The sequence below is a fragment of the Alnus glutinosa genome, chromosome 8 (assembly GCF_958979055.1).
Source record: "Alnus glutinosa chromosome 8, dhAlnGlut1.1, whole genome shotgun sequence".
Lineage (NCBI taxonomy): Eukaryota > Viridiplantae > Streptophyta > Magnoliopsida > Fagales > Betulaceae > Alnus > Alnus glutinosa.
This window is the reverse complement of record NC_084893.1, coordinates 3,443,793-3,559,125: the sequence shown is the minus strand read 5'-3', so window position 1 is coordinate 3,559,125 and position 115,333 is coordinate 3,443,793. Positions and strand designations below refer to the sequence as shown.

Here is a 115,333-nt window from a genome sequence, read left to right as displayed (position 1 = left end):
CACAAAAATTGTATATAAATTGTACACATAATGCTTTTTTTTTTTGTTTTTTTTTTATTTTCTAAAAAAAAAAAACCAAAATTCATTTTGTGTATAATATGTTATATGTGTGCAAATAACATAAGAGTTAGTGAGATCATGTTGCATACAACTAGAAAAAAAAATAAATCTCAGTTTATTATATAGATTTGGTCAATCTCATTCTCATATTTTCATTTTTCAAGATCTTTTATAATTATAAGATTCCAATACTTACATTTAGATTTGGTCAATACTTACATTTTTAATATAGATAGATATAATGATCGTATCATATGATCTCAATATATATATTATCATTTGATTTTTGGTACTAAAATTTAAAAAAATAATAGTCACTATAAATACTAACTAACATATATTAAGTTAAAACATTAACAATGATAATTATTATATTATCATATTATTTATATGGTCAGTGATACTATATATATTAATATAATGATAATACTTTTTTAAAAAAGTCTATTGATAATACTAATTAGATCATATCCAACAGTTATATACTTATAAAGCACAATGTTAGATCATATGATCTAAATTCTAATGATAATACGGTTAATATCTAACTTGTGATTATAATTAACATATTGGTAATTTCAATCCCAGTAACTTAATTTTGCATTATATGAATTATATTGTCATTATATATGAATAATAAGATTGAATTTCAGAAGTGTCATTATATCATGTGATTAATGTAAATTCATACTTACTAACTTACGTATGTAATGTATATACCTAGTTATTGTATCTAAATATTACTAATAATTCTTAAATTCTTAAAATCTTAAATCATACTTAATAAGTATATTAGTGTATGAGTGTATCTAAGTATCTAAATACGTAACCATTGTATTAGTATGAATTTTTATACTTATATGACATTATGTAGCTATAATTTATATTTATAAATTATATATATATATATATATATCACTATTAATTATGAATCGTATCATATCACTTGATTTATGAGATTACCTATGAATCTATGATAAATATTATCATTATGAGTCATAAATCATTATTATCATAATTCATAAATTATCTACTAATAATATTAATATCATATGATTATACGATTTAAGTATTATCATATGATAACATATTAATATGATCTAACAATCTGTGTGATCTTAGATCCTGGATCACATGATGTAATGATTACTAAATATCAAATGATAATACTTATAACATATAATAAAGTGATTATATGTCATATGCCACAATATTTTATTATTATATGATCTAAAATCATGTAATCATATTATATTACATAAATAATATGATTAAATATCTAAATTGTTATTATATCATATTATTCACTTTTACGAATATTATCATATGATAACATATTAACATGATCTAACAATCCTTTATATATGTATATATATTTATGACTATTAATTGTGAATCATATCATATCACTTGAATTATGAGATTATCTATGAACCTATTATAAGTATATCATTATGAGTCATGAATCATAATTATCATAATTCATAAACTATTTAAGTATTGTCATATGATAACATATTAACACAATCTAATAATTCGTATGATCTTTGATCCTGGATCACGTGATGTAATGATCGATTACTAAATATTTAATGATAATACTTATAACATATAATAAAGTGATTACATGTCATGTGTCACAATGTTTTATTATTATATGATCTAATAATCATATAGTCATATTATATTATATAAATAATATGATTAAATATTTGGATTGTCATTATATCATATTATTAACAATTAAGTATTGATATTATTCACTTTTACAATTTTATATACATATAACCAATAAATTATAATCAATTAATATATACTAATCAATAGTTATTTGTTACTTAATTTGTGCTTACATATAGTATATTGTTTATATATATATACGAGTCGATCATTATACGAGCGGATTCACGAGTTTATACGAGTTTGTGTCGTTTAATAATCGAGCCTTAATTTTGTGTTCACGAATAGCTCATTTAATAATCGATTTGAGCACGAGTCGAGTTTATTCGAACCGATCTCGAGTAAGCTCACGAGTAGCCCAACTCGTTTACACCCCTAAGTATAGATGATACATAGAACAACAGTACAACAGTAACAGAACGCAATAAAGCAGCAGTAAACACAGTTAAACAGCAGTGAACCCAGTTCATGCATATCATGCATTGTTTCATGAGTGATGTTTTTATGTTATGAGTAGCTTTTACTAGACGTATTGGTATCATATGTGTCTTAAATGAAAAGCACTTATGTATATTTTTATCGGATAGTCGCATGTGTTAAGATGTCATACATTGAACTTGAATGTACATGGATTCATGACTACCCAGGTGCGAGTAATGGCGTGTCTATGAGTAAAAATGATGACTGTTATTGTTCTTCAGGAAAGACATGTTAGCATAATTGAGTTTAACTCTTGTGCTCTCATGATCTACTGACGTTCAAGGCATGAAATTGAAATACGATTAGAAATGGTGTTGCGAGTATTTTGTTGAAGAATGATATCCTAGTATGGAAGAGTAAGATGCTATGTTTTATTGCTTAAGACCTATGTGTAGGCGTGATATCTGTGATGGAGTGATTGTGTGCACATATATCTGAGCCACCGTTGAAAAATATTATTATAGAGGGGTTTATATGTAGAATCTTCCAAGCGGTAGACTGGAACTTCTGCATATTTTCACAGCTATATAGTATGCCTTAATGTTTTCTGAATAGTTTGTGTTTACTGTATTAGCTATTGGTAAATCATGGCTAGTATAGTGCTCGTACGACTAAAAATAAAATAAATGTTAGTTCTTTGTGAAAACTCAGTTAGTTCTATATCACTGAGGTCTTAGTATGTTTTATACTGAGACGGTGGACTCATTCTTTCACCTATGGGAATGTGGATACGACCACAACCGTGTAGATGATATTCCTATGATTGCAGGTACTCCTTAGGCGGATGATGATCCGATAGCTTATTATTTGGGTTACTACGATTGAAGCCCGTAGCAATAGTCGTAGTGGAATAGGACTATGGTGTCCTTATTTTGAGTACTTTTGTATATGACTTGAGACGTATGTGTCACTTATTATTTTGTATAAGTTATTATTTTGTAATAGTTATATGTAGTTAAGCTTTAAACAGATAGACTTGTGTATGGCTCACTTTTGTGTAGATAACAGGTTTATTTATAGTTATGCTTTTCCACTATGTTTGATGGTATCATTAGGGCTGAGCATGGGGCGGGGGGGGGGGCGGGGATGGGGATTTTTTGAACCCGCCCCGCAGAGGTGCGGGTTCTCCAAAGTGAACCCGCACCCCGCAGAAAACCCCCTCCACCCGCACGGGGCGGGTGTAGATGGGGCGGGGTTGCGGGGCGGGGATCCCCGCGGGTTTTGACCGGCAAGCCAGCCGGCTTTAGCGATGGTCTCCTCCTAAATATGAAGACAACAAATTAAAAACTACGGACAACGATTGCTCGCCTTAACATCCATTAACCAGCCTTCTAGAAGTTCTAGGAAACAGATTCACCATTCGATGACTAACAATCAAAACGGCAAAATTCATCTCCAAAGCACATACAAGAGTCCCGAAATTCACCCTCGGGCCAAATAGGCAAATAGTTCAACACAAATAGCATCATTGGGGCAGACGAGAGTTCCAGTAACGAAGAAACTACTTATTCTTCAAAAATACCAGGACACGTACAAAAGTATCCCTAGAATTGTAGGGCTGAAACTCCCCAGAACTAACAGGGGGCATTTAGCAGCCACCCCAACAAATCACGTTTATAGGATCAAAAATCCATCCAAAATTAAAAATTGGTTTGGGATTCAACTCCCTCTAAATCTGAATTATTTGGAACAAAAATTTGCCGAAAAATATCAAATCAAGAGAAAATCTTTAGCACTGGAGGACCCATGAGACACAGAATCTGGAACAACCACAAAATGCTCAAAAGTAAACAGCAATCTTACAGTTTCAGCAACTAGAAACCGAGGGAAAACTAAGATGTGCAGATTGAGGGCGTTCGGGGAAGCTGGAGCTGGATGACTCCCTCTCGCCGACTCTTTGTTCTTCTCGCCGACTCCCTCTCCCGATCTCTGACTCTCCCTCTCTCCCGATCTCCTCAGTCTCTCGATCTCTCTCTCTTCAATCTCTCTTCGCATCTCTGATCTCTCTTGATCTCATCTTTCACTCTCGGTCTCTCTACTCTCTCTGTGTATCTCGACTCGGCGAGAAGAACAAAAGAAGAGGAAAGTAGAATAAGAAAAGGAAGAGGCAGAACTGGAAATAAAGAGGAAAAGGAGAAGGAAGAGATGCGTTTGTTTAGGGTTAGGTTAGAAGTAAGAAACGTTTGTGCCGCTTTCTTCCTTCTTTTTTTTTTTTTTTAAATATGCGGGGCGGGGCGGGGACCCGAGAAAATTCAAGGGTCCCCCCCGCAACCCGCCCCGCACCGCGCGGGGGGGCCAAAAACAGCCCCAAAACCCGCACCATGGGTGCGGGTTTTGGGCTCTGCGGGGAGGATTGGGGCGGTTTCTGCGGGGCGGGGCGGGTTTTGCGGGGATTTGCTTACTCCTAGGTATCATGATTTATTCCGCTGTAGATGCAACTCTGTATATCAGGTACATGTTATGAGGCATGTGCCATATGTTGGCTGAGCGACACGTAGTCGTGTCACTGCGATGACTCGTTTTACGTTTTGTAAAAAAAAAAAAAACAGGTCGTCATATAAGAGGTCGTCGGCTTATTTGTCAACTCTGAAGTAGGAGTCTGAATCCTTCAGGGACTATGTATTGTGGTTCAAAAAGGATAAGTTACCCGTGAATGACCCAAAAGATGACTTGGTCCTAGCCGCATTCCTAGATGGGGTGCTATGGCGGAATTGGCTTGGAAGACCACAACCATGCTCCAAGAGTTCATGAACAAAGCTGAGGAGTTCATTAACACGGAAGAGACAATCGTAGGCTTACTAGAATTTAGGCAAAAGCAAGGCAAAGCTTTTGAGAAGAAACATAAGGAGCCTCAAACAGAAGACAGATATAAAAATTCAAAGAAAAGCTCAAAAAAGTCCGAAGGCCATAAGGCCATACCTCAGAGGGAGTTTAACTTTACTCCTTTGAATACTAATGTGACAGAGATACTCATGCAGATTCAGGACTACCCAGAGATTAGCTGGCCTAGAAAAATGAGAACTTTCCCACAAGCGGGACCAACAGAGGTACTGCGAGTTCTATCGAGATCATGGCCACGACATCGAGGAATGTATAATCATGCACCTTGAAATCGAGAAGCTTATAAAGAATGGGAGGCTTGCAAGATTCATTGTTGATCGGAGACAATAACAGAGGCCCCTTTGGAATTGTAACAATTGGAGAAACTATCTCTGGAGCTTCTTGAAAAACTCACAAGCTCTCTCCGATACAACATGGATGTCTTTGCCTAGACTCATGAGGACATGCCAGGGATTGATCCCTTGGTAATGGTTCATTGGTTGAACGTAGACTCTACAATCAAGCCAGCGAAGCATGAAAGAGGAAGCTTTGCCCCTAAGTGGAATCAAGTCGTGACCGATGAAGTAGACAAACAGACTTCATCAAAGAGCGCATTATACAATTTGGCTTGCTAATGTGGTTTTGGTTAAGAAATTCAATGGCAAATGGAGGATGTGTGCGGATTTCATAGATCTAAACAAGGCATGCCTGAATGATAGCTTCCCACTTCCTCAGATTGACCTTCTAGTGGAGTATAGTAGGTCATGATTTACTTAGCTTCATGGATGCCTTTTTGGGATATAATCAGATTTGCATGTAAGAACTAGATCATGATAAAACTATTAAATCACTATTTATCCTACGGGTTTAAGCGTATAGGAAATAGTAAATTTAATTAATACTTTAATACTCTCCCTCACGTGTGGGCTCAAATTCTTGCTTAATAAATGAGGCTCAACACGTAGAATATTTAATTAACATGAGAGATAAACTGTGGAGTCAATGTTTGAACTCAGGACCTTTAGCTTTAATTATATGTTAAATCACCACTTATCCTGCGAGCTTAAGCTTACAGGAAATAGTAAATTTAATAATTTAGCCAATACTATAACAAAAACAACTTTTATCACCGATTAGGGCTTGTATTGTTACAATGTAATGCTGTCCATACTGAAAAAATGCAGGGGTAACCTATTAAAGGTTGGTCAACATGATGTTCAAGCAAAAGATCGGGAAAAACATATAGGTGTATGTGGATGCCATGCTTGTCAAAAGTTATTAAATCAAAGAATCACATTGTCGATTTGGAGAGACATTCTAAACCTTAAGCGTTTGGTAAAATTACGGGTTGACATTTAAAATGATAGTTTGGCCTTTTAAAATGTTGTGTTTTAAAACACTAGCCTGTTGTCTATGATTTGAAAACTTAGGTTTTTTTTTTACGTTTTCATATCGTAAATTTTTAAAAAACACAATTTCAAACAAAACACCTTTCACAATTTTGTTTAAAAAAGAACTTTCGCAATTTTGTTTAAAACATTCATATTGTATATATTTAGCTAATATGAGGCAAAAATCATGTACAACAACTTGTATTATCACTATTTAAAACACATATTTTGCCTTTTGATTAGTTATTTTTAGGCGAGCACTTTAGCTTATGTATTCCTTTTTTTTTTTTAATAATCATTTTTCTCTTTTATTTATTTTTGTTGTTGTAATCAATTATCTATTTTATCTATTAGGGGTTTAAGAAAATAATAAAAAAATATCTGAAGAAAATAGAAAATGAAATAAAAAGTATGTTAGAATTTGTATTTAATAAATAATAGATAAAACAAAAAATAATAATTTTTTCATTAACTAAAATGAAACATTGTTAAAATGCTCTTAAGAAACCAAAGCTGAAATGCTCTTAAAGAAACCAAAGGATGACCCTATCGACTCCTAGGATTCAACTATTACGACCTCATTTGGTTTGTGAAATGAGTATTTCATTGAGAAATATAATAGTTATTATCGAGAATAAAAGAGAGTGGAATAGAATGGTTATTCCTATTATTTAGTTTGGTAACTCATATATTTTAATTGGAATCCAATTAAAATTACTAAAAAAACCCCACATTATTAGTATTTTAAAAAAAAAGTTTAAAAAAACTCAAATTATATAAGAAAAAAAAATTGAAAACTAGTGTGTGGTCGATAGGGGTATATAAGCGGTTATGGTTAGCGGGTATTGGCTAAAACCGCTAACCGCAACCGCCTAAGGCAGTTATTGAATTTTAACAACCACAAGCGATTATTTTTATAATTGCCGTTTAACGGTTATTATGTTTATAACCGGCGGTTTGAAAACTGATTTTTAATTTGGGCAAGTTTTAATTTGTTTTTTTTTCTAAAAAAAAAAAAAAATTGGACATTTTGGTACAAAATTAACAAATCTAAATATCTATTAAAATAAAAAAATACAAATCCAAATAACCAAATACAAATAAATCCTAAACCAAAACATTACAAATCCAAATCCAAATCTAAATCCAAAACATTACAAATCAAAATAATCAAATACAAATCCAAATAACCAAATACAAACAAATTTTTAATATATATATATAAAAATTATAAGGGTGGACGGTTACTAACCGGCTGCTCCTATCCTTAAAACCGCTTTTAAAATCTGTTATGCGGTTAACGGTTATAAGTGGTTAGCGGTTACGGAGTGGTTATAACTGCTCCGTTTGTACAGGCCTAGTTGCCAACCCCCCATTGAGGGGTCGACCACCCACCAAAGAGTCGGGGATGGTTGCAACCATCCTCAGAGTGGTCTCTAGGGGTGGTCACAACCACCCTCGAAGCGGTCTTTGGGGGTGGCCTCTTTGGTGGGTGACCAGGCCACCCCCGATGAGAATTGGGTGTGGCATGTGCCACCCCCAAATGGTCCTGGGGTGGTCGCACCACCCCTTGGCTCCATATACCAGCCACAACAAATGTGTTTTTTTTTTTTTTAAAAAAAAAAAATTAAAAGAAAATAAAAAATAATGAGTGGTTTGTTTTTTTTTTTTTGTTTTTTTTTTCTTCTTCTTTGAAAATGGGAGTGATTCTTGCACTATTTGTGCACAACAATGACACAACACTAATGCATATTGGGGTGAGACTCAATGTGTGAGCCCCACCCTAATGTACCTTAGTGTTATGTTATTATTGTGCATTGTGAGTGTTTTGATAATTTCCCAAATTCTATATCCCAAAGCAAATCAAGTCTACCTTTATTTCTAGTTTTCTACTCCGTGACGGTTAGGCACAAGCTCACTACATCCTTAAAGGACCTTAACCTCTGTTTGCCCACGGCAACAGTCAGCGTGGCTCCCATGCAGCTACCCAACTACCATTCGCACTACACCCACATTCTCTTCCACCTCACGCGCCTCCCGTCTAAAACTCCGTGACCCATTCGCACCAAGCCGTACGGATCAGTTTCTCCACGCTCGTACTCGCGCGTCAGAGTAAAAGTTCTTAGTTTCTGGTACGAGGGTATGTAGGTAATTTCGCTTATGCTTTAGGATAAAGGCACTTGGTTCCGAAGTAACTGCACTTGGGACTCCTTTAATCCGACAACTCATCATTTGCGCACTCACTCACACCACAAATTCTCTCTCTCAACCGTCCGATCATTTTGTTCTTTCCGATCCGCGTTTGTAATGCTAAGATTTCATAACCTAACTCTAAATCAACGGTCTAGGATTCGCTTCACGTTTATAACATGAGCGCGTCCGCACCATGTTCTTGCTGCATATAATATCTTTGGGTTTTTCAATTTTATGTACATTTCGGCTCTGAGAGAGTACAGTCAACGAGAGAAAAGAAAGCAAAGCAAAAGCAGAAGGAAAAAATGAATGGAGTTTTGGAGCACATTTCCTTGATTTGCAAGCTCTCTCAGTACCACTCACTGGTACTTTCCATCTCTCTCTCTCTCTCTCTCTCTCTCTCTCTCTCTCCCTTACTCATACTTTGTATATATTCTCCGACTTTGTTGTTTCAGAAGCCTGAACCATGTGTTTTGCTTTGTGCTGTGGTTTGATTCATTTTGGTTCCTAGGAATGGTAGATTTGGGGTCTTCAAGCAACGCATTTTTCGGGTAAGTTTCAGATCTGGTCTTGTTCAAGCTCGCGTGTTTTAGTTTTGTATTCTGATTCATGGTTTAGTTTTTGTTTCCGAGGTAACTTTTAGCTACTTGCTCGGAGCAGATCTTTTGGGTTCTAGGGTTTCTTGCAATGTCTTATTAGTGTTTCAGGTTCTAGATTTGCAAGACACTATGACTTAACGTTTGTTACTATGTTCATATAATGTTTTTCTAGTATATTTAGTTACTTAGCAAAAACAAAACAAAGATTTATGTTAGTGTTCTGTGATTTTAAGGTAACTGCTCCAAATTTACTGCTATTTGACTCTGATTGTGATCTTACATGGATCTTAGTTTACCATTCTGACTTAACTGGGTTTCCCTATGATACTTAATTCGTTAGTTGGTTAGCTGAGGAGATGTATGTACTTTGAATTGTTTAATTTGGATCTGTTGGAAGTGTTTGCTTGATACTTTGTTTAGTTGTTTGTTGAGAAAATGTAGGAATCACCTTTCAGCTTTAACCAATAACTAGTGGCATTTATTCGAAAATTGCACGCAAGTAAATGAATGCTGTGGTCAAATTTGGTTCAGTCGTTTCACATGGCATTATATTTTTATGGATTACGTGGTATTGTTTTGTGTGTATAAGCTGTTCTCACATGAAAAAAAATGCAGAGAGTCAGATTCAGGTTCTCGTGATTACTGGTCCTGGCCCTCCTGCAATGGGAAAATCACCGGCAAAATGGATCAAAGCCGTACTGTTTGGGAAGAAGACTTCCAAATCTAATATTTCAAAGGGAAGAGAGGTAATACTAAGCTGATTACTGCACGGATCATATGTCCTGTTACGCAATTTACTATTTTATATCATCTATACAACTGCAGATCCCTATTCAAAAGATATGACTTGTGGCGCAAGAGCTTCCTGTGCAGTCTTCTTTTTACCCTCTCTTTGAACTTTAACTCCTAAACTAGATGGCATCATCCAAATATATATCATATTGGTATGGTATTTTTCTAGACAAAGAGTAAATACTAAGATTCGCTTTATGGAACTTCAGCTTCACACTAAGTTACTTTTAAATTTTGGTACTGAAACTAAAGTATTATACTTTGAATGATAAGAATTTGACGTTCCTGCTGAGAGTTCCATTTTTTTTTTTTAAATGTTCTTCCACCTTCTTATGCAGTGTTCACCAGCTATTCAAGTTCTTGGATAAGTTATGATGTTAAAACGGGCATTGTATATATTATAAAAGTACAAAATTGTTGTCCAGAAGTTCAAAGTATAAACTTTGAACTTTAGATCACACTGTTATGTACATTACCAAATGCAGTATCAACTGTCTCCCATCTATATTATACAGAAGCCCTAATTTTCTCATTGATCATTCTGATGTAGAAAATTACCGGTGAGAAAGAGGTCTTAGTTCCTGCCAAGATATCGGAAGGAAATGTGGCTTTGGATCCTCCTGTGGCTTCACATCCGACCCCTCATACAATTGGTAGAGATGAAGGGAAGTTAGAATCGGAGAACAAGGAAGCTGCAAATACATCACACTATGAAGGGAAAAGTTTGCCAGGGAATCAAGAGAACGAGGCACCGGGATCCACACCCCAAGATGCACCATATGATCCCGAGAAAATTAGGAAGGAGCATGCTGCGACGAAGGCACAGGCTGCTTTTAGGGGTTATTTGGTAATTATTTATTATTGAAGACTGTCATGGTTGGCAATTGAATCTACCTAAAGCCTTTGAACTTTATTTTGCATTCCTGTTGTCGGAACATCCTACATTGAGGGCTTCGGTGGGATAGAGGTCAAGGTTTCAAACACCTGGACCTGCAGGAAAATCCAGCTAGTCATCATTATGTTTGTTTGTGCGTGTGTTATTAGGGTTCCAGTTTTTTTCAAGGGTTACCTTTAATTCATTGTCCATTAGTTGCTTTTTTCTTCTGGAAGCATATTTGTGCCGGCAATATTTTTTCCTTTTCGCTCTTTTTGGACTTGCAGTAGACTTGCCTGGTTTACCCCACTACTACTTTCCCTTTAGATTTTTAGCCTTGATGTAATAAGTATGGCCCTTGTTAGAGAGGTTTGACTGCCTGCATGCATCTCATATTTAATTCTGTGCTGGAGTTAACATCATCGAATTGCTGAAATTCCCTAATGGATCTTCTGGCCAAGAGAAGCTCCTTTGTGCTCCTTACCGCCAAAAGTGCTCTCTCTCTATCTCTATTATAAAGTCATGTTTTCTAAAAATTATGGATTTTAGTACTGGTGTTTGGTCACTTTTTCCATCTATCTGGTTCAGATACATCTCAGTGAACTGGTTGATAATATAAGTAGTTTTGAGCTTATGAAAGTTGTCAATTTATTTCAGATCCAATCCACATTGTATATGTTTTTGTTATAGTTGTCATCATGCCTGCACTAATTAAGCATATTATGAATAAAGGCTCGCCGTGCGTTTCGGGCCCTCAAAGGCATAATAAGGTTGCAGGCACTTATTCGTGGGCACTTGGTTAGGAGGCAAGCTGTTGCTTCTTTGTGCTGTATGCTGGGAATCATAAAGTTTCAGGCACTTGTTCGTGGGAGAAGGGTCAGACATTCTGATCTTGGACTTGAAGTGCATAAAAAATGCAGTCCGGTGCCTCTGGTAATTGTTTTGAAGATCTCTACCAGTAGTCAATCACTCATTATAGACACCTTTCCTTAGTTATATCATGGGGGACATTGTTTCAACTAGGATATTTATTGTCCACAAATATCTGTCCATCTATGACTGAAATTTAGTTCAAGTTTTTCAGGCTGTTTAATGGTTCTACTTTCTTCAAGCACTTTGGCTGGACTATTGGACATTCAAAATGGTGTTGACCCACATATGGATGGTCCAACTAAATGAAACTGACATGGAAAATATTAAATCTTAGTCTGCAAAGACAAGTATTCTGCTATAGGGTTTTAGAAGAATTTGAATTGTCTATAATCTTTACTGCAAACAAAAGGGCTGTCAGGTAGTTTTCCTTCATGAATAATGTTGCAAAAAGTTCCAAAGTACCTTCTTTCACAACTAACTCCATAAATAAAGCCACTAATTGTTTAAGGTTATCATAATAATATATTTCTTTGAATAAAAAGAAATTAAATGTTTGCACCCTCTCTCTCTCTCTCTCTCTCTCTCTCTCTCTCTCTCTCTCTCCCCTACACATTCGTTCACCACTGCTGGTGCAGTAAAAAGTTAGGTGGTTTAACATAATTTAGAAGTCTAAACTCTCAACCACGTAAATCTCCTGGGTTGGATCCATATTCACTCTTCTTTTACAGTACATAACAGATGCAATTGAGGATGATATATGAGTATGAGCATATCCTCTTTCACAAGAGGGCCATTATTGTATTTTCTTTCCCCTGGATGGTCACTCAATTGGTTAAGTGTGGGCGGGTAGGGTTTAATCTTAGGTTCAAATCTTACCCAAAGTAAAAAAAGAAAAGAAAAAGAATAATCATTGTTGCATCTTGTGAGAGGATGCACTTGTTTGTTTTTCAATACCTGGTTTGGCATGACTTTAAACTTTAGAAGTAAGTTATATACATTGATATATGTTCTCTTCCTTCTTATCAAAAAAAATTTGTTCTCTTCCTTGAGTACAAAACTGGGAGATTCAACATAATATATTTCAATGAAATGCACCATTGTGCTTGTTTCACACTTTTATCATTTGTCAATGGTGTATATGGGAAATATAATAATAGTCTCAAAGGCCACCCGGGAAGGCTTTAGGTTTTTATAAACATGCTTAAGCTAGCTGCATTTAATTATGCCTTTGATTATACTTCTACCATTAATTATTTTTCCTTCCTCATCTTTAATCTATCAGGAGAACAAGTCCGGGGTTCCTGTTGGAGTTTATTTGTATATACAAATTGCAAAGTTGTCCGCAAATGCCTTTGTTCGTAAGGTACAGTTGTCCTTTCAATCAGCAATGTATATAGCTACAATGAGAATAATTTAACATGATGTTAAGAGAACGAAATGTGTTGGCTATTATGCTTTTATCTATTTACTGTATTGGCAGTGGCTTTTAAGCTTAAAAGATAAAGCAGGCCTCAGAATTTGGTGAAACTTAATGTTAAATGATAGGGATGCTTACTTCAATACATTACATACAGCTTCGTGAGGGATTCACAAGATCTGAAGATAACTTACTATACCCGTGCCTAATTACTTTTTAATTATTATTATTGTTATTATTATTATTATTATTATTATTATTATTATCGGTTCAAATCTCAAATTTGTTATTATTTTTTTTGATAAAAAATAATTAAAATCAACCTGCGGGGTTGTTGGGTCTCTTCCTTTTTGGGGGTGCTTTGGTCATTCCCTTGTATACTTTCTGTGAGCTTAGGGGCGCCTTTACGCTTTTTCAATAAAATTTATTAGTTATAAAAAAAAAAAATTAAAATCAACCTGAAGCGTATAAAGTTTTCAAGTATATATTGAAATTCTTCAGTTTAGAAGAATCTTGGAATTGTGGTATGTCATTGTGACATGATAGAGGGCAGTCCTGGCAGTTTGACTTTATAATTTTGTTCAGCAAACGTGTAAATTTCAGAATTGCAAGATTACTGTTTGATTGTCCCCTCTAGTTTATTCATGGATTGGAAATCTGACTGCTGGGTTCATTACTTCAGCTCCTTGCGCCATCACCAACTGTAATGCCTCTGCGCCTTCGTTATGATTCTTGGGAACCAAATTCAGTGTCAAACTGGTTGGAACTCTGGTCATCATCCTGCTTTTGGAGACCTATTCCACAACCAAAGAAAATGCCAGACTCAAAATCTCAAAGAAAGCAGGTTAATGGACAAACTGTAGAAGCTCAAATAGGCAGGCCAAAACGTAGCACCTGGAGGCTCCCTGCTGCAAATGTTGGTGGTGCCTCAGTGCCAGCAACCTTTGAACCTGAGAAACCCAAACGTAACCTGAAGAAAGTTTCAAACCATTCTGTAGATCAGGCACAGGAAAATCCAAAACATGAGCTTGAAAAGGTCAAACGTAATTTGAGAAAGGTACATAATCCTGTAGTAGAGAACTCTGTCCAGCTAGAGGTCGAAACTGAGAAACCAAAGCAGAGTATGGAAAAGGCATTGACCAATTCAAGTCCTGATGTTTTAGAACGAGGAATGAGTAGTTCTGGTGAGAAAATGAAAAAAGAGGCAACCTTGACTACATATAAATTGCCTGATGTAGAAACACCTCCTGAACCATTGGCAATGAAAGAGGTGTCCGATTTACCACATGGTGATCAAGCTACAGTGGATTCAAAGCCTTTAACAGAGTGCAGTGGTAAAGATAGAAAAATTCCTGATGACGAAGCAGCGGCAGAGTTAAATGTTTTAATAGAGAGTGGTGTTAAAGATGAGAGCATTTTCATAACAAATGGAGAGTTGAGCCAAAAGGAAGATTCGATAAGCAATGAGAACCCGAAATCCGGCCGGAAAGCTTCTATTGCAGCAAAACAAGAACGCACAGAGAATGCGTCACAGAGCAGTCCAACATTGCCAAGCTATATGGCAGCAACTCAATCTGCAAAGGCAAAGCTGAGAGTTCAGGGCTCCCCAAGGTTTGGACAAGATGGGGTTGAGAAAAATAACAACACACGACGACATTCTCTGCCATCTTCAACTAATGGTAAAATCAGTTCACAGTCACCAAGGACACAGAGACTGGTGCAAACTGGTGGCAAAGGGGGGAATAAAAGTGATAGATCTCTCTTGTCTTCTAGAGATGGGAATGGTATGTTATGCTTGTTTCTCAATAGAGTTTCTGATTCTTATGAACTCAAGAGTGGTTTGAAAATGTTTTGCGTATTTGTTTTTTTTTTTTTTTTTTTTTTTTTTTCTCAAAAGGAACTTCTCTAAGGAATTCCAGTTGAAGTGCTTTTCAGTCCTAAAAGTGAAAATAGCGTAATTTCTGAACCATCAGTTCAGGGTTAATTGGTTTGTTTATTCCGCAATACTGTGAATTATCTTGCTGTGCATTTCAAACCAATATGGCTATCATTTCAGAGGAAGTTCAGCTGAAGCTTTATAGTATTTTCTTATCAAACCATTGATTTCCCAAAAAAAAAAGGCGCACTTTCATTATGCCAAGAAAGTTGATAAAAGAAAACTCTGTCAAATTCCTTTTTCCCTATCTAGTTATGATACACTTGGTGTTGTTTGATTTTGCAGCGAAGGTAACCCAAGCAGAGTGGAAAAGGTAATTTGCAAGCGAAATGGGATCTTCAGGAGTTTAACATAAGGATGCGAAAATTGATGTGGAGTTTTTGATTGATGTGTTTGTGTTGCAAGTGCTCTGAAACTGTAACTTGGACTGTAGTTGGAGGGATGTGTTGGCCAAAGAGCCTTTACTGATTTTTCCTGTATTTGGGGTGGTTGTGAGTTTATGTACATCATAGAGGTTTGAAAGTTTATCATGTCATACTTAAAAATCTGAACTGTGGTTGGTTTTGACAATGCTTTCTGGCTGTTCATAGGGTACTACATTGTGGATATGATGTGATCGTAATTCACCTTTGACCATGTTTTATACTGTTCAATTAACATGTACCTGGATGTGTGGTTATGTCCTGTTAATAAGTTCTAATCACTGCCATTCTCTATAACAAATGTGTCATTGGTTGGCTCTGATCTCTCAATATTCAGACCAGGACAAAGTTTCCACCCAAGACTTTATGCAAAATACACAAAGTATTCCCCTAGCATTTTTGGTTCTTATGAGTTTTCGCAAATATTATGCGAGACAAATACGGTTTAAATGCTGATATCTCTAACTGTTGACCTAAACTCGGAAGAGTCCTAGTTCTCTCGAAAATGATTATTTACCTGGGCTTTTTTTGGAGGAAAAGTTAAACTTTCATTGAAACATGAATAAGGGTACATAAACCACCACAAGGATGTACAAATTACACCACCACAAATGTGTGCACCCATCCCAAACAGAACATATAGACAGTTGCTACTAAAAAAATTCAGCCAACAGAATGGTGCATTTGCGTTAACATACACTTTTGCTTGAATAAGGAGTCGGTTACACATTCTGGGCGAAAGTTAATGACTAGATGAGTACACGCTCAAAGCAAACTGTCAGAGAAACCACAAACAAAACAATACAGGAAAAGCTCAACAGAGAAGCTGTCTTTCGGAAAAAGCCATTGCCAGAAGATGCCCTTCAGCACTCAGACACCAACAGCCTCCAATCACCATCGGCACCACCAGACACGGCAAAACTACTGGTTTGTAGCCATCACGCGTAGCCCAACACAGAAAACTATCTAGGCGCGTGATGACCACGCGCCGACCACCGAGAGACCGCACGACCGTGAAAAGCAGCTGAAGCACTAGAAATTGACGGCGAGTAAGACAGCAGGGCGCGTGTCCAACAGAAGACGACGTAAACTCATAGATCTGGCCTCCAAAAATCTGACAGTGAAAAAAACTCGACCACAATCTCCGCCGTCAACACGCCATGGACGACCACTCCCCTTCGGCACTTTCACCAGTGAACTCACCTGCCACCATAACCTAAAAAAAAAGAAGAAAAATAAAACAACCTCTACTGGATCTACATCGGGGGGACAAAACTCCACAACCCTAGTGGTTGGGAGACTATCCTTCAGTGGGAAACCCAATAAGGTCCAAAAACCACCTTCGCCTAAAAAGGCTAAGGGGAACGACCAAGCCGGAGTGGGGGAGGCATGAAGCCTCTCCCTCCCTCCCTCCCCCCCCCACCACGCGCAAGACAGAAAGCCCTAAAAGAAAGTCTTGGGCTTAAGGCCTTGTCTATGCGTTGTTGATTTTTTGTGGGTGAGGTATATGGATAGGGATTCTTGCAGGAAAGCAATTTGGACCATATGTAAGAGAGCTCTTATAAGACTCACATGTCCAAACAAGTAGCAAGTGCCGAGTAGTTCGCTTGTTGTGTGGATAGGTGGGTCTTATAGGCTACTTTTACATTTACTGTTTAGATCGTTAGCGATCTAAATAGCAAATTGCTTGCCGGAAACCTTAAGGTTTCTGCAATTGTTAGTTTGCTGATTCGCTAATTTGATTGCGCAAGCAAATTCTGCATAATTTGCACATTTCTACATCTATACTGACTCACTGAGGCTAAGGAGACCATGGATTAGCTAATTCTAGGGATCCCCTACAAATACAAGCGTGGAGCACACGGGAATGGCAAGGATCTGATATATGAATATGATGATTCCAAAAAGGAAAATATCCAACAAGCGTTTAAGACCGACAGCAAACATGCATTGGAACTGGACCCACCAATTTTACAGAGAATATAACCTTTATTAACACAAGGATTTGGTTTAACTAATGCTCCGTTTATTTCGGCGTAAAATGATTTTTGAAAAATGATTTCGGCATTTTTCGGTGTTTGGTAGGGGCGAAAATAATAGACAACCGAAAAATGATTTCTGTTTGACAAAAAATGCTTAGTAAATTTAAAAAGCGTAAATCGTTTTCTGAAGACGCCAGACGCGATCGATCTATTTTAAACGACACAGTCGACCCTCACGTTCAAGCAGCCGACCACCATCGAAATATTGCCGGTATCGGAATCCAACAACATCCGGTTAATGTCGCTGAAATCTGGCGACGGAATCCGGCCACCTTTGCTGGAATCCGATCAGCCCAGATTCCGGCGACCAATCTGGTCGGAATCCGGCCACCTGATCAGATTCTGGCCATCTGGCCGGATCTGTCCAGAGAGGCCGGATCCCGGCCGCCCTTGGCCAGAGAGGCCGGATCCCGGCCGCCCTTGGCCAGAGAGGCCAGTTCCCGATCGGCTCTGGCCAGAATGGCCGGACGGATCTGGCCAGATCCGGCCTCTTTGGCAAGATTTTATGCCGGAATCCGGCCACTTTTGCCGGAATCAGGCTATTCCAGATTTCGACGAAACTGTCCGGATTCCGGCCTTTATCTCGAATTCTGGCTATATTAGCCGGAATCAGGTAAAAATGGTCAGAATCTTGTTGGTCAGTGACCGAATCTCGTCATCGATGATTTTTATATTAATATTTATATGTTTTGAATAAAAATTAATTTTTGTAGGTTAATATGATTGAATGAAAATATGAAAAATATTTGTGATTTTCTGTACGCGTCAAACACCGAAAAATGCTTTCGGCGAAAAATATTTTCCAGAAAAATAACTTCCCTGAAACCATTTTACGACGGAAACCATTTTACGTCGAAACAAACGGAGCATAAAAAAAAAAAAATTACACAACAATGTAATAATATATAAATAAATCATTGCGGTATATAGCAAAATCATGTATACAACTCGAAAGTAAATGTGTCAATGATATTCAGTACTGCTAATTTGATTTGGATCAAATACAACTCCATGAACAAGTCCCGACCGGCCTAAGAAATTTCTTTGAGAAGTCACTGTTGAAGGCATTGGTTGAACATTAGGGGGGACTGGAATCTCAGGTGAGTGGCCAGAAATACAGAGGGTTCCAGAATCATCTTGCTCCCAGTACACTTCTACCATAATCCCTCTAGGATTCTCTTCAGATTCTGTTCCTGGAATTCCCACAAGCCTGGCTCCCAAAGGTATCTGCGCAATTATTGTAAGAGGAAATAAGATGAGGGAGTGCACGCAAATACCTTTAAAGCTTTTCCCCTCATGTATTTGCAATTCCAAAAATACAATAAATGAAAAAACAAATTCCACTTACCGAAACTGAGGCACCAGAAGATGTTAAAGTCAGAGTTGCCAACCTCCCTTCGGCTGCCGCACTCTCTAGCTCTGCCTGCTTTGCAATATTCAAGAAAACTTCTTCCAGTGTTGTAAGACCCAGTTGGATGTCTGATATACCAAATTCATTTTCTCTATCTTGGAGCTCCTCGAAAAATTTCTGTTTGAAAGATAAAACAGGCAACGTTAAAAAACAAACAAAAAAAAGAAAAAAGACATTATTATAAGTAAAACCATTTCATTAGACACTACAATGAAAACTGTTGAAGTTACCAAATCATGTAGAAATGGTATTTAAAGACATTATAAAGATGACAAAGGACAGATGTAATAGAAACGAAAACAAAATACAACATAAAAGATCCTTACCGTCAAAAGCTTCTCTCTATCATGAGGAATCACAAAAGTCAAAAAGGCTTTATTCTCCTCTTTCGGTACTATATCCAATCGCTGTAAAAACATTCCCCAAGTTAGAAACCAACCTATTTTTATGTTTATGAAAAACTATAATCAATTACTTGTTTCACATACATCTTTGAAAAACTGCTTCACAGCCTCATGATGAATTGTAGAAGCTGCAGCTCCATGGGGAGGAGAATGAGTCTGTGGAGTCTGTCCATTATTGCTTCCAAGGAAGCTAACATTAGCAATGAAACCAGTGCCAAACCGTGACTTCAACCTGATTGAGGTTCCAATGCAGCGAAGTCTACCCTTGGCCATGATTCCTATGCGGTCACTTAAAATATCAGCTTCTTCCATTGAATGTGTTGTTAGGACAATGGCACGACCTTTCTTTGCATCATTTATTATGTCCCAAACATGTCTTCTCGTTATTGGATCCATGCCAGTTGTCTGCCGATCAAGGGGAAAATGAAACTTATCATAAATAGATAGATCAAGTAAATAAATATCTGAGTGACAATATTCCTATCTGGGTACCGGCTCATCCAAAATGACTAACTTCGGATCGCCAATAAGGGCTATTGCAAAACTGAGGCGACGTTTCATTCCTCCACTGTAACTCCCAGCTCTCATTTTGGCCGCCTCAGTGAGTCTCACCTCTGCCAATGAATTCTGAGCAACCTGCATTTGAGAAGAACTGTTTATCTTAAAGAAGAATGAAAACGAACATCAACAATAAATTCCGTCTGGGGATCATAGAGTATGTTTTGAATCTTCAAAAATTGGTAAGGAAGAAAGCAGGTGATACACCATTTTGCTTGCATATTACATACCGATTTAATAGAAGCAGGGGGTAGGCCTTTGATACTAGCAAAGAGGTGAAGGTGCTCTTGACCAGACAATGCATCCCAAAGGATATCAAACTATTGAGAGATGCAAAATTCAAGATTAGCACACAACTTCTTTTCTGAGTCATTGCTATTGAAAACTATGTTATATATAACTGAAAACATGTGGCAATCCACATTCATCAATAGACACACGTAGAGGTCACCTGGGGACAAACTCCTATAATTCTGCGGATGTTTGACATGCCAACTGCTCTTCGGATTGAATTTCCATAAATTAATGCTGTTAACAACACAGATTTGGATGTTACACCCTTCTTGACTTCATTTCAACAGGAGAGAGAGAGAGAGAGAGAGAGAATCACCATCTCCATCAGTCACTGGTGTAATGCCAGTCAAACAATTAATTGTCGTAGTTTTTCCAGCTCCGTTGGGTCCAAGAAGACAAAATAACTGATCTTTTGCAAAGTTCACCCATAAGCCCTGAAGGTAAGTAGCAAATAAGCAGAGTTAAATCCATAAAAACATAAATACCACCCATGACAGCATCATTATGGTCATCTTATGCCTAATGATGCTTGATAACAATCAATAAACTGGGAAGAAAAAAAAAACTTGATGATAGTGATACAAGAAAGAACATAAATCTGGGTGAGAATAAATGCTCCGCAAGGCACCTAACGTATAGTGATGGATAGCAGGATCCACCACTATAGATTCTCCACGACAACCCCATAAGCCAACAATTAATCGTATTGATTGATACACATAATCTAGGTATGTAGTCTACCCAGCTCTGCCTGTGCCCCCTGATATATAAACCAAGAATGAAAGAGTTAATGGTGGAAAAACAGAAGCCTGTGCATTGAACAGATCAGATATCTGATTAGGTCAATTTCATAAAACCATCATCCTTACAAACTATCCATCACTAGGACCTTCCACCAACTTATACCAACTACATGATCAGGTAGATATGGAAAAAAAAAAAAACACAAAAAGCTTGCTTTGATTCCCTCAACTTGGCCAAAACTAATGTTGGAAAGAGGTGCTTACCCTAAGGGCATGGTAAGGTGGAGTCTTCTTGCATTTACAGCAACCACACTGCCTAGTCCCAGGATATGTCTTTGCAAGACCACGTATTTGAACAGCAACATTTGGATCAACAACGCCTTCCTGTGTTTGGTGTTTTACTAGGTTTTCCTCTTCAAGGACATCTCCATCATCTGGAGTAATATGCTCCTGCTGTGGGACAGAACCTATGCAACTACAAATGCCACCATCTATGATGAGAGAGTGGGGAAAAGAATCAGTCATAATTCCAGGCAATGGGGAGAACTCGTGAGCAGAGACTGAAGATCAAGCTGAATTACCTTTCACTTTGCTTCCACCTTTCCCCATCCAATACCAAGGGTTTAGGAAGTAAAACACTGATTTTCTCACACCAGATGCATTTGGGATTATATTGTCGAAGTAGATAGCCAATACTAACCACAGACAAAACGTTGCAAAGAGCCATTTGTAAATATCATCCTGTCAAGAATACAATAAACACAAAATAACTAAAATGGAAGTGATTCAGCTTAGATTAAAGTAAAGACAGAAAAAAGAATAAGGAATACAAAAGGGAGAAATTGAGGAAGGAAGGTGTCATATGCAATTTTTCACTAGAATGTATATAGTGATCAATGTATTATCAATATTATTGGGTTTTGAGCTCGAAGTCTTCACATACAATTGTTATCACACACTCCATATCATTTAGGGCGCACTCGGCCCGCCTACTCCAGCTCACCCCAACATCTTGAGGGGTTGAAGTTGCATCAGAAAGCAGACTTAGAGCTTGAGCAAGAAGATTAGGTGGGAACAACGACCAGATAGCTCTTAAGTTACTAGAGACGCTTTGAGTGTAGGGAAATCCGAATAATGTAACAAGCTGCAAGGACAAATTAGAAACATATTAGTACAAGTGAACCGATCGATAACTCCTATCATAGAGATTTAGCAAGGGAATCTTGCCTGGGTCAAAAAGCCAACAATATATACGGAGAAACCCACTGTTGTGGATGAAGATGACTTGCTAATAAAGGATGACAACATGAAGGCAAAGCCAATCTAGCATCAAAAGTTAGAAAGACAGATCAAGGGTGACTATTTAAAATGGGCTGGGTTAATTAAGAACCAAAATCACCACGAATAAACATAAAGTCAAACAATGACCTATACGTCTTGCAGGAAATACTCTTACCATATTGAGTTGGAAAAGAAAGAACACAAAGAACACAACCGCAAAACTGTTGTGCAAAAAAAAATCAAACTGAAACATCATGCCAACGAGAACTAAGAAAAGCGAGGAGAAAAGCGTGAGAAATCCTTCCCATGTGAGCCATGAGAGCCAGTAGGCAGAATCATAAAGACCCATCATATTCATTGCCTGTGAGGATAAAAACCAAAAATGAAAAATAGAACAATTCTGCAAAGGGACGGCAATATTAATCCTATTTTTAACTTTAGATTGCGGAAGGTCGATCAATACCTGGCGAAGTTTAAGCTCTTTCTCTGCGATCAAAGAACTGATTTGAACCACAAAAGTAAACATGGCAATTGCAAGGAAAAAGGTTGGTCCTATTGTACCCAATGCAGAGAAAGTTTCCGCAGCCGGGTGTGCGAATTCCTTGAACCCGACAACCCAGCTAAAGCCTGGGTCTGAACATGCACAGAATCATCAAATTATTGGTATATTTAGTCAAATGCAGAAATGGAGATCACATATAAAATCATGTGACTAGAAAATTCCAAACAAGAATTTAATACCTCCAATCAGATATCTCGCAATCTCACGCTCAGCAGCAATTTGAAGAGGTATTTGAAATTTAAATGTGGGATCTTCATAGTTCCCTCGCACTGAAACTGGAGTTGAATTAGTCTGTATACCGTAGCTAATTACAGTAGCGTTTCTTTCGACAAAATGCAAAGCTCCTGGGCACCTCATTGGATTACTAAGAAGCCATGCATCTACTTCACTTGGTGTTCCAAATGATTGTACCTGCATAAACCGCGATTAAATCTCAATAAACTCCACTTTTTATCTTAACACCAAAGCTCGAAACACGCAATTCTTTTTCTCAGCAACCAAACAGAAGCACCTACCTTGCTCTCCGGAATCGGCCTGCCAGGGTTATTGGCCATGATGTTGGTCACAATCCTCCGAGCCGCGGCACTCGCATTCCCGCTCCACAGAAGGTCGAAGCAGGGGAGCTTGGTGTAGAACTTGTCCTCGCAGGGCGGGATCGGCGGCAGGAGCAGGGGCTTGGGGTCCGTCACGCTACTGTCGGCCATGGAAGTCGAGTAGCTAGCCTCGGTGGCCTTCTGGATGGAGAAGAGGAGGAAGATGAAGAATAAGGACGAGAAGAGCTGCACGAACGTCGCCGTCTTGTTCCGCCACGAGAGCAGGAGGTTCTTCTGTAGAAGCGCTGCATATTGCTGCCAGAGCAGCGGAAAACCGCGCCGTAAGTTCATGCTTTTACCGTTTTACGGGTTTTGGCTTTCCAGGAATTGTTTTTCTGGAGGGGAAGTTGGAATGTTGAGGGTGGTATTTATATTTATACCGGGGAATCCAAGAAAAGGAACGTTGAAAAGGCGCGGTTTTGGGGCTGGTTTTTAAGGGAATTACGAGGTTTGCCACTGGCTTCGTTGTGATTACCAAAGGGTGGATTTTATTGAAGCCTTTTTTGTGGCCGAATGAGCTCTCAATAGTCAAGATTATATGGTATGTTAATTAACATAATATACGCAATTAAGAACAAATTTCACTGTCACCCATCTACACAAATTCCGATTATCATGCAATTACACCGTAAAATTAATAATAATTTTTTTTACGATAACTAGTGATTTAAAATTGCAGAGCTAAATACAGTCTTTAAGGAATAAGTTGGATTATTCTTTCAGGCTTCTTCTGAGGATAAGAGAGTTAAGAGATGGGTGAACAGCAATCAAGGCAGCCATGATTGGCAATTAGGCATCTTAAATACGATTCTCTGTTACATTTAGTCATCTTATTAGACCAATAGATGGACAAGTATACACTCTATTATGACAGGAAAGAATTTGGACCAGATGTATTTGCAATTCTCCTTTAATGGTAGGGTTTTCAAAAAAAAATTCCAAAAATGTGATTTTGTGTTAGCATCCCATCACCTTATGCTTTTATGGACTAAAACAATAAATCATATGGGCAGGGTTGGCTTATTAAGCGGAATGGGATTATTTCCATTTCAAATGAAATAGGTATTATCCATTTTATGGTACGTATGGATTTAAAGTTGATATATTTAATAGTGTACATCATTTTACATTATTTAAATTTTTAAAAGACGTGTTAATGTTGGCTTCATATACACCGTTAGATGCACCAACTTTAAATTATGACATTTCATTTGAAATGGATAATACTCATTTCATTAAATGAAATGGAGAGGATCCTATTCCGCTTAATAGATTTTGAGGCCTAAAGCGACAAATGTAGGTGAGGTCTTTTTTATATTTAAATATTTAACTAAATAATTTTAATTTTAAATCATTCTTCTTGCTTTTTGCCTTCAATTTTTTTTTTTTTTTTTTTTTTTTTTTTTTTCCAAACGACTTGCTAAATTCATCTCTGTTAGGAGACATTTAATTTCAACGGATGTGATATTTTACGTTGAGTTACATATAATTCTTTTTCGCAAAACGGAAATTTACTTTATTCTAAAAATTATTTTAATGAACAAACTTAGTCAATATGTTGGTTTTAAGTTCATATGAAATTACGAGTTTAGTAACTGATGCAATTAATGTAACTTTCCATTTTTATTTCTTTTCCTCCTTTATATCCTAGAATTCAATTTTTTGTCTTTATTTTTTTTACCCTATTTGAGGCCTTAATTAAAAGCACTTACTAACTTTTTTTGTCATAATATTATTTTTACCTTAATTGGAACCTTAATTAAAGAGCATTGACTTTTTTTCTTTTTCTTTTTGTCATAAATGGAGTTTTATTTATTTTTTTTAATAAAACAAAATTTAATTATACTATATTTATTTGGGACATTATTTCATCCGGAGCCCTAAACGATTGCCTAATCCGCTTAGGCATTTAGCCGGCCATGCATATGGGATAGTGACAAATCTTTTGAAAACCAAATTTTTGAAAAATAATTTTTAAAAATCTAGCCTTTCTCTTATCAAAATTGTCGCCCTCATTACAAATCTCGCTTGTGCTCGGCGTCGGAAGGAGCCAAATGAGACTTGATCTTTCATTTTCATGTTCAGATTGATGAAAAGAAGAGGTTCATTTTGGGGCAATGCTACTTTCACATGTAAAAGGGCAATTTCGTCAATTAAGTTGCAGAGGATGAAGGGCAAATTGGTCATCTGGATTGCGATGACACTGAATAATGTATGGTTGTACCTCAAACCCGGAAATGTATGACCCTGGGGAGATTTTACGTCGATTTGGATGGGTCGAACCAGTTTACAAATTTGTCTTAATAGGTTCGAATAGTCTTTTTCTTTTGGTCAACTTTTCTACCTTTTTTTTTTTTCCGAAATTGGCAACCACGTACTTCTTCAAAACCCGTTGAATAGGTGGTTAGCTTGTTGATTACTTCCTCTTTTGGATGGCCTGCAAGATTGTATGTATGGATGAATATTAACGACAATTTATTGTTATTTATAATTATTTGCTATATGCATATAATGTTTACGTAATACTTATTATTTTAGTTATTAAAATTTTGATCTGTCACGTGACAGTTTACGTGACATTTATTTTTCTTAAAATGTAAACGGCTTCTAATTAAGTTTGTGAGAGATGTAGTAAAGTAAAAGCTTTGTTACTCCATTTATTTTTTTTTCGTTTAAAAAAATTTGTTGATAAAATAACCTATTTTCCAAGGACATCATCTTGATTATCTCTAGCTAATTCTCATTTAATTTTGAAACCAGTTTGTAAAAACCTTATGTAAATCAAGTCTAAAAATGACTTGTTCTTTTAAGCTATTAAAAAGTATATATATATATATATATATAATATAAGTCACATGTTAAAAGATACATTAGAAATTTTCTGAAAAAAATAACGAATTGTTTGAGAATTGTGTTTTAAAAAAATTGCGATTTGAAAACGCAGAATTTTTTTTTCAAATCGCAAAAAGGGGATGCTTTTTTGAAAACGCATAATTTTAAAGGCTAACTTGCGATTTTAAAGGCCAAACTTTGATTTTGCCAAACGCTTAACTGTATTTTTAAAAATTATTTTTTTAAATCACACATTTTAAAATTACTATTTTAAAATCGTACTTTTAAAATTGCAAACCCAAACAAACATTTTAAAGTGTATTTGAATATGCGGATAGTGAATAATTGCGATTGATATCCATTCGTATGCGTATGCGTGTACAACCCTAGGCCATTAGAGCATTCCTAGTAACTAAAAAGCTATTTTGGTGAGCTAATTTGATAAAAATACTAAAAAATCACTATCAACAGTCTCATCACTTTAAACAAAAAAGTTTTAGTGAGTGAAAATACTCACCAATTTTTATGAGTAATATTCACTCACCAACTCATTCACCAATTTTGTTTCACCTTTCTCACTTACATGATCAGTACACTTTTTTCCTTTTTTTCTCTCATTTTCTACTCCCATCTCCCATATCTCTTATACGATAATGTACGTCCTTATTTCATGGACATGAAGGATTCCTTGTCCCTGACATAAACTTTATGATTCTTTCATTTTTTTTTTCTTTCTTTATTGAATTTGGTTGAGAAGCAAATGAAAACTTCCGTGAATTTCTTAACAATAATCTAATCTCAAGATAAAGGTATATGATAGCTTGTTGTATAAAAAGATTAAATAAAGACAGAATAAAGAAATCTGAAAAAATATTATTTGAATGGAATAATATTATTTAATGAATTTCTTTCTTTTTTGAATTTGGTTGAGAAGCAAATGAAAACTTCTGTGAATTTCTTAGCAATGATCTAATCTCAAGATGAAGGTGTATGGTAGCTTGTTATATAAAAAGATTAAATAGAGAAAGAATAAATAAATATGAAAAAAAAAATTATTTAAATGGAATAGTTATAATGAATAGTTAAAATATTGATCCTGGAGAATTTTAAAAAAGTGGCTCACTAGAATAAAGAAAAATGATTTGTAGCTACTTTGGTGAGTAAAATTTGATGAGGTTACTAGGAATGCTCTTATACGCTTCACAAATAGTCAAACCGTGTGAAGGGCAGCATTGTCATTTAGCGAAGGGTAGTTTCGGTAGAGAAACATGTCCAGCCAAATGCAAAACCATTTCCGAAAATAAATCAAAAGACTGGGGAGTAAACCGGGCGGCTTACTCCGTGCGACGAAACGCATAAATACGCTTCAAATTCCGAAGAGTTTAAACGCTCAAAGTTCACGAGCAGAGCAAAAGAGAAAAAGCCGACAATATCTCAAAGAGCTTCCAATCAATTCTTTGGCGGGGATTTTGAATTTCCGTTACACGAGAGGGAGGTTTGTAACGGTCGAATATCTCTGTGGTGTGAAAGTCCTTTGCTTCGGCTTCAATGGCGGACCCATCACCTGGTCCTGCCAGCTTCTGGACCCAGGCTAATGCTCTGCTAAGAAAGAACGTCTCCCACCAGGTACCCTCTTCTTTCTCCGAGTTCTGAGAGTAGTTCTAACAATCTGTGGCCTAATTCTTGGAAATTTCTCAAGGTTGTTTATATGGATGAGCCCAGTACTGGCTTAGATCCAGCTTCAAGAAACAATTTATGGAATGTTGTGAAGCGCGCAAAGCAAGATCGGGCAATCATTCTCACCAGTAAACTCTCTCTCTCTCTCTCTCTCTCTCTCTCTCTGTGTAGAATTTGAATCACCAGAAACTCTTAACTGCAGTGTTATAGATAGAATAGAAGTAACCTATTATATACTGGCTGTATATCATCCCATCCTACTTGTTAAATTCTGCACATTTTCTTATGAGAGAACAACATAATGGCACTTTTTACCTCATTAATTCACTGATAGAAATTGTTTTCGTATTTTCAGCACATTACATGGAAGATGCAGAGGTTTTGTGTGATCGATTAGGAATTTTTGTAGATGGCAGCTTGCAGTGCATAGGAAATCCTAAAGAGGTATCTTAACTTCAATATTATATCCTCCATATTATGTTGGCTCCATTTCAAGTACTCTTCTTTATCGTATTTATATCCTCCCCCCGAAAAAAAGAAAAAGAAAAAAAGGGCTCTCTTTGCATAATTTATATACGAGATATCGTGTGGCCTCTCTTTTCTTGTTAAAAGAACAGTGCATAATTTTTTTAGCATGCCTGATATGTACAATATATGAGTGTACATTGAAGAACATGCAAGCTACTTGGATGTTGCCTGAAGGTTAAACACGAAATGTATTGCCTAGTTCAGATATTCTCGTCTGAATCGTATAAACAATAGATTTTCTTCTGAAATCCTCACTATTAAGGGAAAAAGAAATCTGTCTTAAACAGATACGAAATAGTTCTGCCATGCTTATTTCATGAATATAATAGACATGAGGAATAACTCCACCATGGCTGTATCTTGTGCACCTCCTTCCCTGCAGGCGTACTCTATGCATTGCATCTTTCTTTTTTCCCATCAAACAATTCTTAGTGGAGTATTTTCCAATTATTTGTGTAAATGGATAAAATTCTATGTTTTAACGAGAGACAAGGATTTGGATGCAGCAACCCCTCTAAAAAAAGGAACACAACTACATATGTTTGTTTTTCTGAATGAACTCCTTTGTATGCATAACACAATGGGAAGTAAAATAGTGTGAAAAAAATTAATATCTTCGTTTTTTCTTGACAAAATGCATGTGGTCTTTCATTATTCAGCATTTTCTAATTGAATGAAAGGTGATTTGTTAAATCATTTAAACTAGTATTGCACGTGGGTGGGTGAAAGTGTTGTGTCCTATTTTCAAACCAAAGCTATTTGCGCTGGACTAAAGCAATTTCATGTAAAATTTTGTTGATTTCTAGTTGAAATTTTCTTCAGAGCTAGTTTTTAGCAATTTGAATCAAATTTGAAGTAGATGATTTTTCAGTAACACTTAGTATTCCAATGGTATTTGATAGCTTAAAGGTAGATATGGAGGATCTTACGTGTTTTCGATGACAACATCTTCAGATCATGAGGAAGATGTGGAGAAGATGGTGCGGCATCTCTCCCCAAATGCTAACAAGATATACCACTTATCTAGAACCCAAAAGTTTGAGCTGCCTAAACATGAGATCAGAATTGCTGATGTAATTCAGAATTGCTGATCTCTGAATTGGCATTCATAGTAGGCTTCTTCAATGGATTGGCATGCAGTTGAATATATATGATCATGTTGTTGTTACCATATCATCGTGTATTTGTTTTTCTATTTTCCTTTTCTCTTGGGAAACTTGGCTCAGGTATTTGTATGCAGAACCTAATGGGTATGGAAGTTCTTTGTTTTTTTTTTTTTTATCAGAAGTATAAATTACCTGCCAATGACGGACTGAGCATAACAATGTAATAATATATAAATAAATCATTGCGGTATATAGCAAAATCATGTAAAGTTTTTCAATGTTCTAGTATACAACTCGAAAGTAAATGTGTCAATGATATTCAGTACTTGTAATTTGATTCGGATCAAACACAACTCCATGAACAAGTCCTGACCGGCCTAAGAAATTTCTTTGAGAAGTCACTGTTGAAGGCATTGGTTGAATATTATGGGGGAGTGGAATCTCAGTCGAGTGGCCAGAAATGCAGAGGGTTCCAGAATCATCTTGCTCCCAGTACACTTCTACCATAATCCCTCTAGGATTCTCTTCAGATTCTGTTCCTGGAATTCCCACAAACCTGGCTCCCAAAGGTATCTGCGTAATTATTGTAAGAGGAGATAAGATGGGGGACTGCACACAAATGACTCTTAAAGCTTTTCCTCTCATGTACTTGCTATTCACAAAATAAAGTAAATGAAAAAAAAAATACACTTACTGAAACTGCGACTCCAGATGTTAAAGTCAGAGTTGCCAACCTCCCTTCGGCTGCCGCACTCTCTAGCTCTGCCTGCCTCGCAATATTCAAGAAAACTTCTTCAAGTGTTGTAAGACCCAGTTGAATGTCTGATATACCAAATTCCTTTTCTCTATTTTGTAGCTCCTCGAAAAATTTCTGTCCAAGATTAAGAGTACCAAAGAAAAAATACATTATTCTAATTGATAAAGGTCAACATATACGGTAAGAGCTAAAAACATTTCATTAGACACTACAATGGAAACTGCTGAAGTTACCAAATCATGTAGAAATGGTATTTACCATATACAGTAAGAAGGAAAACTATAAATGACATCACTTCGTTATTTTAATAATGATGAAAATTCTGTAGATCTCTGAAAGTTTGGGCAACAAAATTGGTAATGAGAGCTTTCCAGAAGTATTTTCATTAATCTACGTCATCCCAGTGCAAATACAGTTGAATGTTTCTCCAATGATCCATATGTGTATCGTTTCAAAGAATGCAATATATAGGATGATTTAGTCATGCACTGACTTAATATCGTTAACATTTACTAAGTGTATTGTGAAGGTAAAGCTATTATGTGATTGAAGGTTCAGAATTTTGATGCTGCATCAGTGGAAATGCAATACTGCTCCAGGTACTAAATCCATATCCATACTGCAAAGATTCTGACCCAAAGCTAGGATTTATAAAGATGACAAAGGACAGATGTAATAGAAACGAAAACAAAATACAACATAAAAGATCCCTACCGTCAAAAGCTTCTCTCTATCATGAGGAATCACGAAAGTCAAAAAGGCTTTATTCTCCTCTTTCGGTACTATATCCAATCGCTGTAAAAACATTCCCCAAGTCAGAAACCAACCTATTTTTATGTTTATGAAAAACTTTAATCAATTACTTGTTTCACATACATCTTTGAAAAACTGCTTCACAGCCTCATGATGAATTGTAGAAACTGCAGCTCCTTGGGGAGGAGAATGAGTCTGTGGAGTCTGTCCATTATTGCTTCCAAGGAAGCTAACATTAGCAATGAAACCAGTGCCAAACCGTGACTTCAACCTGATTGAGGTTCCAATGCAGCGAAGTCTACCCTTGGCCATGATTCCTATGCGGTCACTTAAAATATCAGCTTCTTCCATTGAATGTGTTGTTAGGACAATGGCACGACCTTTCTTTGCATCATTTATTATGTCCCATACATGTCTTCTCGTTATTGGATCCATGCCAGTTGTCTGCCGATTAAGGGGAAAATGAAACTTATCATAAATAGATCAAGTAAATAAATATCCGAGTGACAATATTCCTATCTGCGTACCGGCTCATCCAAAATGACTAACTTCGGATCGCCAATAAGGGCTATTGCAACACTGAGGCGACGTTTCATTCCTCCACTGTAACTCCCAGCTCTCATTTTGGCTGCCTCAGTGAGTCTCACCTCTGCCAATGAATTCTGAGCAACCTGCATTTGAGAAGAATCGTTTATCTTAAAGAAGAATGAAAACGAGCATCAACAATAAATTTCATCATCACAAGTAAACGCAATAAATAGGATACTCCGTCTGGGGATCATAGAGTATGTTTTGAATCTTCAAAAACTGGTAAGGAAGAAAGCAGGTGATACACCATTTGCTTGCGTATTACATACCGATTTAATAGAAGCAGGGGGTAGGCCTTTGATACTAGCAAAGAGGTGAAGGTGCTCTTGACCAGACAATGCATCCCAAAGGATATCAAACTATTGAGAGATGCAGAATTCAAGATTAGCGCACAACTTCTTTTCTGAGTCATTGCTATTGAAAACTATGTTATATATAACTGAAAACATGTGGCAATCCACATTCATCAACAGACACACGTAGAGGTCACCTGGGGACAAACTCCTATAATTCTGCGAATGTTTGACATGCCAACTGCGCTTCGGATTGAATTTCCATAAATTAATGCTGTTAACAACACAGATTTGGATGTTACACCCTTCTTGACTTCATTTCAACAGGAGAGAGAGAGAGAGAGAGAGAATCACCATCTCCACCAGTCACTGGTGTAATCCCAGTCAAACAATTAATTGCCGTAGTTTTTCCAGCTCCGTTAGGTCCAAGAAGACAAAATAACTGATCTTTTGCAAAGTTCACCCACAAGCCCTGAAGGAAAGTTGCAAATAAGCATCATTATGGTAATCTTATGCCTGATGATGCTTGATGACAATCAATAAACTGGGAAGAAAAAAAATACATTGATGATAGAGATACAAAAAAGAACATAAATCTGGGTGAGAATAAATGCTCCTCAAGACACCTAATGTATAACTACCAGAGTGATGGATAGCAGGATCCACCACTATAGATTCTCCTCGACAACCGCATAGGCCAACAATCAATCGTATCGATTGATACACATAATCTAGGTATGTAGTCTACCCAGCTCTGCCTGTGCCCACTGATATATAAACTAAGAATGAAAGAGTTAATGGTGGAAAAACAGAAGCATGTGCATTGAACAAATAAGATATCTGATTAGGTCAATTTCATAAAACCATCCTCCTTACAAACTATCCATCACTAGGACCCTCCACCAACTTATACCAACTACATGATCAGGTAGATATGGAAAAATAAAATAAAAAATAAAAAAAACACAAAAAGCTTGCTTTGATTCCCTCAACTTGGCCAAAACTAATGTTGGAAAGAGGTGCTTACCCTAAGGGCATGGTAAGGTGGAGTCTTCTTGCATTTACAGCAACCACACTGCCTAGTCCCAGGATATGTCTTTGCAAGACCACGTATTTGAACAGCAACATTTGGATCAACAACGCCTTCCTGTGTTTGATGTTTTACTAGGTTTTCCTCTTCAAGGACATCTCCATCATCTGGAGTAATATGCTCCTGCTGTGGGACAGAACCTATGCAACTACAAATGCCACCCTCTACGATGAGAGGGGGGAAAAGCATCAGTCATAATTCCAGGCAATGGGGAGAACTCATGAGCAGATACTGAAGATCAAGCTGAATTACCTCTCACTTTGCTTCCACCTTTCCCCATCCAATACCAAGGGTTTAGGAAGTAAAACACTGATTTTCTCACACCAGATGCATTTGGGATTATATTGTCGAAGTAGATAGCCAATACAAACCACAGAAAAAACGTAGCAACAAGCCATTTGTAAATATCATCCTGTCAAGAATAGAAGAAACACAAAATAATTAAAACGGAAGTGATTCAGCTTAGATTAAAGTAAACAGAGAAAAAAGAATGAGGAATACAAAAGGGAGAAATAGAGGAAGGAAGGTGTCATATGCAATTTTTCACTACAATGTATATTGTGATCTTTGTATTGTCAATATTGGGTTTTGAGCTCGAAGTCTTCACATACAATTGTTATCACACACTCCGTATCATTTGGTGCGCACTTGGCCCGCCTACTCCAGCTCACCCCAACATCTTGAGGGGTTGAAGTTGCATCAGAAAGAAGATTTAGAGCTTGAGCAAGAAGATTAGGTGGGAACAACGACCAGATAGCTCTTAAGTTACTAGAGAAGTTGTGTCGGTAGGGAAATCCAAATATTGTAACAAGCTGCAAGGACAAAATAGAAACATATTAGTACAAATGAACCGATAACTCCAATCATAGAGATTTAACAAGGGAATCTTGCCTGCGTCATAAAGCCAACAATAAATATGGAGAAACCCACTGTTGTGGATGAAGATGACTTGCTAATGAAGGATGACAACATGAAGGCAAAGCCAATCTAGCATCAAAAGTTAGAAAGACAGGTAAGGGTGACTATTTAAAATGGGCTGGCTTAATTAAGAACCAAAATCACCATGAATAAACATAAAGTAAAACAATGACCTACACGGCTTGCAGGAAATACTCTTACCATATTGAGTTGGAAAAGAAAGAACACAAAGAACACAACCGCAAAACTGTTGTGCAAGAAAAAATCAAACTGAAACATCATGCCAAAGAGAACTAAGAAAAGTGAGGAGAGAAGTGTAAGAAATCCCTCCCATGCGAGCCATGAGAGCCAGTAGGCAGAATCATAAAGACCCATCATATTCATTGCCTGTGAGGATAAAAACCAAAAATGAAAAATAGAACAATTCTGCAAAGGGACGGCAATATTAATCCTATTTTTAACTTCAGATTGCGGAAGGTCGATCAATACCTGGCGAAGTTTAAGCTCTTTCTCTGTGATCAAAGAACTGATTTGAACCACAAAAGTAAACATGGCAGTTGCAAGGAAAAAGGTTGGTCCTACTGCAGACACTGCAGAGAAAGTTGACACTGCAGGGTGTGCAAATTCCTTGATCCCCACAACCCAGCTAAAGCTTGGGTCTGAACATGCACAAAATCATCAAATTACTGGTACATTTAGTCAAATGCAGAAACGGAGATCACATATAAAATCATGTGACTAGAAAATTCCAAACAAGATGACAGAAAACAAGAACTAGAATTTAATACCTCCAATCAGATGTCTCGCAATCTCACGCTCTGTGGCAATTTGAAGTGGTATTTGAAATTTAAATGTGGGATCTTCATAATTCCCACGCACCGAAACTGGAGTTGAATTAGTCTGTATGCCGTAGCTAATTACAGTAGCATTTCTTTCTACAAAATGCAAAGCTCCTGGGCACCTCATCGGATTACTAAGAAGCCATGCATCTACTTCACTCGGTGTTCCAAATGATTGAACCTGCATAAATAATGGTACATTGAAAATGGGTACACCATAATTCCCCATTCAGAATCGTCCTAAACTATTTCCTTTTTCGTCCACCCCCTCAACTAACCAAACCCAAGATTCTGTATCAATAAAATTTAGGACCAATTTCAATAGAGAATTCAAATTTCCACTCGAACCACAGCAAAAGTATAGGACTGAGCAATTTTCAATTGTCATTCGCTCTTTCCTTTCCTTTGGGTTCTCAGCAACTAAACAAAGAATTTTTATTTTATTTTTTTTAAAGAAAAAAGACTCAATCAATTTAAAAATTTCTATTCGCATCTGGCTGGTCAACTCTCTTGATGTTCAATTCGATAATTGTACCTTTTTTTTTCGAACAACAACACTCAAAATTCTTCGTTTCCTTTTTTTTTTTTTTTTTTTTTTTTTTTTTTTTTTTTTTTCCTACCGATCAACTGGCTGAGCAATATTAAAATTTCTTTTTCCAATGGATTCAAAGCCAGAAATAAAAAATCCAAAACTGGCACGACCAAAGCACTCGAAATTCCCTTTTCGCTCATTTTCTCCGCATCTAAACCGCGACTAAATCTCAAAAAACTCCACTTTTTATCCTAACACCAAAGCTCTGAAACACGCAATTCTCAACAATTTCACTTCCATTTCCTTATCTCAGCAAGACAGCAACCAAACAGAAGCACCTACCTTGCTCTCCGGAATCGGCCTGCCAGGGTTATTGGCCATGATGTTTGTCACAATCTTCCGAACCGTGGCGCTCGCATTCCCGCTCCACAGAAGGTCGAAGCAGGGGAGCTTGGTGTAGAACTTGTCCTCGCAGGGCGGGATCGGCGGCAAGAGCAGGGCCTTAGGGTCCGTCACGCTCTTATATGCCGTGGAGGTCGCGTAGCGAGCCTCGATGGCCTTCTGGATGGAGAAGATAAGGAAGATGAAGAATAAGGACGAGAAGAGCTGCATGAACGTCGCCGTCTTGTTCCGCCACGAGAGCAGTAGATTCTTCTTTAGAAGCGCTGCGTATTGCTGCCACAGCAGCGGAAAACCGCGCCGTAAGTTCATGCTTTTACGGGTTTTGGCTTTCCAGAATTGTTTTTTTTTGGTGGGGAAGTTGGAATGTTGAGGGTGGTATTTATATTTTATACCAGGGATCTAAGAAGAGGAACGTTGAAAAGGCGCGGTTCTAACTTCAGCGTGCAAGGTTGGGAGTGGGGGGGAATTGGGTCTGCTTTTTAAAGGAATTACGAGGTATGCCACTGGGTTCGTTGTTTTAACACGCTACCGGAATTCCGGTGTCTGAAGACCCCAGGTTCTAGGAAGGAGCAGATCGGTTAATAATTGTCGTCGTCATCGTTGTTTTAACTTGTTTATTAGGAGTCAAATTTTATTTATTTATTTATTTTTTATTTATTTTTATATATATAGGTAGGAGTCAATTTTTTATCTTATTAAGAATTCGAGCCTTTGACCAACAATGTGGACACTTTGGAGAGCATACTTTTCTTACCCTCTAAGCTAAGATCAAGCGTTCTAATTTTTGCTCTGCGATGATGAATATTGAAATCCTTTAAACTTAGTGGTAAGAAAGTCCAATTAGAAATTCAGGGACGGAGCTAGGGGCCAGCAGAGGTTATGGCCCCCTTTCAATTCAAAAAAAAAAAAGAAAAAATTATATAAAAATAATTAAAAAATTAGCTTATCAGTCTCTACCAACAATTTTTTTTTTTGGCCCATAACCCCTGTCTATAAGAATTTTTGGCTTCGTCCCAACTTATAACGTGATTACCAAAGAACGAATTTCAAACATAGTTAAAATTGTACTTCGACATTTAAAATTGTACGTTTTTAAAAAGTATTCTCTTGCGTGTTGTACTTTTTTTTTAACAAACTCAAAAATCAAATGCAACACTTTTCACAATTTTATTTTTTAAAAAAGAAAATGCTATGGACGTGTGAAATTGCATAGGCAAACACACTCTTAGGAAAATAAAGTGGATCAGGATCATCTCAAATTATTTGTCTGAATTTGAGAGAATTCGAAACAGGTAATTGTGAGAGACCACTTATAGAACCTCTCTCACCGAATAAAAATTGGGCTGCTTAATTAATTATCCGGTCAGGTAGGTTCTGTAAGTGGTCTCTTACAAAACCACCTACTCGAATTCTCTCAAATTCAGATAAATAATCCGAATAAAGTGAGATTTCATTCTGTCTTTTTATGAGATAAGAGAGTTAAAGAGATGACGGAACAACCATGAAGGCGACCATGATTGGGAACCAGGCGTCTCAAATGCGAATCGGCAGACGTGTATTGGTCGATCTACTCTATCACGACAGGTAAAGAATTTGGACCACCCCACATGTATTTATCAAAATTCAAAAACCTCGCGGGCGCTTATTATTAGCATCGGAAGGAGCCCATGAGACGTGATTTTTCACGTTCACATTGACGGAGAAAGCGACGTTCGTTTTGGGGGTCACGTTACTTTCAAGAGGAAAAGGGGTACTTTCGTCAGTTAAGATGTAGAGGATGAAGGGCAAATCAGTCATCTGGATATTGCAGTGGACACTGAATAATGTAATGGCGGTAGCCGGTAGGTCAAACCTTGCGATCTAAGCAACGAATAACGTGGCATGATCGTACTCTCATTTTATTGGGAAAACCTTGGGAGATTTTGCTGTTGATTTAGTTGGCTTGCCCGTTGAATTATGATTGTCACTGTCCACTGATCACCCGGTTACAAATGTGTAAGCCAAATCCGGATCGACCAAATTTCTTGGTTGACTTTCCTACAATTTCGCGAAAATTTGGGAACCACAGGGTTCGTCAAAACTCTTGAAAGCGTGCGTGGTGGTTGGGGTCTTTCATTCTTAATTAGGATTGAATTTCTTGAACTATAATTTAATGAGAGGCCCCTCGATAAGGATGAGCTATAAAAGTGATATTTTACGACCTCCACTTAAAATTGTATTGAATTTCCTTTTTTTAAAATTATTTTTTCAAATCGCAGGCAATGCGATACTTTTTTAAAAACGCAGAATTTTAAAAGATAAACTGCGATTTTAAAGGTCAAATTGAAATTTTGCCAAAAGCATAATTGTATTTTTAAAAATCAATTTTTCAAATCGCACATTTTAAAATACTTATAGAGTGATGTTTCCTCAAAAACTGTTAGATTTAGGCTAACATCTCACTGCACCTACTTATGGATTGGATGGTCCGAATTATCACACCCAAAAAAAAAAAAAAAAAGGCTCTTTCCAAGAAACTACTTATTTTTTATTGTTTGATCACGGAGACTACGAACTATTCAACTTTTTATAGATTTTTTTTATTTTTATTTGTGAGGAGACTTTTACGATCTTAGTTCGAAGGTGATAGTAAGTCATGTGGCATTAATAGATTTATTGAACCTAGATAAGAATAACGAGTTTTTATTCAAAATGGTTAAGAGTCGTCATTGGAGAAATCTTAAATACTAAGAATTACACGGTATTGGACGCTCTCAAGCCGTGTTTACGTACGCTCATAATCATCTTAGGCACTGTTATTTAATATGGAAACTGTATTTGCCTTGGACCTTAAGGGTTTAAGAAAATTAATTGACCAGCATTTGGTGTCATTATGATTTCTTATATTATCTTTTTGTGAATTTTTTGTATTCAATGTTTGTGAAATGACTCCTGCTATTTGTTTATTTCCATATGTTACTTGCGTGTATTAATAATCTTCTCTTAGATAGTTTCATGACCCAAACTGGAGGTAACTGAGCTGCTTTGAGGTTTTTACGTGTGATGCTGAAGACTGGTCACAACTGGCGCCATGGGCGTCCACAGTGTTGCGTCCAAAGGTATCACTTTCAACCCATCGCAGAATTTCTTGCTGCTTACTTATCTGTGGGTTATGATATAATTAAATCTGATTATATTTCTGGCTCGTACAATATGCCTCTTGTAACTGCGAGTAGGTAATATTTCAATTTTCCTTCAAGCCATTTCAGGGCTCCAAACAAGTATTTGAAGTGTTTTAAAATGAGTACCTTGTCATTGTCTTCATTGAGTAGGATATTTAATCTTTGATTTGGTAACATTTTCAAATGTTGTTTGTCTCCTCAGTTCAACAAATAATACCTCCCTTCTTGCTCTCTATCGTCCTTTACTTTTTAGATGCTGTTACTGGGCTATTATAACTAAGTCTTCTGAGAATTCACAAACATATAATATGTATATTACGATAATTTTCTCAGAAGTTTCCTTTCAATTAATTGTGTTGGAGAAAATTCCTCCAATTTAGTCTATTAAACTAACATGTGTTCAAAATGAATACATGTCAGTTTAATATACCAAATATGATGGAAAATTTGTCCTCAATAAAATTTCATTTAATGATCCATTTGTTTCGACATAAAATGTTTTTATAGTAAAATATTTCTAAGGAAATAATTTTTCAGGAAAATATTTTTCACAGATAACATTTTTCGGCGTTTGGCCCGTACAGAAAATCACAGATATTTTTTATATTTTCATTCAATCATATTAACCTATAAAAATCAATTTTTATTCACAACATAAATATTAGGGTTATATGCCTTTTTGGTCCCTGAATTTTGACAACTTTATTTTTTAGTCCATGAGTTTTAATTCGCATCACTGATGGTACCTCAATTTTGAAAAAAGACCAAATTAGTATCTCGGTTAGGTTTTCCGTTCAAAAACTAACGGTACACCACGTGTCAACATTTGAGGTTGACACGTGTCACTATATAAAAAAAATGAAAAATTAATTAAAAAATAGTAATATTAAAAAAATATTAAAAAAATGAAAAAAAAAATAAGAAAACAAGGGGGTGGCTCTTTGGCCACCCCTTGACAAGAAAAAAAAAAAAAAAAAAAAAAAAATTAAAGATCGGTTTTGGCCCTTAGGGTTGGTTGGGGGTGCGGCCTGGAGGTGGCCGAACAACCCCCGTGGCCCTTGGGGGTGGTTCAGCAAGGGCCAAAATCGATCTTTATTTTGTTTATTTTTATTTTTTTTTTGTCAAGGGGGTGCCAAAATGGGGGTGGCCAGACCCCCTTATTTTTTTATTTTTTCAATTTTTTTATAAATTTTTTAATATATATATTTTTTTAATTTTTAATTAATTTTTAAAGATTTTAAATTTTTAAATTTTTTTTATATAGTGCTACGTGTCAATTCGGTCTTTTTCCAAAATTGAGGTACCATCTGTGATGCGAATTGAAACTCAAGAACTAAAAAATAAAGTTGTCAAAATTCAGGGACCAAATGTGTATTTAACCCTAAATATTAATATAAATAATTGCTTGGTGGTGGTCCGAGGGTGGTCCAGGGGTATCTCAGTGGTGGTTTGGGGTAATTTGGTGGTAGTGCAGGGGTGGCTCGATGGTGATCCGGGGAGCTCAGCGGTGGTCCAGGGGACACAACGATGGTCCGAGGGTGGTTCGGTGGTAGTTTGAGGGTGCCTCGGTGATGGTCTAAGGTGGCTCGGGTGTGGTCCAGGGTAGCTCAGTGATGGTCTAGGGGTAGCTCCATGATGGTTTAGGGTGACTCAACAGTGGTCCGGAGGTGGCTCGGTGGTGGTTCAGGGGTGGCTCGGTGGCAATCTGGCGGTAGTCCAGCGGTAGCCCGGGGGTGGATCAGCGATGGTCCGAGGTGATTTGGTGGTGACCTAGCGGTTTCCCGGGTTTGTTTTGGTGGTGGTGTAACGATGATCAAGCGGTTTGAGAAGGAAAAACTCAAACTCGAAAAATAATTTACGGAATTTAAAAATGTAAATCATTTTTCAAAACTAAAGATATTTTTTTTTTGTCAAATTGAAAATATTTTCGGTTTGACTATTATTTTCAACCGCACCAAACACTAAAAAAAAATATAAAAAAAAAACATTTTTCAAAAAATATTTTATACCAAGTCAAAAGGAACATAAGATTTGGTCAAATGAGCACATTGTTGACCACAATGATATATGATCATGTAGAACCGTGCAAGGCTGAATTATTAGAAGATACTCAGAGATGCTACTGGGTGTGCTAAGTAGTTTCCACTTTCCACCCTATTTGGAGCCACCACTCACCGGGTCATATTTTATTTTGAATACTCCTTGGTTAGGTGAAATTTGGCTGTTTGTTCATATTGAAAGGTACTAATTGCCTTTTTTATTTGTTCTTCAAATGCATAGCACGAAGGTAATCAATTATGTTTCTTATTATGACTACTCTCTAAATGAAAACAGAAATTTTTTCTAAAACAATAAAGATAAAATTCAAAGTTGTTTTTAAGAACATTTATGTGGAATAGGTTTTGGGGTGCGTTCGAGTTAATAGTACTATAACTTTTACTACAATTTTCTTACAAATTGACAGGATTGTCCACGTGACCCTTACCATGTTAGTTATTACAATGTAAACAGCCACGTGACAGTCATTTTCATCACACTTGGGCTATCACACAAGTTTGTTTGTATGAGAATTTTAGTAAAAATTATAATAATTCCGGTTCTCTAATTCTCATTTAGTAAACCCAAACAAATTTGGAAAAAAAAAAAACCCCTTAACATATGATAATCGGATTATGTTCTAGAACTATGTTCTGTCAACTCCTTCAACTCCTTTCTTTCTCTTTTCCATTTATCTCAAAAAAGAGAGAGAAAAAAAAAAAAAAAAAAAAAAAAAAAAAAAAAAAAGGTCTTGAAAAAGCCTAATGATTTGAACTGGGTAATATTTAAAAATTATGTTCACATTGACAAACAAAAAAGGCAGAGGACATGGTGATGCGTGACACACATTTCTTATAAAAATATGATTTGATAACGATTGTAACTTATCCTACCCACATCGGAGGCAACACTACAGTGAAAAGAAAATAATTTTTTTAAAAAAAAAACTAAGAGAGAGATAAAGGTTTTGAAAAAAAATTAAGAGCCCTTTTGACCATGTGATTTCGTGGGTTAAAAGTATAATTTTAAACAAAATCACAAAAAATGTATAGTTTGTGAATGCATTTTTGAAAAATTACGGTTTGAAACTGTAAAAAAATATGCATTTTTAAATCGTAAGTAAGGGATGCGTTTTTAAAAAGAACGATTTTAAAGGTTAAATTGCGATTTTACCAGACGCTTAATTGTGTTTTAAAAAATCGCATTTTCAAATCGCTATTTTTTAAATCACACATTTTGAAAACCTCAAACCCAAACTGACCATAAATGTGAAATCTAATAAATTCAAGGATGTAAAGGTAGTTTCTTCCGTTTTAAAATTAATATTAAACATAAAAACCAAAGGTTAGTTTTTTTTTTTTTTTTTTTTTCATATGTAAGAGAAGTTTTATTAAAAAATATAAGACGGCCCTAAATACATTGCGAGTATACAAAGGAACAACCAAACCCAACCAGCTTATTAGAAGATACTTGGAGATGCTACTGGGTGTGCTAAGTAGTTTCCACTTTCCACCCATATTTGGAGCCACCACTCACCGGGTCATATTTTATTTTGAATACTCCTTGGTTAGGTGAAATTTGGCTGTTTGTTCATATTGAAAGGTACTAATTGCCTTTTTTATTTGTTGTTCAAATGCATATAGCACGAAGGTAATCAACTATGTTTCTTATTATGACTACTCTCTAAATGAAAACATGAAAATTTTCTAAAACAATAAAGATAAAATTCAAGAACATTTCTGCATAATAGAGTACTACAACTTTTACTATAAGTTCCTTATAAACTAACGGGATTATCCACATGACACTTACTATGTTAGTCATTAAAGACAGCCATTTCCATCATATATGGGTTATCACGTATGTTTGTTTGTAAAACAACTATACTACTTTTAGCGTTCTTTAATTCTCATTTATAGTAAAAATTAAAGGTTTTTAACAAAAATTAATAGTCCGTTTAGTTACGTGATTTCGTAGGTTAAAAGTGCGATTTTAACAAAATCACGAAAAGTGTAATAGTTTGTGAATGGATCTTCAAAAATTACGGTTTGAAAATGTAGAAAAATATGCACTTTCAAATCGTAGGTAATGGAGTGTGTTTTAAAAAACACACGATTTTAAAGGCTGACTGTGATTTTAAATGTCAAATTATAATTTTACCAAACGCTTAATTACGTTTTAAAAAATCGCGTTTTCAAATCGTATGTTTTGAAATCACACATATTGAAAACCTCAAATTCAAACCGGTCCTAAATGTGAAATCTAATAAATTCAAGGATCTAAGGTAGTTTTTTTTTTTTTCGTTTTAAAATTAATATTAAACATAATAACCATAGGTTTGTCATATCCATTAATTTTCTTCTTGAGTCATTAGGCTGTAACTTGTAAGTAAGTACATAGAAAGAGCCTGTAGAAACAGTCTCCCTCTTTTTTATTCATTACGTTCGTAAGAAAAGTTAATACGCTTCGATAATGATTTTAAAAGATTTTTTTTTCTTCTATTTTTTATTGTTTGCTAATGGTTTCGACAAAAATATACTTTTAATTTTAATTTTTTTTTTAAAAAAAATGTTTTTACGTGAATTTTCTTAGTAATTTCCTGGAAGATATTCTTTACTTAAAAAAACAATCGCAGCGGCATGAGGCATCTATGGTATGGGCCACCGGCCACAGCGTGCACCTTGAGGGGCGAGAGCTTCCCAAAGAGTCAAACCGCGTGAAGGGCAATATGGTCATTTAGCGAAGGGTAGTTTCGGTAGAGAAGCATGTCCCGGTGCAGCCGAATCCAAAACCATTTCCGAAAATAAATCAAAGACAGGGGATGACTTGGTAATTTAGGACAAAACCCGGTGGTTTCCGCTGTGCGACGAAACGCATATATACGCTTCAAATTCCGAAGAGTTTAAACGCTCAAAGTTCAGGAGCAGAGCAAAAGAGAGAAAGCCGACAATCTCAAAGAGCTTCAAATCAATCTTTAGCGGGGATTTTGAATTCCTTTACACGAGAGGGAGGTTTTTGTAACGGTCGAATTTCTCTGTGGGGTGAAAGTCCTTTGCTTCGGCTTCAATGGCGGACCCATCACCTGGTCCTGCCAGCTTCTGGACCCAGGCTAATGCTCTGCTCAGAAAGAACGTCACCTACCAGGTATCTCTCTTCTTTCTCCGAGTTCTGGAGTAGTTCTAAGAATCTGGAGAGAAATGAAAAATGGATGACTATTCTGGGTGGTGATTCTATGCTTGTTTCTCTCTTTTGTTAGTTATCTTTGGTTGTTTTGCTTTTTGGGTTCTATTTGATTATGTGAATATTGGTATATTTTGGTGGATATATTGGTCCCTTTGATGGTTGTCTTTCAAATGGATGTATTTTATTGACTAAATCGGCTTGCTTATTTCTTAAACGATTTTTTATTGGGTTTCTAAAATGTACGGGCTTCGATTTGTTTAACGTATTTATTTTGGTTATATTTATTATTACAAAGCAACAACAGTTCAACTGTCCATATGTTTGTGTTCTTCTCGGTGGGCTTTTATAGTTTACACTAAACAGCTTCATATTGACAACATTTTCTTAGTGAGTTTTAAAAGCATACTGTGACCCTGTCTGATGATATTGTTATTATCCTTTTTTTCTTTCAGAGACGAAATATGAAGACAAATATTCGGCTGATCGCTTTCCCTTTTATCCTTTGTTTATTGCTTGTTCTCCTTCAAGCACTTGTTAATAGTCTTCTGGATAAGCCTTCAAATAATTGTGGCTGTGCTTGTATCAATACAACGGGAGATGGAAAGTGTGTGGAAGTTTGTGGGTTAGAATACTCAGATTTGGACCAAGCAGGAACTTGTCAAATTCCTAACCCTCCAGAATGGCCTCCTCTGTTACAAATACCAGCTCCTGAATATCGTGCGGTGACAACTGATTTTGTTCCATTTACAGACTTGCCAAATGAGTCATGCAGGAGTTCAGGGTCCTGTCCGGCAACTTTCCTTTTCACTGGGAATAATCAGTCTCTTGGAGAAAGTATCTCTCTCTCTCTCTCTCTCTCTCTCTCTCTCTCTCTTCTGTGTGTTAACATTTTAATTTTGGTTGTCTCATTACTGGGATTATCAATATTTTGTTTGTATTGACCTTAATCTTCATATATTTAGTTTTGGCTGGAAATATGATCACGAGTTCTTTCACTCTGAATGCCTCTGACGTAGTTGATACTTTAGCCACTAATGTTGCGGTAAGCTTTCTAGTCTTCTTTGCTTTCACTGGCTTCGTTATGAGCAATATTGTCATCTAGTATTATTGTGTTGCCTTCTTTTTCTTGATAATTGTTTCCAGGTATGCTGCTAATTGTCTTTTTCAAAATGTTTCAGGGCTCGGCTTCATATCCTCAGACAACCAATTTTCTTGATCCTACTTTTGTTTCGGGTGAACCCGTCTATAATGTGCAAAGCCAGTGCCCATCAAATTCTACATTTTCTGTTTCCTTTAAGCAGTCATCCATTGAGCTGCAACAAGGTAGACATCCCTTGCATTTTTAATTCCTCAATAAATTCTTGTTTCTCTTCGGAAAATATAAGGTGCACATTCTTTATTGAATGGACCTACAAGCATAAAGTCTGACATGAAAGTTCACGCTGACACATTAATTCTTGAGCATATAGGGCATGAACAGAATGGAGAAGCAAGATAGTGTGGGTGTGGCACTTGTCTGTATGTGTGCGTGTTTAGAACTTTAATATCTTTATTTCATTCAAGTTAGCAAACTACATTCCTTCATGCATCAAAAAAAAAATAAAAAGGCAATCTTTGTTGAAAATAGATAATTACACACACGCTGATTGCACTTAAAACTGTTTGCATTGAAGATTCTAAATCTTTGTTTTAGGACTTACATCCTTGTTTTTATTTGTTAATTTTACCTTTTATTTCTTTTCCTTTATTCCTATTTGGGCTTACCTTCTGTATACTTCCCGTGTACAAATTCTTCATCTCCTTTTATTCTTTAGCACTTTAATTGATATTGTAATCTAAGATAAGTTTTATTTATTTTGTTTTTCATTGAATCTAGTGGTCAGTTGCGTCCAAGGTTTACATTTGTGGCGCAATAGCTCTTCCGAGATTAATGATGAGCTATATAAAGGTTACCGAAAAGGGAATTTGGAGAGCAAGATTAATGAAATCATTGCAGGTTGGTCTACTTGACATCTTTGACTGAATATTTTGATGTGGTTGGAGTAGTATCATGTAGGGAACAATACTCATGGCTTTATTTTCTGATCACAGCTTATGATTTCTTAAACTCGAATGGCAATAGTTTTAATGTGAACATATGGTACAATTCAACCTATAAGAATGACACAGGCCAAACAGCAATTGCATTGGCGCGCGTTCCACGTTCGGTGAATCTGGTAAATACACTGAACTTATAAACTTGTTTGGGTTTTCCTCCTTTCATGCGAATAACTAATATACATATTGATTTTTCACATGTTTGGCTTTACTCATAGAAACTTTGTATGACATTTCACATTTGTATCTTGTGTGAATGGTTGTTGAACAATAAAATCTGCAGATACTAAAGAATGGCCTCCATCTTAGTTACAAATCAAGGTGATAAAAGAAAGATTGACTGCTTAATGGGAATCCATCCTAGAGTTGGAATCTGCTTGCCGAACCCACAGTCCTCTATATCATTTCTAGATGTTTATGGTCTGAATTTCAAGCATTCTGATGCAGTTTGTTCCACTACCATATACATGCCTTCATGTATTCTCTTCCCATTTTATTTAGATTTTTATCCAAAGAGAGATTACAAATTTTGTTCCATCTAGGTTGGCTATTAAATGAAAAATTTGCTTGGGTGTCTTTTTAAAGTGACATTAAATTGGTCCTCAGATGCAATGAGAAGTAACGGTTCTCATGCTGTTAGTTATTGTGAGTAAACAGTTAGTTTAAGGTAGTAGGTTTTGCTTAGCAATTAGAAGTGTAGGAACATTGACAAGGCAAAAAATGAGAGTTCCTTTTTGAGTTCAATTATGGCTTTCCCCATATTTGACTAATTGTATGGTTTTTTAGTAACAGAATGGAACATGTCTTATTTTTTTACAATTAGGGGGAGGTAGTTGTCTTCCCATTAGAGATAACTCCTATAAGGGAACATGTATCCAAATGTATCTCCAACTGGGAACTATCTTGTTTGCAATAGTCGTTTTGGGCTGTTTTCAGCCAGTTGTTATTGAGCCTGCACACTTGACTGGGTTCATGCTAAGACATGCCATATATTGTCCACCGAATGGGCTGCCAAGCCTTCTTGGATGTTTGACTTTCTTGAACCATATGAGTGGCTTAATTTGGCTCTTTTGAGGAGTTTGTTTGGTCATATCATCTGAAGATTGGCCCTAAGGGTATCACCGCCATTACAATTGGGCTTCAAAATGAAGTATAATGGTAGTTTCACGATTGTTTGATGTCTTTGTTAGGTAGTTTCTGTTCTGTTCTGCTATTCTTAAATATGTCTATTACCTTATGTATCTTGGAACTTGGTTTATGCAATCCCATTAAAGATCAGGGCTTAATTAAAAGTTAAGATATGTTTATTTTCAGAGTCAATATGCTTTTTTTGTGGGGGTGGGAGGTGTTCAAATACTTTTCCTTGCTTTCCAGGATTTTGAATGGTGTACATTTATCTACTTATCTGCATCAAGCGACTTTGTTGATATGTTGTAAGTTCGCTGCATCAAATGACAAACTATGACAACCACTGAACATTTTCAATCCATACATTTACAGGCATCGAATGCCTACCTTCAGTTTTTGCAAGGGCCTGGTACAAAAATGATATTTGAGTTTGTCAAAGAAATGCCCAAACCTGAAACAAAAGTCCGGCTGGATTTGTCCTCTCTTCTTGGTACACTCTTCTTTACATGGGTCATTCTACAGCTATTCCCTGTAAGTATGTCAATTGTTCTTCATTTGTTCTAGGATTGTTTGAATTTTTTTTTTTTTAAGTATTGAAGGCTTTATGTTGTTGCAAATTTTTTAAAAATCATGACACCTATTACCCAGTTGATCATCTTATTGGCTACACGAGTAAACATTTACAAATAGCTGTATAATTTTTTTCAACTAATCATAATTCCTCATGATCCGACAAATGCTTAAGAAATTTTAGATAAATTTTGTGATGTCTTTTTTGTTGAGTATTAAACTATTATTTGGACTTTCTAGTCATGGCATGACAGAGACGCCTAATTAACTTTCACATTAAATAGCTTTGCAGAAGTGAAATGAAAGTACAATTCCTTTGTTTGCTGAAAGAAAAACTTGATGTATGCAATAAAAAATGTTTACAAATGGGTGATGTCTTCAACCCCTATCTTCAAATGACATGGCTCTAGTTTGGTCAGGCAATCCCTTAGTCTGTTGGGAACATAAGATTCATTTAAGTTTAATTTCTTAAATGTGTCATGAAATTAAATGTGTCATAATTTCCTGAAGTTTGACTTCTATATCAACTTCTTTGTATTGTAGACATACCTCTATTATGGTTTAATTGTATGACTTCCTCTGTACCCTAGGATCAGAGGTGAGTGATGGCTGCAACTGTGTTATAACCCATTTGGGGGAAAATGATCGCTAGTTGAATTTTTAAGTGTTCTGAGAGCCAAGTTCAATGATTATGCCTAATATCAGATTGTTGTATAATATGAATATTATACATTTGTAGTATTCTTATGAGTTATCTTTTTTCTAATCACTCTGCTTTTTGATGCAGGTCATTTTGACATCATTGGTTTATGAGAAACAACAGAAATTGAGAATAATGATGAAAATGCATGGGCTTGGTGATGGGCCATACTGGATGATTTCCTATGCTTATTTTCTTCTCTTATCTTTTATCTACATGCTATGTTTTGTGATATTTGGGTCAGTCATAGGTAATCCACCTAATACATCCAGTTAACTGCATCTTGTTTTGATCCTGGTTCAAGTTCTTTAATGCAGTTCACTTTGCTGCAGGTTTAAAATTCTTCACAATGAATGACTACAGCATCCAATTTGTGTTTTATTTCATCTATATAAACTTGCAAATTTCGCTGGCCTTTCTTGTGGCTGCAATGTTTTCAAATATCAAAACTGCGGCAGGTTTGGTCGTAGCTATTTTATTTTATTTCTGAAATTGGGTGAAATTTTGCTTTTCTGTAAAGGATTGTGAGCTAACATGCATGTCATGATTGAATATTTATGATAACAGTTATTGGCTACATATGCGTCTTTGGAACTGGGCTTTTAGGAGGCTTTCTTTTCCAATTCTTTGTTCAAGATACATCGTTCCCGAGTAAGTGGTTGAATTTTGAAATAGATTATGTCATGTTGGTTATGACGGTTTTCAGACATACTTTATTTTTATAAGATTCAACAAGAACTATGTTTGGATGGGATTATTTTCCAATTGGGTGGCTTTTCAACAAAGCAAAACTCAATTCTATGCAAAAAAGAAAAGAAAGGGAAAGCCTGTTTAGCCCTCCCCAAGCAGTGTCGATTTTATTTAGACTTGAGGGAAATGGATGGTGGCAAAGAAGCTTTTCGACAGGTGCCATGATGACCCTGACATCTCTAAGCATAATCAATCCAAGGCAGGATGATACTGGCCAACACAAGTATGTGTTGCCAGAGCCTAGTCCCTGTCAAATACAATGATAAGTTTTACTGTATTTTGCATATGGATGCATGCCTTTTTAAGGGTTATATGTGTGCATCTATCTTCTAAACAATTAAATGGAAAACTTTATTATTTTCTTCCTTTTTTTTTGTTGGGTGGGGGGGGGGGGGGGGGGGGGGGGGGGGGTTCTTTGATGTAAAAGAAATGCTATTTTTCCATCTCCCATCCATATTTTTTCAAATCCACCATTGAATATGTAGGACCCACATGTGAGTCCTCCAGATCCAAATGTGGATTTGAAAAAGAGATGGATAGGAGATGGATGAGTATCAAAAATCTTGATGTAATGAACTCAAATCCAAGATTCATGTCCCACATTTTTTTGAAAGGCTTCACTGCCATTGTCCTGCTGATTTGCAATAGGTCTTTCCTCCTAAACCTTTTTACTTAAACCCCAAAAGGTTATATATTCTTAATTATTACCCTGACAAGTTATGTAATAAATGACAACTATTGGAATTAGGTGGAGTTGGTATAACTGGTTAAAACCTATGCCACTCCAAGATGAGGAAAATTTAGGATGGTTTTTTTTGTATGATGTAGACTGTAGTCCATTTGTAGATGACCACAGCTGAGAAGATAGTTCTGTTCACCTCTGTTTTTCAAGATGAAGAGAAGCACATTTTTCTCCATTCACCCAATAAAAAGGAAAAAGAAAAGAAAAATAAGGAGCCACTTTTTTTCTTTCCCAAAAATGAGGAAGTAATGAAGATAAGCTTATCATGCAGGGTAACAAGATCTATTGCAGAGATTTTTGCCATGTCACATTTATTATTGCTGTAATTATTCTCTCAGATTTTTCTAAAGGAGTGGAGGATATGATCATCCAATCAATTGTAATAGTTTCCTCTAAGATACTGACCAAATGTTGGTTGTAATATCTCTTTGTCAACCTGTTGGCACCTTAAAAGCCATTATTTGATGCTTTCTTGTGACTTTTTTTTTTCCCTATCTTGTCTACTCATTGTGGAACTTTTTTTTTTTCATTGTAGGAGGGTGGATCATTGTGATGGAGTTATATCCTGGCTTCTCTCTATATCGTGGGTTATATGAGTTTGCACAAGCTTCCTTCACAGGAAACTCTTTGGGAACTCATGGAATGCGGTGGGGAGACTTGAGTAATAGCATGAATGGGATGAAAGAGGTCTTGATTATCATGTTTGTTGAGTGGTTGGTGGTGCTTTTTGTTGCATATTATATAGATCGAGTTGTGACATCAGGAAGTAAAGGTCCTCTATTTTTCTTGCAAAACTTTCGAAAGAAACCTCCATCTTTTCGGAAGCCTAGTTTGCAACGGCAGGAATCTAAGGTTTTTGTTCAGATGGATAAACCCGATGTCAGTCAAGAGGTGAATTTTTTTTTCTTCTTCTAAATTATATACTTAGTTTTCATTTATTGATATATTTCTGATAATAATTTTTAAGTCCTCAGTGCATAAACTGAAATGCTGGTCTATTTACCATAAACTGTTGATTAAATGAGGACTTTCTAGGCTGGACTTGTGAGTTGGATTAGATCTTTGTATTATATCAGTAAATTTATGAGATGTTTACCTCTCGTCTTCCAAGTTGTTATGATTTTAATGTTTCTCAAATTGATGTGGGCTTAACTACACAATATTAAATAATTTTCACCATTTTTTTTTCTGCTAGAGGGAGAAGGTCGACCAGCTACTAGTTGAACCAAACTCAAGTCATGCCATCATCGTTGACAACCTCAAAAAAGTGTATCCAGGAAGGGATGGAAATCCGGCGAAATTTGCAGTTAGAGGTTTATCTCTTGCCTTGCCTCGAGGGGAGTGCTTTGGTATGCTTGGCCCCAACGGTGCTGGCAAGACTACTTTTATTAGTATGGTCAGTACAAAATGCTCTTTTGCTCTTCAAATTATATACACAATTCTCAAAAAGTTTCTTCGTGTTTTCTTATAAGTGGGATCATCAAAGCTCCATATTGGTCCCTGAAATAATATGGGGGGCAATAGGAAAATGCTTTGAAATTTTTTGTTTTTAAGCATGTAGTTCATTTCATCCTATCCATCAAATGTTTAATGCTTAGCGGTGATTTGGTCACTTATTTTAATAAATGAGTAGTGATCTTTAATTGGTTGTACTTGCCTTATTTTTGCTTCTCTATAACATCTTTCCAGTCTTCACTGTGAAGGTTTGTTAAATGGGGTTAATCTTCATGTTTTGGCATATTTTCTTGCCATATTAGAAGCACATTTTCTCATCTTCTTTCTGAGTTATTCAAGAGTCTACATATGTCCATTAACAGATGATCGGTCTTACAAAGCCAACCTCTGGCACAGCATATGTTGACGGACTGGATATACAGACTCATATGGAGGGAATATATACCAGTATGGGTGTATGTCCACAACATGAGTAAGCTAGTTCCTCCACATCAAGAAAGAAATTCTCTTTCTTTTTTGTCTCTCTTTCTTTTCTTTTTTTAATGTAAAATTCCTAATATATTTTTTCTTCGACAATTTTAGCCTGCTCTGGGAAACTTTGACAGGAAGGGAGCACTTACTATTTTATGGTAGACTGAAGAACCTCAAAGGTTCTGCCTTAACACAAGTAAGTAGATGTTTTGTTTGATTCGATATTGTCATGCGAGGGTTCATTAGTATTTGAGAGCAATTGAAACTCGAAAAGAAAATTTAGCAAGCCCTTGTAGTTTTTGTTTTTAGAAAATCAAGAAATAAATATTTGATTTGATAAATCCTCATTGAAACTAGTTTATAAGTTGTAGTTTTGATTATTATCCTTAAAAAGGTCATTAAGGAGTAGAATGAGCAACTCTTAACTTTTGTAGCCCTTATTGCATGACTCTTGACTTCCTATTTTCTACTGCCATTTTGTTGCTGCAGGCAGTGGAAGAATCTCTAAGGAATGTCAACCTTTTTAACGGAGGGGTTGCTGACAAACAAGCTGGAAAATATAGTGGAGGTATGAAGAGGAGGCTTAGTGTTGCGATTTCATTGATTGGTGATCCCAAAGTATGTTTTCATCTCTGTTCAATCTACTTCGCCATATGAGAAATTTTTTGGATAGGGAAGCTTTGTTCTTGTGGTCTAATTCTTGGAAATTTTTCAAGGTTGTTTATATGGATGAGCCAAGCACTGGATTAGATCCAGCTTCAAGAAACAATTTATGGAATGTTGTGAAGCGTGCAAAGCAAGATCGGGCAATCATTCTCACCAGTAAACTCTCTCTCTCTCTCTCTCTCTGTGTTGTAGAATTTGAATCACCAGAAACTTGTTAATGCAGTGTTATAGATAGAAGTAACGTATTATATACTGGTTTTATATCGTCCCATCCCAATTCTGCACATTTTCTTATGAGAGAACAGCATAACGGCACTTTTTACCTCATTAATTTACTGGTATTGTTTTTGTATTTTCAGCACATTCCATGGAAGAGGCAGAGGTCTTGTGTGATCGATTAGGAATATTTGTAGATGGCAGCTTGCAGTGCATTGGAAATCCTAAAGAGGTATCTTAACTCAATATTATATCCTCCATATTACGTTGGCTCCATTTTAAGTACTCTTCATCTTATTTATATCCTCTGACATGCACACACGAAGATTTCCCCCCGCTCCCCCCCCCCCCCCCCCCCAAAAGAAAAGAACAAAAAAGGAATCTCATTCAAAAAATTTAGCATGCCTGATATCTTCAATATATGAAGACATTGAAAAACATGGCAAGCTACTTGGATGCCGGAAGGTTAAATACGAAATGTATTGCCTAGTTCATATATTCTTGTCTGAATCCTATAAACATTAGATTTTCTTTTGAAATCCTCAATATTAAGGGAAAAATAAATCTTTCTGAACGTGATACGAAACATTTCTGCCATGCTTAGTAGATGAATATAATGAACATGAGGAATAACTCCACAATGGTTATATGATATCTTGTGCACCTCCTTCCCTGCAGGTGTGCTCTATGCATTGCTTCTTCTTCTTCTTCTTTTCCCCCATCAAACAATTCTTAGTGGAGTATTTTCCAATGATTTGTGTAAATGGACAAAATTCTATGTTTTAGCGAGGGACAAAGATTTTGATGCAGCAACCCCCCTAAAAAAGGAACATGGAACACAACTACATATGTTTGTTTTTCTGAATGTTCCTTTGTATGCATAACAACAATGGGAAGTAAAATAGTGTGAAAAAATTAATATCTATTTTTCTTGACAAAATGCATAAGGTCTTCATTATTCAGCATTTTCTAATTGAACGAAGTTGATTTGTTAAATCATTTAAATTAGTATTGCACGTGGGCCGGTGAAAGTATTGTGTCCTATTTTCAAACCAAAGCTATTTGCACTGTACTAAAGCAATTTCATGTAAAATTTTGTTGATTTCTAGTTGAAATTTTCTTTACAGCTAATTTTTAGTAATTTCAATCAAATTTGAAGTAGATGATTTTTCAGTAACACTTGGTATTCCAATGGTGTTTGATAGCTTAAAGGTAGATATGGAGGATCTTACGTGTTTACGATGACTACATCTTCGGATCATGAGGAAGATGTGGAGAAGATGGTGCGGCATCTCTCTCCAAATGCTAACAAGATATACCACTTATCTGGAACCCAAAAGTTTGAGCTGCCTAAACATGAGATCAGAATTGCTGATGTATTCCATGCAGTCGAGAATGCAAAAAGCAGGTTCACGGTTTTTGCATGGGGTCTGGCTGACACCACATTGGAGGATGTTTTCATCAAGGTTGCCCGTGGGGCACAGGCATTCAACGTGTTTTCATGACCGTCTGATTTGTTCATCGATAATTGCATGTTACTTGGATCTCTGAATTGGTATTGATAGTAGACTTCCTCTCTAGATTGGCATGCAGTTGATCGAATCTGATCATGTTGTTGTTACCATACAATGGTGTATTTGTTCTTCTATTTTCCTTTTCTCTTGGGGAACTTGGCTTAGATATTTGTATACATACCTTTTAATTTATAGAAAGTAATAGAAATCTTATCATTTTTAAAGTCAAATACGTTTTCCTTTTTCCTTTTTCCTTTTTCTTTTAATTGCATGGATCCTTCAAAGATCATTATGCTCATTTATCAGCCAATGGGAGCCTAGCTGATAACCTAGCCAAATGGTCCATTTGACTCTATTAATTTCATTATTAGCTCATTGCTTTCTTTGGCTTCGGCTTTTGCTTTTTCTTTTTTCCCTTTTTGGTTGTCTTTGATGTTCTTGAATCGACTTTCTTTTTGCTAGTTGAATCAGAGCTATAACGCATGATTGCATGTGTTTTTTGCTCATCTAAAAACATTATGAATTTATGTTGACAAATAGCCAAAGAAGAAAAAGAAATGATCACATTGCTGGATGAGTGACGAAGGAGAGTTAACAGATGTTGAGTGTCAGATTCTGAAATAATGGTATTGAAATATATTGACAGAGAAGATCAACACAAGAATAACAAGAATCAGTAAAATCAGGTATAATTAGGGCAATATTGTGCATAGGACCGGCTTGATAGGGTTTGAGGCCTAAGCTAAGTGACAAATTTAATCAAGGCATTTTCTTATATTTATATATTAATCGACTAAAAATTAACATATTATACTATTTTATTTAAAATCATACTTCTCGCTTTTTGGTATGTAAAATTGCTAAATTAAGTTTTTATATTTAAATTTTTTTAACATATCTTTTTCTATTGATAATATGGCTAATCCACTTAATCTTTCTTGTAACATTGCGTAGGATTTTATCATTCTTAATTTTTAAAAACTTCTTTATGCAAAAGCAATTGTAAAAGATATGGAATGACTGAATTCAATGACCTGGACTGTATTAAAGGCCAAAAAAGAAAATCATGAAATTTGAGAAGTATTCAATTTTTTAATGAGACTTTAGTGGGAGAAATAGAGAGAAAAATGGAAAGTTATAAAGAGATTTGAGATAACTTCACAAAAGGGTACCCAACTATATCGCTTTTTCACTTAAGGGTACCAATGTAGCAAAACGTTCAATCGAGTGTATGAAGTTATCAAAACCGTTCAATGTAGGGTATTCCGTCACCCTCCGTTCTAAATCGATGACGGAGGCCAAAACACGTGCGTTTCACGTGATATTTTAGCCTCGAACTACCACTTTTGCCCCTCATCTAAACGATCAAAAAGACCCGTTATACTCGAACTCAAAACACACTCTTCTTCCCTCCCAACGCAACACAGCAGCCGAACTGGAGAGATCGGGCTCTCAAACATTTTCGTCCAACAACATCGTGAAAAGGTGGGTTTTTATTATTGGCTATTATCCTCCTAAACTTCACTCCTATTTTCGTTCATGAAGGAGACGGGTTTTTATTCTTGGCCATTTGTGCAGTTACGGCGCCGGGGTGAAATGGAGCCTATGTCCGACAGTGAGTCGACAGAGTCCAGATCAAACGGTCCAGTATGCAAATGTGGAAAGACATCATCATCTTGGACGTCGTTCACCCTAAGTAATTTTGGTAGGAGGTTTTTTTCATGTGTAGATTACAAGGTAAGAGATTTTCCCCAAAGTTTTTCCTTTTGGTTTTCCCCAAAGTTTTTCCTTTTGATTTTCTCCAAATTTTTTCCTTTAGGGTTCTATCTCTGAGTTACCGTGAAATTGGTTGATTTTATTTTATTTCCGATTATTCAGAAACCAGAGGTGAGATGTGATTATTTTAAATGGCGTGATCCTGAAATCTGTGTCTACGGTCAGAGAGTTGTGTCGAGATTGAGAGATTGGCACGAGAATCTGAAGGCACTGAAGGCCAACATGAACTGAGTCGAATAAATAGGTTGGATGAAGTTGGAAAATACAAGAATGAAGTTGAGAAATGCAGAGCTGAAGTTGAGAAATGCAGAGCTGAAGTTGAGAAATGCAGGGCTGAAGTTGAGAAATACAAGTTCAAACTACAGAGACAAAAGGATAAGTCTCGGTCAGTAGAGAGGAAGTACCAAATTGCATTGGTCTGTTCATGGGTGATGTTGATGTGGTTGCTGGTATATCATTCGTACAGCAGAGAGTTTCTTCCATTAAGAATGATGTTGCAGTGAAACAATTGATTAATTGTACGATGATCAATTGATCAATTTTGTTGTTGATCAGATGCTAATGTTGTAGTTGTAGTATTTTGTAATGCTCTGAACATTTTGTAGTGCAAGATTCTGTAATGTTATTGTTAATATTGATGTTGTTGACATTGTATGGTGCTTGGTATGGTAATTCATTATGCACAATTCAATTATGAGCAATGGTTGCAAGTGGGCAGCAAATGGGCATAAGCAAATATGGTACCAAATTTTGTAGCATCTTTGGCCACAACTTTGGTACCAAATTTGACCACAATCCTCATATGCTTGAGCATTAACATTATGCACTTCTCTTTTCCTTTTGTACCAAATTTTGGTACCAAATCTGCAAAGGGACAGTAAATAGGTACCAAACTTTGTTGCAAATTTGGTACCAAATTTACAAAATAGACAGTAAATCCACCACAATGATACCCTGCACAAATCCACTTGATACCATAACCTGCCTAATCAATTTACAACAATGGTTGCAAGTGGCCAACATAACCAAATTTGGTACCAAGTTATGCAGTAAATACTTGGTACCAAACTTTGTTGCAAATTTGGTACCAAATTTACAAAATGGACAGTAAATCCACCACAATGATACCATAACCTGCACAAATCCACTTGATACCATAACCTGCCTAATCAATTTACAACAATGGTTGCAAGTGGGCAACATAACCAAATTTGGTACCAAGTTATGCAGTAAATACTTGGTACCAAATTTTGTTCCAAATTTTACCACAATCCTGCACAACCAAATACTTCCATACCATAATCTGCATAACCAATTACTTTAACATAAATCATCACACTTTAACTTTCCATAAATCATCACACTTTAACTTTCCATAAATCATCACACTTTAACTTTCCATGTTCATCACACTTTAACATAACATAACTGGCAAACTTGTTCATCAAACTTTAACATAACATAACATAACATAACTATCATCACACTTTAACATATGTCAACATAATAATAAACCATGTTCAGACTCTCCACATCTTTTTTCTTCCCTTTGTCATTCTTCTTTGCAACTCCTTGTACTTCTGGTTGAGGAATGACAGTGGATGCAGCAACCAAATTGTGCATGTCGAAATCAGGGGGAGCAACTCTAAAAGTGATACCAGTTGCACTTTTGGGAGGACCCCATGAGCATGCTGGTCCACCCCCTGGAACTTTCGGTGGTCCAGTAGGGTTTCCAGTGAGATCGACAAGGAGTTTTCCTTTGCTCTTGTGCATTCCTGTTTGTAAAACAGAAGTTCTCAACCTGCCAGATATTCTTGTCCTGGTGGCCAACCCGAGATTGCTCTTTTGCCCCCTACCTTGTGCAGTAGCAATGCCTTCACCCTGACTGCTTGCACCCCTTCCTCTTGTGCTCCTTTGACCTCGACCTTGTGCAGTAGTTGTACTGCTTTCACCCCTTCCTCTTGTCGTATTTTGCCCTCTACCTTGTGCAGTTGCAATGCCTTCACCCTGACCTTGTCCTTCCCCTTCACTGCTTGCACCCCTTCCTCTTGTGCTCCTTTGACCTCGACTTTGTGTAGATGCACTGCTTGCACCCCTTCCCTGACCTTGTCCAGACACACTGCTTGAACCATCTTCTCTTCTCCTCTTTTGCCCCCTACTTCCTGTTGGGTGAGTAGGATTACCAACACATGGAGCGCTGGATGTGGCACTGGATGGGGCACTTGGCATTGATGCAGTAGATTGGGCCACAGATGGGGCACTGGATGAACCATCCAACTACAAACAAAATCAAATAAACTAGTTAGTAAACAACATTGAATAACATACAAGTTTGCAATCATAAATATAACACAGGAAACACTTACCCTGTCAAGATTGCAGTCAAGATCTGCTGCATGTTTTCTATAGAAATTCCGCCTACGTTCTTGTCTTTCATCATGTCGCATCCTCGCAGTGCATGTTCTAGTATTGTGACCATATTTTTTGCACATCCTACATTGGTTCTTCGTACCACCCTTTCTAACTGTGTAGGGATTTAAGGTCTCATCAGCCCCTCTGTTCCTCAGTTTTTTAGGTCTTCCCGAAGATGCCATTGCCTTAGGTGGTTCAATGATGGGTTGATTTGTCCTAGCCCACTGCTCCTCACTGGGTACAGGGTAGATGATGGGTGTGTATGCCTTTAGGTACATCTCCTTGCCAAAGTATGGGCTCAGATAATCCTCAGGGTTGCCTCCACCATGCCATATTGATGAGATGGCATGAGCACATGGGATACCAGAAACATCCCACTTTCTGCACCCACATGTCTTGGCAGGTAAATTCACAGCATACCTTCTACCCCTGCACTCGACCTCAAATAAACCATCACCAGCAAATGTTGGTGTACAATGTCCGGCCTCATCTTCTTCTATCTCCAACTTCTCCTTAATTTTTGGCCCAACATTGCCTTCCATCGCAGCTATAATTTCTCTTTTCCGCTGGTACCTTCTCATCAAACTTGTCCTAATGCCTTCCAACATTACCAGTATGGTCTTATCTCTGAACTTGGTGATCCAAGAATTGAAGCACTCGGCCAAATTGTTGTGTAAGAGGTCACACTTTGCATATGTGTTGAACCATCCCCTACACCAAGTTGCAGGGTCAACCTTCGAAAGGTACTCATAGGTTGGCAGATTAAGGCCCTTAAGCTCTTCCATTACAGCATAGAACTCATTCTGTGTGTAAGATGCAGCAGCTCTCCACAGCAAGTCCTTTAGTAACACCCCCCGGTGACCGTCGTTCCGAAAATTGGCGTACAAGTGCCGCACACATATCCGATGCTCAGCGTTAGGGCACACCTCCATAAGACTTGGTACAAGACCCTACACACATGAAAAGCAAGTCAAACACATAGAAAAATACCACATAATCTGGAATGAAATGTCCAGCATAAAAAGCATAAGTGGAAAGATACCTTTTGTCTATCTGAAATAAAAGTCCATCTACGTACACCACTGGGGCGAAGATCAGCCAATAGTGCCTCAAGAAACCATGACCAGCTATCCTTGGTCTCTGCCTCTACAACTGCCATGGATATTGGATACATGTTATTATTGGCATCCCTTCCAATAGCTGCCATTAACTGCCCCTTGTAAACCCCCTTCAAGAAACACGCATCAAGGCCTATCACAGGCCTACACCCATCCTTGAAGCCATTTTTCATTGCTGCCAAGGATATGTACATCCTTTGGAATCTACATGGCATTTCGGGCATAGGTCTCTCAACCATCAAAATAACACAACTCCCCACATTTGTGCTTCTGATTGTCGTGCAATAGTCCCATAGACGATGGTACTGCTCACCCAACTTCCCATAAATAACCTCTTGTGCCCTCTTCCTAGCCCTATATAGGGTACTAGGATGGATTTCAACATTCCATTTCTTCTTCACCTTCTTCTTCAGGACTTCTACAGGCATGTTCGGTTGATCTCTAAAACTGTCCAAGCACCACTCAGCAATCCACTTGGAAGTAATCAAATGATTCTTGTATTTCCGAGCACATGTATGTTTGGGCCTAAGTGAAATCAACATGAATGTGGCCTCACCCTTCAACTGTCTTCCATAAACCCTATATTTACAATTCTTCTCTCTACACACTGCAATTACTTTTGATTTAGAATTCTTTTGGTAAACTAAGTCCTTCCCCTTCAATATATTGGCCTGTTTAATAGCTTTTCTGAAATCATACACACTATCAAAAGTATTACCTTTCTGCAGAGTCGGCTTCTCAAAATCAGATTTTGAAAATGGCACCCTCTTGGTGACACACGGCCTTTTTGAAGAATCCGGCTCATCATCTCCACTAGTATTATCGGGAGTGATCAGTATACCACTCCGAGACACATCGGAAACAGGCTCATCCTCACCCTCAACCACACTCTTACCCTTACCCACACCTTGTGCAAACTCATCTTCAGCTGCAGCTAAAGCTACTGCTACTTCTGCTTCCAAATCTTCTTCTACTACGTGTGATGGTTCTCCTACAAACTCTTGATCTACTCCTACATCTTCTCCTTCGACAGAAGCTCCTGCCTCTCCATACCCCGTATCAGCATTTACTTCTAAGGCGTCCGAGTCATCACTTAGAACCTCATTCCAAAATGGATCTCTCCTATATACAGTATTTCTCTCATATTCTTCTTCATATTCCTCATCAACACTTTCCTCTCCTCCAGGTAAATCTACAGGTACATCATACAAAATAAACCCAACCACATATAACTCTGCTACTCCATGACCAATGTGGTGCCCCACCATTTCAATGACATCATGGTCAGAAGACAGAAGCCGTAGCCCTTCATCTAGACTCTTGTTAGGTATTCTGTAATAAATTAGATCACCGGGACTATACCCATAGCACTTAACTACAGTCTCCACCTCAAAAAAAGACAACTCATCTTTGTCATACAGGTCAGGGTAATTTGTTACATCCCCACCAACATAGGCTACCCCATTTTCCCTATTAAACCGACCTCTGTGGTGCACCTCAAACATAAGACATTCATTAAACATTATGTGTCCTACAAATTGACCAAAAAAAAACTAAAAATGAACAAGTTTGAAAATTCAATGAGCAAACAAAAAGAAACGAATAAGACACTACAATATTGCAGTCACTAGATAAAGTCATTGGGACCACTTCATCACAGACAAAAACAAACCAGCACATTGCACAGTCATCAAAAAGACCCACGGGACCACAAGAGTAAACAAAATTCAGAGCAGCACATTGCACAGTCTTACCGACCCAGCACCAATCACAACACACCCCAAACAAGATACTCACAACATGAGGGACCACAAAACGTAAAAAATATACCTTTTTCACTAACATAAAAACACAACCAGATGTTGACAGTAGCGCTAAACATGGTACCCAAACAAAATCAACTAGATGTGAAAACCCCCTCAACTACAAACATGATGTTATTAACATACAAAAATCACATAACTGAACCGGATTTCACTAACCCATTAACAAAATAGTAAACTTTGACAGATTACGGTTACATAAATAAACTAAAATATAAGTTAGGGTTTAGGGTTACCTTTCTCAACCCTTTGTGTATTTCACTTCTGTATACAGCCGAAAGCCGAATCGATTTAGAACGAAATGCACCAGATTAGGGTTCTGAGTCGCAAGAAGGAAGTGGGTGAGTTGTGTTCGAGGGAGTAGTTGCTTCGAGTTGTGAAATTTTTTCGGCCGATTATTCTCAAGTTTAAAAAATCCGAACGTTTAGATGAGGGGCAAAAGTGGTAGTTCGAGGCTAAAATATCACGTGAAACGCACGTGTTTTGGCCTCCGTCATCGATTTAGAACGGAGGGTGACGGAATACCCTACATTGAACGGTTTTGATAACTTCATACACTCGATTGAACGTTTTGCTACATTGGTACCCTTAAGTGAAAAAGCGGTATAGTTGGGTACCCTTTTGTGAAGTTATCCCAAGAGATTTATAATTGAATAAGATGTGACCCTAGCTCTTTAAGACTTTTTAGACTTTCCACAACCTCTCGGCATTTTTTTTTCTTTTTCTAATAATGATCTGTCAGCATTTAATTCGTTCATCTGTCAACCTAAATTAGAGAGCCTTCAATCACTTTGTTAGCAAGTATTCAATGGACAAGGATCCTCTCCAGTCATTTGAACTAGAGAGGAGTCAGTTAGTATAAAAATTAGGGTAAAATTATTCTTTCATATTTTTTTAGAAATTTTGCCCTTCCACTTAACCTAACCGACTCATCTCCCGTTCATTTAACTTGGAGAGAATCCAAATGCGTATTCAATATAAACATTGTACACTCAATGTTGCTCTATAGAGAGATTTTTAATCGAATGAGACGGGACCTTCTTCAAGACTTACTTTCCATCTCTCCCTCTCTCTCTCCTCAAAGTCTTAATATCTTGGGGATTGAATTTTTTTTTTTTTCCATATTTCAGTTCGTAATCATGTTTCTACCATAATTGGAGCCTTAACTAGAAAGCATTGAGTACGCTTTTTATCATAGTTGGAGCCTTAATTTTTTTACTTTCTTTAATGGAACAGGCCTTAAATATATTATTACCATTTGATGGCCTTAATTTTATTGGAGGTCTTAAGCAACTGCCTAATTGGCCTAATGAAAGAGTCAACACTGATTGCACATGACAATAAATCGAGCATATATAAGATCCCAATCTCGAAAGCTCTTTTTGTTGGTTACATCATGGCCACCAAGCTATGTTTGGCGAGCACTGTTTTTGGGCTTAAAATTCGTTGTTTTCTCTTTCGAATCGCTATTTTAGGTATTTTCTTGCTATTGTAGGAAATATTTCTCTTCTCATTTTAGTAGCGATTTTATTTTCAAATTTTGCCATATTTTTTACATAATCTTTATTTTATTTGAGGTTTGATTTTATTTAATAATTAGTCTTTTGCAATTAAAAAATCTTTTTGCTTTCAGCTATATGAGCTCGACTTGTACGCTTAGTTCGACACTTCGAGTATTAATCAAATTATAGTCTTTCAGAGTTATTATCTGTTTTTCCTTAGAGCTGTTAGGGTTTTTCTCTAACCTTTTTGTTATTTTTCTCTTTTCTTGAATACGCCACCTTCAATCTTTAGTTTTTGTTTGCTATCATACGCAATTAGAATAATTCTAGTTCTATTCGGCGCGAGTTGGTATTAAAGCTTAGTGTCTTTTCTAGAGTGAATTTCAACAATTTTCCATGGCTGGTGGTCGTGGTTGGCATGGATATGTTTCGAATGAGAAAGTCCCTACCGTGACAGAGCTTGTTCTTAGAATCTTCTCCACGTGGAAACTCATCAATCACCAACGGCTAACCATGCAACCAACAATGAAACAACACATCATTGACACTAATGTTACCATATTGGACCAAGGATCCTCCCCCGTTAAAATGTTTTACTACCCTAAAAACTAGATACACACATTCTCTCTTCCCCAATCTCTCAATTAGATTTTCTCCCTAAAACACCATGTGGATTTAAGCATAGAAGGCTCCCCAAGTCTCAAAAGGCCCAATGACTTCTACCTCATTTTTTAAGGCCCTGTCGCCAGTCCAGCCGTTCAAAAATTTGCTTCAACAAAAAGTGATGAAAGAATTGTAAGGATTCCCTCCAATTATGATTTTACATTAGAATATTAATAAAAATAAGGGTTAAATAGGGTTTTGGTACCTATGGTTTAAAGTTTTTTTTTTTTTTTTTGCCTCATGTGGTTCAATTCGTATCACAGATGGTACTTGAGTTTTGGGAAAAAAAACCGAATTGGTACCTCTGTTAGTTCTTTCGTCCAAAAACTAACGATATGCCACATCAACGCCACTTAACACCATTAAAAACGAGACATATGCCTCATATGCCACGTAAATCGTCACATCAGCGCCATATCACTGCCACACATATATATATATATATATATATATATATATATATATATATATATATATATATATTTGAAAAATCGTTAGGGGTGGCTCACCACCCCCTTGGCCAAAATGAGGGTGGTTTGGCCACCCCCAAGGGCCAAACCCATTTTTTTCTCTCTCTCTCTTGCCCTTGGGGTAGCCAAACCACCTTTAGGCCAAAGGTCAAACTCCATTTTTCTTGTGCTAGAATACATGGGTGGTTTCTGGGGGTGGCCGAACTACCCCTAAGGACCAAAGAACAAAAAAAAAAAAAAAAAAAAGGGCCTGGGTGGGCCGAAGCCACCCACAAGGCTCAACCACCCCCATTTTCTCTTTGGGGGTGACCGAACCACCCTCATTTTTGCCAAGGGGCTGGTCCGGCCATTCCTAGACCGACGGTAGGGGTGGGTCAACCACCCCTAATATTTTTCATTTTTTCTTAAAAAATATATATGTGGCAGTGACATGGCGCTGATGTGGCGATTTACGTGGCATATGAAAACAGGTGTTGCATTCTTAATGGTGTTAAGTGTAGCTGATGTGGCATACCGTTAGTTTTTTAATAGATAAACTAACAGAGGTACCAATTCGATCTTTTTCCAAAATTCAGATACCATCTGTGATACTAATTGAACTACAGAAGGCAAAAAATAAAAACTTCAAACCACAAATACCAAAAATGTGTTTAACCCTAAAAACAAATAAGTTCACAATTTTTCTATCAATTTAAACTTTTGGGACAAAACAATAATTTAACACGGTATCACAACAAATGTCCTTAATTCGAACCATTTCTCCGTCGTTGACCTTCCATTTCTTATATCAGACGCATACGAAACAAGAGTTAAAAATACACAATGCTAATCATGCAATAGCCAGTATGCTAGCTAGCTGTCTTTTAAGTTTCCTGATCTTTCCCTTTGACCAAAGAACTCACTGAAAACACAAAACCAGGCATGGCACCTCCAAGGAAAAATGTAAAACCTGCTTAATATAACATGTAAAACCTAACTATAATTACATTACAGATTATTTTTGTACATTCCAATACGATTCTTTAAGATTTTAGACTCGTGATGAATAATACCACCACCAAAATTTGTGCATTGCGCGTTTACCTATTTTGACATGTGATATAATTATCTATTTCGACAGCCTTGGCGCGTGTACCTCGTTCGCCAAAGTTATCTGATCTTTTTTTTTTTTTTTTGAACGGGGCCAAAGTTATCTGATCTTATCGAATCAAAACAGTCAAATAGTTATCCTTGAATTCTGCTAACTGTTACTTTTCTAAGATCCTTATCCCAAGATTGTAAGCTAATTTTATTGAAACTCAATCTCCTTCCTCTTCCCCATCCAATATTTAAACCAGCTTTCGTTGAAAAAAATATTATAACAAAACATCTTTTTCATATACAATGGCTAAGGTGTCTCTGTCATGTTTCTTTCTTCTGCTGGCTCTTTTGTTTGTAAATATTAATGGTTCCGAGGCAGAGGAAAAAGTTGGAGTTTATGAGCTGAAGAGAGGAAAGTTTTCTGTGAAGCTCACCAACTATGGTGCAGTTGTGCTGTCTGTTAATCTCCCTGATAAATTCGGTATGTTCCTGCCTCAGCCTGTCTCTTTATGGCCTTGTCGTTTTTAAGATTTGTACTTTTTTTTTTCTTTAGTGGAAAACATGAAAAACAGAATGCAAAACCAAATGGGTATATATGGAAGTAATTCTTTGTTTTTTTATCAGATAAATCCTTTTCATTTCTTTTGTTTTCTTTTATCAGGGAAAATAGATGATGTTGTTCTTGGATTCGACTCAGTTAAGGAGTACAAGGTGATATTCATCAGCTTACTTTCTCTTTCTTTCTCTCTGCCTGCAATTTAATTATTAGTTCAAAAGAAGAATATAATTATTCATCCAATATAATTATATATATATATATATATATATATATATATATATATATATATATATATATATATAATTAAAGGCATCATAATTTAATGGTCGAGTTTCTAATGACGTTTGCAGAATGATTCAACCTACTTTGGGGCCATTGTTGGTCGCGTTGCTAACAGAATTGGAGAGGCTCAATTCACTTTGAATGGCAAAAAGTATAAATTACCTGCTAATGACGGGAAGAATACGCTCCATGGTAATATATATTCATCATTTTCCTTGCTTGTAATTAATCTCAATCATATAATCCTATTTGGGATCTACAATATTGTTGATTAATATTGGAATAATTACTTATATATGTTTAATATCAGGTGGCCCCAGAGGATATAGTGACGTTGTTTGGACTGTAAAGAGCTATAGACCAGATAGTCATATAACATTCACCTATCACAGTTCTGATGGTGAAGAAGGTAATATATATATATATATATATATATATATATATATATATATATATATATATATATTTCTTTTTCTTCTTCTTTTTTCCTCTTCTTAAATATGAAATCCAGAAAACTAAACATGACCTGTAAGTAGGGATGACAATTCGGGTTCGTGTACAAGACTATATATATGTTAATCCTAATCCAACCTACTTAATCAAAATGGGTCAGACCTCTTAACCTTAATCCGTTAATTTCATGTTGAGTTCGGGTTATGTCTATAAAACTATATAGATTGACTTTAATCCGCTGATTCGTGTCTGGTTCATCAAAAATTGTCGACCTTACCTGTGAGTGAGCAAAAATCATTTCAAAGTTTGAACATAAAACTGATTGGAAATTCATTTTGGAGCATGAAGAATGCTATGACTGTTACGATATTTATAATTCATCATATCTGAGATCTGTCTTGACTTCATGCAGGCTTTCCTGGTGATCTTTCTGTCTCAGTGACATACGAGCTTATTCAGAAAAACAAATTAGCTGTAATAATGGGAGCCAAGGCTCTCAACAAGGCCACACCAGTGAATTTAGCCCAACACACTTACTGGAATCTTGGTGGCCAAGCGAGTGGCAATATCTTGTCACACAGTCTCCAGCTTTTCGGGTCAAAGATTACTTCGGTCGACGACCAACTCATCCCGACCGGCAAAATTGACCCCGTCAAAGGAACGCCATACGATTTCCTTGAACCCCGTCAGATTGGTAGCAGGTTGAAGGAGCTATCTAATGGATATGACATCAACTATGTGCTAGACAGTGGCAGTCCTCTTCACCTGAAGAAGGCGGCCGTGGTCCATGAAAGTAAATCAGGGAGGAAAATGGAGCTGTGGACTAATAAACCTGGTGTGCAGTTTTACACCGGTAACTTGCTGCATAATTTGAAGGGGAAAGGTGGTTTCGTTTATTCACAACATGCTGCCCTCTGCTTGGAGACACAGGGGTTCCCTGACTCTGTTAATCACCCAAATTTCCCTTCGCAGATTGTTAATCCCGGACAGATCTATAAGCATATCATGGTTTACAGATTCACAGCTCACTAGAATTTTTTTTAAAAAAATCTAGTGAAAAACAATTTAATAATAGTGAACTTTGGTCTCTCATTTTCCTGTTGTTAGCCAAAATGTTATCTCATGATGTTCTAAAGTATATTCTTTTGAAAAATGCTAGACCTACTACTCTTTTACAACTTGTTGAGACGTGTCAACTTGTGATTTGAGCTTGTCAACAAGTAGTAGGTGCAGCAGTACTCTTAAGACTTTTGCTTATTTTGTTTTTGGAAAAGAGGAAGACACAAGTGGCCAATCCCATCTAAACATGGCTCTTCTCATTGTTGTTTTGTTTTGTTTTGTTTTGTTTTGCTTTCGTGGTGAGTTAAGCTTGCGGCTAAACAAGGCTGAGGGATTTTTAAGATAGTAAGGTAATTCGAAGAATTTTAGGCCTCTATGGTAAGGTAATTTAAGGAATTCTAGGTCTCCCACAACAATTCTAAAGGATAATATGTCTATCCTTAGGAGTTGTAATCCAAATCTTAATAAAACTCTTAATCCAAATACTAATAAGACTCCTAATCCTAATAAGATTACAAATCATAAATGATAATAATTCTACGTCATACAATTTCTTCCTTATTATTATCGATTCCATAATGTCCCCGATCACACTTTCGTTAGAACGTGGGTGCGATCAAAACATTCTGCCTCGATTCTAGAGTTTCACGACAGAAGCATTCTGCATTGTTCAGGGGCTGTACTACATCAATGGGACAATGCATGTATTACTAGCTAGAAAATGTAAACGATATCTCTGAGGTGTGATAATATTGGGATATTGGGGCTCTTGGACTTGCTTCTAACCCCGTTTATCATGCTAAGACTAAGCACATAGAACCACTTCATTCGTGAGAAGGTGCTTAATGGTGATATCTCCATCAAATACGTTAGCACACACGATCAAATTGCAGACATCTTCACTAAGGGTCTGAGTTCGGCCAGATTTCAGTTTCTACATGACAAGCTTATGATTTGTTTCGTACCCATCAGCTTGCGGGAGCTGTAAACGTTATCTCTGCCATCTCGTCTAATACACGTGCAGAGTCATCATGTCCAGATTCGTCATCACGTCCAGATTCAGTTGAAGACTCATTCAAACAATCTCTAACTAATGGATAACATCTGGAGATAGGATTCTGTATTTTTGAATTTGAATTTAGATAGATTAGAATTCTGTTCATACTTTCTGTTCTATATTTTTGTAATTCAAACTTTAGATAGGATTACATGTAATCTAGTCCTCTATTTATACCATTCTAAACATCAATGAAAATTATTGAAGTTCAAAATCTTTCTGTTCTATATTTTTGTAATTCAAACTCTAGATAAGATTACATGTAATCTAGTCCTCTATTTATACCATTCTAAACATCAATGAAAATTATTGAAGTTCAAAATCTTTTAGAAAAGACCAACTGAAATGTGATTGAACCTTAAAAATAAATCCATGTTTTGTACTGTCTCTCAAACTCCAAACTGGAGCAGAAAACTGAGTTTTACTGGGATGATGGTTCTACCTCAACTAGTTCTGTCACAATATTTTTTTTTAGTGTCTCTCAAACTCCAAACTAAGCAGAAAAATGACTTTTACAGGTATGATAGTTCTACCTCAACTAATTCTGTCCCAATTAGATTTTCATAGACACAGCGGTAAGTGGTGATGGGTATGCCTGGCACCTAACGATGCCAAGGTTTCTTGGACAAGTTATATTACCTTTTCAACAGCAAAAAAACAGTGCATATGGAATAATAATTTCCAAAAAAAAAAAAGGGAAAAAGAAGAAGAAGGGGTTTACAAGAGGATCTTTCCACTATTTAGAGGAAGATCCAGAAGAAAAAAGAAAAAAAAACACACACACGCACACAACAGAAAATCTGGTTAAAGCAGGGCATTTAGCTAAATTGTGAGCGTGAAAAATTGTGTTTCTGTGAACCTACATGTGTGCATGGTCAAAAAATCTAATTTTCACCAAAGAAAAAGAAAACAAATTTCTTGTTTCGTTCATTCAGCAGGCATCCGAAACCGGCATAATGGACAGAGGTTACTCTTCTTCAGCCAATTCACAATACAATCTCCATGGTAGACATGCGAGCAAGGCATGCGAGTGGCTTCCAACCCCATCAAAATATCTTCCAAACATACCACGCATCGCGTTGGAAAGCCTTCTGCTTTGACCTTCTCTAATGCCTCAACCGATGATTTGCTTGCGCGAACCAACCTGGTAAATGGGCTGCTGGCGTTCAAAGCCTCTGAAAGTCCCTCTTCTTGCGTGCCGTGTACGATGGTAAGAGCCACCACCATTGGAATAGTCTTGCGGCACATGTTGTCAGCGTCACGGGCTAGCTCGCGAGCAAAAGTTGAGATCTTTTGGATCATGAATGGCTGAAAATTGTATGGCACGTCCATCTGGGAAAGCATGTTGGATATCGTCGACCACGATGTGCTGCCCATCATCAAAAGATCGCGTGGCATAATGAAATTTTCGTATTTCATGGGGCTTGTAACCCTCTGGCCGTCTTCCTCCGTTGATTCAAACTGAGCAAAAATTTCAATGAAGAACTCACGATATGGTGAAGATCTGTCAGGTTCGGAGAAGTTCTCGGGCTGCCATGCCTCGCAGTGATGAGGAAGTGATGTGATGATAGACATCTTGAAGAAGAAGTAGGTGTTTTCTTTCTAGTAACTGGGTCATAATTTATGGAGAAAGAGTTGGCTGCCAATCAGTTTCAGGAGAGGAGTGACTTTAAGCTAAAGAAAGAGTTGGTTGCCCTGTGACCGTTATATGACCGACAGACACTGTTTCTACAACCAGAATTAGGAGTTCGTTTCTTGGGTTCTTACTCGATCTTGGTTTTTATTTCATTAATTTGCTCGCGTGATTAATTCTTTTAATTTCAAAAGTCTCCCCAAGAAAACCTGCCTTCTGTTCATCTGCTAATAAGAAGAACAACGTTAGAGGTATGAATTAGACATTCGACTTTGACAGCATCGACGTCAAACTTTTAACCAAATTTTTACACGGTTTGGTTCTGCTTCAATGATGCTCAAACAATACGTGCAAGGGGACCATGAAATGGGAATTTCTATTACGGATTTTAGCTTTACTTGGTTTTAATTCTACTTGGATTCAATGGATTAGGCAATGTATTACTACTACTTCTTTCTCCATTATGATTGATGGAGCTCCTTTTGGAAAATTCATCCCTTCTCGTGGTCTGCGGCAAGGAGATCACCTTTCTCCTTTCCTATTTATTTTAGGATCGGAGATTTTATCAAGACTTATTTTGAGAGCGGAAAATAGGGGTCTTCTCCATGGTATCAAGATGTCTCGTTTATGCCCTGCTATTTCTCATCTTCTTTTTGCTGATGATGTGATGATTTTTTCTCGGGCTAATGTTAGAGAGGCTGAAGTCATTATTGATTGTCTTGAAACTTATTCCTCTTGGTCTGGTCAGCATATTAATATGGCCAAATCCGCTGTGTTTTTTAGCAAGAATTGCCAGCCAGTTACAAGGGTTTCTATCAATGGCATTTTGAATCTTGCTCATATTCCTGCCAGAGCAAAGTACCTTGGTATTCCTCTCTTTTTGAAAAGACGAAAGAAGGATTCTTTTATTGAACTTAAAGATCGTATCTTTGCTAAGATTTCTGGTTGGAAAGCTAGATTGTTGTCTCAAGCTGCTAGAACTACTCTTATTAAGTCTGTAGCAAATGCAATTCCCACTTACGTTATGTCTCTTTTTCTTCTACCAAAGTCCTTTTGTTTGGAGATTAATGCAGGTTTGCGGAAGTTTTGGGCAGGTTTTCCACAAGATAAGAAAAGATGTATGTCCTTTCTTTCATGGGATAGTATTTGCAAGCCTAAATCCTTGGGGGGATTGGGTATTCGATCTATGGAATTTCTAAATCATTCTTTATTAGCTCGACTTGGTTGGAAGATGACAATCAATCAACCTTTGTTGTGGGTGGAATGTCTTAGAAATAAGTATCTTACTAATGGCATCTCTTTTTTGAAGGCTTCTTATAATCCTTGTTCTTCTTGGCTTTGGAAAGGATTATTGAGAAATCGTAAAGTTGTTGAATTGGGAGCATGTATTTCTATTTCTAATGGTTTGAATGTGGATATTTGGGGCTCTCCATGGATTCCTTTAATGCCAAATTTCAGACCTAGACCAAACGCAAATTTGGTTGTGTTGCCTTCTTTTTCTGTTAATGATCTGCTACTTACAGAAGATCGTGTGTGGAACATTCAATTGCTAATGGATCTTTTTGATCCTACTACTGTTCAGAATATCATGAGTATTCATATTTCTCACATTTCTTCATTTGATAAATGGGTTTGGGCTCCTTCTCCTTCAAGGCAATTTTCAGTTAAATCTACGCATGAAATTTCTATTGCTCAAGGGGGTCGTGTTTCTCCTTTCTCTGTGGATACCTGGAAATCCCTTTGGGGTCTTAAAATCCAGGCTAGGCTTAAACATCTCTTATGGAAGATTGCTTGGGATATGTTGCCTTCACGTGCAAATATTGGTAGATTTATTATCTCCGAGGATATGGATGCTTGGGTTTGTCCCTTCTGTAAGAATTCTCTTGAAACTTTATGTCATATTTTCTTGGAATGTGATTTAGCTAGAATTTTATGGAGGAGTTCTAGTTGGCCTCTTTTTCCCTCAGCTTTCGCCTCTAGACATATATCAGATTGGATTCTTGCTATTATTTTTCCTGTGAAGATGCTTGCTATTCCTAAATATGAAGTTAGGAAATTCCAATTGTTTGCTTCTCTTACTGTAGACTTCATCTGGATGGCTCGGAATAAACTTATTCATGATGGAATTCAATCTTCTCCTGCAAAAGCAATCAAGCAAATTTCTTATACTTTGGGCTTGCATTGTCAGGCTTGGTCTGATTCTATTTTACCTTCTATTTGGACTCCACCTTTTGCTGGATGTATCAAAGGAAACTTTGATGTTGCTGTCCATGGTGATTTTGCTGTTGCAGCTGCAGTTATTAGTGATGAAAATGGTAATATTATTCTAGCTTTTACTCAAAAGCTGTCTTATTCTGATGCACTGCTTGGAGAAGCTTTTGCTGCTCTTTTGACTTCTCAGTTGGCTACATCTTCTGGTTGTGAGAATTTATTTTTGGAGGGAGATGCTTTACTTGTTATTCTTGCTATCAACAATCCTCATCTTTTCTCTTTTTGGTCTTTTACTAATTGTATTTCAGATATTAGCTTAATTTTATCTTCCTTTCATAGCTGGAATGCTGTGAAAGTGTCTCGTAGTGCCAATTTTCGGGCACATTGTTTAGCTAAGTAGGCCGCTTCCAATCATGTTTTTGGAAGCATTCCTATAGGATCTCCTATTTTCTCTTCCATTAGGATACGAAGCAGGAAAGATCCAACCTTGTAACCCTTTTCCCATATTCAATTAAAAAAAAAAAAAAAAAAAAAAGGGGACCATGAAACATTAAATGTTCAGTTGAGTCAAATACCCAATCACCTTCACTTTCTGTGGCTTATCCATATAAAACAAGAAGCGTCACCATTTTGTTCATAAAATGGATCACACAAATTTATCAGATTCTGAGAAATCATACAAGTCTATCCTGGGGCCAATCCTAAAAAAGTATGAGTTTCCACTATTACTTGAATACACAAATAATGGGATCACCATAAATCACAAACCAACCGGATTTACAGGAATCCCAAGGAAGAAGAAGAAAGAAAAAAAAAAAGGTCTAAGAGACTGAAATAGAATCTGTTTTCAATGAGCAGAGTGAGTTGCAGAGGTTGTCTTCTTAAAATCGATCTTGTCAACCTTAACCTCTCCATCAATGAGTTCATAAACGTAGACCACAACACGTAGAGCATCGATGTCCATGAGCACAAAGCTAGGGTTAACATCATAAGTGATACTGCTATAGGCACCCGTTGCAGACCCCGGGTTAATAACAACCCCTCCCTCATGTTTATAAGCCGTGAACTGATGAGTATGACCTGTTACAAGGATGTCTACATCCAGCTGTCTCTGGAGCATGGCCAGTGAGTCTAGGTCACCCCAAGGAATAACCTTTAGATAAATCAAATCAATTATAAAAATAATTAGTAGCAGCTTAAATATAAGGAAACTTCCAGAAAATAATCAAAAGAATACATGCAAATTCTCAACTTGGGGCATTTGGCATCTCTCTCTCTCTACCAATTTTTTAGGAATGAAAAGGCATTTTTCTTTTCTTTGGTGTGTTTTAACCCTAGTTTATGATAGATTTTATAAATTCTCCCTAACCTCTACAAAATAGCCAAAATGAGAATTGCCCCCCTCATTCTGGCTTCTCATTTGCATTTTCCATTCAGTGTTTCAGGATTCACTCAGAACACACCTGAGGCACAAATGACTTGTTACCAAGCTTCTTCTTCCTCTTCTTCTTGTTTTTGTGCTTTCTCCCTCACTGCTCTCTCTGTTTACAGTTGCCCAGTTTTTTTTTCCTTTTTTTTCTCCCTCACTCTTCACCTTTCCCCCCCGCCCCCACCCTTCTATTTTTTCCCATCTCCCTCTAACGCACAAAACACCATAGCCACCAACCACCATGACCCTCCTACAGCCCTACCCACATCTCAAAGATCCCGCTGCCAATCTTGCTACTCCCTCCAACGATCTCATTACTCCATCGCCTTCTTTATTTCTTCCATCGTCTCCTCCGCCGAATGGCCATCCTTTCCACCGCCAATCTCAGCCCCCATTACAAATCAAAAGAAGTGCAAATTAACACCACGTACTCCACCATAACCACACACACACTGCCTGATCCACTATTACAAACACAAATGCAGACCCAACCAGCAGTTTTGTGTACATAATACTTGGTACACAACTTGTGGATATGAAGAAGAAGAAGAAGAATGGGGACAAATCTGAAAATGGTCCCATCTCATTCTATAGATGGGTCTTTTATGCACATAAAGAATTAGATAACCTTTATATATTGTACATAAAGACCAAAATGGACCTACATGTATTTATAATAACTAAATTTAAAATTAATATTAAACACAATTTAATGCTAATAAATAAATTATACCAAAAACGAGAGGGGATAAAAAAGAAAAATTACTTACCAAAAGAAAAGGAAGAAAAGTAAAAGCAAATATACGACCAGAAATGTATCTATATATAAATGAAATGGCACAGGTATAACTTAATTGAAAAAACAAAAAACTTGGGTTAATAAAAAAAAATAACAATATTAATAGTGATAATAGCAATAGCAATAATATAATGACGATGATAAGAAGCCTTTGTAGTATTCAAAGCAAACTCAACTTCAATCAGCGTAATTACTTTTTAGCTTCAGCATCTCTTTTTTTCAGCATAATACTAAATCATAATTTTTAGAACAATTAATTCAGAAAATTCATTTTAGCCGAATTATTTCTCCCTCGTCAGTAGAGTTACCAAAAACTACAATTCTCTGTCAATTTAGCATAAAAAACTTAAAAGAAAAAAGAAAAACAGATCTACGGTTGGCATAATGCAATAGACGAGATATCTCAGGAATCTAAACATCAAGGATGTGCATTTATTTTTTATTTTTTGGGGAAAAATACACTTATCATCTCCTCGAACCAACACTTCATTTGCACTTATCCCTCAAACTACCATTTATGACACTTGATTTCCTCCAACTACCATTTCTTTGAAGTTGGCACCCTCTGTTAGCATTTAGTGTTAACACGGTTAGAAAATGCCACACATGACCACGTGCAAATATTTAAAATACCCAAATTATAAGAGTTAAAATGTCGCATTTGTCCTTAAAATAAAAAAACTACAACAAAAATTAAAAAACAACCAAAAAAAAGTGAGAGATGAACCACCCCCTTAGGCTGATAGGGTGGCTTGGCCACCGCAAAATCAACGTTGGGGTTGGCCAAACCACCCCACAACCTTGGGGGGTGGTTTCGGCCACCCCCAAGATACCTAAGGAGGTGGTCGAACCACCACCATTAAACAACTTTGGGAGTGGCCGAACTACCCTTGCAACTTGGTCTGGCTACCCCTTCACCCTTTTTTCTTTTTTTTAAAAAAAAAAATTATTTTTGGTTGTTTTCTTCGGTTGAAGGGTAATTTGGTCATTTCAAGTAAACATTTTGCACGTGTGAGTCATGTGCTTAAATTTCCATTTATTTTAACAATAGACACTTGCGGAGGGTGCCAATTAAAAGGAAATGGTAGTTTGAAGGAATCAAGTGTCACAAATGGTAGTTTGGAGGGATATCTACAAATGGCCTGTCAGTTCAAGGAGAGTAAGTGTATTTTTCTCTATTTTTTAGTTCTATACTTCAACATATCGAATCATCTTCCATCCATTACATATGAGATCGGCCAGATACAAAAACAATAGTGGTAGTGCTAAAAAGAAATTACTGATGAAAGCTCAAGTTTCTCACATTCTATATACCCTCAAAACCATTGAGTTTTTCTTTTTCCACAAATACAACTTCCCTAGATATCAGGCCCAAAAACAAATCTCTAGATAAGAAATGGAGCCGGTCACAAAACTTCTGCCAACTATACCCATCAGTATATACATCCTCATGTTTGTAGTTTCGCTCCAAAAACCAATTTAAATAAAAGAGAAGAAGTAATCCCTATTAAAACAAACAAACAAACATAACTTGCACCTTTTTTATAAGAAAACCAAGATATCAATTATGCTTTAAGGTCGAGAATGATTGCAGGAAATGAAGAAATTCATATATTATCTAAGTTCAAAACATTCTACGAGAGAATGAAGAAATAGGAAGAAAAATTATAAAACAATGAAGAGACAAAGGGAAATCAAACCTGATGACCATGACACAGTCCCAGCTTAAACTGTCCGATAGTTAGTGTTTTGGTCTCTGGATAGCGTGCGTCTTCATCATATTCACCTCTAGTAATATGCAAGTCAGGGCAAAGAGTCTTCAAGTAGTCATGAACTTCCTGGAAACATAATTGCAAAATTATGAGCCAGTGCCCAAAAATTCATAAAATAAGTACAGCCAAAATGACTTTAAAAAGTACACATTCCCTATGGTTAGGGTGTTTAGAATAAAGAGGGTAGGAATCAGCAGTTGCACAAATACAAGAATCAACACTTAAATGTGTCTGAGACAGTAAGACTAAACATGAAAAGGTAAGAAAGAAATTACATATGCTAGCAAAAACAAGTCGAGTGGGTGTAAGACAGAAATCAAAAAGTACTCAAACAAATAAATAAATAAAATTTAGATAGTCTAACTATGGAATAATATAGAAAACCCATTCGGGAAAACTGCCACCAACTGGCAGGAACGAATTTAAGAGATTCGCAAAATTTGGCTCCAGGTTACAATAAAAATGAGGCAGCACTACAATGCAAGGTCCAATACAAAACCTAAATGTTACTACTTCTTATGGCTTTTACAAAGTGATCTACAGGTGAATACAGAAAATATCAATTCACTAGGAAGAAAAAACAAAAGTTTTAAACCCCACGATCGAGGTGAATACAAGGTTTATTGGCAAATATGAAGCGTGCAAACATCAGCTAATGAGACAGAGATTCAGGTAGGTGCAAAGGAGAAATTTCAAATTTCATGTTTCCGACATCCATAATGATTCAATAACAGAGTTTCAGGATGTCTCATACTAGATTCAGTCAGCCATTGTATTTTATGTAGCATTTAAACATATGAGCCAACGGCCCAGCAGTGCTTTGATAGTAAACATCACCCAAATCCCAAATCGTTCAAGGCCATCTACAGCAATTAAGCTGCCCTTACATTAAATAACTGTCGGAAAAACATACACAGATACATCTAATGCCAACAAAAACAAAAGGAGAGCATTCCAAACCCTAAGTAAAGCTCCAAGGAGCAACTCTACTACTATCACAAGACATCAAAGCTGCCCCTAAGTATACCCCATCAAGCATTCATCCACAAATTAACCCAATGCAGGAAAGGACTCAATGGCCTATGACTCGTATAGGAAGTCTTACAATCCTTCTGGCTCCTAAGAATAGAGAGCAAAAGATAAGAACATAATATCTTGAGTTCAATGGTTATGTCATTTCGGTTTCCAAACATGCAGAAGCTCAGAAAAAAAAAGGGGACAATTTCTGCTATTAGCCTCAACTCAACAGACCCATTTGTTTTCCAGGTCCCAGTTAACAAAGAGGACTATCATAAACAATGTAAAACCCCAAATTTAGTTCCTTCCTTTTTTCTTCCCCCCAACTTTTTCTGAGCAACCAAACAGAAAGAACATCCCAGTAAAACTAACTCAGGAACCCATTATAACAAATAATAAGACAAGCCCAGAAAAGCATTGGCAGGATCGAAGACATCAAGCATACCTTGATGCAAAGATTTCCAGTGCAAATGATGTGCTGGATCTTGCCTGGTACAAGCATGGACTTGAACTTTGCAGGCAGATCAGGTGCCCTGTGGGGCACGTGTAAATCCCCCAAGGCCAACACCAGAACCATCCTCAAAACCCAGTTAGAAAATCTGCAAAAAGATCGAGAAATTTAATCATTCCTCCACCTAATTTAATGCCTGGTTACCCAAAAAAAATTAACAAAAAGATACAAAGTCCGCGATTAGATACAAAAGTAAGATGATTATAATTGAGTAAATCAATTAATAACAAGCACTTGTAGAACGGAGGAGCCGGTGATCATTACCAGGATGATTGACGAATTTGCAGAAGCTGGCATGGAACTTGAAAACACCCTCCGTTTTTTTGGGCAATCAAAGCAAAAAGTCTTGTTCGAGTATGCGGGCCTCCAGTCTTGGATTGGAAATGGGTCGGGTCAGGTCAGACTCATACCGAGTCACACGTGTCTCTAAAGACAAAATGCACAAAAAAGGTCGGATCATCAGGTGATGTCCGGTTGATCTGATCACATGGATATGGCGAGTGTCGAACTCGGGTTGACTCCCCACGGGCCAAAAATAACCCAATCACAGTAGATTTTCACATTGGCTACGCATCCGTTAATTTGACGTATTTTAAGTAACTAACATTTTTATTTTTTTAAGTGATTGGCTTAAAAAATTACTTAAAATATTTTAAAATATTTTGATGGTCGGCAAACTCAACTCTTTTTTATTTCTTTTCAGTTTTGACGTAAATTTTTTTTTAAAAAAAAAAAAATACTGATTTTTTGGTGTTTAATTGGTTTTGTTCACACTAAAAGTCACTAAGATTTTTATGTAATTTTATATAATAATAATAAAAAAAAGTAATGCTATTCTTTTCACCTATTTATCATACTTATTTTATACCGACTGATGTGATATGTTTTAAATGACTTTCTTTTTATTTTTTTTTAATAACTGATATGATAAATAGGTGAAAAGAATAACATTACTTTAGTAAAAATAATTCTATTCATAATAATTTTTTAGTTCGTTTTCTAAAAATACAAATGAAAGAATAAAATTTAAGCGGGGTCCATTCTCTTGTTTAATTCTAAAGGATAAGTGGTTTCTTGCTACAAAGAAACGTTGATTCCAGCTTTTGTTTTGTTACTATTTACTCGAAGAGTATCAAACGCTTTGTTGTTCCCTATTCAAAGATGTTATGTTGCGTTAAAGACAACATTTTGTAGTCATTTTTGGGTTTATTTAGATATGTCAGTAGATTAGCAAGCAACTTTGACCAACTAGTTCTTAGTCTATTTCTTTCTTTTCTTTTTATTTTACGAAGAACCCCTCCCCTCCAAGGCATGAACACTTCATGTACCCACCTCACTCCTATCGGGATAAATTTCGGATCCGTGCAAAGCACTCCATTAACCCGGATCGGATAATACCATGACTTTAACAGTAGGCTAGCCTCAAAAAAATTGTTTGCACCCAAGGGATTTGAACGTTAGACCTGATGAAAATGTCACCAAGACCAAATTTCATACTACTTGAGCCAACCCATTGGGTTAAATAGTCTCTTTCATTTTGCTTGCCAAACTAAGAAGACCAAACGGCATTTATGATTTTGACTTGCACTTGGCTTGTCTTGAAGCTTAAGTAACAAACGGTTTCCCATTTAGCCTGATGAACAATTCAAGGTGACAACCCCTCCATCTTTGCTGATAACGCAACTGGTTCTAAGCCATTACTTTTTTAAGTTGTCTGGTTTGAGTGTAGGGCATCCACTTACTGGGAAACACAGATTACTGTGATTGCCATTACATTCTTGGCAAATAAATATATCAACAAATAATATCAAAAAAAAAAAAAAAGAGGTAAAAAGAAGAAGAACCATAGCATATCAAGCTACAATAATCTTCTACTGAAGAAAATAAAGCTCATCAAAGTGAAGGAAAGCATGAGAAATTAAACTTGTGAAAGATCTAACTCAGCTGATACTCCTTAGAAATTAAACTCGGTTGATGGAGATGATGATGAAGATGGAAATTTCTCTACAAGATAAAAGACTATCCTAGATACTTGGGTCACATCAGAAGCCCACAAAACTTCCTCATGGAACTACCAACCAAAGGGCGCCTAAAAAAGAAGGGATTTACTCGAGGTAGTCAGTTATCTAATACACTAGCTCCTGCTCATCGTCCATGCGGGGATTTCAGAACTGGGGATTTCATATGAGATGATGGCAGTGGGGACCCTCTGGGGCTTAGATTAAGAGGTGGAGGGCGAGTGTTTCTCAGAGGGGACTTCAACAAAGGACTAGAGGCTGGGCTATTTGCATATTTGGCAGCTGGGAGATGTTCTAGGATGGCTAAAACCTCAGACATCTGTGGCCGGCGTTTTGCCTCACTGATACACTGAGATGCAAGGATGGCAGCTGCATAAGCTGCTTTCTGAGGATACTGGCCCTCCAACTTTGTGTCCATAATCCGAAATAACTTTCGTCTATCACCTAAATAGGGTTTTACCCAATCCACCAGACTCTGCTCCAAACCAACTTTTGTTTTATCAACAGCACGGCGTCCAGAAAGTAGTTCCAGCAACACAACCCCAAAGCTGTAAACGTCGCACTTTGCAGTTAGCCGACCTGCTCAACAGAGGAGGAGTATTTAGAGTACAGTAGCAAGAAGGCGGTGTAAAGAGCACATTGACACCATGATAATCCAACATAAATCATTGTTAAAGAAAATAATGAAAGCAGTTTTAAATCTGAGGTTATTATAGCAATTGGATAGAGCACAGCAGAACTACGTACCTCAAAAGCACCTGAAGTTATAGCTATTCTAGTGCTTCAACAATTATTTTCAAGAATAAAAACTAGAAAAAACCCATCATTCACCGGCACTAGGTTTCTGTAGGAAGTCAAGTGGTACTATTAGTTGTATAGGAATGGATTTGGGGTTTTGGTAGATTCATATTCCCAATTCTTTTAGGGCACAGCATCAGTCTGCATGTGTGAGACTCTCTTTTTGTATTATAAATATAGATGATACAATCAAAATAAAGGCATAAAGATGCATTAGTCAATTTTCCAGTGACTGGCATGTTAATCACTTACAAGCCCTGTCCAAATTTTTTCATCAGACAAGTTGGATGCAAATTCTGATCAATATGTATGTGGACTAACAATTATATGATTCGTATTGGATGACATTGGCCAGTCCGATGGTAACAACACAGAAACTAGTCTCTAATAGCGCTAAGCATAGAAGTTAAACTATTACAAATTCGATAGTATGGACTACAAAAGCATGGTACAGTGAAGTTCAGAATAAGGTGAAAAAGAGCAAACCTGTAGCGATATATTCAGGAGCAGCATAGCCTTGAGTACCCATGACTCGAGTGGAAACATGAGAACGATCACCAGTAGGGCCTGCTTTTGCAAGACCAAAGTCCGAAAGTTTTGCGTTGAATTCCTGCATACATAAGAAGCACTATAAATGAAGGAAAACTTGAAATGATGGCATAGTTAGTTGGTCAAGCATAAATGATTTATGTCAAATTGAATTGAAAAAAAGAGTAAAATAAAAGCAAAGAACTTTCATCCATTTCTCCTCTTTCTTCTGCTTCCTCTTTTGGTAAACTTGGGTTTTAAATTGACCAATTGATATCTGACAAGACTTACACCCATGTGGGCTTAAGCCAACTGTTCACCACACCAAAGTGCTACTATTTTTTATCAACATACCGAATCGAGTAGAATATTAGAAGCCTTGAAATCACGGTAGATAACTTGTTGTTCAGAGCCGTGCAGGAAGGAGAGCCCACGAGCTGCATCTATGGCAACTTTGATCCTTATTGCCCAAGGAAGAGGTTGGGCACCCCCTGGAATAACACAGCTATAGAGTTATCAATCCAAGTTACATATCTGTTGCATGGTAAAAACTAGCAATTTAATGATGTTAAAATAATTTTCTTGGTAGCCTGTTCATTGATTTTAGGAAATTGTTAATGAAGAAATACAGGCCACACATTATATCATGCTGGATTTTTGAACAACAGTGATTGAAAGTTATCTTGACCAAAAATATTGACGTACTTCTAAATAGATGATTCTCCAAGCTGCCTTTGGGCATATACTCATATACCAAAAGCAGGTTATTCCCTTCCAGGCAGTATCCAATAAGTTTGACAAGATTTGGATGATGAAGTTGACCAAGATGATTAACTTCAGACTGCAACCAACAGTAATCAATAGATGGACCAAACCAAATATTTAAACAAAAGGGGAATTGAGGCATAACAAAGAAACCTACCAACCACTCCTTATGGCCCTGAAAACCTTCAGGTTTGAGCTGCTTGACAGCAACGACCATTCCACATCCAGGCCTTTCAGCACCAAGGGTTTGCTCATCAATCCACCCTTTGTAAACATTACCAAATCCTCCTTCCCCCAGGAGACTGTCAGTACGGAAGTTTCGAGTAGCATTCTTAAGCTCACTAAATGCGAAGGCTTTCAAATTTGGGGATGACAGTATGTCATCTTCAGATCTTGGAGTGGGGAGAGTTCCAGATGTATACTCCTCACTATGTGTTGGGACTGACAGGCTGGAAGGAACAGAAGAGTGGCCACTTCTACTGGTAACTTTTGTGGCTCCTGCAAGAGCAGTGTGATGATTTGTGACACTAAAGAGTAGGCTCCAGCGGAAACTACCACACTTATAAACATCAAATTCCAGAGAGAACGCATATGCACAAGCTCATCAATTGGATGAATTAGTTTAAGACCAATTTTTTTTTCTTTTATTGGGAACTGCAGTATAAAAAAAAATGGCACTCATTCTATCATGATACAAACACAAGTGCATGTGTGCCCAGAGGCCAAAGGCAAATCCATTCACGGTCCGTACAAAGGTGGATGGCCTGCCCAGCCTAGAACAGTCATTATTGACTGGGCTTACACACATTCGCTTACTTACGTTGTTCCCCCTCAGCTCACCCTAGCCCCGGAACTTTTGCTCTTCTAATGTAAGCTCCAAGTCTTCACTGACATAATATGTATTAATAACCAAAATCTTAAGTACATCTTACCATAATATGCAAAGCACTTTCAACTACTAATTTTTGGTTGGAAACTTTTAAACATAAACCATTCTTCATATGTGGAATCAGTGTTTATGCATGCAGAGCATATGCAATATACCTACAGAAAAAGATAAGGTAATACAGTTGCCATAGAGATGGGGAGTATGTCATGACCGAATAGGAAATTAGGTATGCTGGTAAATAGGTTATATCTAACATTTATATCTGAGCATCAGCAAGATCAAAGTATTTATAGGAAAGAAGGTACTCCAAAAGATTATTTATTCACCATTTTATGTAAGTTCAGTTTACGAATGCAAATACTATAAATATTCTAATATTCTCGGTGACCCTCTTTGTTTAACTCATCAATGTTATTTCTTTACGTTTGGCTATCTCATGAAGGATCCTGGCCACTTGGCCATAGTTCTCCACCCTAGGAATACCAACTTCCAATCAGCTTCACATAAAACCTCGATCAGTACTAAAATGGGGATCAACCTCACTAAGTTATATCTAGATGATCACAGAAGATGTTGATCCCAAGTGAAATTCTTACACTTATGCATTTTTTAATGGGTGATGCTCAACTGGCATGCCCTTTTTTGTGGGTGTAGGTGCCTTTTTGTGCATAGGTATCAGTCTAAGTACTAAAACCATCCCATCCCCAAATTCAGTGACACAGATATATCCAACTTATCAAGTATCTAGCTTTCCACTTTCAATGCTATGTCAAATAATATTCCCAGTGTATTGTAACATGTTTAACATGGGAACCTTACTCATTAATGATGTATAAAACTTAAACATCACCTATAAGAAGAGTAAAGTTGATAGGGAGATTGAAGTAAACTAGGAATCTATGGATCACTTTTGCTAGGAGGTGTATGACTAAAGGCATGACCTACGCATGTCATAAACATATCCATATCATATTTGTGTTCGAAATAAAAGCTTCAATTGTTAACTTCCCATTAAGACATTGAATAGTTTCTTTAAAGCAAAGATTGCTTGAAATCCCATGTTCCCTCTAAGATACCTTTAACGTTGATCTGAATGGATTCCTCCAATCAATTTCTCAATATAAAATAAAAGTATCCTCATATAATATGTCCTAACTAGACATCAAATCCAAGGACTACCTCCTCTTTCATTTCCCTTGGCTCATTACTTAGTTCAAATTTTTTAGTAGACTGGAAGTCGAAACTTGACCAAGTTGGTTTAAGTGTTTTAATAAATGTTGGGTGTATAAACTAAGCCGTAATTACTGAAGCTGGCCCTTGTGGATTTCCATCGATCTCTTCAGTATCCAGCTAAAGTAGTATCTCTAATGGAAGACTTGATATAGACCTACCAATTACATGTGTGCATGAAGTGGAAGCTCACATAAATGTACCCGAAAACTAGAACTTGACATGATCATGTTGTCTAAATGTAGCTTGATATTTGATGGTCTTCTCGTAATGAAAGTTAGTGAAGTCCAAGTTATCAATTTTCATAAAAAGGAGAATTCTAAGATGGGTTTGTAGGTTCCACCACACCTCCTCGACAAATATAATAAGAACTCCCAATTGACATGATTATAGGCCTTCTCAATATCCCATTTGCAAAACATCCCTGGGTTTGACAAATGCGTTTTAGGGCTTCAAAATAATCTTCTCCACATCCCTTCTCAATCTATTGGCTAGGACTTTGGCAATAGTCTTGTAAACTCCACTCACAAGACTAATAGGTCGAAAGTCCTTAACATCAATAGCCCCGGATTTCTTCAGAATGAGAACAATGAAAGTGGCATTAAGGCTTTTTCCAACTTGCTTCTTACATGAAAATCATGGAACACCCCCATAACATCTGCTTTGAACCCTTCTAAAGAATTCATAATAATTATCATATTGCAGTATCAAAATAATGAATTAGAGCACACAGAGCCATCTCCTTATCTTTTTGTCAAGAAAAAAATATGGTACACTAGCCGATATTTATATCAGCAAATGAAAGAGCTCATCATAATACTTTTGGGCATGTAATTTCCTTACAATCCCACACCTCATTATTCCCCTATTTCCATATTACAAAATCAAGCTCACTAGTTTACTATGATCGGAGGAAATCCAATCTTAATCAATTATTAACAAGGAATATTAATTGTGTGGAAATGCATTGAAACAGCAGATTTGAAAATCAACCAATCTTTTCCATATAGATGGAATTTATGCATCCCAAATCCAGCACTAGTTTATGTCATTGGAGCAAACTCGATCTTAATCATTCATTGACTAGGAATTTGTTATTATCTGAGAAAGCATTGAAAAAAGTTCCTTACAGTTTCTTCTATCATAACTTGGACTGTTTCAACATTAAATAGCTTAATGAACTATGATAAGGTGAACTTTGAAGTAATTAAGAGGTAAAAGTTGTTCCATTTCAAGCAAATGACAACAGGATATAATATAATGAGAACTGTAATTTCATGGTGGAGATAACTTAAGATGAAAACACTATTTCATAAATCAGAAATTCGCACAACTCCAAACCTCGACTTCAGACAATATATTGATTTTTTTTTTTTTTTTAGTCACAAATTGTTCTGCAACAACAAAATCTCTTTGAGCATCACCGACTACCAAAATCTAAATATTGTTTATGATATTAAGAGAATTGATACATGAGAATTTGGATCAACATTCCTACCAACCTTAGAAAGCAAGTTTAACCGCTAGATATGACATATAAGAATAGAATGGGGAATCTAACAAAAAGTAATAATTTTTCCTGCATGCAATAAATGCATCCCAGAAAGGTAATCCACCAGTGAGAACCAAATTCATCAAAACTTGCAAGAAGCTCATTCTGAATGATATAGGGAATCAAAAACATTTAAACCGTCTTTGGCTTTCTATTACAACCTTAAAACCCATAATTGAAATTAACAGAAAAGGCACATACAAAAATTTACAGCATATGCTCAATATAACAATCCTTCAAGAGCATTTCCGTATATTTTCAAGATGTGAAAGCCAAACACCCAAAATAAGAAAGCGAGGTCAAAAACAGCCAAACTCACTAGAAGCCAATGAAATCCACACTGAAAAGTTATAATCCTGCGAAGTTCAGGTACAGAGCATAAGAAGCCCAATACTACTAGATTCTGTTAAGTCTTGAAGCAGAGACATTTTACTAGAAACCCACTAAATGCTCTTCTTGAAACGTAACCAATAAAACTCGCACTGAAAACAACCAAACCCCGACATATTTCTTCACAACTCCCCACTTCGTTCAATCATACATAGAAAATATTTTTTTTGATAAGTCAATCATACATAGAAAAGATTATAGCTTTAGAGTTTGCTGAGATTCAGCCATAAAAGAAAAAACGTCAAAAACAAACTCTTCAGCGACAAAAAAACAAATGCCCAAATCGACATACAGCCAGCCCCAAAAAACCCGAGAGAGAAACCCCACTTGTAAGCCCAATTAAAGGATGTAACGAAAGCCATTTTGCTCTACATTCCTAAACCACAAGATTGAACAACAACAGCAATAACAACAAAACAGAAAACACACACTGATTCATCAACCTGCATGTAATAGAAGCAACAAGAACAAGGCCCAGAAACATTACCGGAAGTCGCCTGAGAGCTCAGAGAATTATCTAACTTGGAACGACGTCCCAAGCAATTGCCCATAGACACATACAAACACACAAGTTTCCGACACCAGACCCAATACAATTTCCAGAGATTCTCTCTCTAAGTTTTCGGTGTTATGTGGGGTTTCTCTCTGTGTCTTCCTCTGCTTCATGTTCTTCTCCAAATACGAGGTTTTTTATGGTACGAATGGGAACGCACACAAAGATTGCCAGATAGGGACGCAGCGAGAGAAGTGACAAAATAAAAACAAATTAAAACGACAAAAGGAAAACGTGTATGGACGCGCTCACATGGCGGGGGAATCGGGGATCATCTCTGGATTCCGTAATTGACCTAAATGCCCTCATCCTATGATCAGGTTTAATTTTGTTTTGTTAAAGTTTTAACTTTATACATGGGTTTTTACATAATTAGAGTTTTCCTGGATCTTAAAATTTTCACCTTTTATTTATTTTTTCACAATAAATATTATTTTGATGCAATAGATAAGTAATTTCAGTAAGCGTATAAATAATGTTTTTAAAAAGTAGCTAGTTAAAATAAAAATTAAAAAATAAATAGCCCTTTTCTTTTTTTTTAATGATGTGAAACCTCTTCAAGGTAAGGCTCGAACAATTGATCTCGTGGTAACGGTGGTATTAACCAAATGAGTCGATCATTTGATATAACCCTCACAGGCCAAAAAAAAAAAAAAAGCTTAGCCATGTTAGATAAACCAATGGGATACACCACTAAAGGCGGTGATCAAGTAGTACTTAGCTTACTTCCAAGTGGGTAAATAAAATGTCCTAGATTGAATTTCGTAATGGAAAGTGCTTTGGATTATTTTCATTTCACTGGCTAGGTAAGATATGGTTGACTAGGTTATGGCTGAACCGACTTAAGGGAGTGCATACGGTCTCTCTGTTTACGCCCTTTCTGTCATTAATTTTCAGTAAATAATTAAGTGATACTATGATCATGTCTACTCCAATCGTCGCCCTCCTATCTTTTTTTTCCTAAAAATTAAAAAGAAAAACATCGGGGTACTCTTATCTATAAAATCTTGTCTAACAGACTTGAACACTTTCATAAAAAGTGATAAAATGGAGAGAAATCTATTTTCAGTTGGGAAGGGTAATTTTGACTATAGGGTGCCCAGATCAACCTTGAGTCCCGTGGGCTTGGTAGTTGGTGTTGTAGTATTCCTCTGAGAAAACCGGAGTGCCCAAATGCTTTCTTATTTTCAAATTTCTGTTGGGGGGGTGGGGGGGTGACGTTGACGTTCGTTCACACCACCATCCAATCACGAACGAAATAATTGCAGAAGCGGGCCCAAGGGCCCAATGCTTGTTATACTTGTTATTAGTTGTTACTACTCTAGGCAGGTTTACTGGACTTGATTGCAGCTGATCTTTACTCTTTTATTTTTTATTGGCTAAACTTTACACGCTTTTGCAGACAATAGTCTTCGTGTAGCTATCAATTTATATTTTAAAAGCTACTTAAATGGGATTAGCTTATCCTCTCCATCTTGGAGGAATTTTTTTTTATTATTTTTTTTTTTTCTGGACACTTCTCTTTTTTATTAATTAGCACTTCATTAATGAGATATTAATCTCATAATATAATTAATTTTTAAGATACAAATTTTTGCATGCTCGAAGCGGACTATCAGTATCTACAAAAGAAAAAAAAAAATTATCGAGATAACGATAGCTCGAGACGTACGATCGATGAGCGTTTGATAGTTAAATCAGTAAAAATTTTTGAAAATAAAACTCAGTAGAGAGAGTTTTAGGGCTGAAAGTAAACCAAGAAAAAAAATTGTTTAGTAATAAAAATTCTGAAAGTAACCATCAACTAGAACTACTCCAACTCAAACTCCTTATCTTTACTTTTATGAAAAATAATGCATCTTATACTAAAAAGTCTTCCTAATTAAAATATTGGGCGGGTACTTACTCCGATAATTAACTTTTTTGGAAGAATACATGATGTCAACACGATGCCAACATGATGCTTAATTAGAAACTTTATTCTTACAAATCATTAATTAATCAAAAAAAATAATAATTAATTCAACAAATCCCTAATCAAGCAACGATGCAGCTCGATTATTTATTGACTTTTAGCTCAAGATATAAATAATATGATCATTTTTTTTGCCTATTTCTTATTTGTTGTTCTTATTTGCTCTTATTTTCAGCTCGATCATTTATTTTCAGCATTATTTCAAGATATAAAAACTTCAATTATTTTTTTTTTAAAAAAAATAAGAGGTAATTACCTTTTCCCCCCATGAACTACCGGCCAGTGTCATTTTGCCCCCACGAACTACCCCTTCGACCAAAATAGAGCATCCAACTACCAATTTGACACCGTTTGCCCCCTTCCGTCAGTCAGACCCGTTATGTCCGACGGTCAACTGCTCACGTGCATGTCAAGTGCCGTCTACCCCATTTTTATTCCGAAAATGCCCTCCGGTACGATTAAAGGCGAGAATACCCTTTTTAGCGTGGAATACCTCAAATGCCCTTGAATTTTGTTTCATTCTACCCTAATCTGCGCCGCACACTTCACTATTTTCGGATTCAAACCACACTTCACTTTGAACACTGAAAACCCTAGAACAACATTCAATCCTCACGCAATCTTCGAACATCAAAATCAGCCTATAACAACTACCAATCTGCTACAAGTAACTCTGTTTGTTGGAGATTTTCGGAATTGTAAGTACTTTTTATTTAATTTGTTTGTTTTCATTGTCTCTGATCAGTGACCTGTTGCTTTGTTATTGTTGATTTCTTTTTGTTGTTATTTGTTGGTAGTACCCGATAGATTTGCTACTTGGGATTTGGTTTTATTTGTTTAGGGTTTCCTCTTTGCCCTAAGTGGTCCCGCAGTGGTCGGCCATTTGTCGGTCAGTGGTTCTTTTTTTTTTTTTTTTGTTCGGAAGTGGTCCCCTTTGTTACTTTGTTCCCCTTTGTGTGTTAAAGTTCACCAATTTTCCCCTGAAGTGGTCCCCTTTGTTCCCCATTTGTTTGTTGTGTGTGTTTTGAAATTGTTTAGGGTTTTTTTTTTCGATGAATAAAAACTTTATAAAGCACAATCTCAACATCCAACAAACACTCCAGTGAAGACTGGAAGCACTCCTGCATAGGGACAAAGAAACCCCCTAGCTAGGATACCAAATACCAAACAACACAGCCTACTACTCCTCAACGAAACACAACTAATAAAGCAACAAGCTACTACACACAACCAAAACAACAGAACAGAAAACAAACACTGCAGCAACCACAAACACCAGAATCAAATATCAAAACCAGAAAACCTCCGGGAACTTCCTCTAGTACATCCGAATTATTGAAATATAACTAAAGATATTAATCATTTGACTCTACAAATTACAATTTATGTAAAATGTAAAAAAATTTCATATGTAGGGTTTATATATACTTTCGAATTAATTGAATTAATAAATACTGTTATAAAAATATGTGAAAATAGGCTCTGCCCTATCAATCTTGACAGGGCAACGATCATCATACTTTATTTATCATTTAATTTACTTTGGTATTTCATACATTACATATTTGATTTAGCGCATCTTAGGGTGCATCACAATACTCAAGAGTCTCGTTATATTTTCAAATTCTCTTAGAAAAAATTTATCAATAGAAAACATCCAGAAAACATAAAGTTTTAAAATCGCATTATCAAAACCATCTTCTGCTTAGTGACTAAAGCATCCCTACAAGCCAACCAACAAATAAATGAATGCTGAGGAATGGCTAAAGAAAACCAAACCAAATTCAGTGTTGGTTAAAATAATTGATCATCTACAACAGCCAAAGCATAAAATTTCATGCATTGGAGAAACTACTGTAAATATAACTATCTACAACAGCCCATACCAAGGTTCTTTTTCTTCAACAATTCATGTGCCTGAAAGAGCAACAAATATGCAAATTCTTAAATGGACAATCTAGCACTCATGAACTTCAAAATCAAAACTGCATTTAAATTGAACAGAAAAACATTACCATGTTTATCCAGTTCAAATAAGCTTCTCGGCATTCTTCAATGGTAGAATGCACTATTTTTCCTGTGACCACATACACCCATCTAGTATCAAATCAAGCCGATATTTCAAAGTAACACTTCAATCAAGATATTAGCAAGCCTCAGCATAAACCAAATAATATATATATATATATAGATAGATAGATAGATAGATAGATAGATAGATAGATAGATAGATAGAGAGAGAGAGAGAGAGAGAGAGAGAGAGAGAGAGAGTTCTTTAAAGGAGCGACACTGTTCAAAATCTGAAAATTCAAAAAAAACATAATAAGCATTCTATTTGTACCAAATGCAGTAAGTTGAGGAAAACACAAGACAAAGACTCATATGCCTTGAAAAACCAAGTAAACGCAAATCCCCTCAGGCTCATCCAACACAAGCACTAGGCATAGGCATATAGGATCATACATGCAAATATTTGCCTTCACTGAAGTGTATGTGTGTGTGTTCTTGTGGCTTCACTTGGCATTAGAGAAAGTACTATTTTCCGAATAATTTCAAGTCACTAATCAACAAAGTAGTTTGACTTCATTGTTCGGAAGTGACCGTGAAACTCTTTGTTAAAAATTTTATGACCTATAAACTTCTAAGTTTTCGAAATAAAATTTAAAATTTAAAACTCAATTCAGTGTTTGTATGTTTTATGTGCAGTGTTAATCAGTCCTATCACTTGAACAATGGCAAACAACGATGTCATTTTTAGGGTTCATTACGGGGGCCGGTTTGATCGGCGATACAAATGCACCTATGTTAGAGGGCAAATAGGGTTGTATGAAGAGTCGTATGACCTAGATTGTTTGTCTTTTTTTGAGATCGAAAGAGTAGCTGGAAAATTTGGATACGAACCAGGTGACCTGGTGTACTATCGAATACCCGGAAGAGAATTAGATGACGGGTTGGTTTTATTAACATCTGATGAGGATGTCTCCAGAATGGCCGATGTCTTATTAGGCCATACACTTGTATTACTGTACACGGTGTCTTTTGCATATGCTGGTGCTGAAGTAGGGGCAAATGAGGGTGAGGGTGAGGGTGAAGATATTGTGGAAAGTGGTAATGAGGAAAGGAGGTTGAAGGTTGTAAATGATCCATACTGGCATGCATTGATGAGTGACGATGACGATGCATGGGATGGGGCTGATGAACCAGAAGCTGGTGGTTCAAAACGTGATGATGATTATAGTCCTCATTTTGATGATGAGGGTGATACTGATGAGGAGGATGGTGGTCATGGGGAGGGTAGCCATGAAAAGGCAGCTGATGTTGGTGGTTTAAGTGGTTCGGCTACTATGTTGGATGATGAGGAAGAGGATGAGGTATCCTCTAACTTAGCTAGAAGTGATATCCTCGTAACTCCCCCTAAAAGTGATGAGGAGTATGAGGCGAGTAGTTGGCCTAAGTGTGTTACTAGGGTTTCCCAGTTTCAGGATGTGGACATGGAAGACCCACATTTGGATGTTGGCATGTCATTTGAATCTGCTGCTCAATTCAGGAAAGCTGTGAGAGAATACAATTTGTTTAGTGGTAAGGATGTTGTGTTCACAAAAAATGATGGGGATCGGGTTATTGGAGTTTGTAAGAGTAGGCCCAAGGGTTGTCCTTGGAGAGTTTATGGTTCACTGGTTACGGGTGAGAGAACTTTTATGCTTAAGTCACTGAACCCTAAACACCAGTGTACACGATGTTACAAGTCTTCGATTGTAACGTCTAGATGGATTGCAGACAGAATGACCCACAAATTTAGGACACAGCCAAACTATCCAATTGCAGCTCTCTTTGATGATGTAAAAAGGAAATGGAATGTGGATGTTACTCCTAGACAACTGTACAGGGCCAGAGTTAAGGCGAAAGAACAGGTAGAAGGTAAGCACAAGGAACAGTACAAGCGGCTATGGGATTATTGTGCAACAGTAAGACAAATGAATAGAGGGAGTACATTGTTGATGAAAGTTGAAAGGCCTACGTTAGACGTCCCACCTACTTTTCAAAGGTTGTATATGTCTTTGGCAACATGCAAGGAGGGTTTTAAAAGGGCTTGTAGGCCCGTGATAGGTGTTGACGGCTGCTTCCTTAAGGGACATTTCGGGGGGCAATTGTTGGTTGCTGTGGGAAGAGATCCAAACGACAATATTTATCCGATTGCACTGGCTGTGGTTGAAGCTGAAACTAAGGATAGTTGGTCCTGGTTTCTAGAGACTCTAGTGGGGGACCTTGGTCCAAATGGCTGTACTGGGTGGACATTCATTTCTGACAGACAGAAGGTATATTAAAATATTGTCTTTTCATACATTTTCACTTGTGCATTTACTTTCATTGACTCAAATCTCTCTTTATTTATTTTTAATTTGTCTTCTGTTGTTCTTTGCCTAGGGGTTGATACCAAGCTTCGAGGAGGTCCTACCAAGTGCACCGCATCGCATATGTATCCGACACTTATATGCAAACTTTAGGGGTGATGGGCACAAAGGATTGGTGCTAAAAGACAAGTTGTGGAAAGCAACTGCTGCATATAATTTTTATGGGTATCAAAGGGAAATGGAGGCGCTGAAGAAATTGAGTCCAGCTGCCCATGCTTATTTGGAGAAGATTGACCCTCGTACCTGGGCTAGGGCTTTCTTTGACACCACTCCAAAGTGCGACTTGATCATGAACAACTTATGCGAGTGCTTCAACTCGTACATCATCCATGCCCGAGACAAGCCAATCATTACCATGCTGGAGATGATTAGGAAGAAGTTGATGAGGCGATACCAGAAGAAGAGGTAAGGAATAAGGGAGTATGTCGGGGAATGGTGCCCGAAGATATTGGCAAAGTTAGACCAATGTGGAAAGGATGCTGCAGAGTGTACTTCAACTTATGCTGGGGATGGAATCTATGAAGTGTTGTGCAGTTATGGTACATTTGTGGTTAGCTTGACGGACCGTGTTTGTGGGTGCAGGCAGTGGGATATGACTGGCATTCCATGCCCACATGCCATCTCAGCCATTTTATATCATTCTGCCAAACCTGAACAGTACCTGCATCCGTATTACAGTGTTGAGAATTACAAAATGGCTTATGACCCAATGATATACCCAGTGTCAAGTGAGGACCAATGGGTCAGAATCGGGCAAGATGAGGTTCACCCACCCGTTATTAGAGCTACCCCAGGCCGGCCCAAGAAGCTCCGGAGAAGGGGTCCAGATGAGCCAAGAAACCCACATTGCATGAGGAAGGGTGGTGTAAGCATGAGATGCTCGAAGTGCAGGACAGTTGGCCATAATGCTAGGACTTGCCCTAGGAGGAAGAGGAAGTCCACTCCAAGCACTGCAACAGAGTTGAACTTAGATGATGTAAGTACATATATCTTAAATACCACTTTTTATTTTTTTATAACAAAAGACAATTGCCAACTTTGTTAATAATTTTCCTAACCTTGGTTGTTTTGTGTCGCAGATTCCTTCTCACCCAATTGCTGATGATTCACAGCCTACGGAATCATCTACAGCTGCACAACCTGTTTCACGGCCCAAAAAGAGAGTTCCACCTACTACTGTTGATGTAGGTATCAGTAACATTTGTTATTACAAATATATATGTGTTATTTCTAATGACGATGTTACATATGTAGCCTACTTCAACGAAAAGGAGTAAGACAATGGCTCCCTCAATGCATACTCGGGCATCACAAAGAGCAAATTCCACAGCTGTAAGTAAATACAGCTTTCCACCCTATACTTTATATGTAAATAGACTTTGAATTACTAATAAGAGTGTGTTGCACAGGCAAAATCTGTTGCTGCAAGGCCTATTAGGAGGTCTGGTAGGTTGATGGCAGCATTTAAGGAGCCCGATCCCAACAAAGAGATACCCACTATTGACCTAACATGTGATGATTCACAACCAGCAGTATGCACTCGGGAACCGGCCAGGGCACTCGGAGTTGTCATTCGAGAACCAGTAAGAAAGCCAGCAAGAGTGGTGGTACCAACAGTGGAGAAGGGTATACGAAGAATGGAAGCTAAAAACAAAGGGAAAAAACCAATATGGCAGCCTTGATGTGTTTTTATAAACTGTTGTTGGAAATATGATAGTCGACTATGTTGGTTTGTAGTTGGAAATATGATAGTCGACTATGTTGGTTTGTAGTTGGAAACTGTGTTTCGTTTGTTGTTGATAGGAACAATTTCTTGATGTTGTAGTGGGAAATATGGACTATGTTGGTTTGTTGTTGTTGGAAACAACTTGTTTAGGTTTGAAGGAAAATATGCAGGAACAATACTATGTTTTCTGATTTGTATGTTGGAACCTATTTGTTCAGGTTCCAAAACAGTGTAGTTGGAAACAATTTGGTTTGTTGTTGATAGGAACAATTTTTTGATGTTGTAGTGGGAAATATGGACTATGTTGGTTTGATGTTGTTGGAAACAACTTGTTTAGGTTTGAAGGAAAATATGCAGGAACAATACTATGTTTTCTGATTTGTATGTTGGAACCTATTTGTTCAGGTTCCAAAACAGTGTAGTTGGAAACAATTTGGTTTGTTGTTGATAGGAACAATTTTTTGATGTTGTAGTGGGAAATATGGACTATGTTGGTTTGATGTTGTTGGAAACAACTTGTTTAGGTTTGAAGGAAAATATGCAGGAACAATGCTATGTTTTCTGATTTGAAATTATGCAAAAATGCCAAAATGTTATGTTGATGATGCCAAAATGCAAAGTTGTACAGAAAACTATTTGTTCAAGTTTCGTATGTTGGAAGTATAGGTCAGTATTTTAGCATATGTACAAGGAATAATGAATCAAATTGGGGTTGTCAAAAAGCTATTTTGATGATACCAAATTTCATGCCAGGAAATTATACACATTTTTTACATTTTCGAAAAGAGGGAGACAAACATTACAAGTACACTACACATTACGAAGTTTACCAATACACTAGTTACAAGGTTTCAAAGTTACAAATACACTAATCATTACAAACATATTAGTCATTACAATTTTTCAAGGTAGCCGTTTGTAGGACATATGTCCTTGACTGACACCATACAAGTTGCCCCAAAACACAGCTAAGAAGACAACAAAAAAAACCCAAGAAAATGCCAAAATTCGGCTATTTGTCTTTGCAATTTTCACTTGCATGTCATATCGAATTGCTTCGATCTCTAGCTTGGCCTTCAATTCTACAACTTCCTTGTTCAGCATAGCGTGCCTGTGTTGCACACGAGTCAATGCTCGTCTAGCATGTTCACGCATTTCAGAATCTTTCCATTGGAAGAATCCGCAAGACCGACCAACCTATTCAATTAGAGGTCTCATAAACAAAGTTAGTTTTTCAACGTTAAAAAAAGTTCAATGGAAGGCCAAGTATAATTAAGAATTGATACCACTTTACTTACTAACATAATTATATTATAGGGGTAATTAATGTGGAAACAAGCATACAATGCAATTATGATACATATAGAAATGATGTACATATTAATTTGGCTGTTTTGGAATTTAAGCATGATCATATCTATAAATTAAAAAAATAGAAATCTAACATACATGACTAAGCTCACTGACCTTTTCTCTTTCGATTTGTTAAGATACAGTACATGCATATCACAAAAAGTGGTGCTTTCAATTTGCTTATCATTTAACCAAACCAAATACAACATAATGCTACTGAAATTATTTACAATGCCAAATAGTGGTGTCATTATTGCTAAAGTCCTCAGCAAATGACGAGAAGAAAGATATTAATGCTCTGATTTCATGAATTATCTAAGAGGTATTCATCATGCAATCATTGTCCGAACACAACTAAATAATAACCAATACCTCATTTCAGGATAATTTAACCAAAAACCACTCGAGCAAAAGAAAGAAAAAACGACCCATTGTCTTCAGTTACCCATTGTCCGAAAACAATAACCCCAAAACAGTTCAGGCAAAAAAAAAACACCTCATTGTCCAAAAACAGGAAACCAAGGAACAAAAAAAAATAAAAAAAAATAAAAAAAAATCCTAAGACAATAATCTAAGATCTAACTTTCAAACCCTAAAAAAATTACCCATTATCTATAAAATATAAGAGAATAAGCAGACGAAGAAGAGGTACTACCCATTATTTACAGATCCATTAAAAAAAAAATCTTACCTCATAGTTCACACAACCGTAGAACAAGCGGCCGAAATTTTCATCGGTAAAGGAAGTCTTCAAAGGTGCAGGTACTTCACACCGGCAGATGGGCTCTCCGGATGTTGCTTCGCTCTTCCATGAACAAGACATTGAAGCTCTTCAAGGTCGACTCTTTCAGCGGGCTACTGCTTTGAAGTTGAAGTGGAACACCAAAGAAAATGACGTGAAAGAAGCTTCTGTTGCTTAGTTTGAATTGTTTTGTTTTGTTTTTCTTTTTTTCTTTTCATAAGCTTTAATCTACTGTACCAGAGGGCATTTTCGGAATAAAAATGGGGTAGACGGCACTTGACATGCACGTGAGCAGTTGACCGTCGGACATAATGGGTCTGACTGGCGGAAGGGGGCAAACGGTGTCAAATTGGTAGTTGGATGCTCTATTTTGGTCGAAGGGGTAGTTCGTGGGGGCAAAATGACACTGGTCGGTAGTTCATGGGGGGAAAAGGTAATTACCCCAAAAAATAATAATAAAATTTGAAGTTTTTTTATTGTTAGGTTTTTAATTTTTAATATATTAATTTTTTTTTTATTAAGAATGACACATGTCCCGTTTTTATTGGACTAACATGGCAACCTAACGATTTCTGTTAAGTTTGTGGACGGAAAACGATTTCAATGAGTAATTTGTAATTTTCGTCTATCACAAGGACTTTACAATTAATTATTTTTATACCACATAGAGTGATTTGTAATTTAAGTCAACCACATGGATTAATGGTACAATTTTTTTAAAAATTAATTCATTTACCAAACACCGCTATAATTTATTTATTAAAAAAAAAAAAAAACATTTTTCCTTCTGACTCACTAATTAAGCAGCTCATTGCTACTAAGAGCATTCCTAGCAGCTTCTCTTCCCTTCCCCTCAATTTTCCCTAGATATAGGGAACAAAACTACTTTTTGCTTCCCTCTCGAAAAATACTCCACAGCAGCTTTCCATAATTTTTCCCTATATCCTTAAAATATTATTTTTTACTTTTTACTTTTTTTTTTTTATTCATCTCTTTTCTTCTCTCTCTCCCTGTCTCATCTTCTCCGTTCTCACCCAAACTCTGTCACACCGAAACCACCACCAACCCACTCGCATCTCTGCCTTCCACGCAGCTGAGCCATCCACCAAGCCGTCCGATGTGGGTATTGGTTCTGTACTTTCAGGTTGGGTTTTTCGGCACCGGAATCGTTGGGCTTCTCGTCTGCTCCTTTTCCGGCGTGCTTTTCTACTCTGTCCAGTACGGCCGCTGCGGTTGATTACGGGAGTTCCACAGGTCAGGCTTTCAAGGCTTATTTGATTTCGGCAGGGTCTGGGATGGTTTCGGTGGAGGCTTCTGGTTCAGCTTCTTCTTCAGCTTTTTCCAGTGTCCTTCCAGGGGCGGCAGTGCTGGTTGTGACCGGATGTCCCTGCCTTGGTGAGCTCCGGGTGGGGATCCTCCTCTGTCTGAGGCTAGCTCTGGGTTGCTAGAGCTGGAGGCGGCCGAGCCGTGTTCAACGGAGGGAGAGCTTCTCGACGGAGATAAATTGAGAGCATTTCGCCGGAAGATCTCCAGCCTACGGTGAAGATCTGTGTGGACAGGCTTCAATCTACGTTTGTCTGTGGCAGGGTTGAACAATTTTCATGGAAGAAGATGAAGACGGAAGAAGACGAAGCAAGTCAGCAGCCCTTGTCGAGGATTGTGGGAGGAGAGAGAAAAAAAATTTATGAGTATAATATTGAATGAGAGGTGAACGGTGCTTCCCAATGCATTGGGAAGAACTGTTCACTTCCCAGGGAATGGAAAAGGGAAGGGAAGCTGGTGTGGTGTAGTTTTTATGACTTTTTTAAAAATTTTCCTAAAATGTAGGGAAGGGAACTCATGTAGGGAAGCTGCTAGTAATGCTCTAAGCAGATAGTCCATTTTATTATAAATGGTTTTTCTCTTTCTTAATAATAAAATTGTCTGTGTAATTAGTTGTTGATCTTGTTTCATGTAAACAAAAGTCTTTGCTTCGTCATTGAATGATCATGAGGTTCAAGAGAATTAGAGATAGACATTCAAGAAATTTGAATTCCATTCTCAAGTCAACTCCGAATTAATTAAGATATTTAATTTGGAAACACACAAATTAAGAGATAGAGATTAATTGAATTACACTTAGAACAAGGCATTTATGAACTTCCTTGCAGCACGAAATAAACAAAGGTCAGAGACTTAGAGAACAATTCATCAAGAAAGTCTATTTGAAAGTCCTGCCAGAAAGTTGTCACCAGTTAACTTTCATGGTCAACGACCCTCTCCGTTTCAAATTGAATTAATAGTATTTATTTTATGGTAAAAAATATTGACTTTATATACACCGTTAAATGCACAAACTGTTAAAGTATTGATTAAGTGAATTAATATTATTTATTTTATAGTAAAAAATATTATTTTATGTACACCGTTAGATGCACAAACTGTTAAAGTATTGATTAAGTGATTAGCATTTGATAAAATTATTATTCGGCCTTTGAAAATGCATCAATTACCTGGGATTTGAAAACGTTAGTTCACGACTTAAAACTGTCATTTTTTTCAAATTCAATTGTAAACAGAATATTTTTTGCAATTTATTTTAAAAATGCTTTTAACTTGTGAAATTGGAGGCCAAACAGACTCTAGGCTTTCTATTGGGCTATGTAACAACCCTTCGGTTTAAAGGCAAATGGCCCAATCTGTAAATGCACCCTTGCCAAGCAAGTCTTGTTGTACCCTGTTCTTAATTTAATATTGCCTCTCCAGAGGATTTCTTGACCATTGAACTCTTTTTTCTTTTTTATCAATTCTTTTTATTTTCCTTTTCCTTTTTTTTTTTTCAGCTAAAGATTGTGGAGACCGACTGCCGAGTGTATTTGTTCAGTAATTTTAGAAATTATTTTTGTCTCTCAAAAAATGACGTAATTTTTAAAATTATCACTTGATTAAAATTTAATAATGATTAATCACAAGTTTAACGGTAATTTTAAAAGACACATCATTATTGGGGGGACACAAAAGTAACAAAAGAGTGACTTCTACTATTACTTGTATATCTTAGCCCAATTCAGACCTGGCCACGATTTGTATTCGAGACCCCAACGCATTTTACTTATTAAAAAATTTATATATATATATTAATCATTTAATACCCATAAATTTAAATTCTCTTTTAATAAGTGAGGCACAACATATAGAATATTTAGAGGTTGTCTCACTATTTATATGACGTGACAAACTAACGGATTTTGTTAACTTGATGGACGAAAAACGGGTTCAGAGAGTGATTCGTAATTGTAGTTTACTACAAGAATCCCCATGAACCCTTTGTACAACATGGAGTGATTCGTAGTTTAGGCCAACTCTCGGGCTAGTGGTGCAATTATCCATTTTAAATAATTAGAGTTTTCCTCAATCTTACAATTTTTACCTTTTATTTTGATAAAGAGATTTCTAGTGATATTTTCATTTGAGGCGAGCCAAACTTTGTGGCAACATATACACCAAAATCATCCGCAATAGCTTATGCAGTTTAAAAATATATGTAAAATGGCTAACCAAACCCTTAAAAAAATTTTCTTCCAGTTTTTTTAAACCAAATGCATTTTACATTTCACCTACCGTGCTTACACAAATCTAGAAAAGCAGTATAGCTCTATGAATAAATTTTTAATTACTTTCTTTCTCATTCCTTATCGGTCATTAATCACTTATTTCTCTCTTGCTTCCTTTCTTTCTCTCCTATTCACAATAAATATTATTTTAATATAATAGATAAGCGAATGTATAATGTTTTTGAAAAGCAACTAGCTAAAATAAAAACTTTTTTTATTTTTTATTTTTAATGATGTAGAACCTCTTCAAGATAGGCTCGAACAATCGATCTCGTAGTACTTACCAAACTAGTACCATTGGATCTAACTCTCATGGGCAAAAAATAAAAAAAAAAAGAAGCTTAGCCATTTTAGATAAACCAATGGGATACACCACTAAAGGTGGTGGTCAAGTAGCTAGTACTTAGCTTACTCCCAAGCGGGTGAGTGGTTCGGCATAGATTGAATCTTGTAATGGGAACTGCTTTGGATTATTTTAACTTTACTGACTAGGTAAAGTATGGTTGAATTAAGCTATGGCTGAACCGACTTAAGGGAGCACATACGGTCTATTCGTCTAGGCCCTTCCTATCATTAATTTTCAGCAAATAATTAAGTGCTACTATGATCATACCCAGATAGAGAAGTCACTCCAATCGTCTCCCTCATACCTTTTTCTCCTATTAAAAAAAAAAATATTGGGATACTCTATCCATAAAATCTAGTCTAACACGTTTATTTTTTTATTTGAACAGGAAAACCGATCTTCATTGATATATCAAATGCTCGAAGGCAAATATAATGAATAGAGGTACAAAACCATACACACTAAGCCAAAAAAAAAAATTATGACTTGGGGGTTGCTTATAAATACCAAATATTACAGGAACAAACATATAAGCCCATCTTTAACAATAACGCGCCACAACAAAGGTAAGAGTGCTGATCTAGCTATCAATCCATTAAAAGTCCAATAATATCTGAAAATTTAACAGACAGACTTGCAAAAAACCACACTAAAACATCGAAAAACCAAAATAGAAAACACAAAATCACAGATCCAGTGTTAGAGGAGACTGCCATCTCCAGAGACAACACGTGTAGACCATGCGCCATCCTTAAGAACTCCATTGTAGCAAGCGGCCGCCATGAAACACCGGATACCATCAGTCACGACCTAGAAGACGGAGCATGGTCCACAGACACACGTGGCTGCCCAAGGAGAAGATCCCTGGCAAAATGGAGGGAATTCTATTTCAATTGAGAATGGTAATTTTGACTATAGGGTGCCCAGATCAACCTTGAGTCCTTTGGGCTTTTTTCTTTTTTTCTTTTTTTTTTTTGTTGGTTAAATACATTTTTGCCCCTTTGATTTAACAGCTTTATTTTTTTTCTTTTCAGTTTTTATTTTGTTCATAAGTGATAGTAGTGCTAGCTATGGGAAAAGACGGAGATGATACCTCCATTAATTTTTCCATCCAAAACTAACGAATTTTCACATCAACAACATGTGGCACCATTAAATTTGCGTCATATGGCTACATTTTTTTTTTTACGGCCACCCTCATGTGGCCCAAAGGGGCGACTGAGCCACCCCTACAAATTTTTTATTTTTTATTTTTTATAAAAAAAAGTATCAATATATATATATATATATATATATATATATATATGGGGGTCATGTGTAGTAATTTTAATGGTGCCACGTGTTACTGATGTGAAAATCCTTTAGTTTTGGACGGAAGTACAATTTTTATCTTTTCTCATAACACAGGTACCATTTATAAAAAAAAATAAAAACTGAAGAAATAAAAAATAAAATTTTTAAACCACGTGAGGTATAATGTATTTAACCATTTTTTTTTTTAAAATAGATAGAAAGTGCCCAAATACGAGACAAGCCTGTAGTGGAGGCTGGATAGTGATTGGGGGGAGGCCATTGACCGGCTCCCTATCCTTTATATTAAAAAATCCACTTTTAATTCATTTTTTGTTTTTTATATTATTTTATTCCTTCTCTTGGATTAAAAAAAAAGTTTTTTAATATAAAGTGGGGGGGAAGGAGCCGGTCAATGGCTTCCCCCCAATCACACTACCCCTGCATGCAGTGGTAAACTTTTTGGGGGCATCATGTATATTTAACTATGTCCGTCCTTGACCGTCAAACAACCTAAAGAACGTGGATGGCCTCGCCAGACTATAAATATCTCCACCAAGCGGCAAGCGCTAGGGATAGCAGTCAAGCTATTATCATCATATAATTCTGTACGTAGTATTCCTGGTGGTAATTGTAGTGAAAGTGATATGGCTCAGGTAGATAATCTTGGCAAAGATAGTAGATGGTCTCTTGAGGGAACGACAGCTCTTGTTACCGGTGGAACCAAAGGAATCGGGTTCTTTTCTTTATGCTGGATCTCTCTTTTACTGGCTTTTCATTTTCAGATTAGGAAAAAGATGTTTGATGATTGAAGATTTGGTTGAGTGAGATCGATCATGAGAAATGGGTGTATTATTTACACGACTTCACTGTCGTAAATTTCATTAATTGTTCATCTGTCTTTAATTTGTTTGGGCTTTCTATTGGCTCTTGCTGTATGCATGCAGCCTGTGGCATAGAACCCGTTGCTTTATGCTGTCATTGCTGTGTGATACAAAGTTCTGCTTTTATATTTGCTCTGCTAAGTTTTATATATCTATGTGTTGTGTATTAGGTATGCTATTGTGGAGGAATTGGCTGGGCTCGGGGCTACCGTGCACATATGCTCTCGAAATGAAGTCGATATTAATAAGTGCGTGCGCGAGTGGAAGGCGAAGGGCTTCCGAGTCACTGGTTCAGTCTGTGACCTTTCTTCTCGGCTCCAAAGAGAAGAGCTCATGAACACAATTTCTCATCAATTTCATGGCAAACTCAATATTCTTGTAAGTCTTTGCTGGTCTCCTTTAGTACTCATTAATAAAAAAGTGTTGTGTTTGATTAAAAAAAAGGGTTAAACACCTTTTTAGTCTCTGAGTTTTAACAACTTTATTTTTTAGTCCCTGAGTTTCAATTCGCATCACAGATGATACATCAATTTTGGGAAATGACCAAATTAGTACCTCGGTTAACTTCTCCGTCCAAAAACTAACGGTCTGCCACGTGTCAACCTCAGAAGTTGACACATGGCACTATATAAAAAAATAAAAAATAAAAAATCTTTAAAAGTCAATTAAAAAATTAAAAAAAAAATTGAAAAAACTAAAAAAAAAAAAGAGCCACCCCCATTTTGGCTAGGGAGGTGGCCGGCCGGTCTGGGGTGGCCGAACCACCCCCATGCGGTGGTTTGGCCACCCCCTGGACAAAAAGAAAAAAAAAAAATCGGGTTTTCCGTTTTGCCCTTGGGGGTGGCCGAACCACCCCCGTGCCCCTTGGGGGCGGTTCGGCCACCCCCAAGGGAAAAACGGGAAAAATAAACCCTAAAAAGAATTTTTCCGTTTTGCCCTTGGGGTGGCCGAACCACCCCCAAAACGGAAACATTCTTTTTAGGGTTTTTTTTTTTTTTTTTGCCCTTGGGGGTGGTCGAACCACCCCCAAGGGCAAAATGGAAAACCCGATTTTTTTTTTTTTCTTTCTGTCCAGGGGGTGGCCGAACCACCACATGGGAGTGGTTCGGCCACCCCAGACAGGCCGGCCACCTCCCTGGCCAAAATGGGGGTGGCCAGCCACCCCCATGGTGGCCAAGGGGGTGGCTGAGAGCCACCCCCTTTTTTTTTTTAGTTTTTTCAATTTTTTTAAATTTTTTTAATTGATTTTTAAAGATTTTTAATTTTTAATTTTTAATTTTTTTATATAGTGCCACGTGTTAACTTCTGAGGTTGACACGTGGCAGACCGTTAGTTTTTGGACGGAGAAGTTAACCGAGGTACTAATTTGGTCATTTCCCAAAATTGATGTATCATCTGTGATACGAATTGAAACTCAAGGACTAAAAAATAAAGTTGTCAAAACTCTGGGACTAAAAAGGTGTTTAACCCTAAAAAAAATGCTGAATTAATTAATTATTTCTAACAAGTACTTAAATTCATAGATAAATAATGTGGGAACATACGTTCCTAAACCAATCCTAGAGGTGACAGCTCAAGATTTCTCATTCATTATGAATACCAACTTTGAATCTGCTTACCACCTGAGCCAACTTGCACATCCTCTTCTGAAAGGATCGGGAGCAGGAAGTATTGTTCTCATTTCTTCCATTGGTGGGTTGTTGTCAATAGGTGGTTCATCCGTTTATGGAGCAAGCAAAGGTGATATATATGAGCATACGTAGATATATACTTATGCAATTTTATTTTCTTTCACAGGTTATGGATTGTCAATTTACGAATTATGTGTGTGAATTTTCATGTCTTATGCAGGAGCAATAAACCAACTTACTAGAAGTTTGGCATGTGAGTGGGCACGAGACAATATCAGGACCAATTGTGTTGCACCTGCGGCCACAATGACTCCTTTACTAGAGAATGTAAGCGCATTTTTCTTGTTTATTAGAATATTAATTAAATTTACTATTTCTTATAAACTAAAGTTTTTAGACAAACGGTAATTTCACATGGTTTCGAATCTTGTATTTATCAATTTATCTCTCTTTTTATTATTTTGTGTTCTCTTTTAAATCTTTGCGCTTACTTAATTCCTATGACTATTATAGGTAGTCAAAGGGAATTTTAAGTCCTTGGAAATTTCAAATTCACGGACTCCTCTTGGACGACCTGCGCAGCCAGAGGAGGTTTCATCCTTGGTAGCGTTTCTCTGCCTACCTTCAGCCTCTTACATAACTGGACAAACAATCTACGTTGATGGAGGGATGACTGCGTATGGATTCGATCCCTAGAACAATTATAGATATTCAGATATATAATAAAACCAAGTTTTGAATAAATTTCCCCATCATTGGAGGGTTCGGGAGAGGTAGAAACCGAAGCTCTTGTTACAAGAGGGCGTTCTAATGAGCGGGATGGCTCACTTAGAAACAATTCAAGAGGAAAATCTAGTCATCGTTCAAAGTCAAGAGGCCGGTATGAGAAAGGTACTTGTTGGAATTGTGGTAAAAAGGGTCACTTGAAGAAGGATTGCCGCTTTAGAAAGGGTAAAACTCCAATTGTTGTTTCAAATTATGTCTTTTTTATGTTTGTTTTAAGACTTTATGCATGTATCGATTTCTCAGCAGAGCTTGTCTCTAGTTTTATCTCGATCACTTCTATATTGTTCCACCGATACTTAGTGGTTCTGGGTTATATATATAAAATGAACATTTTGATTAGCCCTCTTTGATATAGACTTGTACTTTTTTGGTGCTTGAAGATTATATATTCATGCTCGTAAAAGCTGAATTTTAGATGGCCAAACTGGTCGACATGCACTCACACTAAACAAGAAAACGACTAGCAAAGTGGCCGGCCGGCCGAGCCTCGGAATTATTGGTTGAGTCATAGAAAATCCCAAAGTCTCCATCGACGACCCATGTTTCGTGGGGCTTTGTCCATTGCTCTCGGTTTTTTTTTCATCGGTGCGATACTGTCGGAAATTAAAGCCCGGCAACCTAAGTGCGCAAGTTTTCTTTAAATAAAATAAAGTGAAAATAAATGAGAAAAATGAGTTGAACACTCCTTTACTTTCAAATTTCTGTTGGGGGGTGACGTTGGCGTTCGTTCACACCACCATCCAATCAAGAAAGAAATAATTGCTGAAGCGGGTCTAAGGATCCAATGCTTGTTACTTGTGAGTACTCTAGGCAGGTTTACTAGACTTGATTGTAGCCGATCTTTACTCTTTTATTTTCTATTTTTTAGGTTAAATACACTTTGGTCTCTAAGTTTTGAAAACTTTATTTTTTAGTTCTTAAGTTTCAATTCGCATTATAAATGGTACCTCAATTTTTAAAAAAATATCAAATTAGTACCTCAGTCAAATTTTTCGTCCAAAAATTAACGATCCGTCAATTATAATTATACAGCTCGATCATTTATTGACTTTTAGCTCAAGATCTTGCCTATTTTTTATTTGTTGTTCTTATTTTCAGCATTATTTTTCTTTTGAGATAGACAAGAATATTGAATTCCATCCATCAAGTCAACCCCGAATTAAGATATTTAATTTGGAGACACAAATTAAGAGATAGAGATTGATTGAATTACCTTTAGAACAAGGCATGGACTTCCTTGCAGCACGCGCGAAATAAACAAAGATCACAAACTTTGAAAACAATTCATCAAGAAATTAAGCTTATTAGAAAGTCCTAACCTACAACAGAAAGTTGTCACCAGCTAACTTTCATGGTCAATGATCCTGTCTATTTCAAATGGAATTATTAGTATTTATTTCGTGGTTAAGAGCGTATATTAACTTTATATACACCGTTAGATGGACAAACTTTAAATCTCGACCATAAAATAAATACTATTCATTTCATTTGGAATAGAGATGATCTTATTTCCCTTAATATAGGGTTCAAATCGTAGAAATTAATTAGTCTAAGGTTTTGCATTGAGTAATTCGAGCACGATACTCGGAGAAAAAAAAAATGTAATTATTAATTATGCCTTTAAAAATGCATAAATTACCTAGGATTTGAAAACGTTAGTGTTCACGTCTTCAAATTGTTATTTTTTTCAAACTCAATTGTAAACAGAATATTTTTTGCAATTTTATTTAAAAATGCTTTTAACTTGTGAAATTGGAGGCCAAACGGACTCTAGGCTTTCTATTGGGCTTTGTAACAACCCTTCAGTTTAAAGGCAAATGGCCCAATCTGTAAATGCGCCCTTGCCAACTGCCAAGCAAGTCTGGTTGTACTCTGTTCTTAATTTAATGCCTCTCCATAGGATTTCTTGACCACTGAACTCTTTTTTCTTTTTCTTTTTTAAGCTAAAGATGGTGGCCACTGGCTGATGACAAGTATATATCTTGAATAATTCTAGAAGTTATTATTGTGTCCCTTCAAGAATTATGTGACTTTTAAAATCATTATTCGATCAAAATTCAATAATGATCAATCACAAGCTTAATGGTAATTTTAAAAGTCACATCATTCTTGGGAGACACGAGAGTGACAAAAGATTGACTTCTAATATTACTCGTATATATCTTAGCCCAATTCAAACTCGGCCATGATTTGTATTCACAGGTTAGCCTTTAAAATTATGCGTTTTCAAAAAAGTACAACATTGCCTGCGATTTGAAAAAATAGCTTTTTACATTTTCAAATCGAAATTTTTAAAAACGCAATTTCCAAAACGGTTAATTTTTTACAATTTAACTTAAAATCGCACATTTTATCTACAAAATCGTAATCTCAAATACACCCTAACTCATTTTCTTTGGCTTTGGTTATATCTTATTCGGGAAAAAAAAAAAAAAAAAAGTTATGGGTTCAACGGATCGGAGTTGCATGTAGTACTTAATCTCCTCTCCACTACAAAACTGTTTACAAAATCATGATTCATGATCCCTTTTCCCCCTACATTCAATTTCATTACGTCAATTATTTTGAAAAGTCAATAATGTAGCGTGCATCTATTTACTTTGATCCCATAACTATGCAAATCTTCGATCTGGTGATGGATGGAGGAATGCCCTTTGGCGAATCAATGGATTCGATCTGTGTGCTTAATTATTTCTGTCTCTTCTTTTGCAAATTTTTAGTGGAGGGGGAGGGGTGAAAAGTCAATGCTGCTTATCTCCTCGCAGCTTTTAGTGCATGTTTTGAGTGCGTGAGTCAGGACTACCCATACTCCCAGCAACAAGGAGAACCCCCCAGCCTAATTTATTTTATTTCCTTGATTACTTCCAGTCAAAATTATATATTAATTGGAGATAATTTACCTCCAGGTAAAATAATAATAATAATAATAACTGTACTTTTATCCAAATCTTATAGTAGTCAAATATTGGTCTACAACTCTTTTGTAATAAAAAATTTAATATCCAATACATTCTTTCAAGTAAAATTTGATAGATTCCGATCGATAATCTCAATTTCATGGCAAACTCAATATTCTTGTAAGTCTTTGGTGGTCTCCTTTAGTACTCATTAATAAAAAAGTGTTGTGTTTGATTAAAAAAAAAATGCTGAATTAATTAATTATTTCTAACAAGTACTTAAATTTATAGATAAATAATGTGGGAACAAACATTCCTAAACCAACCCTAGAGGTGACAGCTCAAGATTTCTCATTCATTATGAATACCAACTTTGAATCTACTTACCACCTGAGCCAACTTGCACATCCTCTTCTGAAAGGATCGGGAGCAGGAAGTATTGTTCTCATTTCTTCCATTGGTGGGTTGTTGTCAATAGGTGGTTCATCCGTTTTTGGAGCAAGTAAAGGTGATATATATGAGCATATGTAGATATATACTAATGCAATTTTATCTTCTTTCACAGGTTATGGATTGTCAATTTACGAATTATGTGTGTGAATTTTCATGTCTTATGCAGGAGCAATAAACATTTACTCTAGAAGAGGAAACTACCTACCATGTACTATGGTCCTGCCCTGCTGCTAGAGATGTTTGGGGAAGTCATCTGTTTGCGTTTCAGAAGTGTTACTGTGAAGGTGATTCATTTCGAGTCTTAGTCGAGCATTGCCTGGGAAAAATGAGCAAGGAGGACCTTGAATTGTTGGCAGTACTAGCCAGACGGATTTGGCTTCGGAGAAACTCATTAGTGTTTGAAGGAATTTTTGCCCATCCTGACACTGTATACAAAGAAGGGGCAACGTCGCTGTGTGATTTTAGAAGATGCAATGAGAAGCCAGGTACAGAATTATCTCTAAGGGGTACGAGCTATACTCCTCGCCAACCGTCCTGGAGTCCACCTCCCAGTGGTGTTTTCAAAATAAACTGGGATGCCTCTTTGAGTGTGGAAAAAGGAAGGCTTGGGATTGGAGTGATAGTGAGAGATTGCAATGGTGTGTACTTGGGGGCTAGGAGTGTGACAAAGCAAGTGAAGGTAAATCCCAAGACAGTTGAGGTTATTGCGGCTCTTTATGCAATGCAATTCAGCAAAGAAGTGGGATTTTTAGATGCAGTATTTGAAGGTGATGCAGCCCAAGTGGTAAAGGAAATAAATTATGCTCCTCCTTATGGGTCACGAGTTGGGCACTTTATAGAAAATATACATATTGAGAAGGGTTATTTCCGGTCGGTGAGTTTTGTTTTTACACCCCGAGAATGTAACGCCGCAGCCCATGTTTTAGCTAGGGAGGCTTCTAGTAATAATGTAGACATATGTTGGTTGGAAGAGACTCCAAGGAGTGTTCGGGATATTGTCTTTAGGGATTATGTGTGTCCCTAGATCCTCTGTTGATAGGATCAATTTTTGATATTCTCAGCAATGAAAGTGGTGATGATTATTCTGTTCAAAAAAAAAAAAAAAAAAACTTTATACATGGGTTTTTACCTAATTAGAGTTTTCCTCGATCTTACAATTTTCACCTTTTATTTATTTTTTCACCGGAGGCGGGCCAAACTCTAATTATGAACAAATTTATTCTTTTGTTTTGTGGTAACATATACACCAAAAATATCTACAATAGCTTACACGGTTTAAAAATCTATATAAAATGACTAACCAAACTCTTAAAAACATTTTCATCCATTTTTTAAACCAAATGAATTTTACATTTCATCTACCGGGCTTACACAAATGTAGAAAAGCATTGTAGCTCTATGAATAAATTTTTAATTACTTTCTATCTCATTCCTTATGGTCATTATTCATTTATTTCTCCCTCAGTTCCTTTCTTTCTCTCCTATTCACAATAAATATTATTTTAATACAATAGATAAGTAATATAGATGTGAATGAATGACATTTTTAAAAAGTAAATAGCTAAAATAAAAAAAATTAGTATGTTTTCAATGATGTGGAATCTCTTTAAGGTAGGCTCGAATAATTGATCTCATAGTATTAATCAAACGAGTTAACCATTTGATCCAACCCTCATGGGCAAAAAATAAAATAAAAAACTTAGCCATTTTAGATAAACCAAAGGGATACACCATAAAACATGAAGGTAGTGGTGGCGGTGGCGGCGGCCTGGTAGCACTTAGCTTACTTTCAAGTGGGTGAGTGGTAGGTCTTAGATTGAATCTCGTAATGAAAAGTGCTTTGGATTATTTTCACTTCACCGACTAGGTAAGGTATGATTAAATTAGGCTATGATTGAACCAACTTAAGGGAGTACATACGGTCTTTTCGTCTAAGCCCTTCTTATTATTAGTTTTCGGTAAATAATTAAGTACTATTATAGTCATGTCCAGATAGAAAAGTCACTCCAGTCATCCCCCTCAGACCCTTTTTTCCTATTTTTTTTTAAAAAAAAATATTGGGATACTCTACGCATAAAATCTAGTCTAACACGTTTATAAAAAGTGATAAAATGGAGAGAAATCTATTTTGAGTTGGGAAGGGTAATTTTGACTATAGGGTGCCCAGATCAACGTTGAGTTCCTACTCCCTAGGGCTTTGTAGTTGGTATAGTGGAATTCCTCAGAGAAAACCGGAGTGCCCAAATACGAGACAAGCCTGCAGTTGCTTTCTTATTTTTAAATTTCTGTTGGGGGGTGACGTTGGCGTTCGTTCACACCACCATCCAATCACGAACGAAATAATTGCAGAAGCGGGCCCAAGGATCCAATGCTTGTTACTTGTTACTGAGGAATGCTAGTACGCAGGTTTACTGGACTTGATTGCAGCTGATCTTCTCTCTTTTATTTTTTATTTTTTATTGGCTAAACGTTACTCGCTTTTGCAGACAATAGTCTTCGTGTAGCTATCAATTTACGTCACACTCTAAAATGGACTCGAGATAATATATATAATTAATAATTGGGTAAAGAAGATTTTTGGAGTTTGGAATTTATATTTCAAAAGCTACTTAAATGGGATTAGCTTATCCTCTCCATCTTGGAGGAATTTTTTTTTTTTTTTTTTTTTTTTTTTTCTCTGGACACTTCTCTTTTTTATTAATTAGCACTTCATTAATGAGATATTAATCTCATAATATAATTAATTTTTAAGATACAAATTTTTGCATGCTCGAAGCGGACTATCAGTATCTAAAAAAAATTATCGAGATAACGATAACTCGAGACGTACGATCGATGAGCGTTTGATAGTTAAATTAGTAAAAGTTTTTGAAAATAAAACTCAGTAGAGAGAGTTTTAGGGCTGAAAGTAAACCAAGAAAAAAATTGTTTAGTAATAAAAATTCTGAAAGTAATCATCAACTAGAACTACTCCAACTCAAACTCCTTATCTTTACTTTTATGAAAAATAATGCATCTTATACTAAAAAGTCTTCCTAATTAAAATATTGGGCGGGTACTTACTCCGATAATTAACTTTTTTGGAAGAATACATGATGTCAACACGATGCCAACATGATGCTTAGAAACTTTATTCTTACAAATCATTAATTAATAAAAATAAAAATAAAAAAAAAAATTCAACAAATCCCTAAAAGCATCTCCAGAGTTGCTACTTTAATCAAAATAGTCAGATTTAACTATTTTTACACTTTTTTTTCTCTCCAACAGAATAAGCTTTAATTTCGAACTTTTTTTTCTTAACAGTGATTAGCCAATGTTGGCTATTACTGTTCAAACAAGTCAAATTTTTTTTATTAATATTTTCTTTCCCCCCTCTCCCTCTCCGTCCCTCTGTCCTCTCCAGCAATCTCTCTCCCTCTCTCTCTCCTTCCTCCAACCAAACAAAATAAACTTCCAAAATCAACAACAATAGCAACAACGAGAGTGCGGATCGGATTTTCAGGAGGACATAGCTCTGGAGCTCTCGCGGGTCAGGGACCGGATGAGAACGGTGGTGGAAGTTGCCGAGAATGCTACAGGGATCACCGTTTGGGTGGAGGGGAGTTGGAGTTTTTGGAGGAACATAGTTTTTTTTTTTTTTTTCTTCTTTCTGTTTGGTCGTGATTTTCTTGCAAAGATTTTGGAAAATGGGGTGGTGGCCGGTGGGTTTTGTAGTCGATCAGTCTGAGCAAGAAGAACTATGGTCTGGTCATGGTGGCTGGTAGCCTGTGTAGAGGAAGACGTCGTTGTTTTTTGTTCTGTTGTGGGTTCTTCTTCTTTCTTTCATTTGGGGTCTTCTTCATTATTGCAATGGAGGTTGGAGACGGAGACGGAGACGGAAGAGAGAACGAAAGAAAATTAAAAAATAATATTAAAAAATTAAAAAATAATATTTAAATAAAATGAAAAGCTATGAAGTGAGGAAATACGTTTTCAAAAAAAAAAAAAGAAATTAAAAAAAAAAACAGAAGGGTGGCTGCCGGCTGGCAGCCACCCCCCTTGGGGGAGGCTGCGCGGCCTCCCCCGACTACTGGGGGTGGCTGCGCGGCCACCCCCGACCCTTGGGGGAGGCCGCGTAGCCTCCCCCGAGTACTGGGGGTGGCCGCGCGGCCACCCCCGACCCTTGGGGGAGGCCGCGCGGCCTCCCCCGAGTACTGGGGGTGGCCGCGCGGCCTCCCTCGACCACTGGGGGTGGCCGCGCGGCCACCCCGACCTCCTCTGGGGGTGGCGCGCGGCCACCCCCATTGCCTAGGGGTGGCCGGGCCACCCCCAAAGGGGTGGCAGCCACCCCTTCCTTCATTTTTTATTTATTTTTTTTAATTTTTAATTTTGATTTCAATTATTTTTTTTAATTAAATAATCAATATATAATAAATTATTATTATTTAAATTATTATTTCACACAACTTTTCAAAATACCAATCATTATACACAATTTTTTAAACTTTCAATTATTTCTTACCATTAAAATATAATATTTTTCAATCTCAAAATTCAACACCCAAACACAATTTTTTACCTCAATATTTGTAAATAGAATTAGAATTCAATTCTAATTCTCAAAATTCAATACCCAAACACATGAACTTTTTGTACAACAAAAAGCGATTCGTAATTTAGGCCAACCCCAATGACCAATTGTGCAATTATCATAATTAAAGTTTTCATCGATCTTACAATTTTCACCTTTTATTTTTATAAAGAGATTTATAGTAATTTTTTTTATTTGAGACAAGCCTGCAGTTGGTAAACTGTTTAGGGGCATCATGTATATTTAACTATAAAATTAGTCCTTGACTGCCAAACAACCTAAAGAGTAAAGAACGTGGATGGCCCCGCCAGGCTAAAAATATCTCCACCGAGCGAAAGGAAAACAGTCGAGCTATTATCATCATATAATTTGGTAGTATTCGTGGTGGTAATTAATTGTAGTGATATGGCTCTGGTAGATAATCGTGGCAGAGATAGCAGATGGTCTCTTGAGGGAACAACGGCTCTTGTTACTGGTGGAACCAAAGGAATCGGGTTCTTTTCTTTCTGCTCGATCTCTAGATCTTTTACTGGCGATTATTTTCAGATTAGGAAATAGGAAAAGGAAAAAGATGTTTGATAATTGAAGATTTGGTTGAGTGCATGAGATCATGAGATCGAAATGGGTGTATTATTTACACGACTTCAATGTCGTAAATTTCATTAATTGTTCATCTGTACGTCTTTTGCTTGGGCTTTCTATTGGCTCTTGCTGCATGCAGCCTATGGTTTAGAACCCGTTGATTTATGCTGTGTGATACAAAATTCTGCTTTTATATTTGCTGGATCTGCTAAGTTTTATATATCTATGTGTTGGGATTAGGTATGCTATTGTGGAGGAATTGGCTGGGCTTGGAGCTACCGTGCACACATGCTCTCGAAATGAAGCCGAAATTAGTAAGTGCGTGCGCGAGTGGGAGGCGAAGGGCTTCCGAGTCACTGGTTCAGTCTGTGACCTTTCTTCTCGGCTCCAAAGAGAAGAGCTTATGAACACAATTTCTCATCAATTTCATGGCAAACTCAATATTCTTGTAAGTTTTTGGTGGTCTCCTTTAGTACTCATTAATAAAAAAGTGTTGTGTTTGATTAAAAAAAATGCTGAATTAATTAATTATTTCTAACAAGTACTTAAATTCATAGATAAATAATGTGGGAACAAACGTTCTTAAACCAATCCTAGAGGTGACAGCTCAAGATTTCTCATTCCTTATGAATACCAACTTTGAATCTGCTTACCACCTGAGCCAACTTGCACATCCTCTTCTGAAAGGATCGGGAGCAGGAAGTATTGTTTTCCTTTCTTCCATTGGTGGGTTGTTGTCAGTAGGTGGTTCATCCGTTTATGGAGCAAGTAAAGGTGATATATATATATATATATATATATATATATACTAATGCAATTTTATTTTCTTTCACAGGTTATGGATTGTCAATTTACGAATTATGTGTGTGAATTTTCATGTCTTATGCAGGAGCAATAAACCAACTTACTAGAAGTTTGGCATGTGAGTGGGCACGAGACAATATCAGGACCAATTGTGTTGCACCTGCGACCACAATGACTCCTTTAATGGAGAATGTACGTAAGCGCATTTTTCTTGTTTGTTATAATATTAATTAAATTTATTATTTCTTATAAACTAAAGTTTTTAGACAAACGGTAATTTCATATGGTTTCGAATCTTGTCTTTATCAATTCCCCTATCTTTTTATTATTTTGTGTTCTCTTTTAATTCCTTGCGCTTTCTTCCTATGACGATTATAGATAATCAAAGGGAATTTTAAATGCTTGGAAATTTCAAATTCACGGACTCCTCTTGGACGACCTGCGCAGCCAGAGGAGGTTTCATCCTTGGTAGCGTTTCTCTGCCTACCTTCAGCCTCATACATAACT

General features: G+C 36.7%; 14 protein-coding genes and 1 long non-coding RNA gene across 18 annotated transcripts in view; 9 read left to right on the top strand and 6 right to left on the bottom strand.

The window, feature by feature from the left end:
- Nucleotides 1-8,837: 8,837 nt before the first annotated feature.
- LOC133875024 (protein IQ-DOMAIN 31) lies at nucleotides 8,838-15,685 on the top strand. 2 transcript variants are annotated; one of them, XM_062313004.1, is made up of 8 exons: nucleotides 8,838-8,989; nucleotides 9,136-9,175; nucleotides 9,839-9,969; nucleotides 10,566-10,862; nucleotides 11,622-11,822; nucleotides 13,045-13,125; nucleotides 13,862-14,963; nucleotides 15,401-15,685. In XM_062313004.1, the coding sequence occupies exons 3-8, from the start codon at nucleotides 9,886-9,888 to the stop codon at nucleotides 15,430-15,432; spliced, it is 1,797 nt and encodes a 598-aa protein (XP_062168988.1). In that variant the 5' UTR covers nucleotides 8,838-8,989; nucleotides 9,136-9,175; nucleotides 9,839-9,885; the 3' UTR covers nucleotides 15,433-15,685. The 2 variants fall into 2 exon arrangements, with proteins under 2 accessions (XP_062168988.1, XP_062168989.1); XM_062313005.1 differs by having other exon boundaries at nucleotides 8,861-8,989; nucleotides 9,080-9,175.
- Nucleotides 15,686-18,475: 2,790 nt separating this feature from the next.
- LOC133874499 (ABC transporter A family member 2-like) lies at nucleotides 18,476-23,779 on the bottom strand. Of its 2 annotated transcripts, XM_062312333.1 has the most exons (16): nucleotides 23,348-23,778; nucleotides 23,012-23,243; nucleotides 22,734-22,903; nucleotides 22,446-22,631; nucleotides 22,217-22,312; nucleotides 21,933-22,133; nucleotides 21,571-21,730; nucleotides 21,254-21,480; nucleotides 20,563-20,680; nucleotides 20,404-20,480; nucleotides 20,183-20,272; nucleotides 19,887-20,030; nucleotides 19,479-19,799; nucleotides 19,317-19,397; nucleotides 18,928-19,107; nucleotides 18,476-18,806 (listed from the first exon to the last, which is right to left on the bottom strand). In XM_062312333.1, exons 1-16 carry the CDS (start codon nucleotides 23,714-23,716, stop codon nucleotides 18,543-18,545), a joined length of 2,916 nt encoding a protein of 971 aa, XP_062168317.1. In that variant the 5' UTR covers nucleotides 23,717-23,778; the 3' UTR covers nucleotides 18,476-18,542. The 2 variants fall into 2 exon arrangements, with proteins under 2 accessions (XP_062168317.1, XP_062168316.1); XM_062312332.1 differs by having other exon boundaries at nucleotides 22,446-22,903; nucleotides 23,348-23,779.
- Nucleotides 23,780-29,775: 5,996 nt separating this feature from the next.
- Nucleotides 29,776-36,111, bottom strand: LOC133875185 (ABC transporter A family member 2). Of its 2 annotated transcripts, XM_062313220.1 has the most exons (16): nucleotides 35,681-36,109; nucleotides 34,756-34,987; nucleotides 34,457-34,626; nucleotides 34,169-34,354; nucleotides 33,941-34,036; nucleotides 33,661-33,861; nucleotides 33,302-33,461; nucleotides 32,987-33,213; nucleotides 32,314-32,431; nucleotides 32,157-32,233; nucleotides 31,936-32,025; nucleotides 31,606-31,749; nucleotides 31,202-31,522; nucleotides 31,040-31,120; nucleotides 30,263-30,439; nucleotides 29,776-30,141 (listed from the first exon to the last, which is right to left on the bottom strand). In XM_062313220.1, exons 1-16 carry the CDS (start codon nucleotides 36,047-36,049, stop codon nucleotides 29,878-29,880), a joined length of 2,913 nt encoding a protein of 970 aa, XP_062169204.1. In that variant the 5' UTR covers nucleotides 36,050-36,109; the 3' UTR covers nucleotides 29,776-29,877. The 2 variants fall into 2 exon arrangements, with proteins under 2 accessions (XP_062169204.1, XP_062169203.1); XM_062313219.1 differs by having other exon boundaries at nucleotides 34,169-34,626; nucleotides 35,681-36,111.
- A 7,710-nt stretch (nucleotides 36,112-43,821) lies between these two features.
- LOC133874969 (ABC transporter A family member 7-like) lies at nucleotides 43,822-54,660 on the top strand. The gene is made up of 18 exons (XM_062312923.1): nucleotides 43,822-44,082; nucleotides 44,574-44,955; nucleotides 45,084-45,163; nucleotides 45,300-45,444; nucleotides 45,998-46,117; nucleotides 46,213-46,337; nucleotides 47,719-47,877; nucleotides 48,704-48,866; nucleotides 48,949-49,074; nucleotides 49,184-49,267; nucleotides 50,644-50,999; nucleotides 51,304-51,504; nucleotides 51,926-52,035; nucleotides 52,146-52,230; nucleotides 52,524-52,652; nucleotides 52,751-52,856; nucleotides 53,060-53,148; nucleotides 54,122-54,660. The coding sequence occupies exons 1-18, from the start codon at nucleotides 44,005-44,007 to the stop codon at nucleotides 54,419-54,421; spliced, it is 2,838 nt and encodes a 945-aa protein (XP_062168907.1). The 5' UTR covers nucleotides 43,822-44,004; the 3' UTR covers nucleotides 54,422-54,660.
- A 936-nt stretch (nucleotides 54,661-55,596) lies between these two features.
- On the top strand, nucleotides 55,597-56,401 carry LOC133874655 (uncharacterized). Its single transcript, XR_009901343.1, has 3 exons — nucleotides 55,597-55,915; nucleotides 56,009-56,167; nucleotides 56,309-56,401. It is a non-coding gene; the product is annotated as an uncharacterized LOC133874655 (long non-coding RNA).
- Nucleotides 56,402-57,647: 1,246 nt separating this feature from the next.
- On the bottom strand, nucleotides 57,648-60,004 carry LOC133876009 (uncharacterized). Its single transcript, XM_062314304.1, has 3 exons — nucleotides 59,661-60,004; nucleotides 58,573-59,568; nucleotides 57,648-58,483 (listed from the first exon to the last, which is right to left on the bottom strand). The coding sequence occupies exons 1-3, from the start codon at nucleotides 59,973-59,975 to the stop codon at nucleotides 57,695-57,697; spliced, it is 2,100 nt and encodes a 699-aa protein (XP_062170288.1). The 5' UTR covers nucleotides 59,976-60,004; the 3' UTR covers nucleotides 57,648-57,694.
- A 5,488-nt stretch (nucleotides 60,005-65,492) lies between these two features.
- Nucleotides 65,493-67,660, top strand: LOC133876563 (uncharacterized). The gene is made up of 5 exons (XM_062314869.1): nucleotides 65,493-65,755; nucleotides 65,936-65,985; nucleotides 66,184-66,307; nucleotides 66,426-66,524; nucleotides 66,981-67,660. Exons 1-5 carry the CDS (start codon nucleotides 65,578-65,580, stop codon nucleotides 67,598-67,600), a joined length of 1,071 nt encoding a protein of 356 aa, XP_062170853.1. The 5' UTR covers nucleotides 65,493-65,577; the 3' UTR covers nucleotides 67,601-67,660.
- Nucleotides 67,661-69,120: 1,460 nt separating this feature from the next.
- On the bottom strand, nucleotides 69,121-70,399 carry LOC133876437 (uncharacterized). The gene has a single exon (XM_062314717.1). It carries the CDS (start codon nucleotides 70,257-70,259, stop codon nucleotides 69,612-69,614), a length of 648 nt encoding a protein of 215 aa, XP_062170701.1. The 5' UTR covers nucleotides 70,260-70,399; the 3' UTR covers nucleotides 69,121-69,611.
- A 279-nt stretch (nucleotides 70,400-70,678) lies between these two features.
- On the top strand, nucleotides 70,679-72,928 carry LOC133875136 (uncharacterized). Its single transcript, XM_062313153.1, has one exon. The coding sequence runs from the start codon at nucleotides 70,679-70,681 to the stop codon at nucleotides 72,926-72,928; it is 2,250 nt and encodes a 749-aa protein (XP_062169137.1).
- Nucleotides 72,929-73,090: 162 nt separating this feature from the next.
- LOC133874683 (vacuolar protein sorting-associated protein 29) lies at nucleotides 73,091-78,477 on the bottom strand. The gene is made up of 4 exons (XM_062312558.1): nucleotides 78,321-78,477; nucleotides 77,991-78,144; nucleotides 76,457-76,594; nucleotides 73,091-73,681 (listed from the first exon to the last, which is right to left on the bottom strand). The coding sequence occupies exons 2-4, from the start codon at nucleotides 78,120-78,122 to the stop codon at nucleotides 73,376-73,378; spliced, it is 576 nt and encodes a 191-aa protein (XP_062168542.1). The 5' UTR covers nucleotides 78,123-78,144; nucleotides 78,321-78,477; the 3' UTR covers nucleotides 73,091-73,375.
- Nucleotides 78,478-79,884: 1,407 nt separating this feature from the next.
- On the bottom strand, nucleotides 79,885-86,963 carry LOC133874682 (probable serine/threonine-protein kinase PBL3). Its single transcript, XM_062312557.1, has 6 exons — nucleotides 86,714-86,963; nucleotides 82,323-82,663; nucleotides 82,106-82,241; nucleotides 81,755-81,891; nucleotides 81,359-81,482; nucleotides 79,885-80,653 (listed from the first exon to the last, which is right to left on the bottom strand). The coding sequence occupies exons 1-6, from the start codon at nucleotides 86,775-86,777 to the stop codon at nucleotides 80,202-80,204; spliced, it is 1,254 nt and encodes a 417-aa protein (XP_062168541.1). The 5' UTR covers nucleotides 86,778-86,963; the 3' UTR covers nucleotides 79,885-80,201.
- Nucleotides 86,964-91,486: 4,523 nt separating this feature from the next.
- LOC133875134 (uncharacterized) lies at nucleotides 91,487-93,575 on the top strand. Its single transcript, XM_062313151.1, has 2 exons — nucleotides 91,487-93,070; nucleotides 93,180-93,575. Exons 1-2 carry the CDS (start codon nucleotides 91,487-91,489, stop codon nucleotides 93,573-93,575), a joined length of 1,980 nt encoding a protein of 659 aa, XP_062169135.1.
- An 861-nt stretch (nucleotides 93,576-94,436) lies between these two features.
- On the top strand, nucleotides 94,437-94,848 carry LOC133875133 (uncharacterized). Its single transcript, XM_062313150.1, has 2 exons — nucleotides 94,437-94,498; nucleotides 94,576-94,848. Exons 1-2 carry the CDS (start codon nucleotides 94,448-94,450, stop codon nucleotides 94,846-94,848), a joined length of 324 nt encoding a protein of 107 aa, XP_062169134.1. The 5' UTR covers nucleotides 94,437-94,447.
- A 7,932-nt stretch (nucleotides 94,849-102,780) lies between these two features.
- On the top strand, nucleotides 102,781-105,499 carry LOC133875301 (tropinone reductase homolog At5g06060-like). The gene is made up of 5 exons (XM_062313392.1): nucleotides 102,781-102,952; nucleotides 103,271-103,478; nucleotides 104,624-104,840; nucleotides 104,952-105,058; nucleotides 105,245-105,499. Exons 1-5 carry the CDS (start codon nucleotides 102,864-102,866, stop codon nucleotides 105,425-105,427), a joined length of 804 nt encoding a protein of 267 aa, XP_062169376.1. The 5' UTR covers nucleotides 102,781-102,863; the 3' UTR covers nucleotides 105,428-105,499.
- Nucleotides 105,500-113,730: 8,231 nt separating this feature from the next.
- LOC133875375 (tropinone reductase homolog At5g06060-like) overlaps nucleotides 113,731-115,333 on the top strand; it is a 1,732-nt gene continuing 129 nt past the window's right edge. Inside the window, exons 1-5 of the mRNA XM_062313490.1 lie at nucleotides 113,731-113,934; nucleotides 114,263-114,470; nucleotides 114,580-114,796; nucleotides 114,912-115,018; nucleotides 115,205-115,333. The exon at nucleotides 115,205-115,333 is cut by the window's right edge and continues 129 nt beyond it. Coding sequence (XP_062169474.1) covers nucleotides 113,846-113,934; nucleotides 114,263-114,470; nucleotides 114,580-114,796; nucleotides 114,912-115,018; nucleotides 115,205-115,333 — 750 coding nt within the window. The 5' untranslated portion in view covers nucleotides 113,731-113,845. The remainder of the gene's footprint in view (nucleotides 113,935-114,262; nucleotides 114,471-114,579; nucleotides 114,797-114,911; nucleotides 115,019-115,204) is intronic.

Coding starts and splice junctions, on each gene's coding strand:
- LOC133875024 (XM_062313004.1), top strand. CDS start 9,886: ATGGGAAAATCACCGGCAAAATGGATCAAAGCCGTACTGTTTGGGAAG. Junction 11,823..13,044: donor AATGCAGTCCGGTGCCTCTG/GTAATTGTTTTG, acceptor TTAATCTATCAG/GAGAACAAGTCCGGGGTTCC. Junction 13,126..13,861: donor CAAATGCCTTTGTTCGTAAG/GTACAGTTGTCC, acceptor TCATTACTTCAG/CTCCTTGCGCCATCACCAAC.
- LOC133874499 (XM_062312332.1), bottom strand. CDS start 23,716: ATGAACTTACGGCGCGGTTTTCCGCTGCTCTGGCAGCAATATGCAGCG. Junction 22,134..22,216: donor TTGTTGGCTTTTTGACCCAG/GCAAGATTCCCT, acceptor TTGTCCTTGCAG/CTTGTTACATTATTCGGATT. Junction 19,800..19,886: donor TAGTCATTTTGGATGAGCCG/GTACCCAGATAG, acceptor CTTGATCGGCAG/ACAACTGGCATGGATCCAAT.
- LOC133875185 (XM_062313219.1), bottom strand. CDS start 36,049: ATGAACTTACGGCGCGGTTTTCCGCTGCTGTGGCAGCAATACGCAGCG. Junction 33,462..33,660: donor CGGAGTGTGTGATAACAATT/GTATGTGAAGAC, acceptor TATTCTTGACAG/GATGATATTTACAAATGGCT. Junction 32,432..32,986: donor CACCTTACCATGCCCTTAGG/GTAAGCACCTCT, acceptor ACTTTCCTTCAG/GGCTTGTGGGTGAACTTTGC.
- LOC133874969 (XM_062312923.1), top strand. CDS start 44,005: ATGGCGGACCCATCACCTGGTCCTGCCAGCTTCTGGACCCAGGCTAAT. Junction 44,956..45,083: donor TAATCAGTCTCTTGGAGAAA/GTATCTCTCTCT, acceptor TCATATATTTAG/TTTTGGCTGGAAATATGATC. Junction 52,653..52,750: donor CATTGATTGGTGATCCCAAA/GTATGTTTTCAT, acceptor AAATTTTTCAAG/GTTGTTTATATGGATGAGCC.
- LOC133876009 (XM_062314304.1), bottom strand. CDS start 59,975: ATGGTTGAGAGACCTATGCCCGAAATGCCATGTAGATTCCAAAGGATG. Junction 59,569..59,660: donor TTATTTCAGATAGACAAAAG/GTATCTTTCCAC, acceptor TCATGTGTGTAG/GGTCTTGTACCAAGTCTTAT. Junction 58,484..58,572: donor TTGACTGCAATCTTGACAGG/GTAAGTGTTTCC, acceptor TTTTGTTTGTAG/TTGGATGGTTCATCCAGTGC.
- LOC133876563 (XM_062314869.1), top strand. CDS start 65,578: ATGGCTAAGGTGTCTCTGTCATGTTTCTTTCTTCTGCTGGCTCTTTTG. Junction 65,986..66,183: donor ACTCAGTTAAGGAGTACAAG/GTGATATTCATC, acceptor TGACGTTTGCAG/AATGATTCAACCTACTTTGG. Junction 66,308..66,425: donor CGGGAAGAATACGCTCCATG/GTAATATATATT, acceptor GTTTAATATCAG/GTGGCCCCAGAGGATATAGT.
- LOC133876437 (XM_062314717.1), bottom strand. CDS start 70,259: ATGTCTATCATCACATCACTTCCTCATCACTGCGAGGCATGGCAGCCC.
- LOC133875136 (XM_062313153.1), top strand. CDS start 70,679: ATGAAATGGGAATTTCTATTACGGATTTTAGCTTTACTTGGTTTTAAT.
- LOC133874683 (XM_062312558.1), bottom strand. CDS start 78,122: ATGGTTCTGGTGTTGGCCTTGGGGGATTTACACGTGCCCCACAGGGCA. Junction 76,595..77,990: donor CTGGAAATCTTTGCATCAAG/GTATGCTTGATG, acceptor TTATGTTTCCAG/GAAGTTCATGACTACTTGAA. Junction 73,682..76,456: donor GACTGTGTCATGGTCATCAG/GTTTGATTTCCC, acceptor ATTTATCTAAAG/GTTATTCCTTGGGGTGACCT.
- LOC133874682 (XM_062312557.1), bottom strand. CDS start 86,777: ATGGGCAATTGCTTGGGACGTCGTTCCAAGTTAGATAATTCTCTGAGC. Junction 82,242..82,322: donor AGGGCCATAAGGAGTGGTTG/GTAGGTTTCTTT, acceptor TGTTGGTTGCAG/TCTGAAGTTAATCATCTTGG. Junction 80,654..81,358: donor TCCTGAATATATCGCTACAG/GTTTGCTCTTTT, acceptor TCTGTTGAGCAG/GTCGGCTAACTGCAAAGTGC.
- LOC133875134 (XM_062313151.1), top strand. CDS start 91,487: ATGGCAAACAACGATGTCATTTTTAGGGTTCATTACGGGGGCCGGTTT. Junction 93,071..93,179: donor TCATTTCTGACAGACAGAAG/GTATATTAAAAT, acceptor TTCTTTGCCTAG/GGGTTGATACCAAGCTTCGA.
- LOC133875133 (XM_062313150.1), top strand. CDS start 94,448: ATGGCTCCCTCAATGCATACTCGGGCATCACAAAGAGCAAATTCCACA. Junction 94,499..94,575: donor AAAGAGCAAATTCCACAGCT/GTAAGTAAATAC, acceptor TGTGTTGCACAG/GCAAAATCTGTTGCTGCAAG.
- LOC133875301 (XM_062313392.1), top strand. CDS start 102,864: ATGGCTCAGGTAGATAATCTTGGCAAAGATAGTAGATGGTCTCTTGAG. Junction 104,841..104,951: donor CGTTTATGGAGCAAGCAAAG/GTGATATATATG, acceptor TGTCTTATGCAG/GAGCAATAAACCAACTTACT. Junction 105,059..105,244: donor TGACTCCTTTACTAGAGAAT/GTAAGCGCATTT, acceptor TGACTATTATAG/GTAGTCAAAGGGAATTTTAA.